The sequence below is a fragment of the Chelon labrosus genome, assembly GCF_963514085.1.
Source record: "Chelon labrosus genome assembly, chromosome: 4".
Classification (NCBI taxonomy): domain Eukaryota; kingdom Metazoa; phylum Chordata; class Actinopteri; order Mugiliformes; family Mugilidae; genus Chelon; species Chelon labrosus.
Genome location: NC_140340.1, coordinates 16,949,088 through 17,093,266, shown reverse-complemented (window position 1 = coordinate 17,093,266; position 144,179 = coordinate 16,949,088). Strand labels below are relative to the sequence as shown.

Sequence of the window (144,179 nt, the reverse complement as noted above, 5' to 3'; positions counted from 1 at the left end):
ATCTATTGACAGTTCTTACACTGAGCATGATCTGATTTTCGTCAGGGGAGAAATGTGAGTTGCACTCTTGGTATACAGCGCTTACTGATAATTCAGAAAATATATGTAGACTGTGACTTCTACGTATTTGCAACATTTCTGAATTGGCAATTGTTTGTGTTCCACTTTTTCCCCCTCTTGATCCTCCTTCATTTAATTTATCAGATGGCCCTAGCCTATTTGTGCTGGTGCCTTTTCAGTTCAATAAACTATACTTCATGGTACAGTCCTAGATTCACCAGACTGCCTGTTTCCACTTGGCTGGTTGGCTGTTCATGTGCCAGGCTGAGGTGCCCACTGCCAGATAGTTGCCCTCTTCTAGTCCACTGCCCTTTTTTTGCCTTATGCTGCCATCACAAGGCACGATCCTCTCACCTTGAATGTCTGATAGTCAGGCTCCAAGCAGTCTACATAACTATATAAAAGAACTGATCACAGGAAGTTGTTTGATCGGGGAAGTGCAGAGATGACAGAGGCAGCTGTTCGTCACATCACATCTGTAGTATACCTACAGTGTAGTGTGACTGCAAAATATTTCTAATTACCTAAATAGTACTGCATAGTTTACAGGTACACAGTGAACCCAGGGAAGCTGATTCGCCTTCACAGAGGAACATTACCTTCTTGCATTCAAGGGTGAAATTATTACAGGATAGTACGTTGTGTTCCTTTTTATGATTAAATCTGAGTCATAGCTAATTTTAACAACAATAAAAACGGGCATCAAATAATTACATAAAAATGTAAATAACCCCAAGTACTGTAAGTAAGTTTCTGAACTCTTTCACTGGCAAAGTCAGAAAACTTAAACGCATGACTACTGTATATCACATGCAAGTGAACACAGATGAAGCATTCAAAGCCTGTCAAGTTCATTCTGTATTACACAAAAGACAAGTGAAAAATGACTCTTATTGAGGATTAACCTCACTGGATGTCTGATTATGCATACATTTAACATTACATTATGGCATAAACACAAAGTTCTTCAAACTTTAACCACAAAGGAACTCTGTCCATAACTTTCGCTCCTATGACCAAACTCACTATGCTGATAGAGGGACTGGAGCATTGGCAGTCTTCACTTGTAAAACGGTCTTTCAGTTTTAGTGGCAAATGCAATCAGAGGAGGGATTATACTTATGCACTGATACACTTATGAACTGCACTAAAATCTCAGGGAGGCCAGGCCACTTTGTATAACAGTTTACGATTGCAGCTTTCGTTAAACAACAAAAACGTAATCTAACCCTAAAACATTTTAACTAAAAGAATTGCACATATTTGCTAGCGAAAACTAGGAGACAGGGTAATATCTGAAACCAAATGAATTTACAAAGCCTTACATGTTGCAACAAAATACACTTTATTGTAGTAAATTATAGTTAATTTATATAATTATTATTATTATTATATTATTAATATTATTAAGATAGTTTAGATTTCCTGTTTATTGTACATAATGCAACATGGGAATTCACGACCATTTACAGTGAGTAATACTCGCACTTCTCACACTGTGGGAAGCTGCATGGTGGGTTGATTGAACAGCAGCCTTAGGTCATGTAGAAAAACAACACTGGACAGCTGTTTAAAGCTCTTGCTTAGATCACCCAGGCCACTGGGAATATCTGGCCAAGAAAACACAGTCATGTCTTAATCTGCTTTCACAGCTAAGCATATTTAGCCAACAGGATTACAAGCATGACCATCACAGCGCACACGTGTCAGCTGAGAATATCAAATCAATGTTTGGCGGATGCATAAGCCTCTTATAGATCCACGAGGGAAAAAGCACATACCAAATTATTTTGAGGTGTGCAGAAGGACGGGTGTCCGAGTAAGACGAGTGCACTTCCAGAGATTTAAACAGCTCCCTCGTTAACGCAGCTACTTATTCTTTCATTAATTAACTCGTGTTTGCTCAGGCGTGATAAACAAAGCCAAAGGAGGAGGAGGAGGAGGAGGAAAGTCTGAGGCATTAAAGTCACTGTACAGTACAGACGTTGTTTAAAAAGCAAGCACGTTTTAGTTACACGTTGCAGTATTCTTGATTTGTAGCCAACAGCACAAACATTACGAGAGCAAGCACTTGGATGAAGATATTGAACCTAAAAGGACTTCTTGATTTACATGGACAGAACTAAATTTCTGTCGTTTGTTCTGGAGGTGCAGCTCTCAGTGTGACGTTGGAGCCGGGATCCTACACACAGGATGAGAGTAGGCTATCTTGTGTACCGCTGCTCTGTGTCTGAGCCAGATACCACAGTAGTGGGATGAATCACTCTGAAATTCTCCCACATCTTATTCGCTGCCAAGGAGAAGCCAGAAATTACACCAGCACAAGTCAGAAGCAAAGGAACTTTACTGAACTCTGTTAAGTCATGAAGCGCTAATGAGACCTTGAGCTCACATGGAGTTCAGGTATATATCAGTTTTACCGTATACACGAATCACTCAACTCAGTCTCACTTTGAGCCCTTACAAATAAAAAAATACACATCTATTTTAAATGGTTTCCTTGACTACACGGCATCCTAGGCAAATCCATTAATAGCGCATTGTGACGTTGATGCTTCCCTGAATAATCGGAAAGAAAAGCAGAGAGGAAGAAAATGTGAGCCTCTCTGTGTAGGATTTGTTCCTCTCTGCCCAAAGCCTCTTAGGGGGAATGCGAAAACAAAATGTTTGACCACAATATTGGGATTCAACTGTTCAATACATAGCACAGTGCTTTGTATTAGAGATTAGGGCTGACAAGATCTTTAGCTGTTAAGAAAGAGTGAGTTTTTGTGGGCTTGCTGAGGGAGAAACCAACAATGGCGACAAAACTCTAGTGGCAGCACGCAAGGTAGCGATACTTGTGTTGTCAATGAGCCTTTGTGGCATGAACACGAGCAAGTGGTTTTCTTTTCGGGGAGGCTGAAAAAGTGATAAACTCACTCACCTTCACATCCGACTCAATAGAAAGCTGTTCAGTTGGTTCAATTGGTCTGGTTCATTTCAATTAGAGGTGTACACAAACAACCTCGACAATCTGAGCCTAATGCCGAAGGACAAGCCTCCATGCACTTCAACGCCTCTTTGCCACTTAAAGAGGAAATAAAGCAGACAATGTTCCACTGATACACACCTACACAGTCACTGAACAGTCACAATATAACGAGAGACGTGAGGGATATGAAGTAAAACGTAATGAAATGTGAGAAGAGTGAAGGAACGGTCTGAAATAATGGCTTCATTAAATGTATGCACAGCAAATGAGGCGACGCATGTTATAAGTGTGCAGAAATTAACATAAAATGCAACACTTTGTTTTCAACCATCTGTCAGAAGAGCATGTTAACAAGAGAGGTATTGTTTTATACATCTGGACTCTCACGAGGCTTCAAAACCCATTAAGACGCAATGTGAGATTTGCAGGCAGCCATGCTACACTGCCTATCTATTATAGGGGCTTCCTTCACTGGAGACAAAAATCAATTTCAATTAAAGCCAACTGTGGTCATGACAGGCCCCCATGTCTAACCTGAGAGACATCTGGAGATAGCGAACAACAGCTTCAACATAAGATGCTGACAAGCGCACGGGCCGTGTATTAATTTGACCCACAAGTTAGGAGCAAACGAGCCATGGACCTGCACGACATGGTTAAAGCTTCAGCAAACCATTGATCAAAGCGCATACAATCCATTTCCTCTTGGGTGACCTTTAGAGGTTTGTCTGGAGTTTTTTTATTTATTTATTTATTTTCTTTGAGCACGTCATTTTTATTTATTGCTTCAACTCAAGCCAGAGAATGTACACACAGTCCATGTAGTAACAAGCAGGGCACTGACAAAAACAACGCAGTATGCACTGGTAACATTTTCTTTATTTTTTATCATAAGCCTACCAGTCTACTCCATCTTCCACTCTTCTTTTGCTGAGGTTCCTATTTATGTATATAATAATTACTGTAGTAGTAGTACTCCACACAATGACAATGACCTGAAAATTACATTTTACCACATTTATCCTCTGTATATTTTGGAACTGCAAACTAGAAGATGACTTGCATTCGTTTTGGAATATTTCACAAACCAACAGTTATTGTGGCTCTAATGGGTCATGCTAACTTTGAATTCACCGCTTCAGCACACAACTATATATTGAGGGAGAAAAAACAGGGTGCTTTCTGTAGCGTTTAAAAACAATGTGATCTGTTTTTGAGTCTGTTTGAACCGGCGAATGCGATCTGGGGATACTTGCTGTGTAACCTAATCGCCCTGCATATTCATTTATCCACACTACCCTAATAAATTAAGCGCAATGTCAGCATGACCCACAGAGCCATAAAGGCCACATTAATGTGGCAATACACCTGGCTGAAATAAATTGGAAACACCCCATTTGTAATTGTAATTTTCTAAACACTCAAAGACAACCCCCCACCCCCCCAGGTTAAGTTCGAATGAAAGTTCATGGAGCTATAATAATACGCACTGAAGATCTGCCCCAAGTACAATGACAAAAATCCCTCTCTTCAAATATCTCTGTGTCTGACTATTGCAGCTATGACGACTATTCCTCTACTTCAAGGTTTCCACTCTCTGAAAAAAAATAAGATCCACTCATCAGACTTGGTCCACACTTGCTTGCAGAAAATCTTTACATAGCAGTCGTAATCTGCTAAGACCTCTCATTAAAACACACCTGATCTCACAATTGTTGACAACTGTACAACAGGAGCAGTCAAACCAGGGCGAGAAATTATAGTATTACGGGTGAAAATTACTTTGAGAGTAGCACCTAACTATTACCTTCTTCTGGTTGAAGGCAAAACTTAATTTATTTTTTAAATATAAAATCAATAAACCAAAAACATGCAAAATCATCTGAGGAGGATAGAAACACACCCCAAATAATTGAATGTGTTTGCATGCGAACACACAAACAATGTACATTATTCAACCATCTAAAAACAATTTAAAGACAAAATGGTAAACCCAACTTTACCCTATAACCTCGGATTACTGTTAGACCAGGAAAACAAGTGAAGTCGTATTTTAACTTTTAGATTTTACTCACTGAATAATCACATTCTACAAGACAGGAAGTCTGAAAAATTCACGAGAAGAAACTGAACAACAACACTTAGTCTACAACAGCACAACCCCACTTTGTCATCTACAATAGTGAATAATAACTCTTGGATATTAGTCTCTACATCACTACAGTTTGTGGGAATTTCAGTCAGCGCTAACAACATGTCACATATGTCACCTAGCATAAGTGTGCAATCTGTGCAGACTGTGACAGGCCATTAGATGGTCTTCAGGGAAGGCAAACCCTGACCTTTCATGGTTAAGAGCAGCCATGTTGTCATGCTTCTCATGTCAAGTGCACAGGAGTCCCCACAATCTCCTCCCACTTGTACTTACACACATGAGACGATCACGCAGCAAACACACACACAGCCACACACACATACTGCTATTGTTCATTGATGCAAATACACACACGCACACATAGACAACCAGCACTCAATCATGCAATCCCTTTCATTAATAAACTATTCCTAAGCCTGGAGCGGAGTTCAAGCATGAAAGACAAAAACATTACGTAACGCATGCATGGAATTCTAAATCACAGGCTCGGCTGAGGGTTTTCACAAGTGGGAGTGCTAGCCTTAAATAGCTTGGATCATAACGGGGGATGTTTCACACTGGGTTTGCCTCATCCACTCCTGCATGCCTCAATGGGAGGGGTGGGCTAATGTGCTGCTAACTGCCCTAAGAAAGTGAGAAACAACTGGACAAACCTCTAAAATAAATGTGTGCTTTATCTTCTCTGAAACAGGCATTAATGTAAAAAAAAATAAAAAATAAAAAAAAATACGAGAAACATGTGAGTGAGAAAAAGGTTGTTCTGATTAACATCTTGCTTCCATACATTAGCACAGCCATTGTAGTTTATTTGAAGTATTTTACACATTTGACGTCCTACTCAAGTGTTATATTTCTAGAGTAACTATACTAGATAGCAATTTTATGTAATTATATCAGCCTTTTACAAAAAATTATGGTTTCTAACTGTTAGCCACATTTTCAAGTCTGGAAGGCAACGATGGGCCATGATGAGGCTAATGGCAACAAACGGGGACTGCCATTAATGATTTTCATGTTTTCTTGGGACAACAAAGACGCAACAAAACGGGCAAAATGCATTCTGGTTCAAGGTTGGCTTCTACTGGAAAGGGAATGACCACAACAAAGCTACATACAAACAATTGCTGCGTATTAAAACTCCACTGAAAGTTTCTCTCCACTGATATTTTCATTTCTGGTCGTTCTGCAGATTTCTGACACTGTTAACAAGTGGCAGCGTACAGCAGATGCCACCTTTAATTGAATGGAAATTAAGCCTCTGGTGGTAACCCCTTTAGGAACTGTCGTGATGGTGTGGGTTGACCATTAGTAAGTTCTGGCTGCTTATTGTGTCGATATTAAACGTTGGCCCACTAACAGCCCCACCATGACAGCCGGCGTTAATCTGAACAGCCAGGAATTACACAGTATGGTGTAGATGGAGCCAGAAATTGCCGAATGAAAGACATCAATTCCAGCCATCTTTCCTTTTTCCTTAATGCTGCGACAGGATTGGGTAAGAAACAACAAATCTGTAAAACAGGCATTTGTAAACTATCCTTTTGGCGCGTGAGAAAACAAATCAGCTATGAAAAAAACAGATTCACTATAATACAATATGAAGTATAATTGCGGACAATTATGTACCTGTCAAGTCTGATTTAAGTCAGTGGAGAAAGAAATGAGGTGACCGATATTTCTGTATCACATTATACCATGTTTTTTGCAATTAAACTTGATAACCAAAGAAAGACACATAAACACCTGTTGTGGCATTATAGATGTTTTCTTTTACATATTTAGTCAGTTAAGCCTTAATAAAACATGTTAAGATGAGAGATCTTTATAATCTCAACACGTTATTGAAAGCCCCTCATTGGCTTGTTGGTTTATCCAACGGACAATAAATGATTCTGTGGAAAAATCCCTCATTAGATATGTTTGATCAATAGCTAACAAGCTGGATTGATGCTACATCACAATGCCAGTCACCTCCTACAGTGTCTCATCTAGTGTTTTATTCGGGTGTGATGAATGACACAAGCAGCCAATCTCTCTTGGCCGTCCAATCTATGAAGTGTCTTAATTCACCAGAAATCATAACGCAGTCCATCGTAGACATAAAAAAAAGGTGGTTGCCTTGCAACTCTTTGAGAAGTGTCTGGAGGCTATGGTGTGTGCATAAGGAACTGTGCGAGTCTTCCTAGCAAGAATTAGGGCAACGGATTGTGTTTCTGCCTTTTAGTTGAAATCTTGTGCAGCTATTTGATATGGAAATGGTTGAGGCTGCTGTTCGGCTCATTCTCAAGGCTTTGTCTCTCGCTCTAGATAAGCCTTGAGAGAGGAAGAAAATGAAAGAGATGGGAAATTGGGGCTAAAATAAGAGAAATGAATGTAGAAAGAGTGTCTGTTCGGCCGTGTGTGTGTGAATGAAAGAGAAAGAGAGGAAAGGGGGAGCACGAGAGAGAGAGAGAGAGAGAGAGAGAGAGAGAGAGAGAGAGAGAGAGAGAGAGAGAGAGAGAGAGAGAGAGAGAGACCTCGTTTGCCAAGGCTGTTGTGTCTTCAATGTGATGGTGGAGCCACTGCAATGCACCAAAACCAAGGGGAGAGAGGGTGTAAGAGTGAGGGGGTGGGTAGAGAGAGAAAGAAAGATAGAGAGAAGACAGGAAAGAAGGGAGTCAAAAATACAGAGAAGGGGTAAGGGCAGTGGCAAAAAAAAAAAAAAAGACACTGTCAAGAGGGAGAGAAAGAAGAAGTATCACATACGAATGGAGAGGACACAAGCAAACCTGGAGCGTGATAGAGTGTGTGTGAGAGAGGCTCAATAAGCCTTTTTGTCATCCATCTAGCTTTAGCTCATGCTGCTGACAATTGGGGTGGGAGGTGGGGGGGTTTGGTTGGTAATGGCCAAAATCCAAGATGTCAGTATTTCGCTTTTCCTTTCACCTTGTTATTCAGACAGTCCTGATCCCTGCTGCTACTAGAAACACACATCTGTACGTTGTTCGCCTGCACACACACAATGCAGGCAGCGCAGTCTACCTATCATCCCCTCCACACACACCATTAACAAAGCAAGCCGACCAAACATCCATTCATACACTCGTGATTTTTGCCATCCATTCAGTAGACCAGACAAGCAAAGTGGCTCCGAGCTGAATGAACATAACACAAGACGAGAGAGAGAAAGAGAGAGATGTGTTAGATAGAAAAAATGAGGGTTTGGACACAGGTGAAAAAGTACTATGTGTGAAAATCCTACTTAAAAATGATTGAAAGCGGCTGTTAACTATCCATCAGGTGGACTTGTGATAAAGATAGATCATGCACACAGCAGCGCTGTAATGTCTGCAGTTTACCTCGCCAACAACAAGCACATGGTAAGAAAACAAATGACTGCGGAGAGAGAGGATCATAATGTGACTTCTTCAAATACTCGTCATTACAGCAACTCCAGAAACACTCGGCATTTGGCAGGCAGATAAAGCGAAGGTCACAGAGACATGAAAGGAGAAGGTGAGAAGGAGAGCAAACACCAGAGAAAGAAAGAAAGGAAGAGGATTAATGAGTTGTCATGACTCAATCCACTCTTAGAGCAACTGTGGGGCTGACGCCCAAAATGGATAGTGGCCATGTGCCTGTAGGAACTTAAAGTGCACCTGGAAGAAAAGACATGAGTGGATGGCTGGAAGGTAGGGATGTGACAGTTTGTCCACAAACATGAGAAAATGTGGGATACTGTATTCTCTTCCATCATCTGACAAATGTTATCATTTGATTCTAAATATGAATATGAATGATTCATTCCTACCAGCGGTGGCACATCTTTCTACTGATCATTGATGAGCCAAAATATGCAGCAATGGTATCAGAGGGGGTGAAAAAAGCAAGCAAGCCACCATGGATCTAACAGTATTGGAGAAAACTGGCAAACACTGCAAACTGAGAAGCCTGAACCAGAGATGTTGTGGTATTGTTGCTTAAAAATTACTTTTATTAATCAAGTAAAGATTATTATGAACTTACCGTTTCATTTGTGACAAGAACAAAACAGAATTGGGACAGCAGCTTGGCTCTGTTAATGACTACACATGTCGACCCGGTGCTCAATATTTGATAATTTCTTTTGTGCAAACAGTCTTCACAAATACAGAAACTCACGAAGAATAGATAGTGCACACATGAGATCAGTTTCTAGCTTTACGACGGCTTTTCTTACATTGACAACGTCAATCCAGTCACTCTGTACTGTAACTTTACTTTAAAGCTTGAAATAACACGTTTCACCATCTTGCATGAATGCATCATTCAGGACAGCCTGGCCTGTTTTCAAGCACTAGAAATATCATAATTATAGTGTAAGCTGAGCACACATGAACAACCCAGTGGTAAATATACAATTCACGTCCAAGCTTTCTGCTGAGATGTAACATTTATGATGTGGCGCAGCTGGAAGCCATATAAAAATTGATGGTAAATGTGACGCGTTGTTGCGTCTATTATTTGCGGATAATTTGGCATTACATATTCACATTTTAACTGACACAAATGATGCTTTAGTTTTGATCCAGCCTTTCCAGGACAAAATTAGATGTCTGCCTGTTTATTCTGTTCTAACAAAATCAAGTTGTTTGGCCTGAGTGTAAAAGAAAAAAAAAAAAAAAAAAAAAAACTTATTTATTTAAAAGAACTGTGCATGTCAAGTCACATTATCATCTTTTTAACTCGGTCTTAGAGAAGCAGTTCTTTATGTGGACACAAAAGCTCTTCAAGATGTCAGAGACACTGCAATATTTTAAAAGCCTGTTCCTAGCAAAACAGCGTTGCAAAACTTACAGTAATTTTCGCACACAATAAATTTCTTTCTATAATCTTTTGCTTGACAGTGACAGAAACCAGAACTATTTAAATTACAACTTGCTGTTAAAGATCTATTCATACAAGTCAGTGACGGCTGGGAAGTTGTGTAGCTTCATCATATTATGATATTGTAATTCACACAGCACACAGCTCTAGCTATTAACTACACATGTAGCTACACCTTACATTAATGCACATCATATTGTCCATGTACCCACTCAACTCAAACCAGTCACGCACATCTTGTCCAGGCCAGAATGGTAGACAAGGTCACTAAGTTAAAAGTAGAAAGCTAAAAAGAGACAGGTACCTCACAGTAAGCAAGTCATTGTTGGCTTACTTGTTATGCATTAAAAATGGTTCCAACACACACTTCTTGAGATGTCATTTACTGTGAATGTGTTTTTAAGCATTATGAAAAAGAAAGTTATAAATAAAAGTTGTTTTAAATAAAATTAGGAAACTAATTCTACAAAGAAAAAGAAAATAAACACTAGTAGGCCAGCTAATTTTAGTTAATGGGCAAAAGCGACTGCTTCAAATAGTTTTTTATAGTTTTTTTTTAACAGCAGAATTTGGCAGGTGAATAACGTTTAAATTTAATCACATTTTATTTTATTTATTTAGTGTCAAACACAATTGTCACAAATACTAAGGCAATGGTGGCAAGTAAGAAACACCCTTTTAATGGGAAAAACAGAACCTAGCACATATATAGGGGGACCTATCTGCTTGAGGCAGGCAGGCAGGCAGGCAGGCAGGGTAGGGACACGTAAATTGAAGAGGGGGATGGGTTGCAGGTTGAAAGATTGTGTTGAAATAGATGTAGGCAATGAACACAGAGCAGGTTGGTGGGGTATGGAGCACAGTTGAGAATCTCTGAGCCGCTCCGTAGATAGGGTCAAAGCCACTATCATTATTATGGATGATATCATTATAATAAATTTTGACTGTAAATTAATAAAAGCTATTACTAGATTATCACCCAGGCCAACTCTGGATGATAAGAAGTGTTTCAATAATGTTTGCTTTATAATAGCAGTTACATAGTAAACTAATTAAACGGAAAACACCTGACGGTCTAAGATTACTTAGTATAATTACTTTCCTAGCCAATAATAGCGATAAGGCATCTGACAACGGCAAATAGTTCCAAATACTGTCTGCAAACAATGATTCTATAGTCTATTTAGAAATCTAAATGAGGTGATGATGTGTGGTGAACTGACAGAAAAGCAAACAAGTGATTTTCAAATTCTGCAGTCACCCTCATGACATTGCACCACAGCGGTGGAACGCATGGTAATGGTGATGGAGAGAGCGTGTACCCCCAACTGAGTGCAACGAGCTGACGGAACCTTTGGACTGTGGAAAGAACAGCTCCAGTCATCCAGTCAGGCACACACATACTGAACCTCCTCCCTCCTGCCTGCTGCAGCACTATGGCAACTGGCCTGTTAGCCAGCCAGCCAAAAAAAAAACAAAAAAAACATTAAAATTCACAACACAAAACACAAATTGAGAGTACATAATTAAAATTCATTTAGCTAGCGGCACAACTCTTGCATCATCTTCTTTTACAGTTCACCTTTTCAAAACCCCAACTAGGCACCGACACACACCCCAGCCCTGAACTCTTTCCCAGCCAGAGAGAGACGGGAACATGGAGAGTGAACAGTATGTAGTTGTCCTGAGGGACCAGAAGGCCTGGTATAATTCCTGAATACCAGCCCAGCCCCATGGGGATCCGTGACCTGCATCTCTGGCCCGCTGCTCTCTGCCTCCATCGCCTGAGTAGATGGAGCGTGTACAGCTCTCCAAATCAGACCAAAATAACACACAAGCACTACAAATCCAGTGTGTGTAGCGCTCACATTCTGGCTGTGGTGATTAATTCTTGCAGCCTATGTCTGATAAATAATCATCCTGGCCTATTAAAATGAATCGTGTCCCCGGTCACTGCTTCTTTTTATACCTCCAATAATGTAGATAACTAAGCATACATGTTGTGGTGGAGAGTATTAGGGCAAATTTTGCAACGTCTCCGGGTTCGGCTGTTAAATGTGAGCAGAGGGGTCCTGTGAGACACGGCTGCTCACTGATCCTGATGGTGCAGAGCTGAGGGCTGATCTCACAGGACTAATAAATACATTCAGAATGATGAAACTAACTGCAACACTGTGACAGTGACAGATGCATTGCGAAAACAAAAATGAAAAATCAAACGCACAATACAGACAACTGATGGGGAGGCAAAGAATAAGTGGAGATAAGGCAGAGGCTGAGATACAAGAATTATATACAGAAATTCTGCATTATTTCATCCAATGCAACGTGATTATCCAGTTTGTTTGCTTGTTTAGTCCCAAACTACGGCCAGACAGAAAGACATCCCCTCCCCTGATCTTTAATAGTGAAACTGAATTATTAGATTATTATTTAACACAGATAGTTTGGTCCATAATTCCCAAGAATCTAAGGCTACATATAAAAAATAACCAAGACATAACCTGTTTAATATCAAGACCACTATTAAAAAAAAATAAAAAATTAGCGAATATTTTCATTCCTGTTTACATTTGGCCCTTGCGAACAATGCCAAGAAATGTCCACTGCCCCGTCTACTGCACAGAAAATAACCCAAAACATCAAAAATACACCAAAAATCCAGGCCTTCCACGCTAAATCGGTGCTGGATATTGATGGCAGTGACTGTGAAGAAGACAGACGTGATAGAAATCTTGAGTGTAAAGATTGAGATCAGCCCGTGTGCCGCAGTAAGAAGCCAAGTTAGTGGAGGTGCGGACCTGTGATGGATGTGTCGTTGTGAGAGTTGCGTGGCAGAGGAAAATGCTCTACCTCTGCTAATGTTTCCTCTCCCCCCCCTGTTCTTCCTGTGTTACTGAGGTCTACCCTGCAGGCTGCTTGCATGTGTGGAGGATTTTGTCACTTTCTATCAATTGGGACCTATCCCCCACCAAACACATTTATGCACACACACCTCCCCCCGTTTGCAGACGTAGTTACATAACGGCACGAGGATTTCTGGGCTAAGGGAGGTTTACACCCCCTCTCCCATTCTCTTTTTTCTCCCTGTATCTTGCGACTTACGTATACTTCCATCCTCACACACAAAAGCACACCCTCTCTTTCTCATCACTGGCCATATGCTTAACGAGCCTCTTTCGTCATACACACAACGCAGACTGTTGTGTAATTCACTGGGCTCCCAATCTCCCTCTCTCTGTCTCATATCAGGTTTTTCTACCACATGATTCGGACTGAAGGGAATATACGGTACATAGACACTCACAGTCTTGATTAAGTGAGAGGACGCAACTGCCCCCTGTTGTCTTAGAAGAGAAATGCTTGTGTCTGGGTTACTGCAGAGCAATTAACTTTTCTCAAGTGAAGCCTTCCAATTCATATTTTTTTTCAACCCATTTTGTACATGCATATTGAACATATTCAGTTTTTATTTTTCCGCACTAGTTTTGTCTATGATACCTTATCTCTCAGCGCCAACACATTCAGTTGCATTCTCTTGAGTCTATCATTAAAACAATAAGTAGGCTGCCCTCTGCTGTCTGGCCAAAGTCACCACACAGCCGCACACTTTCCAATCCCCTGAGATCATTTGATTCCATTTAAACGGTCCCTTCGAAAATTAGATAGGCACTGGACATACATAGGTAATGGAGTATGAGTTGTATTGATCTACAGTGTATTGATGGTTCCTCCTCTGACAGAAAGGGGAATAACAGGGTGAGTGATGTCGCAGAAGCTATGGCATTTAATGGCTGGTTAGATTACAAATCAATGGCTCCTCTGAAAGAGAAAATTTCCACAATTTAATGGAATTACAGTGGGAGGAGGACAGATGGGCAAAGAGACAAAGAAAGGTAAGTGAAAGGTTAAAGAGGATTCACAAGTCTACAGAAACACAATGTATAAAATGCAAACATATAGACCACTTGTCTACTTGGTATATTTTTTTTGCTGCTGTGTAAATGATAACAAGATCCTACAGTGTTTAGTACCAAATGCACAATGATCAGCCACAACATTATGGCCACTGACAGGAAAAGTGAATAACATTGACCATCTTGTGACACTTCAATGTTCTGCTGGGAAACCTTTGGACCTGGCATTCATGTGGATGTTACTTAGACATGTAGCACCCACCTAGACCAGACCAGGCACCCCCACCCCATAGCAATGACACTCCTTGATGGCAGCAGCCATCCCCAGCAGGATGCAGCCTGACACAGGCACACACACAATAACGTTTTGGAACAACTCAAAAAACATGAAAAACAGCACAAGATGTTGACCTGGCCTCCAAATTCACAAGGTCCCAAACTGATCAAGTATCTGTTGGATGCACTGGAACAACCCTCATCCACAGAGTACCCTCCCCTCAACCCATAGGACCCAAAGCCCCCCACTAACAACATTCTTCTGGCCCATGTCCATTATCTGATGAGAACGGTTTTGGAGACAGAATATTGTGAATACAATACACACAATATTTGGATATTGAGATGGTCATAATGTTATGCCTGAATAGTGTAAATTATAGTTTTCCCACTAAATGTCAACTTAGATGTCACTTTGTAGCTAAATAAACAAAATTAAAACATAAAATTAACAATGCACACCACCTCGGACTGAAGTAAACACAAACTTACAGGAAACACCAACCAGTCCAAATCACATGGGGCACGTATCACCATCAAGTGCAAGCTCTTTTTGTTAGCACTTGACACAGTTGACAAAAATCTAAAAATATTTTGCTGAGGTTTGGTACCTCAGAGAAACCTAAAAAAGTAGTTTTCTTATAGATATATTGGAAAGGGGGTTATCCTGTTTCTTCCCATGCAGTATGTAGCTGTACAACAATGTTTGGCGTTGGAGTTTGTGAAATGGAACTTCAGCCACTGCTGCCATTACAAAACAACACAACAACACAACAACACAAAACCGAGTTGCAATGCAGAATTGGGACACAGATGTCAAACAGTAGTGTCACTGTAATAAAAGGATCAGATGCTACAAAACAAACCAATTGCCTAACAACCACCGACACAGCGAACATACATTTACACCACCAAACACACGCCAGTTAAAAACGTATTGATTCCTTCCAGATGAAGGAAGTGTGGCCCGTCATGACTGCAAAATCAGACTGTGTCCTGCGTTCAGTGTATTCTCTGCAGCTGTGGTTTGGCACTACAAATCTGATGCAGGGCTTTGCTGAGAATATCTTAAATGTTCTCCTCATTGGCCTAAGGTAGAATGACCTTCATTAATAATTTAAATCTAATTAAACTTCTATGAATCCTATGATTATGATGCATTACAGCAACCTAAAATTACACTCATTTATAGTTTAAGTCTCTATGTCCACATTAACAATAGGGACAGACAAAATAAGATAACACGTCATGGAAACGAGCTTTAACTTCAACATCATAATCAGAGAGTTTGACAGAGGTGGCTCTATGACTTAATGTTAAAAGGAGCCTAACAGTATCAGGCAGTTAGAAAAGAATTCTGAGAACCGTCACTTTGCTATGCGGCTTTTCAAAGCAACACAAACAGAAGTAATATTCGGCTTCATTCCATGTTTTTGTTTGTCTTTGTTTTCTTCTGTTGGATTAAAAATGCAAACTGTATATCTTAGAGTTTTGGACATGGATGCTCTGACGTGCCCATGTACTCGTATTCATAAAACAGCTTTCATACAACCGCATCTGATACCACTTTACAGCAACATACTGCATCTATACTCATGAAATCTAGGGAAACAATATGAAACCAATGTTTGCTGTGCAGGTAAACTGTAACAGTAATTTACTTCCAACCTGTATGGCCATTTTCCTGAACTTCCCTCTGGACACAGGCAAAGGACCCTCAGGTGCTTAAGCGCCTGCAGCCACAGAAGCCCTGGGTGATGCGTATAGAGGGGATGTCTGTAAGTGTTGAGTACCATTGTTCTGTTTTTCTGGTGGTTATTTTTGGCTTTTCTGGAATAACGACATGCAAAGTCGATGAACAGTTTGGAAAAGATATATAAAGACAATAAAGTCGAACTAACTGCCTACTAGCAATAAACCCAAAAGAAGAAGAATGTGGCCAAAGATGGGCAGCTTAGCTGGATGTTATTGAGGGTCTCTTGGCTCTCAGAAGTTTGGCTGATGAGGTAACATTTTCTACATTACACCTGAAAGTCATTCAGATGGACCTCAACCAGCCTATTAAAAGACTCCAGCCAACATACCGAGCCCACTGCAGGTATTTGGGTCTGAACATGCACTCCCCACGTCTTACCAGTGGATACATCTGGAAAAGATGCTGTCTGTTATTGAGTAATGTTATCACCAAGTAATTGGTATTAGCGTGGACCCAACAGAACTTTGACAAAAAGTGTTATCACGTCATACTGTTCAACTGTAGGTTTTCACCTTGGGCCCCTCTATACTGTGGTTAATATGAATCGTTATTTTTTAACAATTTATAAATCAAAAATTAATCAGATGAACTGACAGCAATAATAATTTAACTATAAATTTCAATAGCAAATAATACATTTAAATAGTCTATAAACAACACTTACATCTTAAACCTGTTCTCTTTTTGAATTAATAAATATTCCATAAAAATCCCAATCTGGTGGCCACATTGACGTTTTCCCAGAAATGACCACCCATTAATCCCAGAATAGCAGTCCTCCACAATAGGCCTTTGTGTCTCAATATCTGTTTTCACAACTGGAATGCCGCTCTATATCAAAGAGGTTGTCTATTATTTACATGACATTCATTACAGCACAGGGGAAGAAATGCCTGAATAAACACACAAACAATCATATGTGTGGTCAGCCAACCAGTCCATTATCATGAGGAACAATTGTTGGCAGCCACTGCCAGATAAGGACTTCAGTCAAATGAGTGAATATTCCCAATAATAAAAATAAAATATATCTCAAAGTGTCAAAATGTCTGGTGATATTCTTTTTCTTATTAACACTGACCCATGAAAATACCAAATATGCCACATAACGAATTTGCTTTTTCAACCACAGACCTCTAATATTAACTGTTAAGTACAAACACACAAACCTGACATCAAAGAACTAACGGCAACAAAGGCCGACTGTGACTTCACCATACACTGCCTGTGTCTGGGCCAAAAAGTTGCACTTAAACACCCCCCAGAGACTAAAGAAAATGGCAGGCTTAAAAGCGTAAAAGGAAATTAAGTCTTCGTACCAGCAGGAGGCATTAGTCTGTATTTGTTGTTCAAAAGGGGGAAACAGGAAGAACAGCCATTAGCTGGGAGGCTGAGAATAGATCCTTATTCAGAACTGGCTTCACCTGAATCATGATCACTTGGTCTATAGTTTATTTATTCCAGACAAACATATCTTTGTGAAAACATTCACGTATTTGAATGTTCAGATTAGATAAAGACGTAAAACAAAAAGAGTGTTCCATGTGTGCCCTCTAAACTTTATCATTTTGCTTTCTTTTGGCACATCTGTTTGTCTTCTCATGCGCTGGTTTGCTAAGATTAACAGTCACGGCCCTTAAAAGTACAAGCCGTTTCATTGCACTGGTTGTTCCATCAATGCTACGGTATGAAAGAACAGACAAAATGTAGACAAGTACTGGGAACGGGTCTGAAACATTTTTTCACTTGGATTACCAAAAAAATAAAATACAGAGCATTGTTGGCCTTATCCTTGTTATAACGCAGACCTGAGGCCAACATAACAAGATGACATAACAGTAAGCGGAAGACAGAGTAATACTGTGTAAATTAATGGGAAAGGAAGCAGACGGGGAATAACACACTTCTGTTATGCTACTGTTCTTTGACGCACACGTCAAATAGTTCCATATATGGAGCTGAAATACATTTTTTAGTGATGACACAAATGGAGAGACAGAAACAAGAACACATATGTATGTTTTGTGCCGAGATGGGCTGTCTAATCAGGAAGAAGAAAAATACCAATGTGTTTTTGCCACAAGGTTGATAGGAAGTGTTGTTTTCTGATGATGGCTGTTGTTTTCACCCTCCTCCCGCACTGTGTCAGTCTCTTCTGGACTGCATTTGCCTAGAGGGATACAGAGCACCCTGACACAGATTAAACCTCAGCCAAGTCAGCCTCTCTGCTCACAGACTAAAACACTGAGAACAAACTGAGTTATCAACATCAAATGTCTGGTATTCTTTGTTTTTTTGTTGTTGTCTTTTAAGCTTTCTTGAGACAAAAATGGAAATGATAAAAGTCAATCATAAGTACGTAGACGCACATGCTCATACACAAAGCTCGGCCAGAAACCTTAAGAGTCAAGGTCTAAGGAGTGCATCAATAATAGATTGTGTTATAAAAGAGACCACAGAGACGTGCTGATTTAACATTTCCTGCAAGCTACCTAAAACTCTTATATTTAAAGCTGCTCTAGTTAATATTTTTATATTAGCAATAGATCAATTTACTGTATCTGCAGTGCAAAAGATGCTGCTAGCACTGACAAGCCCACAGATAATGGCCACTCATCTCTGCAGTTTATCCCGACCACGCTCTACAGTGTGCTTACAGTTTTACAGGCAACTGCTTTGGATTTATGATCCACAACTTTGCTCTCATGGCCCTCAACCTCACAGTCACAACGGGCAGCTTTTAAAAGCAAAAAAAAAAAAAAAAAAAGGCTTTGATAAATCCACTACCTGACTACACAATACAAAAAGGAGCAGATACTTCAAAATAAAATTAGCTAAGCTGGATTTGTGATTCATCTGAATTGCATGCTGAAGAGTCATTTGCTTCAGAACCTCCTTCATGTATACGCACACACACACCCACTCTACCGACATCTGATAGGGATATGATGGTGTGTGTGGGTCCAGCAAAGAAACACTAATGCTAGAAAAACTAGTGCAAAAACAAAACTGGCCAGCTAGCAAACTTTTTTTTCGACTCTTGTGCCAAATTAGTAATTCTCATACAAGTGAGCAGGCACCATCTTTGGGTCTGTTCTTCTTCATGCGCCATAAACACATTTAGTCTCTCGTGCAGTCGCACAGCGTATCTTCGCAACTAGACAAACGGACACGTAGCAGCTAACGAGCAAAGCAGAACAGATGTGCAACTTATGTCCTTGGAGGTTTGGAGAGCAGACAGAGCTATAAGAGGGACTTATAGCTGAGGTGAAACATAACTCCAAATTAGCACTCCCATTGCTTTTTCTCTGTGCAGTTGTTTACTTAAAGCAGTCAACCTTAAAAATGTGATAAGTGTGAGATTTATGGTTCTTGTATCATTAATAATTGATGTTTATATGATGTAAAAGCTAAAAAACCACACGTTTAAATTATAACAATGAATAATTTAAGTTCAAATGGAAATTGTTTTCACGTCAGTGCTTGCCTGAGGTAGAGGTTTCTGGTTGTTGTTTTTTTGAACTGAAACAATACTGCTCTCAAGACTTCAACTGTGATTTGAAAAAATCTTAACCGATAATGGTTCTAAATGACAAACAAGCTTCAAAATCACTCTGCCCCATCCTGAATCAATCTGCAGCCCATTCCACTGTGCCCAACAGATCTAACTAAGATAAATTTCTCTGCACAGCTGCAAGGTCAAGGGCAGAGAGGGCACTTGGCAGCCAGACGGAGATCTTCCTCCTTGCTGCATCCAGTCATCATCAACCACACTGACTGGCTGAGCCGACCGAGCTCACACCTTCCTCTGGATCAATAGAAACTGGATCATGGGTTCAGACCAAGAGGGGGAATTTATATATTGCTCTGGTCCGCCAGATAAGAATAAGACCAATGGGACTTTTGTCGATACTGGATTTATGGCGAACAATGCCAACAGTGGCATAATTACAGTGACAGATTCAAACCCATACACAAACACATTTACATTCTTGTTCTGCACTCCCCTTCCAGTAGTACACAAACCTTCTGTTTAAGCTGAACTAACACACACACACAACATGGGAGAATGATGCACATCAATACTGCGAAATCCATTTAGCAGTTAATCCGATTAAGAGCGAGCGGTGCAATAATTAGTCGATTAATCAATGAGTTGGTCATCAAATAATACCACAATCAACGTCTTTCTTGATATGCAGTAAATAAATTAAGCAATTTTTCATTATACAAAGCAACATGATGTAAAAACATCCATTTTACTTGGTAAAATTATTAGAATTAATGACAAAATTATTATATTATTATTATTATTATACAAGAAATTTTTATCATAAAGGCAGCCTTAGAGCATATACTGTATGTATATGTTCATACTTCTGTTAAATTTACAATAAAGCAAAAAATGCCCTATCTACGTTATTATCCTCAGACCCATGTGTGCACAAATCTAACATCCGTTTATGGTTTATCGTTTAGCTCCACTGCAACAATTTCTAGCCAGTAACCAGGAAACAGAAAAAATATCGAGTCCATCATGCTACTTGCTCAATCTGAAGTGTGTTCACCTCACTGCAGACAACTCCAGTGAAAATGTACTGCGTCACCATGGCAACCAGCAAAATGGATGCACAGACACCAGTCTCCACAAGGCACAGCACATAAGAGGAGAAGTCCTTCAATAAAGTGCTCTCTGTCTCTTCGGGGGGGGGGGGAACACGAGGAGATGGTGAAATTTGTTCCTACCACCAGCGCAGGCATCTTTCTGTCCAGACGAAAGATTGATACACACTGGGGTATTTGAGTGGAGAAATGCTGAGGAGGCATATCTGTATTAATTCCCTTGCTCAGGAGAAGTCAGTGCTGCGTTTTGAACCTCCGAGGGTTTCTGTGGCCACTTGAAGGGGAGTGCTGGACTGGTAATCAAACGCCTTTATTCCTGCCCTCAGTGGCCAGTTGGTTTAATAGTTTAGATCCATCAGCAGTATTGGACCACAGTTTACCACAAATGATGTCAAGACAAAGGGTGACACCTAATGTCCCCTGAAAAGGTTGGGTACACACCATAAAGTGTTTTAGTTTTAGCAGAGACACAGAATCCAACTGAATGCATATTTAAGGCTACGACACATAGACCCACATGACACCTAATCTAGAGCCCCACTAAAGGCATTTACAGTGAATCTCAGGAGACAGACCCGTTAATATGAAAATGTCATTAATGTAGCAGCCCTTAGTGGTTAAGCACAGCAAATGAAATGTATCGATTCATTTGCAGATAAATCTGTATTTGCACTCGAATGGAGCTGAATCATTGCGCATTTTTCTAATGCTAATCATTGGCAAAGGTAAGGGACTTCCACTCCTGCCCCAGTGGGACCTTCAGCCACCATTGGTTCTGCACTGCTGCGTCAAGTTCATTCAGTGACTGACAGGACCATGATTATTTCAATCAGGTGAGCTGGTGACAGGATTGGACCCCAATGGCACTGGTTCCCAGGAGGCAGTGCTGGGTCTTGTCAGAGGGGCACTGGAGGAAATTGCTCTTTCTCAACAGTGGAGACAGGAATACGGTGTTGGCCGGCTGTCTTTTTATTCGCCACTGATTAAATTCTGTTCTTACAACAAACAACTCCTATATCTTATAAACTAAATAATCACTAAGCTGAGGTGCCATTCAGCAATAACAAAGGGTTAGATTGCAAGACTACACCTATGAAATTAGTTATAATTATAAGCCGTAGGACTAAAACAAGTAAATAACTGTAGTTTGAGAAGCCAAATCAAAGCATAAATGAAACTTAAAATAGAAGAATCATGTAATCAGTGCTTTTAGGGCACTGCCTGACAACTGAGGGGTCATTAAGGACATAAACAAGCACATAAGCATGTCTGAATTCGTGTTGCAACAGTGAGGGCACGTCTGTCTGCAAAATTTAACAGACCTAATAAAAACAAGACAATCATACCATATTGTTTTTATCGACAGTGTGCATGCAACTTTCAACATTTTGCGAAATGCATCTGTGGCAATACAAATATTGTAGAAAAATGCACGCTCTGTCGTGCCTCTGTTATTGACCCCTAGGTTATTAGAAATTCAAGTCACACACGTTGACAGTGTGGAGCAGCAGTCAAGCGTCGGGGCTGCTAGCATGTAGCCTGTAGCTAACAAACAGGATGGATGAATGAAGCCGGCGTGAGTGTCTCTGTCCCTACCTTTAAGCACCACCACCACCTCTGCACCCGCGGCAGCAGCAGCAGCAACAGTCTCCCCCTCCGCGTCGCCGCTGGTCGCCGGCTCGTCTCCCTCAAACAGCTGGTTCACCTCCCCCTGGATGTCCGAGGGGCGCCGGTCGCCGTCGCTCTTGGAGACGGTGAACCTCTGGCTCATGGTTGTCGCCGGTGAGACAAGCGACGGGGTCTTCTTGCCACAGTGCGGGGTGACGCGGGCGGACAAAGACGGAGGAAAACGCTCTCGCCGCTCTTGTCGTAGCAGTCCACGGCCACAGACTGCTAAGTTTACCTCCGAGTACTCTGCCCTGGACGAACCGCCGCTCTTTGTCGGTAAATCAGATGTGAAACGCCAAGCGGACCATCTCATCAACCGGTGTCTGCTGGCTGCCGCGCACCTGGGTCCTAGAGCCGATGCTTAATCGTCAGTTGCGTCGTTTTTAAAGACATTTTAAATACCCTTTATTAAAAAACAACAACACGCTTTATTGTGTCTGAGAAGAGGGGGAAAAATGCCTCTTTTAATTTTTTCGTTATTGCTATTTTTAAACATAACACTCAAGGCAAGGCAGCCCTCCATGTTGCTGAGTTGGCGTTGCTAGGCAACCCCAGAATAAGCTAAAGATCAACTGTCAGTCACTGAGCCAGCTGCGGTCGCTCCTTTGTTACGGAGAAAGTTGCAGCGATTTTTGCTGCAATTATAGTTCACGTTTTTTTAAAAAAAGAAGAAATTAATAAAATGATGATGGGAGAGCACTACGTAAAAGAAGCAAGTCGACAGAAACAAGCAACTGGTTGCTCAGGCCTGAATTGCTACATGAGCTAGCAAGCATTGTGTTTTAATTTAACCAAAAAAAAAAAAAGTGTTTTAGGGAATATGCACTTACCAAAATGCAATATCAATTAAACAGACTGTAGGAATGTGTGTGAAATGTTGCACCTATATCATCTAATGTTATACAAGCCATAAACTGGGTTTTAGCCAATCCAGACGCCCTGTCTTCAATTGTGCTTAACTGTGTCCATTGTGTCCAGTGTCAATACCCTTATTATTGTAAGAATGGTACATATTTATACTTACATTATATGCATTATACCTCACAGCATATCTGGTTCCAGTTAGTTGTCTAGGCAACTGTAACAATTGCACAGAGACTAAACCAGGAGGTATAATAGGGTGGCTGTGATTTTTGCCCAAGGCCCATGTTACCAGGTTAACCCCTTGCACTGTGAAGGTCCCTGTACCATGACCAGGCCGAATATGTTATGTAATTTCACCATCAGAGCTACACTTTCACTGCAGACCCTTTTGCTACTATGTCTAAAATGGAAGTTGTGTGTATATGCTGTGCCTCGTTTTGGCCTTTTCAGTTTCAGCACAGATTGAATAATCTCACCGGTTTAATGTTAAAAGAAAAAAATCGCTGCTGGATTTTTTTCCCCCCAAAACACACTCAGTCAAAGTAATGATGATAAGGAGACCTTTTCCATTTCAAAATTTGCATGTGCCTCTTTTGCAAGCCTAATGCTGTTCATCCTGGCCTTACAGTTTTGCAACCGTACTTTTGGAGATGCGGTCATGTGCTTTAGGGATTAATCCGCAGCACTTTGCATCACGGATGGAGTTGTTCAGGCTTTAACTTAAAATGAACTATGAATTAAGATTTAAAGAAGGAAAAAGATAAATCCCCGTTTAAAGTTTGAAATGTTTTGCAGGGTGTTCGGAATGGGTAGGGCAGACAAGAAACAAGCTTCAAACAGTTTGCAACTCAAAGAATTTTTGCGAGTGGTCAAAAATGTCAGCAAGTCGATGTCAGAGGCCGGTGGTGGTAGTTTTCGACTATGTCTGTCAATTCTGCAGAATCCCATTCAGGGTTGGTATGGCCAACTTGCTTGCAGTTTTCATTGTCTGTGCAGGGAACATAAAAGAAAATGAGAAATTTTGTATAGTAAGGACACCTGATCTTGACACATTATATCTTGTGGCATTCAGAGAATATCTCCGCGCTTTAAAAAAAGATCAGATCAGCTCACCGTGTTCTGACCTCAAAACCTGTGTGTGGTACAAGCCAAGACAGTGTTTCTGTGTCTCAAACTCTTTCATCGCAGCAACAGTGAGGGTCGTTCTCCTACTTGTTAAAGAGGTGACACATCTAAGACAAAAGCCTTGGGATGGAATATCTCTTGTGTAGACACTCATTTCCCATTATATTTTTGGGACACTGACCTTCACTGAAGGTGTGGTTCTGTCAGGTAAAATACACACACACACAAAAAAAAAAGTCCAGTCCAAATCTGGAAACACTTGATGAGTGCAAGGAAACAACACATTTGGTAATGTCTAGGGAACAAAACCACATGGTTAGATAATGTTTTGCCTGATCAATGTATATTGTATATTGTTTCTTAAGATTTTTGCTTATGTACCAAATGCACCAAATGCTACATTGATGACAGAGGGTTGGTCTGGGGTCGCTCTTTAGGGAGTCGATTAAATAAGATAAGATAAGTTAAGATAAGATAACTTACATTTATGAGGCATTAATGAACTAGCTTTAAACACAGACCATGTGCAGTGCTGGAGGATTTTTTTGGAAACCAACATGACCAGACTAACCTAAAATTAACTTTTTGAAAAGCTTCTATAACAAGTGTCTCTTTAGCGAACAAAGGTTAAAGTGTTCACTTTAGATCTTGCAATACCTGTGCATGTTCAGCCACAGTGGAGGTATAACCAAGCTATTTTCATTAAGGATGTGGTTTTCTGGTAGCACGTTCAAACAAAGTCAACTACCAGTGGTTCAATTTTCTTTTTATATACTTGTAGATCTGTCACATTCTAAGATCCGTTAAAAGAGCTAAAAGGGACTTCCTCAAAAGGTTCACAAGAGCACACAGCACATTCGGTCCTGCACTCCATCAGCCTTCAATCATCAGCTGCATAGGAAGCATAATGGATCTGGGAGAAATGATCTACACGTTGACAGAAGTGCTGATCGCTGTTAGCTGCTGTCTGGGTAACCTGCTGGTTATTTTGGCACTGTGGACCAGTAAGAGCATTCAGAAACCCACCTTCTGCCTTATTGTGTCTCTGGCTGTAGCTGACTTTATGGTCGGCTGTGTGGCCATACCGTTGGCTGTGGTGGTGGATGGACGAGTGGAGACTTCATTCAACACCTGTCTCTTCATCAGCTGTGTGGTCATCCTCTTGACCCTAGTTTCAGTTCTGACTCTGCTGGCTATTGGAGTGGACCGTTTCCTCCGGGTGTATATCCCTCTCAAGTGAGATTGTTCACTCATACTAACACTTACTGTAAAAGAGCACTGAAGCTGCCACGCTAAAAGTACCTAATTACTAAAAGGCATCATTGCTCAGCTGTGCTCACAAAGACATTGTAAGATAACTATAGTCCTCTTTTAACACTTTAAAAAAATGTAGTCATATTATTATTTGGAATTCTTTTTGTGACTCTGGTCAGAACATACTAATGCATGTATCCGATGAAATTTTTTTTTTGTAGGTACAAAAGGACTGTAACACAGAGACACTCTTGTCTTGTGGTAGCAGCATGTTGGCTTGTTGCAACACCACTGAGTTTTGCTCCCATGCTTGGATGGTACAACCACACAAACCTGTCTCAGTCCAATTCTACAATTGTCTGCCAGTTTGTCTCTGTGATCCCCATGTCTTACCTGGTTTACTTCAACTTTTTTCTCTGTACCCTGACACCCCTGTTAGTGATGACTGTACTGTACAGCTATGTATTCGGTAGCATTCGTGGAAACCTTCGAGAAAAACCAGGCAACGGTGCCCAAAACCAGTCTCTGACCTACCTGAAGAAAGAGAGACAGCTGGCAGGATCTCTGTGTCTGGTCTTGGTTCTGTTTGCCCTGTCCTGGCTCCCGCTCCACATAATGAACTGCATTGTTTACTTTGGCAGTCAGATTGATGTACCAGAAACAGCTTTCTATATTGGCATTGCGCTTTCTCATGCTAACTCCGCCGTCAATCCAGTTGTGTATGCGTTCAAAATACAAAAGATCAGGGCTGCCTATGTGAAGATTTGGAGACGGTGTACTCCCTGGGCAGCAGAAAGATCTCAAACCAGTCAGACAACCGACAGCTGTCCCAGCAGTAACATTGTGGCATACAACCAGTGAGCTGTTTGCTTGCTTCCTGTTTGTAATGATCAGACCTTTAAATCATGTTTATGATGCACATGGTGGACAGCAAAGATTGATACATTTTCTTTGCATTTGAGTCAGCTGTTTTATTTTAGAGAATCAATTTAAGCTCCTATTTTCCAGCATATCTGCACTGCTGAGCCCATTGTTTTCCACTTTTAAAATCTTTGTATTGCTTTTAGTTCCAGAATTTGACGCATGCAGAATCATACTATGTCTGCATTTGACTAGTTTCTGAATAAAATGGCATGACTATTAAAAGTGAAGTTCCGAGTAAAGCAGGAAATGAGAGTTTCTTTTTCCTAAATTCGACAGCTACCCACGAATACACTGCCTGGCCAAAAAAAAAGTCGCACACTCTAATATTTCGCCTTTAGCTTACAGCACACATTCTCTGTGGCATTGTTTCGATAAGCTTCTGCAATGTCACCAGATTTATTTCCATCCAGTGTTGCATTCATTTTTCACCAAGATCTTGTATTGATGATGGGAGACTCTGACCACTGCGCAAAGCCTTCTCCAGCACATCCCAAAGATTCTCAATGGGGTTAAGGTCTGGACTCTGTGGTGGCCAATCCATGTGTGAAAATGATGTCTCATGCTGCCTGAACCACTCTTTCACAATTTGAGCCCCATGAATCCTGGCATTGTCATATTGGAATATGCCCGTGCCATCAGGGAAGAAAAAAATCCATTGATGGAATAACCTGGTCATTCAGTATATTCAGGTAGTCAGCTGACCTCATTCTTTGGGCACATAATGTTGCTGAACCTAGACCTGAGCAACTGCAGCAACCCCAGATCATAGCACTGCCCCCACAGGCTTGTACAGTAGACACTAGGCATGATGGGTGCATCACTTCATCTGCCTCTCTTCTTACCCTGATGCGCCCATCACTCTGAAACAGGGTAAATCTGGACTAGGGATGTGCGATATTTCATCATTTACGATATATCGTCAAAAACATTCCCCACGGTAAGAATATGTCATCCCGCGATAAAAACGATAAATTCCCATAGATGACGTATATATGTGCGTGACACACTAGCAGCCCAACACATATGGAATATTGACAAACTGACAATGGTGGAAGGCGGAGCAGATACGCCAGGCAGCGAGGAGCTCGTTCCTAAACGAGGCTCCACCTCCATTATCTGGAACTGGTTTGGTTTTAACTCCTTAACGCCTGAATGAATTTTTCAATTATATGAAGAAATTAAATATTTGTATTTTTGCTTACCACTCCGGCCGGTCCTACGAGAATTTTGAATGTGCACAAACCGACACTGGAGTATTACATGCGTTATTTCGGCTGCAGTCTGAACGGAAACAGTGCGTCGCGAATTCGCGACACTAAGCATGAAGGAGTTAAAAAGTCTGATGTGGTGCAGCAAATTACAACATGCAAGGTTTGCAAACAAACAGTGCATAAAAAGGACAGTAACCCCACTAATTTGTTCCACCAACTCAAACACAAGCACAAACCAGAATATGAAGAAAGCCAAAAAAAAAAGATTAGGCTGAATTGGTGTTTATTTATCGTCATTTTTATCGTTACCGTGATAAATACCAGAAATTATCGGGATAAAATTTTTAGTCCATATCGCGCATCCCTAATCTGGACTCATCATTTTTTTTGTCAAACATGTTGTTCTGGTTGAGAAACATATTAGAAGATTATGTTTTGATAGCAAATAGAACAACATGAATCTTAGTTGAGAAAAACTGCAGCTACAGTAAAACTGTACTTTAAACTTTTAGTTGTTTTTCAGTTACGACGCCTAAAAATATTTACTAATGCTCAAACATGTGAAACAAAAGAAGTATTTGTAATTCAAGCTTAAAATAGTGACCAAAACAGACTCAAAACCAATGCACAATCCAGTTAGTGGATGTTGGTAATGGTCCTGTAAATGCTAAATCTGGTTACCATCAGCATGTTAGTATTTAAAGGTTCGAGCCGCCATCATGCTTGCGAGCATCAGAGACCGACCAGCACGGCTGAAGACTTGTTTTGGGACAAATGTAAACTAAAACACTATTGTAGACACAATCAGGAAGCGAGTAACAGTCATTTATCTCTCAAAGCTAACAGGAAGATAGATAAGAAACACCTCTATGATACAAGAGATTATACTGTGGTGCAGTGTTTTCACTCTTTCAAACATCTTGAGAAGGACGCTCCATCGTAAGGTGGAAGCTTCATCTTCAGAGATGTTGTAATCAAGAGTCTTGCAGTTTTCATAGTCTGTAAATGGAGATTAGGAAAAAACAAAAGATGTAGACAACAAAAAATATCAGTAACATGAACGGGATTCCCTTATGTTCATGATAATATATATAAAAGCCCCTTTAGAAATATGATAAAGTCACATTCACTGGAAAATTGTGTACCATAATAAAATAAAATCGTGGTACTCCAGAGTACAAAGTTAAAGTTAAATTTCATTTTGTTTAAAAACTCTTAAAAACTTATTTTTAATGGTAATATGTAACTGGCTGTTTCTAATTGAGGGAAAAAGTTTAATATAATTATTCAGTTCTTTAACCTGATACATATAAAAATCTCACCAAAATCAGTGTTGAAGACCTGTGGTTTGGACCAGCCAAAACACCGTGCCTGCATCTCAAACTCTTTCAGCTCAGCATCAGTGACGGCCTTTCTCCTACCTGATGAAGATGTGACACATTTCAGATAAAGGCCTTGTGATCGTGTCATTTTAGCTAACGTTGCAGTCTCACACTATATATTTAGCATTACATACTGATATATACTGTATATTACATCACCATTTTGACACAGAACATCTTGAATATCACAACATTCACTCAGTAAGGATACTGAGGATCATAAGCTCATCAGTGATGCTGTTAACCACCCTTACAACGACGCAGTCAGAACAACTAGTGTGCAGCAACACGTCTGCTTTACCTATTGGGACATCTATTGGAAACACAAGAAGAATGCATGATAATTAAATTATATTTAATTTATATAGTTAAAATGCAGAACTAAATTATTATAATCCCACACCTGTGATCACAATATGATTTTTGTGATCACAGGTGTGGGATTATTTATTTTTTAAATGCAACATTTTGGAATGTCCTATGAATTGTGTCATGGCCTCTGATGGCTGTATACTGAACTGTCATGTTAACTGCCGTTTAATACGATGCAGTAGCGCCCCTTATGGACGCAATGGTTAAATGCAGATTCAACTCCCACTTAGTTAAGTTTCACTTTTGGGTTTTGAGAGAAGGAGAGCACATGTCCAGTGCTGCAGACGATTTTCATCGTTCTTTGTGCTGTGGAAAGATTTTAGTTTGTCCTTGAAACCGCAGAAGGCCATATCCGTAAGTTTTTATGCTTTAAATGTTTAGTGAGAATTGGAATGTATGACAATCATTTTTATGTTGTACGTTGTAATAATTATTCCATGTTCGTGTGAGAGGCAGATTTGCTCAGCTCTTAACATGTTAGCCTTTAGCTCAGATGTTGTTACATTCATTTTGAAGTGTTGCACTACACATTTTCTCTATTTGTGGTTATGTTGTCTGTACTTATTTCAATCATTGTGACTATTATTTTCCTATATATTTAAAAACCTGTATTTGTGGATATTTTGTATTACAGTTTCACAGTCGAGATATGTTCTTCAGTAAAGGTCAGAGACAACGCCACCTGTCCGGTCTGTGAGTCTTTTCTGAGCATACTCGATTGTTTGGGCAAGCTGGATAAACTACTTCAGCACGAAGAAGGAGGCCAGTATAAATTGTTTAAAAGCCTTTTTCTGACCCATGGATCAATAAAGTGATGAGATTCCCATGATTCCACAACCAGTTTCCACAAACTGCTTGCAAATTATTTTGGAAACCGTGTCTATAACACAGATTGAGAAGAAGTGAATGTGTGAACAAAAAGGTTTAAACAGTGATTAGAAGAGGCTGAGATGAAACTCAAACACCACTGCATGCAGCTTATAAAACATAATTCTTACTGTTCGTGTCGACACTAAATGTGCTGTGGTTCTCGTAGAAACCTAATTCGGAGTTGTTGAAGCAATATCCATACCTGAAAATAATTTATTAAATATTCAACGCACGCAATTCAGAAATAGCAATTCACTGAAGCTTTTTACTTTGCTAACAGTTTATTTAAAAATAAATAAATAAATAAACATATGAAGTAAAAAGATTTCTTACACTTTCAACTGAATGTTGCCATTGTAGACATTTGATGTTTCCGTAGATGTAATGTCCAGTACCCCGCTTGGCCAAATAAAAGCATTAACCAATACTGACGCCAAACAGACTTTTGTCAATAAAGCAACGTAGTGCCATCTCCCAGTCAACTGAAATAAAAAGAGAATGTAGTTTAATTACTATAATATTCTTTTTTCCTTTTACTCAGAAAAAGCATTGTGGCACACAAAAGGTCAACATGTCCAATGAACTTTTTTCCTGATAATGCAATGTTAGTTATAAATATGGAAAGAAACTTACATCAGGACCTTTGTCTACAGGCTTCACCAGCTTTTCACAGGTCAGAGGTGCAGGCCTGCACACTGAAACGAGACTCAGCACGACAACAGCAACGCACAGCTTCTTCATTGTTGCTCAGTGATTAAGTTATTCTCTTATGCCTCTTTGTCTCACTAAGCTTCTGATTTATATTGCCATCACCTACCAATTATTTTTCTGCCTCCTCTACCCACCCATGTCTGAGTGGCTACGGTGCAGTTGACGTTAAACACATGGTAAACCTCATGTTATTCCACTAAGCTTTGATATTTGCTTGTCAAACATACTGCTTTGCAAACAGACCATCCAAACTGGAGTAAAGGGACGTCCGGAAGTCAGTGAAGGTTTCATGTTTGTCAACTAGAACTGTATCTCGAGAAATCACTCAGAAAACTGGCTCATAGAAAAACTTTTTTAACAAAATCACTGACTGGATTATGCTTGTAGGTCACTTTTACTTTTGATGGTCAAATGCTACATTTATAATCTGCGCTGGAGTTGCTGGGGGGTCTTTGGACCGTAATGGATTTGTTGCATCAACTTTATAAAATGTTGTTTTTAAGTTGAAGTTTATGTTATTTTTGTATCTCTTTAGTATATGACACACTGAATTTAAAGTATTAAAGGGTTGCAGAGGGTTAGAGCCTTATGGACAGAAGGTGGGGTATATCCTGACAGTCTGCCAATCTATCACTGAGAGACAAACAACGGCTCATATAGTATGAACACCTACTAACCTAAAAAACACTGATATGGGAAAAAGTCAAAGGCCGGCACAGGAAGAAAAGAAAGGACCAAGCAGGCCAGCAGGTTTGAACCCAGAACCTTCATGCTTTGAGATGACAGTGCTAACCTCCAGCCTAGGTAAGTTTTATATTTTTTTAAACGTAATTCCTCAGCACCGTCAGCAGTGCAAGCAAATATCCATACTTACTGGGATGGCGGTATAAACCTGCCAGATGTCTGTATCTGGGCAAAAGAAAACCAGACCATCCACATGGCTGGATGAAGGTAAACAAGGAGCCTTTTTATTAAATAAGTTAGCTTTGAGATGAGGTCTGCTTTGCCACAGAGAAACTGGGGTAACATGGATGGTCGTGAGCTGATAGCAAACATTTCCTCTTGTGACATTCATACTTAAAACTCAAAACTTTCCAAAACGTCTTCAACTGTTATTCCCAAATTATTTACAGACAAATACAGAACTAAAAGACTGTACTTGTGTTGAAACCAGTGGCAGCTCCTGACAAATCTCCCAGGGAGGGCAACAGTTGTTTTGATGTCTAAGGGGACCCATTCAACAGGTAAATTAACACACATTGTATTGAACAGTCTGCATTTATTGTTCAACTCATGTAGCAATACTACCAGTAACCACTAGATGGCTGCCATTCATCTGTTCAGCACCTTTGAATGTAAAGTCTCAGTCCTCTGATTCAGTTAGTCACATTTCATTTTAGGTTCAGGCAATCCAGAAAATAGAGCAGTGGCACTGCGGCTGATGATGAGAATATTAATTGCACTTAATATAGAGGAAGTGAAATCACTATTTAAATCATATCACTCACTTGTTTTGAAATGTTGCCTGTCTCTCTCTGTGAAATCCAACTGCTTTGTCTTGCTCGCTAACTGGCTGTGGGATGGGAGTGATTAGAAAAAAGTTTATGTGAAGGTATGGCTAGCCTTCTTGGAGGTTATTCACAGTGCACTGCAGCATCTGCAGTTTGAAGTTTATGTCTAATATTTTAACAGGCTCTCCCTGCTTACAAACACACGGCACTTACAGTGATTTTGTCTTTTCAGGTAAACCGTTCAAAATAGCAGCTGTGAGTATTTTTTCTGAATGAATTATAAGTAGAAGTGTTGGAGCCATTATATATTTTGTATTTCTCGTTAATTTAAATCACTGTGTTCATGTATTTACATGTAGTTCCGGGGTTTAACCTACAGGGTGCACTAGTGTGGATGGGGATATAGCTAAATTACAGGTGGGGTAAATCAGGTGTGTGTGTTTGGTGTGGGAAGCAAAAGGTTTTTGACTTAAAGTGTAGTGACTTAAAGCAAACCAAACGAACTTAAATAAGACACTGAGGTGGTGTGTGAGTGAACCTGTTCTGACGCATGTCAACCGGGAACTCGTCGGAATGGCTGACGTTTTAAGTACGTGGATTTCGGACAGTGCTGTGGTATATTCAACGTGGAAAATAAATGAATTACAAGAATCCAAATATAGGGAGCGCACTGCACATTGTTCATTGTTTATCCCAGAACACGCGTCAGAACAGGTTCACCCGCACGCCACCTCAGTGTCTCATTTAAGTTTGTTTGGTTTGCTTTAAGTCACTACAAGAGGTGTTTATGCTACTGAAGGAATTTGGTCACATTTGGCCCAAACCACATCCAAATGCTGTCTGGGCGATCGGCTCTAAAATGCGTCCTCAGTGAATCTTGTACTTTAAGCTGGTTACTTGTGATCAGAAGACTAAGGGCATGTCTTAATCCAAGGCCTGAACAGGGACTTTCAGAACAATCTTGGCAAATTGCCCAAAGTGGCCAGCAGTACTCCATGAAACATGGCTAGACGTTGATCAAACTATATTCAGAAGCACATGGACCGTCTACAACAGTGACAGTCACTGACAACTAGCAAAACGATATCAATGAATGTGGCAGAAAAAAATACTTTATTTCTCCCTTTGTCAAGGCGTAGTCCAAATACCCCAATGGAGCAACCGCCACCGACTGAACCCCAACAGAACTCACAGGACACGTCTTTGCAGCAGTTCTCAGGCAAGTGAAATAAAACAGACATTTTGGCAACCTTTCACCTTATATCATGTAGAATATAACAAAATGAACCAAACAGAGTCTCAGAACCAAGGTACAATCCAAACAATGAATGTCAAGTCCTGTATTTATCTATACCTGGTTAGCATAAGCATGTTAGCATCTAACGCATCAGACCTCACAGACAGCAGAATGGCTGAAGACTACTTTAAGAATAAATCCAAACAAAACATTATTGTTGACATATAAAGGTCCAGCCAACAGGTGATGGCCATATATTTTCCAAAGGTAACAGGAAGGTGGTTAAATCCAACCGCTGGCATACATGAGATTATAGTGTCTTGCATACTCATTATTCTTGCAAACATGCTGAGAAAGACTCTCTGTACAAGGGCTGCAGCTTCATCGTCAGACATGTCGTAATCAAGGGTCTTGCAGTTTTCATAGTCTGTAAATGGAGATTAGGAAAAACAAATAATACATACAATAAAAAATATAATTTTTCTCTTTATAAATGTGATAAAGTCACATTATGTGGAAAATTATGTATATCGTAACAAAGTCAGGGTATTGCCTAGTAGAGTTTAATTTTAATTAATTTCATTTTCCCTTTATTGTGTAAAGTATGTGGCTATTTATGTTTGAGAGAAATACTTTCATATAACTTTCAATTCCTTATCTTTTTGATAGATATAAAAGCCTCACCGAAATCTGCGTTGAAGACCTGTGGTTTGGACCCGCTACACTGTGCCTGCTTCTCAAACTCCTTCAGCGGAGCATCAGTGATGGACTTTCTCCTACCTGGGGAAGATGTGGCGCATTTCAAATAAAAGCATTGTGATGATATTGTCATATAATTTTAGCAAACACTGCAGTCTCACAATATATATATATATATATATACATATATATATCACCAATGGGGGATTCTGTTGGAGACATGAGAACAGTGCATGAAAAGTGATCATTGAAATGGTTAAAATGTAGAACTACAGTATATGATCATAACTGTTAAACATAATCCTCCTGGAAATTAATCCAAAGCCCGCCCACTTCCCCTCCAGGTATCAGTAAGGTTTTCAGATTCTCGTGATTCTGAATCTGAAGAGAGGAATCTATCAAAGTATGGCCACAGTTTATATGAATTATTGGTTTCAAAATGATTCATTTTGTAAATTGTATCTTGTTGATGGTAATGAGAAAGATTGAGAGGGAACAAGCATGCGAATAAAAAGGCAAAAGTTTAAAACAAGGTGTGGAAGAAGCAGAGACAAACAGAGATGCAAATCAAACACCAGTCCTGGCAGAATATTAAACAAAATTCTTACTGTTGATGTCGACATCAAATATGCTGTGGTCCTTAAAGAAACGGAACTGGAAGTCGCTAAAACAACATCCATACCTGCAAAGGATTTATTAAAGATTTAACACTTGAAATATGAACAAATACTAGGAATTAATTGAGATGTTTTACTTTTTCATGCTGAAAATTTATTTAATACATTTCTTACTCTAGCACGGTACACATTCACTGTGGCGGTAGTGGTAATGTCCACTGCCACATCTCCTGTTTTAGGTCAGTTAGGATTACTAAAATTATTTCTATTTGCTAAATGCCACAATAATGAGAGAGAGAATTTCTTATTACTTTCTACTTTTTACTAAGTCATTTTTTATTACTTTCTTCAAAGTCAGAAGTTTACATACACAAAGATTACTATGTCTTTAAACAATGAAGGGAAGCCCTGATGATGATGTCATGGCTTTTGGAGCTTCTGATAGGTTAACAGACAACATTTGAGTTCATTGGAGGCACACCTGTGGATGTATTTTAAGGCTACACCTCAAACACACTGCTTCCTTGTTTGACATCATGGGAAAATCAAAAGAAATCAGCCAAGATATCAGGAAGAGAATTGTGGTGCTCCACAAGACTGGTTCAGCCTTGGGTACAATTTCCAGATGCTTGAAAGTGCCACGTTCATCTGTTCAAACAATTATATGCAAGTATATAGTGACACCATGGGAATGTCCAGCCATCATACTGCTCAGGAAGGAGACGGGTTCTATGTCCCAGAGATGAACGTGTTTTGGTCCGAAACGTGCGAATCAACCCCAAAACAAAAGCTAAAGACCTTGTCAAGATGATGGCTGAAGCTGGTAAGAGAGTGTCATTATCCACAGTGAAACAAGTCCTGTACCGACATGGACTGAAAGGCCACTCAGCGAGGAAGAAGCCATTACTCCAAAAGCAACATAAAAAAGCCAGATTACAGTTTGCAAATACACACAGGGACAAAGACCTTAATTTCTGGAGACATGTCCTGTGGTCTGATGAAACTAAAGTGGAACTGTTTGGCCATAATGACCATCGTTACATTTGGAGGAAAAAGGGGGAAGCTTGTAAGCCTGAGAACACCATCCCAACTGTGAAGTATGGGGATGGTAGCATCATGTTGTGGGGCTGTTTTGCCGCAGGAGGAACTGGTGGACTTCATAAAATAGATGGCATCATGAGGAAAGAACATTATGTGGAAACATTGAAGCAACATCTCAAGACATCAGCCAGGAAGTTAAAGCTTGGACGCAAATGGGTCTTCCAAATGGACAATGACCCTAAGCATACTGCCAAAGTAGTTACAAAGTGGCTTAAGGACAACAAAATCAATGTTTTGGAGTGGCCATCACAAAGCCCCGATCTCAATCCCATAGAAAATTTGTGGGCAGATCTGAAAAGGCGTGTGCGAGCGAGGCGGCCTACAACCCTGACTCAGTTACACAAGTTCTGTCAGGAGGAATGGACCAGAATTCCAGCAGACTATTGCGAGAAGCTTGTGGAAGGACACCCAAAACATTTGACCCAAGTCATACAGTTTAAAGGCAATGCTACCAAATACCAGTGATGGGAATAACGGCGTTAAAATAAACGGCGTTACTAACAGCGTTGTTTTTTTCAGTAACGAGTAATCTAATTAATTACTATTTTCTCCGTTACAACGCGGCAGCAGGGCAGTGTTCAGTTGGGCGGGTGTTGTATCACACAAACGATCAGAGATAACCTGCAGCAATGGCGAGATCGGAGCATTCAGAGGTAAAGTTGCCGTTTTCAAGGTGGAAGTATAGGCACTACTTTAACCTCATTGAGGTAAAAGGCAAGGACGTGCACGTGAAGTGTACATTACGCTCAGTAAAAAATCTAATTCTTAGACATATTTAAACATATTTTTTTTAAAAATGTAACGCAATAGTTACTTTCCCTGGTAACTAGTTACTTTTATAGTGGAGTAATTCAGTTACTAACTCTACTTTTTACTTTTTGGGAGAAGTAACTAATAACTATAATTAATTACTTTTTAAAAAATAACGTGCCCAACACTGCCAAAGACTTTGAAGAAAGTAATAAAAAATTCTCTAAGAAATTCTCTCTCTCATTGTTACGTGTATGTGTGTGTGTGTGTCTGTCTCTCTCTCTCTCGCTCACTCCTCTCTTTGTTCTGCAGGTGAGAAATGGAAGATTGGCTGCCACCTGTGAGCTCCAGAAGAGCTGTGGATTGGCCCACCCTCCAGCCAATCAGCCAATCAGAGACAGAGGACACCCTTTTTAAAAGCCTCTCTCTCTCTCTCTCTCTCTCTCTCTCTCTCTCTCTCTCTCTTTCTCTCTTTCTCTCTTTCTCTCTTTCTCTTTCTTCTGTTGCTCTTGCAACCCCTTCTTGCTTTGTGTGGTCTAGGAAGGTTTGTGGTGGGGAGGTAGGACTGAGGTAAGGCTGGGGTACCCCATACATTCACACACGTAGACAGAAATTGTTACCACACCAGGTTATGGGTTGTTGCCACCATTGTATTTTTATTACTTTCAGATGTTTTATCACTCTGTTGGGCTGCAATAAACTCATCTCTTGTGGCCGGCAGTTCTGCTGCCTCTGTACTTGAGATACCGAATTGTTCATGATTAGGTTGAAACACTGACGGATTCTCAGACTCTGGAGTTTCAGTAACAGTCGGCTGATCTACAAAGAAGAAAGTGTCAGACAGGTCAGATCCATATCTCTCTGTCTGAGCCCTTGTGACTGCACAAGCCGGAAAAATCTCAGGAGATTCTTGGCTGTCACAAGCAGTGTCCGTTGCAACAGGGACGTCTACTATCACTGGAGGTGGACTCACCTTTCCCCCAGCAATATCGTTACAAAGGAGGAAATCAACACCAGCAACAGGCAAGTCAGGGAGAACTGCAATGTCAAACCACCCACTAATTAGAGGACAGTGAAGATGGATTCTGTGTCGTGGCGCAAGTACTGGTAGGTTCTGTCAAACCGAGGGGAAGATGCAAACACATTTTTATGGGTTCACACAAACATCTGCAAGGACAGCAGCCTTGGATAATGAAGACACTTTCTGTTCATTCAAGAACATTACCACCTTCTCTGGCAAAGAGCCTTTTTAAGTCTTCCAACAGAACAAGCTGACGAAGTGACTCAGAATTGTTTTTGACATCACTGGCGACGCACCATTTATCAACATAAAGAGAGTGCACTTCTCCTGTGCAAACTCAACAAAAGTCTGTCCATTAGATTTACAGTGTTTCCTAAATTTTTGCCTATAGGCCTCAGGAACGAGCCCATAAGCACGCAAAATGGCCTCCTTTAATACATCATAGTTCAGACTGTCCTCTAAGGAAAAAGCAGATACTACCTCTTGTGCTTTACCTATCAGCTTGCATTAGAGGAGAATAGGCCACATGTCTCTTGGCCAGTCGAGTGCTAAGGCTATTCGTTCAAAAATACTGAAATATGAATCCACTTCAGCCTCCCGAAATGCTGGCACCAGAGAAATATTTTTACTCACATCAAAACCTTGTTTACTGGATACTGTTTGAAAAGGTGTGGACCTGTCAGACATGTTCAACGAGTGATTGGAGGAGATTTTCAGAGCCTCAACCTCAAGTTGCTTTAGTTTTACTTCTTTCTCTGCTTCAATTTCTAACTTTCGTACCTGTAGGCGGCGGTCATACTCTGCTTTACGCACCGACTCTTTTTCCTGGGCCTCCAGCTGAAGGCGAGTTAAGCGAACCTTGAGCTTGGAATCTAGACTGGACCCCTGAGAGTGTGGAAAGGGTCAAAACGAGGTAACGTGGCTGGTGCAGATCTCCCAGCATGATCTGCAGGAGGTGTGAATAGTGCAGCTGCTCTGTAACGAAACACCTGCTGTAGTGGAAGGGACATCATAAGCTGAAACCTCAGCCACAGGCTGGGCCGGACTAAGAACATTTAAACCAAACAATTTTTCTAGGACCTGTTTCTTGATTTCTTTCTTAAGTCCATGCTTGTGAACAGGAATATCAAAGTGTGCTGCAATACACAATACATCATCCTTGCGACACACATCAATCTTTTCAAATGAGGGATTGTCCACAAAGTCTTGCAAATTGAAACTCATTTTCAGTCATGCCAACCAAACACCATGAGTAATTTCCCATTGATTGTCAGAAGGAAAAAACAGGTAGATCCCGGACGAGCCCCCATTTGTTACGTTTCCTTTTTTTTTTTTTTTTTTAGCAGAAACAATAACTCATTAATAATAATGTTGTCTGTTAATAATTTTAGTAATCCTAACTAACCTAAAACAGGAGAGGTTTAATCTGATTTAACTTCAGACAATGAGGAAAAAATATTTTCGTGTCTTTTAACACAATGTATGTAAACATCTGGTTTCAGCTGTATTATTGATTCAGACCTGGACACAAATTATTTAAATTTTTACCATGACACATAGCACAACTTTGGAAATGATGACTGGCAGTGTTTTGTGTAGACACTCATTTCCTATTATATTGTTTTGGGACACTAACATTCACTGAAGGTGTGGTTCTGTCAGGTAAAATACACAAAGTAAAAAATAAATAAAGTCCAGTGTGAGTGCAAGGAAACACGCACATTTGGTAATGTCTAGGCAACAAAACCACATGGTTAGATTTAGACAACCTGTCAGTGGTCATAATGTTTTGTCTATTCAATGTATATTGCTGTTTCTTAAGATTTTTGCTTATGTAGCAAATGCACCAAATGCTACATTGATGACAGAAAGTTGGTCTGGGGTCGCTCTTTAGGGAGTCGATTAATTAAGATAAGATAAGATTACTTACATTTATGAGGCATTAAAGAACTAGCTTTAAACACAGACCATGTGCAGTGCTGGATGAGTTTTTTTTGGAAACTAACATAACCAGACTAACCTAAAATTAACTTTTTGAAAAGCTTTTATAACGAGTGTCTCTTTAGAGTGCAAACAAAGGTTAAAGTGTTCACTCTAGATCTTGCAATGCCTGTGCATGTTAGGCCACTTTCAGTGCACTGGGGCTGTTTGAAGGCATAACCAAGCTATTTTCATTAAGGATGTGGTTTTCTGGTAGCATGTTCAAACGAAGCCAACTACCAGTGGTTCGATTTTTTTTTTTTAGACTTGTAGTTCTGTCACATTCGATAAGATCCTTTAAAAGATCTAAAAGGGACTTCCTCAAAAGATTCACAAGAGCACACAGCACATTCAGTCCTGCACTCAGATACGCAGCACCATCAGCCTTCAATCATCAGCTCCATAGGAAGCATAATGGATCTGGGAGAAATGATCTACACGTTGACAGAAGTGCTGATCGCTGTTAGCTGCTGTCTGGGTAACCTGCTGGTTATTTTGGCACTGTGGACCAGTAAGAGCATTCAGAAACCCACCTTCTGCCTTATTGTGTCTCTGGCTGTAGCTGACTTTATGGTCGGCTGTGTGGCCATACCGTTGGCTGTGGTGGTGGACGGACGAGTGGAGACTTCATTCAACACCTGTCTCTTCATCAGCTGTGTGATCATCCTCTTGACCCTAGTTTCAGTTCTGACTCTGCTGGCTATTGGAGTGGACCGTTTCCTCCGGGTGTATATCCCTCTCAAGTGAGATTGTTCACTCATACTAACACTTACTGTAAAAGAGCACTGAAGCTGCCACGCTAAAAGTACCTAATTACTAAAAGGCATCATTGCTCAGCTGTGATCACAAAGACAGCGCAAGATGACTACAGTCCTCTTTTAACACTTTAAAAAAATTGTAGTCATATTATTATTTGGAATTCTTTTTGTGACTCTGGTCAGAACATACTAATGCATGTATCCGATGAAATTTTAATCATTGCTGCATTTTTTTTGTAGGTACAAAAGGACTGTAACACAGAGACACTCTTGTCTTGTGGTAGCAGCGTGTTGGCTTGTTGCAACACCACTGAGTTTTGCTCCCATGCTTGGATGGTACAACCACACAAACCTGTCTCAGTCCAATTCTACAATTGTCTGCCAGTTTGTCTCTGTGATCCCCATGTCTTACCTGGTTTACTTCAACTTTTTTCTCTGTACCCTGACACCTCTGTTAGTGATGACTGTACTGTACAGCTATGTATTCGGTAGCATTCGTGGAAACCTTCGAGAAAAACCAGGCAACGGTGCCCAAAACCAGTCTCTGACCTACCTGAAGAAAGAGAGACAGCTGGCAGGATCTCTGTGTCTGGTCTTGGTTCTGTTTGCCCTGTCCTGGCTCCCGCTCCACATAATGAACTGCATTGTTTACTTTGGCAGTCAGATTGATGTATCAGAAACAGCTTTCTATATTGGCATTGTGCTTTCTCATGCTAACTCCGCCGTCAACCCAGTTGTGTATGCGTTCAAAATACAAAAGATCAGGGCTGCCTATGTGAAGATTTGGAGACGGTGTACTCCCTGGGCAGCAGAAAATCTAAGATCTCAAACCAGTCAGACAACCGACAGCTGTCCCAGCAGTAACATTATCACTGTGGCATACAACCAGTGAGCTGTTTGCTTGCTTCCTGTTTGTAATGATCAGACCTTTAAATCATGTTTATGATGCACACGGTTGACAACAAAGATTGATACATTTTCTTTGCATTTGAGCCAGCTGTTTTATTTTAGAGAATCAATTTAAGCTCATTTTTTCAAGCATATCTGCACTGCTGACCCCATTGTTTTCCACTTTTAAAATCTTTGTATTGCTTTTTCCAAAATTTGACTCTGTATATATGTACATATCTGTAAGTAGCCTGTTTACTTCTGTCATTCTGCGTGCCCTGAATCATTTTATGTCTGTATTTGACTAGTTTGTGAGTAAAATGGCATGACTATTAAAGGTGAAGTTTCAAGCAATGCAGGAAGTGAGAGTCTCTGTTTCCTAAATTTGACCGCTACAGCGACTGGCTACCCACAAATATAGGTATTTAGACACTGCCGTCATTCATTTACAGCCAAAGAGGCACACAATTGTTCAACTGTACACACACTCTATAAGTAAGGATTTTATATATGTTTTGTCAAACATGTTGTTCTGGATGAGAAACATATTAGAAGATTATGTTTTGACAGCAAATAGAACAACATGAATCTGCTGAGAAAAACTGCAGCTGCAGTAAATACTTTAAACTTTTAGTTGTTTTTCAGTTATGACGCCTAAAAATATTTACTAATGCTCAAACATGTGAAACAAAATAAATATTTGTAATTCAAGCTTAAAATAGTGACCAAAACAGACACAAAACCAATGCACAATCCAGTAAGTAGATGTTGGTAATGGTCCTGTAAATTCTAAATCTGGTTACCATCAGCATGTTAGTATTTAATGGTTCGAGGCACCATCATGTTTGCGAGCATCACAGACCCACCAGCACAGCTGAAGACTTGTTTTGGGACAAACTAAAACACTATTGTAGACACAATCAGGAAGCAAGTAACAGTCATTTATCTCTCAAGGGTAACAGGAAGATAGATAAGAAAAACCTCTATCATACAAGAGATTATACTGTGGTGCAGTGTTTTCACTCTTTCAAACATCTTGAGAAGGACGCTCCATTGTAAGGTGGAAGCTTCATCTTCAGAGATGTTGTAATCAAGAGTCTTGCAGTTGTCATAGTCTGTAAATGGAGATTAGGAAAAAACAAAAGATGCAGACAACAAAAAAATATCAGTAACACGAATGGGATTCCCTTATGTTCATGATAATATATATAAAAGCCCCTTTAGAAATATGATAAAGTCACATTCACTGGAAAATTGTGTACCATAATACCAGCCAAAACACCGTGAGAAACACGGTTAGAGAACACCTGAAGTGACCGTGAAGGCAGTTCAGTTGATTGATTAAGTCAAGTCAGGTGTGCTGCTGCATAGTTAGAATGAAAACCTGCAGCCACAGTGGCCCTTTCACGGATCAGTTTGACACATGTGGTTTGACCCAAGTCATACAGTTTAAAGGCAATGCTACTAAATACTAAGGAAATGTGTGTAAACTTCTGATTTTGAAGAAAGTAATAAAAAATTCTCTAAGAAATTCTCTCTCTCATTAATAATAATGTTGTCTGTTAATAATTTTAGTAATTCCTACTGACCTAAAACAGGAGAGGTTTAATCTAATTTAACTTCAGACAATGAGGAAAAAATATTTACGTGTCTTTTAACACAGTGTATGTAAACATCTGGTTTCAACTGTATGTACTGATTCAGATATGGACACAAATTATTTAAATTTTTACCATGACACAAAGCACAACTTTGGAAATAATGACTGGCAGTGTTGTCCTTTTGTGTAGACACTCATTTCCCATTATATTGTTTTGGGACACTGACCTTCACTGAAGGTGTGGTTCTGTCAGGTAAAATACACAAAGTCAAAAAAAAATTAAATGAGTCCAGTCCAAACCTGGAAGACAGCGACAGCCAAGACAGTGTTTCTGTGTCTCAAACTCTTTCATCGCAGCAACAGTGAGGGTCGTTCTCCTACTTGTTAAAGAGGTGACACATCTAAGACAAAAGCCTTGGGATGGAATATCTCTTGTGTAGACACTCATTTCCCATTATATTTTTTGGGAAAAAAGTCCAGTCCAAATCTGGAAACACTTGATGAGTGCAAGGAGACAACACATTTGGTAATGTCTAGGCAAAAAAAAAAAAAAAAAACACGGTTAGATTCAGTGTTGGGTACAGTTACTTGTAGTTAATCAGGTTACAACGTTACCATCAATTAAAAGTAATCTGTTACGTTACAGTGTTATGAATAAAAGTAACGCGTTAGAGTACTCATGCGTTACCAAAAATTAAAAGCCGTTTGCAGCGCCTCGCATATGATGCAACTCAGCGCCTCTTTTAAATGCACCGAGAAGTCACAATGAATAATGTCATTCATCCAACCAAATTAACTCTGCAGGATAACAATAGGGTGATAGAGTGGTGCATACAAGATGGTTTTTTTAAATTGGAAGTGGAATTTTTTGCGGTCGACAGAAGCTTTTCAACAACGCAGAGTGTGCATTTTACCGTTATGTTGTTCTTGTCCTTTTTGCTGGCAAATTGAAAATAATGTGCTACTCTCTGCCATCTTCGAAAACACTCACACACGCACACACACACAGGTAACGTAGGTCAGCACTGCACAGACGCATCATGACAGCGCCGCGCCTCCGCTGACACATCCGCAGGTGGTACAGTACTGTCTGACAAAAAGCAGGCTGCAGTCGGAATTTTTCTTATTTTTATTTTTCTTATTTTTTTCTTATCTAATTTTTCCTTATCCGGAGTAATTCTTAAAGCAACGGATTACTTTTTTTAAAAAATAACGAAGTTGCTGATTACTTAATGCACGAAACTAACGCATTACGTAAGTTACACGAAAAAATCAATTAGAGTACTCTAACGCGTTACTTTGTAACAAGTTACCCACAACACTGGTTAGATTTAGACAACCTGTCAGTGGTCATAATGTTTTGCCTGGTCAATGTACTGTATATTGCTGTTTCTTAAGATTTTTGCTTATGCACCAAATGCTATATTGATAACAGAAAGTTGGTCTGGGGTCGCTCTTTACGGAGTTGATTAATTAAGATAAGATAACTTACATTGATGAGGTATTAAAGAACTAGCTTAAAACACAGACCATGTGCAGTGCTGGATGAGTTTTTTGGAAACTAACATAACCAGACTAACCTAAAATTAACTTTCTGTAAAGCTTTTATAACAAGTGTCTCTTTAGAGTGCGAACAAGTGTTCACTCTAGATCTCGCAATGCCTATGCATGTTAGGCCACTTTCAGTGCAGTGCATTACCAAGCTATTTTCATTAAGGATGTGGTTTTCTGGTAGCACATTCAAGCCAACTACCAGTGGTTTTATATACTTGTAGATCTGTCACATTCTATAAGATCCGTTAAAAGAGCTAAAAGGGACTTCCTCAAAAGATTCACAACAGCACACAGCACATTCGGTCCTGCACTCAGATACGCAGCACCATCAGCCTTCAATCATCAGCTGCATAGGAAGCATAATGGATCTGGGAGAAATGATCTACACATTGACAGAAGTGCTGATCGCTGTTAGCTGCTGTCTGGGTAACCTGCTGGTTATTTTGGCACTGTGGACCAGTAAGAGCATTCAGAAACCCACCTTCTGCCTTATTGTGTCTCTGGCTGTAGCTGACTTTATGGTCGGCTGTGTGGCCATACCGTTGGCTGTGGTGGTGGACAGACGAGTGGAGACTTCATTCAGCACCTGTCTCTTCATCAGCTGTGTGGTCATCCTCTTGACCCTGGTTTCAGTTCTGACTCTGCTGGCTATTGCAGTGGACCGTTTCCTCCGGGTGTATATCCCTCTCAAGTAAGATTGTTCACTCATACTAACACTTACTGTAAAAGAGCACTGAAGCTGCCACGCTAAAAGTACCTAATTACTAAAAGGCATCATTGCTCAGCTGTGATCACAAAGACATTGTAAGATGACTACAGTCCTCTTTTAACACTTTAAAAAAATTGTAGTCATATTATTATTTGGAGTTCTTTTTGTGACTCTGGTCAGAACATACTAATGCATGTATCTGATGAAATGATGCATGTATCATTGCTGCATTTTCTTTGTAGGTACAAAAGGACTGTAACACAGAGACACTCTTGTCTTGTGGCAGCAGCGTGTTGGCTTGTTGCAACACCATTGAGTTTTGCTCCCATGCTTGGATGGTACAACCACACAAACCTGTCTCAGTCCAATTCTACAATTGTCTGCCGGTTTGTCTCTGTGATCCCCATGTCTTACCTGGTTTACTTCAACTTTTTTCTCTGTACCCTGACACCTCTGTTAGTGATGACTGTACTGTACAGCTATGTATTCGGTAGCATTCGTGGAAACCTTCGAGAAAAACCAGGCAACGGTGCCCAAAACCAGTCTCTGACCTACCTGAAGAAAGAGAGACAGCTGGCAGGATCTCTGTGTCTGGTCTTGGTTCTGTTTGCCCTGTCCTGGCTCCCGCTCCACATAATGAACTGCATTGTTTACTTTGGCAGTCAGACTGATGTACCAGAAACAGCTTTCAATGTTGGCATTGTGCTTTCTCATGCTAACTCTGCCGTCAACCCAGTTGTGTATGCGTTCAAAATACAAAAGATCAGGGCTGCCTATGTGAAGATTTGGAGACGGTGTACTCCCTGAGCAGCAGAAAATCTAAGATCTCAAACCAGTCAGACAACCGACAGCTGTCCCAGCAGTAACATTATCACTGTGGCACACAATGAGTGAGCTGTTTGCTTGCTTCCTGTTTGTAATGATCAGACCTTTAAATCATGTTTATGATGCACACGGTTGACAACAAAGATTGATACATTTTCTTTGCATTTGAGCCAGCTGTTTTATTTTAGAGAATCAATTTAAGCTCATTTTTTCAAGCATATCTGCACTGCTGACCCCATTGTTTTCCACTTTTAAATCTTTGTATTGCTTTTTCCAAAATTTGACTCTGTATATATGTACATATCTGTAAGTAGCCTGTTTACTTTCTGTCATTCTACCTGCTCTGAATCATTTTATGTCTGTATTTGACTAGTTTGTGAGTAAAATGGCATGACTATTAAAGGTGAAGGTGGCTACCCACAAATATAGGTATTTAGACATGTCAAAGGGTAACAGGGGTTGGGATTTAGGACCCAGATGCAGGACTTGAGGAGGCAGGAGTTGGCAAAAAAGGGTTTTTAATTAAGAACAAAACCAATAGCGCTGCCGAGGTGGCAGGAAATCCAAAAGCAAAAATCCAAAACACTATTAAAACTAAGACATAGCATGAAACAAGAACAATGACATGGAACGTGGAACATGGTTAACAAGCAGTATGACGCGACAGGGACAAAGGGGAAGGCAGGGCTATAAATATACACGAGGAGCAAGGGTGACGAGACACAGGTGAAGCAAATCAAGAATTAACAGAAGGTGAAACCAACGATCTAATCAAAAGAAAACATGGAGTAACAAAACAGGAAGTCGAGAACTTCGCAAAATAAAACAGGAAGCAGAAAACCTAAACACTAAACCATGACTATGAAAAGGCAAAATACAATAAACAGAAACCCAAGAAACTTAAACCGTGACAATGAAAAGACATGACTGAAAACTAAACCATGACGGGACAACATGACATGGGACAACATGGAAAACCAGAACTTAACAAAATACAATAAACAGAAACACAGGAAACTAAACCATGACGGAAGACATGACGAAAAACTAAACCATGACGGAAGACCAAGAACAGAGGACATGACAGAAAACATGACAAAACATGACACTGCAGTCATTCATTTACAGCCAAAGAGGCACACAATTGTTCAACTGTACACACACTCTATAAGTAAGGATTTTATATATGTTTTGTCAAACATGTTGTTCTGGTTGAGAAACATATTAGAAGATTATGTTTTGATAGCAAATAGAACAACATGAATCTTAGTTGAGAAAAACTGCAGCTACAGTAAAACTGTACTTTAAACTTTTAGTTGTTTTTCAGTTACGACGCCTAAAAATATTTACTAATGCTCAAACATGAAACAAAAGAAGTATTTGTAATTCAAGCTTAAAATAGTGACCAAAACAGACTCAAAACCAATGCACAATCCAGTAAGTGGATATTGGTAATGGTCCTGTAAATGCTAAATCTGGTTACCATCAGCATGTTAGTATTTAATGGTTCGAGGCGCCATCATGTTTGCGAGCATCACGGACCCACCAGCACGGCTGAAGACTTGTTTTGGGACAAATGTAAACTAAAACACTATTGTAGACACAATCAGCAAGCGAGTAACAGTCATTTATCTCTCAAAGGTAACAGGAAGATAGACAAGAAACACCTCTATGATACAAGAGATTATACTGTGGTGCAGTGTTTTCACTCTTTCAAACATCTTGAGAAGGACGCTCCATCGTAAGGTGGAAGCTTCATCTTCAGAGATGTTGTAATCAAGAGTCTTGCAGTTGTCATAGTCTGTAAATGGAGATTAGGAAAAAACAAAAGATGTAGACAACAACAAATATCAGTAACATGAACGGGATTCCCTTATGTTCATGATAATATATATAAAAGCCCCTTTAGAAATATGATAAAGTCGCATTCACTGGAAAATTGTGTACCATAATAAAATAAAATCGTGGTACTCCAGAGTACAAAGTTAAAGTTAAATTTCATTTTGTTTAAAAACTCTTAAAAACTTATTTTTAATGGTAATATGTAACTGGCTGTTTCTAATTGAGGGAAAAAGTTTAATATAATTATTCAGTTCTTTAACCTGATACATATAAAAATCTCACCAAAATCAGTGTTGAAGACCTGTGGTTTGGACCAGCCAAAACACCGTGCCTGCATCTCAAACTCTTTCAGCTCAGCATCAGTGATGGCCTTTCTCCTACCTGGTGAAGATGTGACACATTTCAGATAAAGGCCTTGTGATCGTATCATTTTAGCTAACGTTGCAGTCTCACACTATATATATAGCATTACATACTGATATATACTGTATATTACTTCAGCATTTTGACACAGAACATCTTGAATATCACAACATTCACTGTCCTTACTGAGGATCATAAGCTCGTCGGTGATGCTGTTAACCACCTTTTCAACGACGCAGTCAGGACAACTAGTGTGCAGCAGCACGTCTGCTTTACCTATTGGGACATCTATTGGAAACACAAGAAGAGGGCATGATAATTAAATTATATATAATTTATATGGTTAAAATGCAGAAATAAATGATTATAATCCCACACCTGTGATCACAATATGATTTTATTTTATTTTTTTTTAAATTCAACATTTTGGAATGTCCTATGAATTGTTTAAAAGCCTTTTTCTGACCCATGGATCAATAAAGTGATGAGATTCCCATGATTCTGATTCCAAACACCAGTTTCCACAAACTGCTAGCAAATTATTTTGTAAACCGTGACTATAACACAGAATGAGAAGAAGCGAATGTGTGAACAAAAAGGTTTAAACAGTGATTAGAAGAGGCTGAGATGAAACTCAAACACCACTGCATGCAGCTTATAAAACATAATTCTTACTGTTCGTGTCGACACTAAATGTGCTGTGGTTCTCGTAGAAACCTAATTCGGAGTTGTTGAAGCAATAACCATACCTGAAAATAACTGATTAAATATTCAGCGCACGCAATGCAGAAATAGTAGCAATTCAATGAAGCTTTTTACTTTGATAACAGTTTATTTAAAAAAATATATAAAATAAACATATGAAGTAAAAAGATTTCTTACATTTTCAACTGAATGTTGCCATTGTAGACATTTGGTGTTTCCGTAGATGTAATGTCCAGTACCCCGCTTGGCCAAATAAAAGCATTAACCAAAACTGAAGCCAAACAGACTTTTGAGGATAAAGCAATGTAGTGCCATCTCCCAGTCAACTGAAATCCCGCAATATCCCGAGAGAAAGACTCCCAAATCCCGTCTTGCTCCCTGTGTTGTTGTCTAAAGTTGGGCGCACTCACCGCATTGTAGCGTAATGTTTTAATTTAATCTCCGGCTCGGTCCCGCTCCCGCCCACTCCCGTTGATTATTTGCTCTATCCCGTCCATATCATATTACCAACAGTGAAGCTGACCCCCGTACTGTGGAATCGCGCGGGAATAACGTGACCCGCGGGAGTCCCGCGGTACGAGAATATCCAAACTGGAGTAAAGGGACGTCCAGAAGTCAGTGAAGATTTCATGATTTTCAACTAAAACTTTATCTCGAGAAGTCACTCAGAAAACTGTCTAGAAAAACTTTTTAACAACATCACTGACTGGATTATGCTTGCAGGTCACTTTTACTTTTGATGGTCAAATGCTACATTTATAATCTGCGCTGGAGTTGCTGGGGGGTCTTTGGGCCATAATTGTTGCATCAACATTAAAATGTTGTTTTTAAGTTGAAGTGTATGTTATTTGTGTATCTCTTAGGTATATGATACATAGCCTACTCTGGATTTAAAGTATTAGACAGTATTAGACAAACAACCACTCATATAATATAACTTGCCAGTATCCCTTTAACAGATCTAGTTTTGACACATAGGTCGCATTGCCAACATGATCAACACAGTCATCAACACGGGGCAGAGGAAAGCAATCCGGTTTAGTGACGCCATTAACTTTACGGAAATCCGTACAAAAACGATCCGACCCATCAGACTTCACCGAAAGGAAAGGAGGACATGGTGAGCTCCATGCGCTAGAGCTTGGTTCCGCAATCCCGTTTCCTAGCATGTAATCAACTTGATGTTGTAAACGAGCACGTTTGTCGGGATTCACTCTGTACGCGTGTTGTTTAATAGGAGGCGAAGTCCCCACATCGATATCATGTTCAAGGACATGAGTTTTAGTCGGCACATCGGAAAACAACTCTAAGTTTGACATAATTAAACTGATCAAATCTTCGCGCTGAGCCCCATTTAAGTAGTTAAGACAGTGATCAAGATCCGATAGCATTTCAGAATTTTTAAGGCGGCCTTGCATGACAGCAAGAGACGGAGAGACGACATCATCGGGCGCGTCTTCTAGCGCGTCTGGCATGTCAGCACTGGACAGTTCCGTTGTTACCTGAGCCCCTGCAGCGGTTTCAGCACCAGACAGCGCCAAAACGGTCTTACTTTCGCCACCTAAATGACATAGGGAATCAGTGTTTCTGTCAACATAAGGCTTTAACATGTTCACATGACACAGCCTGCTCCGCCGCCTACGTTCTGGCGTGGCCACAATGTAATCCCGATCACTGACTTTTTCTTTTATTTCGTACGGACCAGTGAACCGTGCTTGCAAAGCTGATCCGAGAATAGGCAGTAAAACTAGAACCTTATCCCCTGGCGTGAAGCTGCGACTTTTGGCGTCTTTATCAAACCACTTTTTCATTTTTGTTTGTGTCGCAGACAGATTTTGTTTCGCCAATTGGCAAGCACGATGAAGTTTAAAACGGAAATTACTCACGTAGTCACAGAGGTTTTGTTCTTTACATTCATTCAGCCACTTATCTTGTAGCAGAGACAGTGGCCCTCGCACAGTATGCGCAAACACCAGCTCGGCTGGACTGAAACCCAGGGATTCCTGAACCACCTCACGGGCTGCAAAAAGAAGGAGATGGACACCCTCGTCCCAGTCGTTATTAGTTTCAAAGCAGTATGCACGGAGCATCGATTTCAATGTGGCATGGAAACGTTCCAACGCCCCCTGACTCTCGGGATGGTATGGGCTGGAGTAGCAGTGGGAAACGTTAAGTTGTTTCATTACCTGTGCAAAAATCCGCGACATAAAATTTGTGCCTTGATCGGTTTGTATTATCTTAGGTAGGCCGAAGACGGAAAAAAATTTCACCAAGGATTTCACAAACGTAGCTGTGGTGATTTTGCGTAAAGGAAGTTGCTGCGAGTTGCTGCACACATGATGGTCAGGAGGAACTTGTTACCGGCTTTTGTGCGAGGTAAGGGACCAACACAGTCAACGATAACACGTTCGAATGGTTCGCCCACTACTGGAATTGGATACAGCGGGTACTGTGAAATTGTCTCGTTTGGTTTTCCACAGACCTGACAAACATGACACGATCTACAGTGCTGTCTAACGTCCTGTTTTAATCCTGGCCAAAAGAAACAACGCAAAACACGATCGTAGGTTTTATTCACCACGAGATGACCTGAAAACGGGTCATCGTGTGCAAGCTTCAGAATTTCCTCTCGAAAAGGCGTAGGAACAACAATTTGGGTCACGACGTTCCAGTCATCAACTGTGGAGGCGTGTGGCGGCGCCCATCTACGCGCAAGCACTCCATCCTTCACAACGTAACCCCTGGAAACGTTGTCCACGTCATTCTCTGTCACAACCGCATCGAAGAGTGCTGCAAGAGACAAGTCATGTTTCTGTTCTTTAATAACCCTGCAAACATTTCATCAACCTGGGGGTTGACGGCAGGTCTAAGGGGCGACCTCTACCGTGAAACGAGTTTAAAATAGGTCTAGGTTGCACCTCGACCACAAACCAACTCGATGAAAAAATTAAACGTATACAACCAATCGGGTGAGAGCCCTTCTAACCAATCAGAGGCGAAAAGGGCGGGACCTTCTACTACAAACCTGGCAGCGGAACACGACTGCAGAGAAGCAAGCACGGCACGTACCGAACAGTGTTTTCGGTAAGTTCATTGACATAAAACATTAGAGACGGTTTATATGTGTTCATATCATAAACTGTAGGTTCATATGCAACTTTCTGTGTTCTAAAAAGTGGCATTGACCGACTGTGCGTTATGTGTTTAACTGTCGAGTGGATTTCAAGCTAGCTGCTCACTCGGCTAACATAAACATGGCTCTTCAGTGTGCTTTCTGTCTAATATTCTGATATTTTTGGACTATTGGAGTTTAGAAATCCAGACATAAATCAGTGAAGCACTTATACAGACCAGCTGACATGGAGGTGTCCAGAAAATGCATTTTTTCCCCAAGATAATTTGAAAATGTTAATTTATCTTCATAAAAAAACAATAGTAGCCTAATCTATTGATTAGCTGTTAAAATGTTAACATTTAACGGATTGTGAACATAAAAATTTGACTCCCAATGCAATGCCTAATTGTCTGCTTTGTTAATCAACAATGCTTCTTCTATTTAAAATCATGTAATGTTTTTATTTTATCATTATCTGGGACTTTTTGGCCTATGTAAATATAACCAAAAAGCAATTTATGAATGTTTCATGACTTAACATTCATGTGATGTATGTAGTATGTACGTAGGTGAATTAGATGGTAAAACAGTGTACAATTTCCCAAGATGTGTTTAAGAATTGTTAAGTAATATACTTCAAATGTTTTTCCAGCTTCACATGACAGAGTGAGGATCTCCACTCCACTGCATTATACAACGTCTGAAAACACCAGAATTGTTTTGTCATTTTGACCTGTTGCCATTTTCTGCAAATACATGTTCTAAATGACAATATTTTTATTTCCAGTTTGGGAGAAATTTTGTCAGTAGGTTATAGAATGAAACAAAAGTGTTCATAGCTATGAATAGTAAAACTGGAGGGGCTGATCATTTTGAAGTGGTCTCTTAACTTTTTCCAGAGCTGTATGTGTAAGAATCATGTTATTTGTTAGTTTTTCAAAAGTGTTCTGATTATGTTTGTGTAATAAAACTTTAAAGAAATTGCACTTTTGTGTTGTCAAACTTATAATTTCCCCCCAAAGGTAGGTTCTGTTAATACATTGTCACATAGTCAGTTTGAACAGATAACATTTCGACGTTGAACAAACGTTAAAACGACGTCGAGACCTAGACGCAGCCAGGGGCTTTAAAAGTAATGCTGAAATGCAGGTTGAAAAGACGTCAGATCGCAACGTCAACATCTTCTCTACCTGCATTTGTCAACCTCTTTTTAACTCCACTGCAGAAACAATTATCTAAAACTCGACACATACAGCTGTAAAAATATCAGAATATTTACACTGGATCATTTTTAGAAGGTGAATAATGCGCGTTTAGAAGACATCAGTGTTACAACGTGACGTTGTGGAGACGTTGTTTACGACCGTTAAAAAGACGTCGAGGTTGCAACGCGACGTCGTTTCAATTTGCATTTCAGCATTACTTTTAGACCTCCTGGCGACGTGTACGTTTAGACGTCGTTTCAACGTTTATTAGACGTCGAAATGTTTGCGGGGAAGGTCCTCTCGTGACATGCAATTTCTGAAGTCCCAATTCTCGTCGCGAGAACTAGCAACTGGCGTTGCAGGAACAACAGGCGGAGTGGGTGGAGGGGGAGCAGAAACAACCAACGTGGCGGAACTATTATCATCAGCAATGAAGCTATCAGCTAAATCCACCACATCATCATCATCAGGTGCCTGTTTTTCCTCACTGGCTGCCATTGCGCGAGTGACAGCGCACACTGAAAATACCTGAGGAAACTTTTGTTCCAGTTCATCCGGACGTTCAAGTCTAGGAACTGTTATAACCTCGGGATTTAAAAGGATTTTACCTCCCGCCAAGTCATTACCAAGGATAAACGAAATCCCCTCCACAGGAAGTTCTGACCCCACCCCAACAACCACACGTCCCTTCACAAGGTCCGACTCGAGGCACACAGTATGGAGCGGAACTCCTATGAACTTCATCCCAAATCCTCGGACTAACGCACTAGCCTCCACCGAGGATTTGTCCGTCAAAGGCAGCACCCCCACTAACAAAATGGACTGTGTCGCTGCACTGTCTCGCAGGATGGTAACGGGAACTTTCGGACCCTGTTCAGAGAGGGAAACAAAACCTTTCATCAAGAACGGAGCATACATTTCAAGAATTTGTTCAGCTTCAGGAGTGAGTGTAGGGGACTGTATATTAGGTAAGCCTTCAGTTTTTACTAAGTTTACCGTTTTGGGTACCTTGGTTTTCTTGTTCAAAGCAAAACATTGTTGTATGGTGTGACCAGGCTTTTTGCAGTAAAAACAAACTTTCCCTTTAAAGTTTGCGTATTCCTTGTTTTTGTCCTCACCCTGAAACTGTATCTTCGATTGAAACATTAAAGGTTTTGGCGCAGGAGCGCTACGCTCACTTTCCCGATGCGTCAGAATATATTCTTCAGCAAGAATAGCTGCATCAGCCAAAGTTTTAACTTTTTGTTCGTTAATATATGTGCAAATTCTTTCAGACAGACAGTTTTTAAATTCTTCTAAGAGAATTAAGTCCCTTAACTCCGCAAAATTATGCACATTTGTGGATTGGCACCAACGATCAAAAAGGGCTTCTTTGTCTCGATCAAATTCACAAAAAGTCTGGCTGTCGGTCTTCCTAAGTCTACGAAATTTTTGCCGATAAGCCTCAGGCACCAATTCGTAGGCACGCAGCACAGATGACTTTACTTGGTCATAATCAAGGCAAGCTTCCGGTGTCATGGATGCATAAGCGTCTTGAGCTTTCCCAGTTAACACTGACTGCAAAAGTAAAGGCCATACATCTTTGGGCCAATTCAGAGTATTTGCTACACGTTCAAACATTACAAAGTAGCAGTCAACATCCTTCTCATTAAACGGCGGAACTAGCCGAATCCATTCATTCAAATCAAAACCTCCGTCACCGGAGCGCAAAGCAAATGCAGAAGAGGCATGTTTAGTTTCAAACTCTCTCAACTTTAATTCTTTTTCAACCTCCATTTTCCGACAGTCCAATTCAAAAAGCATTTGTTTTTCTTTTAGTTCCTTTTCATTATTTAGTTCTATTTCTTTCAGTTCTAAACGGCGCATTTCCACCTCTAATTCCTTTAAACGGAGCCGATCGTCCGAGTTCTGCACCACACTGGAACTAGTCGTGGTTTCGCGAGGCAAAATTCCTTTTTCATTTAAAGCCAGTAGTATCTGAGATTTGACTATCTGTTTCTTTGCCTGTTTTGTTACAGATATTTTAAAGTGATCAGCAATATGATTTAGTTCCTGTTTTGTAAACGAATGGAATTTATCGAGGCTAGGGTTAGCTTCAAAATCCCCGATGAAATCCATTTTTGTTATATTTTTAACAGATGCTAATATGATCACAATCACTCCAAGTCAGAGCTACCGAACAAGGGAATCCACACAAAGAGAACGCCGTAGAACCCAGATGGCACGCCCACACACACACGCACACACAAAAGACCTCCAGAAAAAAAGCGCGGAAGAAACGGAAAACCCGGTGGCGTCCCAACTCACGCACACAAAGTGCAACATACAAAGTGTTGGCTATAAAGACACAAATAACCATGTCGGGTAGCACACAAATAAGGTAGCGATGATCAAACGCTATCGACACGTTGTGTAAGCTACCCAAAATGCACAAAGCACAAAGCAGTAACACCGCTGAGGCAAAGACAAATCACAAAAAGCCAACAGCGCAAGCACAAATCACTGCATTCCAACGAAGCCAAACACAGAATCGCGATCTCAAAACCCCGACTCAACCACCCAAAAAAAATAAAAAATATCCAAAAGTTTATTTTTGGACGAGCCCCCAAAATATGTTACGGTCAGCACGGCTAAACAGACACATAACATATTAAGTGACGCCAGACAACAATCGGAGGGTGTACCAAAAAATGTGTGTTTTATTAAATTCCAGACCAAAAGCAGGGGATAAACAAACTCAAAGAACCAAAAAGGACTGTAGGTGCCGGCCAAAAGGAACAAAAGAGAGATTCGGACCCGAGGCCAGCCCACATAGGGCCGTAGGACCCCGACCTCATCCCAACTAACTTAAAGTGCTTAAAGTAAACCTAACAACGTGAACAAAAACCGAAAACAGGACTACCGGTCACCTACAATCCAAACTAAAATAATAAAGAAATAAACCCCCTGCTAAAGGGACAAAGAAACATGAATACTACCAGCACCCAGCGCTGTCGCGACGTGCGATAGCGATGGTGAGTGGTGCCAGAATGAGTAAGTGCGAGCGAGCGCAGAGAGAGAGCGAGCCACCTCCCTCGCCTCCTTATATAGTCTTCTCCCCTACCTGGGCACAAATTATATTCAAGTGCTCAACAGGCCAGGGGAGGAGTCACCAGGAGGAGACGGGAGAGCAGCCGCACGTAACAGTGCACAACTACTAACCTAAAAAACACTGATATGGGAGGAAGCCTGAGCAAGGCCCCTCGCAGGCACAGGGAGAAAAGAAAGGACCGAACAGGCCAGCAGGTTTGAACCCAGAACCTTCTTGCTAACCTCCAGTCTAGGTAAGTTGCATATTTTTTTAAACGTAATTCCTCAGCACCGTCAGCAGTGCAAGCAAATATCCATACTAACTGGGATAGTGGTATAAACCTGACAGATGTCTGTATCTGGGCAAAAGAAAACCAGACCATCCACATGGCTGGATGAAGGTAAACAAGGAGCCTTTTTATTAAATCAGTTAGCGTCGAGATGAGGTCTGCTTTGCCACAGAGAAACTGGGGTAACATGGATGGTCGTGAGCTTATAGCAAACATTTCCTCTTGTGACATTTATACTTAAAACTCAAAACTTCCCAAAACGTCTGCAACTGTTGTTCCAAAATTATTTACAGACAAATACAGAACCAAAAGACTGCACTTGTGTTAAAACCAGTAGCAGTTCCTGACAAATCTCCCCGGGAGGGCAACAGTTGTTATGATGTCTAAGGGGACCCATTCAACAGGTAAATTAACACACATTGTATTGAACAGTCTGCATTTATTGTTCAACTCACGTAGCAATGTTACCAGTAATCACTAGATGGCTGCCATTCATCGGTTCATCACCTTTGAATGTAAAGTCTCAGTCATCTGATTCAGTTCACTGCATTTCATATTAGGTTCAGACAATCCAGAAAATAGAGCAGTGGCACTGCGGCTGATGATGAGAATATTAATTGCACTTAATATACAGGAAGTGAAATCACTATTTAAATCAGAATCAGAATCAGAATCAGCTTTAATGGCCAAGTATGTACACATACAAGGAATTTGACTCTGGCAACTTTGCTCTCTTTTACAGAAACAACTTAAAGGTGCAGTAGGCAGGATTGCGAAGATCCAGGACTTAGCCAAAAAATTTGAACATCGACAACTTCTCAGTCCCTCCCCACTTTCCGCTAAAGCCCAAAACGGTCTCCCAAGCCCCTCCCCCCACAAGGGAGAGCTGTGCACGATAGAGCGCGTGCATATTGGCCCTGGAATACTGTGCACGAGCAGAGAACCGAGAGAGAGCGAGTAAACAAACTAGCATGGAACACACCGACGTAGTTTTTATAATACCCTTCGTTATTGCTGAATAATTTGACCTAAAGTACAATGATACAGTCATTATACTTTAGGTCAAAATATTTAGCAATAGTCAACTTTAGGACAAAACCAAGGTTAGGATGTTTCTGAAAGTAGCCTACATCGGTGATGTTTGCTATCAGTAACAGTTAGAAGCATTCATTGTGGCGTTTTATTCCACAGTTTAGATTTATCAATTTGCTATGTGGTAGATATATGACCGCTACCTGTTGATGTGGTTAGACGTTTGAGAGTGAAGCTGAGGCACAGGCCTCAGACGAGGATTACATCCCTCCCTACAGCTCCTTCTACACGACCGCGGCCAAGGGGAGGGCGCTATGAAATGCGTGTCCATGAGCAGTGATTGACACTCTGTTAGATACACCCCTGGTCTTGATTGGTGCATCTGAATGTGGAGCGTTGGATGTCTTGCAAATCGCGCTACAGGCTCTAGGTGGGGCCAGAGGAGCCGAATTTTTTTTTAAATGACCTGCTTCATGCAATTATACTTGAACATAGGGTCAGTTTCAGCAAATATGACAGAAAGTTAGTTTTATAAGACTTGCCTACTGCACCTTTTAAAATCACCTTTAAAGGTGCAGTAGGCAAGTCTTATAAAACTAACTTTCTGTCATATTTGCTGAAACTGACCCTATGTTCAAGTATAATTGCATGAAGCAGGTCATTTTAAAAAAAATTCGGCTCCTCTGGCCCCACCTAGAGCCTGTAGCGCGATTTGCAAGACATCCAACGCTCCACATTCAGATGCACCAATCAAGACCAGGGGTGTATCTAACAGAGTGTCAATCACTGCTCATGGACACGCATTTCATAGCGCCCTCCCCTCCCTCCACCACCTCGACCTCGACGGGACCGGTCGCACCACTTGGCCGCGGTCGTGTAGAAGGAGCCGGGATGTAATCCTCGTCTGAGGCCTGTGCCTCAGCTTCACTCTCAAACGTCTAACCACATCAACAGGTAGCGGTCATATAGCTACCACATAGCAAATTGATAAATCTAAACTGTGGAATAAAACGCCACAATGAATGCTTCTAACTGTTACTAATAGCAAACATCACCGATGTAGGCTACTTTCAGAAACATCCTAACCTTGGTTTTGTCCTAAAGTTGACTATTGGTAAATAATTTGACCTAAAGTATAATGACTGTATCGTTGTACTTTAGGTCAAATTATTTAGCAATAACGAAGGGTATTATAAAAACTACGTCGGTGTGTTCCATGCTAGTTTGTTTACTCGCTCTCTCGGTTCTCTGCTCGTGCACAGTATTCCAGGGCCAATATGCACGCGCTCTATCGTGCACAGCTCTCCCTTGTGGGGGGAGGGGCTTGGGAGACCATTTTGGGCTTTAGCGGAAAGTGGGGAGGGACTGAGAAGTTGTCGATGTTCAAATGTTTTGGCTAAGTCCTGGATCTTCGCAATCCTGCCTACTGCACCTTTAAACATATGTATATTTTTAAAAAATGTAACGCAATAGTTACTTTCCCTGGTAACTATTTACTTTTATAGTGGAGTAATTCAGTTACTAACTCAGTTACTTTTTGGGAGAAGTAACTAATAACTATAATTAATTACTTTTTAAAAGTAACGTTCCCAACACTGCCAAATACTAAGGAAATGTATGTAAACTTCTGACTTTGAAGAAAGTAATAAAAAATGTCTTTTAACACAGTGTATGTAAACATCTGGTTTCAACTGTATTTATTGATTCAGATATGGACACAAATTATTTAAATTTTTTACCATGACACAAAGCACAACTTTGGAAATAATGACTGGCAGTGTTGTCCTTTTGTGTAGACACTCATTTCCCATTATATTGTTTTGGGACACTGACCTTCACTGAAGGTGTGGTTCTGTCTGGTAAAATACACAAAGTCAAAAAAATAAAAATAATGTCCAGTCCAAACCTGACACTCTTGATGAGTGCAAGGAAACACACACATTTGGTAATGTCTAGGCAACAAAACCACATGGTTAGATTTAGACAACCTGTCAGTGGTCATAATGTTTTGTCTAGTCAATGTATATTGCTGTTTCTTAAGATTTTGGTGTATGCACCAAATACACCAAATGCTACAGTGATGACAGAAACTTGGTCTGGGGTCGCTCTTTAGGGAGTCGATTAATTAAGATAAAATAAGATAACTTACATTTATGAGGCATTAAAGAACTATCTTAAAACACAGAACACTGTTTTTTTTTTTGTTTGTTTGTTTGTTTTTTGGAAACTAACATAATTAAACTAATCTAAAATTAACCAGTGTCTCTTTAGGGTACCAACAGAGGTTAAAGTGTTGACTCCGGATGTTGCTATGCCTGTGCATGTTTGGCCGCTTTCAGTGCAGTGGGACAGTTTGAAGGTATAACCAAGCTATTTTCATTAAGGATGTGGTTTTGTGGTTTATTCTGCTTTAGCAGCATGTTCAAACGAAGCCAACTACCATTGTTTAGATTATTTTTAGACTTGTAGCTCTGTCATGATCTATAGGATCTGTTAATAGAGCTAAAAGGGACTTCCTCAAAAGATTCACAACAGCACACAGCACCATCAGCCTTCAATCATCAGCTGCATAGGAAGCATAATGGATCTGGGAGAAATGATCTACACATTGACAGAAGTGCTGATCGCTGTTAGCTGCTGTCTGGGTAACCTGCTGGTTATTTTGGCACTGTGGACCAGTAAGAGCATTCAGAAACCCACCTTCTGCCTTATTGTGTCTCTGGCTGTAGCTGACTTTATGGTCGGCTGTGTGGCCATACCGTTGGCTGTGGTGGTGGACGGACGAGTGGAGACTTCATTCAACACCTGTCTCTTCATCAGCTGTGTGATCATCCTATCGACCCTGGTTTCAGTTCTGACTCTGCTGGCTATTGCAGTGGACCGTTTCCTCCGGGTGTATAGTCCTCTCAAGTAAGATTGTTCACTAAAACTAATACTTAAAGTAAAAGAGCACTGAAGCTGCCATGCTAAAAGTACCTAATTACCTAAAAGGCGTCATTGCTCAGCTGTGATCACAAAGACATTGTGATCTATATGATCTATAGGACTATAGTCCTCTTTTAACACTACAAAAACATTGTAGTCATATTATTATTTGGAATTCTTTTTGTGACTCTGGTCAGAACATACTAATGCATGTATCTGATGAAATTTTTATCATTGTTGCATTTTTTTTGTAGGTACAAAAGGACTGTAACACAGAGACACTCTTGTCTTGTGGTAGCAGCGTGTTGGCTTGTTGCAATACCACTGAGTTTTGCTCCCATGCTTGGATGGTACAACCACACAAACCTGTCTCAATCCAATTCTACAATTGTCTGCCGGCTTGTCTCTGTGATCCCCATGTCTTACCTGGTTTACTTCAGTTTTTTCCTCTGTACCCTGACACCTCTGTTAGTGATGACTGTACTGTACAGCTACATATTCTGTAGCATTCGTGGAAACCTTCGAGAAAAACCAGGCAACGGTGCCCAAAACCAGTCTCTGACCTACCTGAAGAAAGAGAGACAGCTGGCAGGATCTCTGTGTCTGGTCTTGCTTCTGTTTGCCCTGTCCTGGCTCCCGCTCCACATAATGAACTGCATTGTTTACTTTGGCAGTCAGAGTGATGTATCAGAAACAGCTTTCCATGTTGGCATTGTGCTTTTGCATGCTAACTCTGCCGTCAACCCAGTTGTGTATGCGTTCAAAATACAAAAGATCAGAGCTGCCTATGTGAAGATTTGGAAACAGTGCAATCCTTGTGCAGCAGAAAGATCTCAAACTGCTCAGCCAACCGACAGCTGTCCCAGCAGTAACATTATCACTGTGACACACAATGAGTGAGCTGTTTGCTTGCTTCCTGTTTGTAATGATCAGACCTTTAAATCATGTTTATGATGCACACGGTTGACAGCAAAGATTGATACATTTTCTTTGCATTTGATTCAGCTGTTTTATTTTAGAGAACCATTTTAAGCATATCTGTGGACTGCTGAGCCCATTGTTTTTCACTTTTATTTTCTTTGTATTGCTTTTAGTTCTGAAATTTTACTCCGTATATATGTACATATCTGTAAGTAGTCTATTTACTTCCTGTCATTCTTTAGTTTAAGCAGGGCTACATGCTCTGAATCATTTTATGTCTGCATTTGACCAAGTATCTGAGTAAAACGGCATGATTATTAAAGGTGAAGTTTCAAGCCAAGCAGGAAGTGAGTGTTTCTGTTTCCTAAATTGAACAACTATAGTGAGTGGCTACCCACAAATATAAGTATTTGGTGTCATTCATTTACAGCCAAAGAGAGACACGATTGTACAAGGGACATTCCACCAAATGGGTGCCATTTGCTTGTTCTAACCCAAATTAAGCTTAATTTGTTATCTTTTTTCAACACTAATTCTGATAACACACATATTTAATAACTATTCAAAATGTGAATTGGTCAATCTCAGGCTACTTTATTTTTTTTTTAAGGTTTTTTTAAGGTTTAGAAGATGACTGCATTTTTTTCAGTCCTGTTACCAAAACTCAAGTGACATTTAAAAAGCATGTTTAAAAGCACATCAACTAATTTCTTTGTTTTTCCCTCAAAAAAGTGTTCATTTTAAAGAAATGGTTACATGTTAAAATAATTGAAATTTGTTACAAAAAAATCACTGTGTATACACGCAAGTTGTATTTTTCTAAAAGATCCAAGGTCATTTTTACCTTTTCAAAGGGACCCAAACCTCAAGTTTATCAAATTTCTTATCATGTAATTATTAAACAACTGGATAAATCATGGACCACAGATTTTTGGAAAAAAAAGTTATTTATCTTTATTTATCTTTAAACATTTAAGTAACAGGAATGAACACTCAGTAACAGGAATGTGTGTGTGTGTCTGGGTGTGTGTGCGTGGGTGTGTGTAAGTGTAAGTGAGTGAGTAAGTGTTTTTTCAGATTCAGATTCAGATTCAAATTCAGAAAACTTTATTTGTTCCCAGGGTAATTTAAGGCACAGCAGCTTAACATGCAAGTACAGACATTTTAAGGAGCAAAAAGTGCAAATGTAAACAGTAAACAGTAGTTACGGGGAATATATATTTACAAGTTATAGCCGAGGTAGAATGGGTAATAAATAAACACAACCAAAAACAACCAAGAGTCTCTGGTATGTGAGTATAGGGGTGAGGGGCAAGGGGAGGTTGACTGTACTTTGGCTGTGTGTGAGCTGGAGAAGAGTCAGAGAGAGAGAGTGTGTGTGGGGAGGAGTTGAGGAGGAGGATGACTTTGGGGACGAAGGTGGCTTTTCTCCTCTGAGTTCTGCAGGCGGGGCAGCAGAGCCGTCGTCCAGAGGGGAGTCACTGGAATGCTGAGTGGAGAACGTGTGAGGGGTCTTTGGTGATTTTTACTGCCAGGTTGAGTGTCTGTTGGTCATGAATATGAGTAAGAGTAAACAGGCAGGCCAATGATCTTAGAGCAGACCGAAACAGTGCTCTGCAATCAGTTTCTGTTGTGGAGGCTGATGGAGTGGAACCAGCAGGTTATTGAGAAGGTGATGATGCTCTCAATAAAACTGTAATAAAAAGTCTGTAGAATGTCTTTGCTGACTCCAAAGGAGCTGAGTTTCCTCAGGAGGTAGAGACATTGCTGGCACCTTCTGGGAGTCTCTTCAGTGTTGGAGGCGAATTTCAGCAGGTTGTCAAAGATGGTGCCCAGATATCTGAACTCCTCGACCAGCTCCACTGGCTTCCCATGGATGATGGTGGTGGCTGCTGAAGTCAGGTCCCTTGGAATAAGTCACCACCACCATGGTTTTACTGACATTCAGTTCCAGCCGTGAGCTGTCGCACCACTCTATGAACTCCTGAAGAGTTGGTCCGTGGTGATGTGGGGGTAACGACAGCAGAGACAGGAGAACTGTGTCGTCAGCTTGACGACACACTTGTGTCAAAACCAACCATTTCTAAGAGGCCCTCTCTAATTTGGCCCAGACTCTGTTTTCAATTGCCATATAGTGACTTATGGAGACGCATTACTCTTTTTTCATACACTTGCTTCTTGTACTTTTCTGTTTTTTGGGTTTGTTTTCCCAATAGACCCTGTAGTTTTTGAACTTGTTTCTAAAGTTTCCTTAGCTTTTTGTGGCTTCTTCTCTGCCCTTGTTTGCATTGCCTAAAACACATGTGCATAACAAGAAATGACACATTGCACTTCTTGGTTGGCTCCCTCTAAGTATTGTATTTTAACTAAAATATTGTGGATTTCTTATGAAAAAAAATATATATTTGAAGGATAGATATTATATGGAATCACACAGCACTGCAAAAACAATGCTGTTTCTGAAGGATTTTAACACATGCCATTTTTTCAGTGTTCTAGGTTAATCCTTACAATTATACATCTTAAATTTGAAATCAGATCAATGTGCAGGACACTTTGTGTTTTTAAAGTATTTTAAAGTAAATGTTTATGTGCATTCACACATTTAATGTTGTAGGGACAGAAATGGCACCAATTCGGTGGAATGGCTCACAACTGTACACTCACTGTAAGTAAGGATTTTTTTTTGTCAAACATGGTGTTGTTCTGGTTGAGAAGCATTTTAGAAGATTATTTTTTGATAGCAAATGGAACAACATGAATGTCAGCTGAGAAAAACTGTGGCCACAGTAAAACCATACTTTAAACTTTTAGTTGTTTTTCAGTTACGACGCCTAAAAATATTTACTAATGCTCGAACATGTGAAACAAAAGAAGTATTTGTAAATCAAGTTTAAAATAGTGACCAAAACAGACTCAAAACCAATGCACAATCAAGTTAGTGGATGTTGATAATGGGCATGTAAATGCTAAATCTGGTTACCATGAGCATGTTAGTATTTAATGGTTCGAAGCGCCATCATGTTTGCGAGCATCACGGACCCACCAGCACAGCTGAAGACTTGTTTTGGGACAAATGTAATCTAAAACACTATTGTAGACACAATCAGCAAGCGAGTAACAGTCATTTATCTCTCAAAGGTAACAGGAAGATAGATAAAAAACACCTCTATGATACAAGAGATTATACTGTGGTGCAGTGTTTTCACTCTTTCAAACATCTTGAGAAGGACGCTCCATCGTAAGGTGGAAGCTTCATCTTCAGAGATGTTGTAATCAAGAGTCTTGCAGTTTTCATAGTCTGTAAATGGAGATTAGGAAAAAACAAAAGTTGTAGACAACAAAAATATCAGTAACATGAACGGGATTCCCTTATGTTCATGATAATATATATATAAAAGCCCCTTTAGAAATATGATAAAGTCGCATTCACTGGAAAATTGTGTACCATGATAAAATAAAATCGTGGTACTCCAGAGTACAAAGTGAAAGTTAAATTTCATTTTGTTTAAAAACTCTTAAAACTTATTTTTAATGGTAATATGTAACTGGCTGTTTCTAATTGAGGGAAAAAGTTTAATATAATTATTCAGTTCTTTAACCTGATACATATAAAAATCTCACCAAAATCAATGTTGAAGACCTGTGGTTTGGACCAGCCAAAACACCGTGCCTGCATCTCAAACTCTTTCAGCTCAGCATCAGTGACGGCCTTTCTCCTACCTGGTGAAGATGTGACACATTTCAGATAAAGGCCTTGTGATCGTATCATTTTAGCTAACGTTGCAGTCTCACACTATATATTTAGGATTACATACTGATATATAAACTGTATATTACGTCACCATTTTGACGCAGAACATCTTGAATATCACAACATTCACTGTCCTTACTGAGGATCATAAGCTCGTCAGTGATGCTGTTAACCACCCTTACAACGACGCAGTCAGGACAACTAGTGTGCAGCAGCACATCTGCTTTACCTATTGGGACTTCTATTGGAAACACAAGAAGAGTGCATGATAATTAAATTATATATAATTTATATGGTTAAAATGCAGAACTAAATGATTATAATCCCACACCTGTGATTACAATATGATTTTATTTTTTTTTAAATACAATATTTTGGAATGTCCTATGAATTGTTTAAAATCCTTTTTCTGACCCATGGATCAATAAAGTGATGAGATTCCCATGATTCTGATTCCAAACACCAGTTTCCACAAACTGCTAGCAAATTATTTTGTAAACCGTGTCTATAACACAGAATGAGAAGAAGTGAATGTGTAAACAAAAAGGTTTAAACAGTGATTAGAAGAGGCTGAAATGAAACTCAAACACCACTGCATGCAGCTTATAAAACATAATTCTTACTGTTTGTGTCGACACTAAATATGCTGTGGTTCTCGTAGAAACCTAATTCGGAGTTGCTGAAGCAATAACCATACCTGAAAATAACTGATTAAATATTCAGCGCACGCAATGCAGAAATAGTAGCAATTCACTGAAGCTTTTTACTTTGCTAACAGTTTATTTAAAAAAATATAAAATAAACATATGAAGTAAAAAGATATCTTACACTTTCAACTGAATGTTGCCATTGTAGACATTTGGTGTTTCCGTAGATGTAATGTCCAGTACCCCGCTTGCCCAAATAAAAGCATTAACCAATACTGAAGCCAAACAGACTTTTGAGGATAAAGCAACGTAGTGCCATCTCCCAGTCAACTGAAATCCCGCAAAATCCCGAGAGAAGGACTCCCAAATCCCGTCCCGCTCCCTGTGTTGTTGACTAAAGTTGGGCACACTCACCACATTGTAGCGTAATTTTTTAATTTAATCTCCAGCTGTGTCCCGCTCCCGCCCACTCCCGTTGATTATTTGCTCTATCCCGTCCATATCACATTACCAACAGTGAAGTTGACCCCCGTACTGCGGAATCGCGCGGGAATACCGTGACTCGCGGGAGTCCCGCAGTACGAGAATATCCAAACTGGAGTAAAGGGACGTCCAGAAGTCAGTGAAGGTTTCATGTTTGTCAACTAAAACTTTATCTCGAGAAGTCACTCAGAAAACTGTCGAGAAAAACTTTTTAACAAAATCACTGACTGGATTATGCTTGCAGGTCACTTTTACTTTTGATGGTCAAATGCTACATTTATAATCTGCGCTGGAGTTGCTGGGGGGTCTTTGGACAGTAATGGATTTGTTGCATCAACATTAAAATGTTGTACCTCTTTAGTATATGACACACTGGATTTAAAGTATTAAAGGGTTGCAGCGGGCTAGAGCCTACTGGACAGGAGGTGGGGTATATCCTGACAGTCTGCCAGTCTATCACAGAGAGACAAACAACGGCTCATATAGTATGAACACCTACTAACCTAAAAAACACTGATATGGGAAGAAGCCCGAGTAAGCCCCCACGCAGGCACAGGGAGAAAAGAAAGGACCAAGCAGGCCAGCAGGTTTGAACCCAGAACCCAATTGCTAACCTCCAGCCTGGGTAAGTTTTATATTTTTTTAAACGTAATTCCTCAGCACCGTCAGCAGTGCAAGCAAATATCCATACTTACTGGGATGGCGGTATAAACCTGACAGATGTCTGTATCTGGGCAAAAGAAAACCAGACCATCCACATGGCTGGACGAAGGTAAACAAGGAGCCTTTTTATTAAATCAGTTAGCTTCGAGATGAGGCCTGCTTTGCCACAGAGAAACTGGGGTAACATGGATGGTCGTGAGCTTATAGCAAACATTTCCTCTTGTGACATTTATACTTAAAACTCAAAATTTCCCAAAACGTCTGCAACTGTTGTTCCCAAATTAATTACAGACAAACACAGAACTAAAAGACTGTACTTGTGTTGAAACCAGTGGCAGCTCCTGACAAATCTCCCAAGGAGGGCAACAGTTGTTATGATGTCTAAGGGGACCCATTCAACAGGTAAATTAACACACATTGTATTGAACAGTCTGCATTTATTGTTCAACTCACGTAACAATACTACCAGTAACCACTAGATGGCTGCCATTCATCGGTTCAGCACCTTTGAATGTAAAGTCTCAGTCATCTGATTCAGTTAGCCACATTTCATTTTAGGTTCAGGCAATCCAGAACATAGAGCAGTGGCACTGCAGCTGATGATGAGAATATTACAGTTTTTTCCAATTGCTTAAACACAATTTTGCAAACTAGGCTGGTTTTATCAAAATACTAACACAATTCACCAAACCACACACCCAAACTGCAAAATACCTCATATGTCCCGCAAAATGAAGCACTGCAACTAAAATCAAACTTTTGCACCAGATGGCACACACTTCATTCGTATTACAGATTTTTGTCTAACCAGCTACACACTGTTGGGCATAATGAAAAGCACTCTCATCTTTAGTATGCTTTGTCATAATACTAACATAGTTCAAACTGTAGAGAATTCTTCAGATTCTTCACATGCACAGAAATATTTGCAGATACACGCACGTGCTATTGAAATATTTATTTTTTTATTTTTCACCAAACAAGTCAGTGCAACATATGCACAGCAGATATATTTACGTTGGAGTGAACTAAAATATGCTCACAAAACAGTAAGCTAAAAAATACAATTGCAGAAAAAATGTGCAGAAAAGATTAAAAAAAAAATTAAAATAAAGAAGAAAGCAAAATAATTAGACAATTAGGTCTGGCCACAACGCCCCGTCAACATCGCACTCTCACCCTCCCTCTTCCTCTTCCTCTCTCAGCAATGTCTTCCATTGTTGTTGTAAAAGAAAAAAAGATGCTCACCTGTGGTCTTTTAGTATTGCTTACTTCCTGATTAAAGTGTTAACAATTACATAACACCTATTTGGCCAGGTAGCACATATAGTGGCCAATGAGCTCATGTGGTGCATCATTTTAAATGGCAGTGTTTTGAAATCGCAAACATGTGACTTTATGTCAGATTGTTGTGTCTTATGCAGAGAACCACGTTCGGTACACTTAAAAAGTGCCATTTCGAATTGCAAAATGTGTGTAAAGCAGAAAATGTGTTTAAAGTTTTGGAGATTTGAGATGAGGTTTTGCTTCCTATGTGTCAGTTTAAATATTTGTGCTATCCATGTCATTTTAGTGTGTTAGCAACTGGAAAAAACTGTAGCAGGCTCTCCTGGCTTACAAACACATGACACGTACAGTGATTTTGTCTTTTCAGGTAAACTTTTCAAAATAGCAGCTGTGAGTTTTTTTTCTGAATGAATTATAAGTAGAAGTGTTGGAGCCATTATATATTTTGTATTTCTTGTTAATTTAAATCACTGTGTTCATGTATTTACATGCAGTTCTGGGATTTAACCTAGGGGGAGTACTAGTGTGGATGGGGATATAGCTAAGTGACAGGTGGGGGAAATCAGGTGTGTGTGTTTGGTGTGGGAAGCAAAAGGTTTTTGACTGAAAGTGTAGTGACTTAAAGCAAACCAAACAAACTTAAATAAGACACTGAGGTGGCGTGCGAGTGAACCTGTTCTGACGCGTGTCAACTGGGAGCTCATCGGAATGGCTGACGTTTTAAGTACGTGGATTTGGGACAGTGCTGTGGTATATTCAACGTGGAAAATAAATGAATTACAAGAATCCAAATATATAGAACGCACTGGACATTGTTCATTGTTTATCCCAGAACACGCATCAGAACAGGTTCACCTGCACGCCACCTTAGTGTCTTATTTAAGTTTGTTTGGTTTGCTTTAAGTCACTACAAGAAGTGTTTATGCTACTGAGGGAATTTGGTCACATTTGGCCCAAACCACATCCAAATGCTGTCTGAGTGATCGGCTCTAAAATGAGTTCACCCTCCTGTGTAAAGTTGCCCTCGACCGACCAATATGCAACCACACCTGGGGACAGGGTATATCTGTGCTCTGGCCCTACATTCAGGGTCAGTCTCCGGTCTCGGACCCACTCTGTGTCGGTAGGCCATGATCTGGAACTTCAATAAACTTGCACCACTTCAGCAAACTTGGAACTAGACTTGGACTGTTTTTTTTCTTCAACAGTGGACTTCAAACCATGTTGTTAGCGATTGAAAAAAACTATATTATCAGCTGAGATATGTTGTTTTTGAACTGATATCATTGCAGAAGAAGAGGTTTTTATACTGTATCTAAGGTTTGGAATATTGTTTTTGCTATTGTGGGACGTTGTGTGTTAACATTCGTAAATAATACAAAAACAATCCATAATTTTGTTGGGAGGTACAGCTGGTCTGTTAAGAAAATGTAAGCATTGTGGAAATGTGTTCACTGACTGCATATTGTGTGAAAACGACATGAAATGTGTGAATGGTATGGCCACAAAAGACCGATGCTGTGCTAATTGTTAGGGAGGAATTTGCGGTGATGCCGATGAAGAAGAAGAAGTACCAGAGTCCTGCATGTCTTATGCTGAAGGAGTTTATTTAGGCTCATACGAGGAGAACGGAAGCTTCGTCATCACAACATAAGTGCGTGAGTCCACCTCAGTTCTAAGGGACAAACAGTGAACTCAGATTCTTATACTAGCAAGCAAGGCCGAGGCAGCAAACGGGAGATGTGTACATCCCATTGGCCATTGTACATAAACATGAAGATAAGGACTCACACCAACTAGGAAATACAAATTGTCAGACAGTGACGGAGGGCATTATCATCTAACTCTACAGCTGTGTCTGTTGACAGCCAGACAGTGACCACGTTTACATGGTCTTTAGTATCCCGAATTTGATCGGGATATTGAAGTATCCCGATTTCGTGTTTGTCCATGTAAACACCATATCCCGAATTCAGAAATCGGGATATGCTCATTTCCCGATTTCAAGAAACCCGGCTTTGCTACCTGGAGTACTCCGATAGAAGCCGGGATACTGAAGCATGTATACACCTTATCCCGATTTCTGACGGCTGCCCACTGTCTGCGCATGCGCGAGTGACGCCAAGTGACGCACTAGATATTAGAGGTGTGCGATACCGCTAGATTTGGTATCGATCCGATACCAAGTAAATACTGGGCCAGTATTGCCGATACCGATACCGATATCGATACTTTTTAAAAATTAAGGTGGCTGCACCATCAATCTGAATCAATCTAAATCTGAATTAATTCTCATGACATTTTAAGTGTTTTTCGTGATTTGCCTTTTGGATTATTAATCAATTAAAGTTCAGTACAGAATTTGGTTTATAAGTAAATAGAAAATACTTTATCACAATAAAAGTTTTTGTTCAGAAACAACACAAAATGATCACTTGAGGACAAATAAAAACAAATTATTTTTCAGGCAGAGTGTTCAGAAACTACAATAAAAACTAAATCTCTCCCTTCATTGAACTTTCTGGATTTTTTTTTTTTTTTTTCTTAAATAAACAAAGTGTAGAAAATTATCACTCCACAACAAATATTATAAATAATGTAAGGACGTGTTTAGGAAGTACAATACAATACAAAAATAAGACAACATTTCTCCCCTTTCCTGCACTTTTTTTTCGTCATATCAGCGATCTGTAGGGTAGGCTACGGGCCAAGTGGGCGGGAATTTTAAAAAATTCTATATGCTTTTACAAGTTTCTTGTGTTACCACTGTATCTTACCACCTTTTTACAAATAACACAACTTGCTATTGTTTCATTTTCGCAGAGGTGTCAAGTAACGAAGTACAAATACTTCGTTACTGTACTTAAGTAGATTTTTCAGGTATCTGTACTTTACTTGAGTATTTCTTTTTCTGATGACTTTTTACTTTTACTCCCTACATTTGTACACAAATATCTGTACTTTCTACTCCTTACATTTGAAAAACAGGCTCGTTACTTTTTTAACCTCCACGGATGACAAGACGTAAAAGACGTGACATGATCGGACATGATTAGAGCATCGGACTAGAGAAGGAAAGTCGACGATGCGCGTCCTGTGTTCTTCTTCTACTGTTTTGAACAGGCAGCCTATTGATTAGTTTGAGCTCTGCTGCCACCTAGTGACTGGAGGCTGTTTATCAAGCATCAATAAAGACACTAATACTGAAAGTCCACCTGACTCCACTATTTGAGAAGTACTGGTCTGGTGAGGTTTCTGTTGCTATCATTAGCTTTTTGAGGATTTTTTGGAAGCTAGTTTACAACGTTAGCAATGCTATGGGAACACACCGTTTTGATAGTATAGCTAACACTAGCTAGCGGTTTAAAAACAACAACTCAGTAACCCTCAATTTATTATTAAAAATTATTCCGGATGCTCATGCAGGACCTCTGATCAATTAAGTCTAGATTATTCTGCTAGAACTTTTTAATTTTGCAAAATTATCAACGGATGAATTGTTAATGGCAAAATTTTTTACTTTTTACTTAAGTACATGTCAGAGCCTGTACTTTCTTACTTTTACTTGAGTAAAGGAGTTGAATCAGTACTTTTACTTTTACGAGAGTATTTTTTTACACAAGTATCCATACTTTTACTTAAGTACAGAATGTGAGTACTTTTGCCACCTCTGCATTTTCGGCCCGAAAATAGAACCAAACAGCCCTGCTCTTTCTCTCGTTGTGTGTAATGCGTTGCTGCTGGCCGAGCCTGGCTGGTAGCGGTGGGCGGTGTTCGGTCACCTGGCGCTGCGGAGTCACGTGACAGTACAACACACACACGCGAGGGGGAGGAGGAGCAAAACGAGCCTGCTCTGCTCTGTGACAGCAGCGGCATCTAGACAAACAGAGTCAGGTCGCGTCTTTAATGAAATGAGAGAAACTGAAACTTAAGTATCGATCTCATTACATTGGTATCGATCAATCTCGATACCAACGTTGGTATCGATATTATCGATATTTGGATCGATCCGCCCACCTCTACTAGATATACAAACAACATGGCGGCAACGAGAACTCCTCACTTTTGGAGCGACGAAGAGACAGAATTTTCCCTTAAAGTAATGAAAGAACTAAACATAACGACGTGTTTAGATGGCAGAAAACACCGACATACTGATGTATTCAAATCTGTTGCGGAAAAGCTACGTGACGCTGGTTTTCCACCTCGCTCTGTTGAACAAGTTAGGTCGCGTTGGAAAACATTGAAAAAGACGTAAAACACGCATGCGCAGATAGGATGCAGCGATCGGAAAACGGGATACTGTTATTTATCATGTATACAGGGATATGAATAACCGGGTTTCTCTGTGTTCCATGTAAACACCATATCCCGAATATGCTCAAAGCCGGGATAAGCCTCAAAACCGGGATACTAAAGACCATGTAAACGTACTGAGTGAGATTGAAGACGCCAAAGGGACCATGGCCTTGGCATGTTCCTCAGAGAGAAAATAGGGCAGATAACTGACCCCAACAGTAGTCTAACATTACAGTTTTTCACAGTCGCTTTGGTGCTTTTCTCAGATCAGAATTAAAGTTCTCACAACTATTAGTTCAACCTCCACAGCACTGAGTCATTTGTGCACATCATCGTAGCAGTTTCTCATTCCTTTGAACAAATTGCAAATGCTTTTGGACATGTATCAGTTACTTTCATACAATTCTCTGCTGTTTTATAACATTATCATTTGCTTATGTCATGTCAGTCAAAATGAAACATACTTATGAATGCTGAATAGTCATTCCCTATAAAACTAATAGTCCTCATTTCATTGCTTGAGTCAATACATACAAAATTGTTGAACTCGTTGTCAAAATCTGTCAAGCTAATTTCATACATTCCTTTATCATTTTTTTTCCTGAAAATGTCTCCTAAATTGAACAATTGCTCTCAGGTGAACTTCAGTTTTCACTCATGAGGAGGTGTGTGAAGCATTAGTTGTAACCAATGACAAGCCACTTGTCCACAGTCACTCAGAGCTGAATCCCATGAACCCTCACTTGGCAAGCATATATGAACCAAGCAGGACATAGTGTGTACCATTTCTACAATTCTGTGACACAAAAATGGAACGTCAGCATCGTGGAGGAGGGGTGAGAATCCGTGGAGGAAGGGGAAGGGGACAAAACAGGGGCAGAGGAAGAAGAGGTGAAGTACATAGGCAAATTCCTGATGAAATTAGGGCTACACTTGTGGACCATGTTGTGAATCACGGCCTCACTATGGCTGAGGCTGGTCGACGAGTGCAACCAAATGTAGGGAGAACCACTGTGAATTCCATCATTCAAACATTTCGTAGGGAGAACAGGTATGTATAGTATTGGACAGTAATCCAATACCTTGTTATATCTCATATTTACTGTACATTACTATAATTTTACTCTGCAACACATAGGACTGCAAGACAACCTCGCAGAGGTGGAAGGGGGCCTGTTTTTACTCCACAACAAGAGGAAGCCATTTGTGCAATGGTGATTGCAAACAGTGCAATAAGATTGAGAGAGATTCAAAGCGCTGTTACAGTTTTTCTCAGTTGCTTTGGTGCTTTTCTCAGATCAGAATGAAAGTTCTCACAACTATTAGTTCAACCTCCACAACATTGAGTCATTTGTGCACATCATCGTAGCAGTTTCTCATTCCTTTGAACAAACTGCAAATGCTTTTGGACATGTATCAGTTACTTTCATACAATTCTCTGCTGTTTTATAACATCATTTGCTTATGTCATGTCAGTCAAAATGAAACATACTTATGAATGCTGAATAGTCATTCCCTATAAAACTAATAGTCCTCATTTCATTGCTTGAGTCATTACATACAAAATTGTTGAACTAGTTGTCAAAATCTGTCAAGCTAATTTCATACATTCCTTTATCATTTTTTTCCTGAAAATGTCTCCTAAATTGAACAATTGCTCTCAGGTGAACTTCAGCTTTCACTCATGAGGAGGTGTGTGAAGCATTAGTTGTAACCAATGACAAGCCACTTGTCCACAGTCACTCAGAGCTGAATCCCATGAACCCTCACTTGGCAAGCATATATGAACCAAGCAGGACATAGTGTGTACCATTTCTACAATTCTGTGACACAAAAATGGAACGTCAGTGTCGTGGAGGAGGGGTGAGAATCCGCGGAGGAAGGGGAAGGGGACAAAACAGGGGCAGAGGAAGAAGAGGTGAAGTACATAGGCAAATTCCTGATGAAATTAGGGCTACACTTGTGGACCATGTTGTGAATCACGGCCTCACTATGGCTGAGGCTGGTCGACGAGTGCAACCAAATGTAGGGAGAACCACTGTGAATTCCATCATTCAAACATTTCGTAGGGAGAACAGGTATGTATAGTATTGGACAGTAATCCAATACCTTGTTATATCTCATATTTACTGTACATTACTATAATTTTATAATAGGTGGAAGGAGGCCTGTTTCCGCAGAGGTGGAAGGAGGCCTGTTTTTACTCCACAACAAGAGGAAGCCATTTGTGCAATGGTGATTGCAAACAATGCAATAAGATTGAGAGAGATTCAAAGCGCTGTTATAGATGATGACAATATCTTTGGCAATACTGAATCTGTTTCAATCGCAACAATTGACCGAGGGCTCAGGAGGAATGAAATGCGCATGAAACACCTTTACAATGTGCCATTTGAAAGGAACAGTGAAAGAGTGAAGGAGACCCGTCACCAGTATGTACAGGTAAAGCTTGAGTGTGCGTTCTATGCATACTCTAATGTTCAGCACTGTAAACTGTTTTACTTTGTGTAGTTCCATGCAGTACACTTAACAGTTCTGTATATTCACAGTAGGCTACATACTGTACACTAAAATGCATTATGTTACACAGGGAAAGTTCTTACAATTGGGTTTTTTTTCTCTCTCCCTCTCTTCTGGGATAAAGCGTATACTGGAGCTAGAGGCCAGGGAACCACTGCACTCATTCATTTACATCGATGAGGCAGGTTTCAATCTGGCCAAAGGCAGAAGGCGTGGAAGAAACAGAATTGGACAGAGAGCAACGATTGATGTTCCAGGCCAATGAGGGGGAAATGTCACAATGTGTGCAGCCATCTCGGAAAATGGTGTCCTCACCCATATCTCCCTTCTCAGTCCTTACAACACACAACATCTTCTTACTTTTCTAGACACTCTTTACAGAACCATAGTCCCTGAGAATGAGAAGGGTCTAACTGGAGACCATCTGAGCAAGTATGTTGTCGTGTGGGATAATGTGAGCTTTCACCACTCACATCTGGTCAGAGAGTGGTTTGCAGCACATGGCAGGATGGTGGTTGAATATCTCCCCCCTACTCCCCATTCCTTAATCCAATAGAAGAGTTTTTTCCTGCCTGGAGGTGGAAGGTTTATGACCGGCGTCCACATGCCCAAATGGCCCTGCCAGCAGCCATGGATGCTGCATGTGATGACATCACAGTGGAGTCCTGCAGAGGGTGGATTCGCCACTTAAGGAGACACTTTCCTCGTTGCCTTGCAAGGGAAGACATCCGCTGTGATGTAGATGAAAATATGTGGCCAGACAGACAGGAACATGTGGATGTCCAGGAATAATTTATGTTCAGTTTACAGTAATATGTACTGAACTTTTACTAAGTGACTGTGTATTTTTTTTGCACAATGCTGTAGAATTGCAAAGAGCATATGCAGTAAATATGTCACAATGAAAACATGACAAAGCCATTTGACTGTCTTGTTCATAAACAATGGTGTCAGGACTTATTATTTTGATGACACAGACAGTTTCATTAACATGAATACTACTTTTGAGGAATCAGCTATTCATTTTGAGCAAGTGACGCACTTTTGCAGGTTATCCACTGGGTTTTGCAGTTTGTACTAATTGTTCTGAGAAATGCACTAACTGTTGTGCAAATGTTAATAGTGATGTGAGAAATGCACCAAAGCGACTGAGAAAAACTGTAACAGAGAAAAATAAATGTTGCACAAATGTGGTCAATATACACAATTATGTTTTTCTTGATGCAATGTTTTAATGGGTGGCACAGTGGCGAGGTGGTTAGCACTGATGCCTCACAGTGAGAAGGTCACCGGTTCGTAATCCATGGGCCAGCTGGCCTTTCTGTGTGGAGTTTGCATGTTCTCCCTGTGTCTGCGTGGGTTCTCTCCGGGTACTCTGGCTCCCTCCCACCGTCCAAAGACATGCTCATTAGGTTAACTGGTGATTCTAAATTGGCTGTAGGTTTGCATGTGAGTGTGAATGGTTGTCTGTCTCTCTGTGTTGGACTGGCGACCTGTCCAGGGTGTACCCCTGTCTCTCCCCCGATGACAGCTGGAATAGGCTCCAGCAGACCCCCGCGACCCTTAACAGGACTAAGCGGGTATAGAAGGAATGAATGCAGTGTTTTAAATATATACAGTTGAAACCAGATGTTTACATACACTGTGTCAAAAGACACATAAACATTTTTGCCTCACTGTCTGAAGTTAAATCAGACTAAACATCTCCTGTTTTAGGTCAGTTAGGATTACTAAAATTATTTCTATTTGCTAAATGCCACAATAATGAGAGAGAGAATTTCTTATTACTTTCTAGTTTTTACTAAGTCATTTTTTATTACTTTCTTCAAAGTCAGAAGTTTACATACACAAAGATTACTATGTCTTTAAACAATGAAGGGAAGCCCTGATGATGATGTCATGGCTTGGGAAGCTTCTGATAGGTTAACAGACAACATTTGAGTTCATTGGAGGCACACCTGTGGATGTATTTTAAGGCTACACCTCAAACACACTGTTTCCTTGTTTGACATCATGGGAAAATCAAAAGAAATCAGCCAAGATATCAGGAAGAGAATTTTGGTGCTCCACAAGACTGGTTCATCCTTGGGTACAATTTCCAGATGCTTGAGGTGCCACGTTCATCTGTTCAAACAATTATACGCAAGTATAGACACCATGGGAATGTCCAGCCATCATACCGCTCAGGAAGGAGACAGGTTCTATGTCCCAGAGATGAACGTGTTTTGGTCCGAAACGTGCAAATCAACCTCAGAACAAAAGCTAAAGACCTTGTCAAGATGATGGCTGAAGCTGGTAAGAGAGTGTCATTATCCACAGTGAAACAAGTCTTGTACCGACATGGGCTGAAAGGCCACTCAGCGAGGAAGAAGCCATTACTCCAAAAGCAACATAAAAAAGCCAGATTACAGTTTGCAAATACACACAGGGACAAAGACCTTAATTTCTGGAGACATGTCCTGTGGTCTGATGAAACTAAAGTGGAACTGTTTGGCCTTAATGACCATCGTTACATTTGGAGGAAAAAGGGGGAAGCTTGTAAACCTGAGAACACCATCCCAACTATGAAGTATGGGGGTGGTAGCATCATGTTGTGGGGCTGTTTTGCCACAGGAGGAACTGGTGGACTTCATAAAATAGATGGCATCATGAGGAAAGAACATTATGTGGAAACATTGAAGCAACATCTCAAGACATCAGCCAGGAAGTTAAAGCTTGGGCGCAAATGGGTCTTCCAAATGGACAATGACCCTAAGCATACTGCCAAAGTAGTTACAAAGTGGCTTAAGGACAACAAAATCAATGTTTTGGGTATCCTTCCACAATCAATGTTTTCTCAATCCCATAGAAAATTTGTGGGCAGATCTGAAAAGGCGTGTGGGAGTGAGGTGGCCTACAACCCTGACTCAGTTACACAAGTTCTGTCAGGAGCAATGGACCAGAATTCCAGCAGACTATTGCGAGAAGCTTGTGGAAGGACACCCAAAGCGTTTGACCCAAGTCATACAGTTTAAAGGCAATGCTACCAAATACTAAGGAAATGTGTGAAAACTTCTCACTTTGAAGAAAGTAATAAAAAATTCTCTAAGAAATTCTCTCTCTCATTAATAATAATGTTGTCTGTTAATAATTTTGGTAATCCTAACTGACCTAAAACAGGAGAGGTTTAATCTTCAGACAATTAGGAAAAAATATTTTCGTGTCTTTTAACACAGTGTATGTAAACATCTGGTTTTAACTGTATTATTGATTCAGACCTGGACACAAATTATTAAAATTTTTTACCATGACACAAAGCACAACTTTGGAAATAATGACTGGCAGTGTTGTGTGCAGACACTCATTTCCTATTATATTGTTTTGGGACACTAACCTTCACTGAAGGTGTGGTTCTGTCAGGTAAAATACACAAAGTAAAAAAAAATAAAAATAAAAAAGTCCAGTCCAAACGTTGAAACACTTGATGAGTGCAAGGAAACACGCACATTTGGTAATGTCTAGGGAACAAAACCACATGGTTAGATTTAGACAACCTTTTGTCTAGTCAAAAGTCACTTGCTGTTTCTTAAGATTTTTGCTTATGTAGCAAATGCACCAAATGCTACATTGATGACAGAAAGTTGGTCTGGGGTCGCTCTTTAGGGAGTTGATTAATTAAGATAAGATAAAATAACTTACATTTATGAGGCATTAAAGAACTAGCTTTAAACACAGACCATGTGCAGTGCTGGATGATTTTTTTTGGAAACTAACCAGACTAACCTAACATTAACTTTTTGAAAAGCTTTTATAACGAGTGTCTCTTTAGAGTGCAAACAAAGGTTAAAGTGTTCACTCTAGATCTTGCAATGCCTGTGTATGTTAGGCCACTTTCACTGCACTGGGGCTGTGTGAAGGCATAACCAAGCTATTTTCATCAAGGATGTGGTTTTCTGGTAGCATGTTCAAACGAAGCCAACTACCAGTGGCTCGATTTTTTTTTTATATACTTGTAGTTCTGTCACATTCGATAAGATCCGTTAACAGAGCTAAAAGGGACTTCCTCAAAAGATTAACAAGAGCACACAGCACATTCAGTCCTGCACTCAGATACGCAGCACCATCAGCCTTCAATCATCAGCTGCATAGGAAGCATAATGGATCTGGGAGAAATGATCTACACGTTGACAGAAGTGCTGATCGCTGTTAGCTGCTGTCTGGGTAACCTGCTGGTTATTTTGGCACTGTGGACCAGTAAGAGCATTCAGAAACCCACCTTCTGCCTTATTGTGTCTCTGGCTGTAGCTGACTTTATGGTCGGCTGTGTGGCCATACCGTTGGCTGTGGTGGTGGACGGACGAGCGGAGACTTCATTCAACACCTGTCTCTTCATCAGCTGTGTGATCATCCTCTTGACCCTGGTTTCAGTTCTGACTCTGCTGGCTATTGCAGTGGACCGTTTCCTCCGGGTGTATATCCCTCTCAAGTAAGATTGTTCACTCATATTAACACTTACTGTAAAAGAGCACTGAAGCTGCCACGCTAAATGTACCTCATTACTAAAAGGCATCATTGCTCAGCTGTGATCACAAAGACAGTGCAAGATGACTATAGTCCTCTTTTAACACTTTAAAAAAAATTGTAGTCATATTATTATTTGGAGTTCTTTTTGTGACTGTGGTCAGAACATACTGATGCATGTATCTGATGAAATAATGCATGTATCATTGCTGCATTTTTTTTGTAGGTACAAAAGGACTGTAACACAGAGACACTCTTGTCTTGTGGCAGCAGCGTGTTGGCTTGTTGCAACACCACTGAGTTTTGCTCCCATGCTTGGACGGTACAACCACACAAACCTGTCTCAATCCAATTCTACAATTGTCTGCCAGTTTGCCTCTGTGATCCCCATGTCTTACCTGGTTTACTTCAGTTTTTTCCTCTGCAACCTGACACCTCTGTTAGTGATGACTGTACTGTACAGCTATGTATTCGGTAGCATCCGTGGAAACCTTCGAGAAAAACCAGGCAACGGTGCCCAAAACCAGTCTCTGACCTACCTGAAGAAAGAGAGACAGCTGGCAGGATCTCTGTGTCTGGTCTTGGTTCTGTTTGCCCTGTCCTGGCTCCCGCTCCACATAATGAACTGCATTGTTTACTTTGGCAGTCAGATTGATGTACCAGAAACAGCTTTCTATATTGGCATTGTGCTTTCTCATGCTAACTCCGCCGTCAACCCAGTTGTGTATGCGTTCAAAATACAAAAGATCAGGGCTGCCTATGTGAAGATTTGGAGACGGTGTACTCCCTGGGCAGCAGAAAGATCTCAAACCAGTCAAACAACCGACAGCTGTCCCAGCAGTAACATTATCACTGTGGCACACAGTGAGTGAGCTGTTTGCTTGCTTCCTGTTTGTAATGATCAGACCTTTAAATCATGTTTATGATGCACACGGTTGACAACAAAGATTGATACATTTTCTTTGCATTTGAGCCAGCTGTTTTATTTTAGAGAATCAATTTAAGCTTTTTTTCAAGCATATCTGCACTGCTGAGCCCATTGTTTTCCACTTTAAAAATCTCTGTATTGCTTTTTCCAAAATATGACTCTGTATGTACATATCTGTAAGTAGCCTGTTTACTTCTGTCATTCTGCATGCTCTGAATCATTTTATGTCTGTATTTGACTAGTTTGTGAGTAAAATGGCATGACTATTAAAGGTGAAGTTTCAAGCAAAGCAGGAAGTGAGAGTTTCTGTTTTCTAAATTTGACAGCTACAGCGACTGGCTACCCACAAATATAGGTATTTAGACACTGCCGTCATTCATTTACAGCCAAAGAGGCACACAATTGTTCAACTGTACACACACTATAAGTAAGGATTTTATATTTGTTTTGTCAAACATGGTGTTGTTCTGGTTGAGAAACATTTTAGAAGATTATGTTTTGATAGCAAATAGAACAACATGAATCTCTGCTGAGAAAAACTGCAGCTACAGTAAAACTGTACTTTAAACTTTTATTTGTTTTTCAGTTACGACGCCTAAAAATATTTACTAATGCTCAAACATGTGAAACAAAATAAATATTTGTAATTCAAGCTTAAAATAGTGACCAAAACAGACTCAAAACCAATGCACAATCCAGTTAGTGGATATTGGTAATGGTCCTGTAAATGCTAAATCTGGTTACCATCAGCATGTTAGTATTTAATGGTTCGAAGCGCCATCGTGTTTGCGAGCATCACAGACCCACCAGCACAGCTGTAGACTTGTTTTGGGATAAACTCAAACACTACTGTAGACACAATGTAAATGGAGATTAGGAAAAAACAAAAGATGTAGACAACAAAAAAATATCAGTAACATGAGCGGGATTCCCTTATGTTCATGATAATATATATAAAAGCCCCTTCAGAAATATGATAAAGTCGCATTCACTGGAAAATTGTGTACCATAATAAAATAAAATCGTGGTACTCCAGAGTACAAAGTGAAAGTTAAATTTCATTTTGTTTAAAAACTCTTTAAACTCGGGCGGCACAGTGGCGAGGTGGTTAGCACTGATGCCTCACAGCAAGAAGGTCACCGGTTCGAATCCATAGGCCGGCTGGCCTTTCTGTGTGGAGTTTGCATGTTCTCCCTGTGTCTGCGTGGGTTCTCTCCGGGTACTCCGGCTACTCCCACCATCCAAAGACATGCTCATTAGGTTAATTGGTGATGCTAAATTGGCCGTAGGCGTGCGTGTGAGTGTGAATGGTTGTCTGTCTCTGTGTTAGCCCTGCGATGGACTGGCGACCTGTCCAGGGTGTACCCCTGCCCCTCGCTTGATGACAGCTGGGATCCAGCAGACCCCCGTGACCCTTAACAGGACAAAACGGGTATAGAAGATGAATGAATGAACTCTTAAAACTCTTTAAACTTATTTTTAATGGTAATATGTAACTGGCTGTTTCTAATTGAGGGAAAAAGTTTAATATAATTATTCAGTTCTTTAACCTGATACATATAAAAATCTCACCAAAATCAGTGTTGAAGACCTGTGGTTTGGACCAGCCAAAACACCGTGCCTGCATCTCAAACTCTTTCAGCTCAGCATCAGTGATGGCCTTTCTCCTACCTGGTGAAGATGTGACACATTTCAGATAAAGGCCTTGTGATCGTATCATTTTAGCTAACGTTGCAGTCTCACACTATATATATAGCATTACATACTGATATATACTGTATATTACTTCAGCATTTTGACACAGAACATCTTGAATATCACAACATTCACTGTCCTTACTGAGGATCATAAGCTCGTCGGTGATGCTGTTAACCACCTTTTCAACGACGCAGTCAGGACAACTAGTGTGCAGCAGCACGTCTGCTTTACCTATTGGGACATCTATTGGAAACACAAGAAGAGGGCATGATAATTAAATTATATATAATTTATATGGTTAAAATGCAGAACTAAATGATTATAATCCCACACCTGTGATCACAATATGATTTTATTTTATTTTTTTTTTAAATTCAACATTTTGGAATGTCCTATGAATTGTTTAAAAGCCTTTTTCTGACCCATGGATCAATAAAGTGATGAGATTCCCATGATTCTGATTCCAAACACCAGTTTCCACAAACTGCTAGCAAATTATTTTGTAAACCGTGACTATAACACAGAATGAGAAGAAGCGAATGTGTGAACAAAAAGGTTTAAACAGTGATTAGAAGAGGCTGAGATGAAACTCAAACACCACTGCATGCAGCTTATAAAACATAATTCTTACTGTTCGTGTCGACACTAAATATGCTGTGGTTCTCGTAGAAACCTAATTCGGAGTTGTTGAAGCAATATCCATACCTGAAAATAACTGATTAAATATTCAACGCACGCAGTGCAGAAATAGTAGCAATTCACTGAAGCTTTTTACTTTGCTAACAGTTTATTTAAAAAATATATATATAAAATAAACATATGAAGTAAAAAGGTTTCTTACACTTTCAACTGAATGTTGCCATTGTAGACATTTGGTGTTTCCGTAGCTGTAATGTCCAGCACCCCGCTTGGCCAAAGCATTAACCCATAGTGAAGCCAAACAGACTTTTGTGGATAAAGCAATGTAGTGCCATCTCCCAGTCAACTGAAATAAAAAGAGAATATAGTTTAATTACTATAATATTCTTTTTTCCTTTTACTGAGAAAAAGCATTGTGGCACACAAAAGGTCCGCATGTCCAATGAACTTTTTTCCTGATAATGCAATGTTAGTTATAAATATGGAAAGAAACTTACATCAGGACCTTTGTCTACAGGCTTCACCATCTTCTCACAGGTCAGAGGTGCAGGCCTGCACACTGAAACGAGACTCAGCACGACAACAGCAACGCACAGCTTCTTCATTGTTGCTCAGTGATTAAGTTATTCTCTTATGCCTCTTTGTCTCACTAAGCTTCTGACTTACATTGACATCATTGATATTATTCCACTAAGCGTTGATATTTGCTTGTCAAACATACTGCTTTGCCAAAAGACTATCCAAACCGGAGTAAAGAGACGTCCAGAAGTCAGTGAAGGTTTCATGTTTGTCAACTAGAACTGTATCTTGAGAAATCACTCAGAAAACTGGCTCATAGAAAAACTTTTTTAACAAAATCACTGACTGGATTATGCTTGCAGGTCACTTTTACTTTTGATGGTCAAATGCTACATTTATAATCTGCGCTGGAGTTGCTGGGGGGTCTTTGGACCGTAATGAATGTGTTGCATCAACATTAAAATGTTGTTTTTAAGTTGAAGTGTATGTTATTTTTTTATCTCTTTAGTATATGACACGCTGGATTTAAAGTATTAAAGGGTTGCAGAGGGTTAGAGCCTTCTGGACAGAAGGTGGGGTATATCCTGACAGTCTGCCAGTCTATCACAGAGAGACAAACAACGGCTCATATAGTATGAGCACCTACGAACCTAAAAAACACTGATATGGGAGGAAGCCCGAGTAAGCCCCCACGCAGGCACAGGGTAGAAAAGAAAGGACCAAGCAGGCCAGCAGGTTTGAACCCAGAACCTTGCTAACCTCCAGCCTGGGTAAATTTTATATTTTTTTAAACGTAATTCTTCAGCACCGTCAGCAGTGCAAGCAAATATCCATACTTACTGTGATGGCGGTATAAACCTGACAGATGTCTGTATCTGGGCAAAAGAAAACCAGACCATCCACATGGCTGGACGAAGGTAAACAAGGAGCCCTTTTATTTAATCAGTTGGCTTTGAGATGAGGTCTGCTTTGCCACAGAGAAACTGGGGTAACATGGGTGGTCGTGAGCTTATAGCAAACATTTCCTCTTGTGACAGTCATACTTAAAACTCAAAACTTTCCAAAATGTCTGCAACTGTTGTTCCCAAATTAATTACAGACAAACACAGAACTAAAAGACTGTACTTGTGTTGAAACCAGTGGCAGTTCTGACAAATCTCCCAGGGAGGGCAACAGTTGCTATGATGTCTAAGGGGACCCATTCAACAGGTAAATTAACACACATTGTATTGAACAGTCTGCATTTATTGTTCAACTCACGTAACAATACTACCAGTAACCACTAGATGGCTGCCATTCATCAGTTCAGCACCTTTGAATGTAAAGTCTCAGTCATCTGATTCAGTTCATTGCATTTCATATTAGGTTCAGGCAATCCAGAAAATAGAGCAGTGGCACTGCGGCTGATGATGAGAATATTAATTGCACTTAATATACAGGTATGGAATTAGAACGCTGCCATAAATCGTGCGCGCGCAATGAGACTCGCGCGAGCGCAAATCAAACATCCGCGCGCGCAATGAGACTCGCGCGAGCGCAAATCAAACATCCGCGCGCGCAATGAGACTCGCGCGAGCGCAAATCAAACATCCGCGCGCGCATTTTTGCCCCCCGAGCGCTTTTCCAAGCACTCGCGAGCTATTTTGTAGCTCGCGCGCGCGCAGAGTCCGCTCGCAAAACTTTCCCCTGCTCGCTCGCGAAACTCTCCTCTCCTCGCGCGGAAAACTGTCCCCTGCTCGCGCGCGAGTTATTTCTTTTAGTGGGCGTTTTTGTCAGTGAGGGGGACGGGCCTGGGGGCATGCCAATCACCATTGTATCCCCGAATATAATTGGTTGAGCGTATTGGCCAGTTGAACAGCAGGGTACGGCAACACTACTAGGACAAACGGGACAAACCACACAGCCCCGAATGCCTGAATGACATGTATTGTGATTTGGTGTCTTGACTTGAAAGTTTGCAAAATGTCACACAGAGCAATGAACTTCAGTATGTTTGACTGAGTGCTGTCTTTCCTTCCCTCCATCGTCGACATTAATCTGATAAAATGCTGATCATTTTTTGTAACTTGGATTCTGTTGCACAACGACATTTTTTATTTTGGTAAAACTGTTTTGTTCATATTCTCGATTTAGACTTCTTCTTTCTCCCTGAAAATTATAAACGTAATGTTAAAAAATCCTAAAAATAAATAAAAAAGATAGAAGGCCTGTAGTTTATATAGGCGTCAGCAACTCTCGATATGAGAGCAGCATATAGACGTATGGTCCAGATGCAGATGTGTGTCAAAATATAGTAGGCTATTTCTTATTAAAATCTTATTAAGGCAAAGATGCCCATGGACACTCTTTTTAAGAGACACAACCCTGCAAACATTTCGACGTCTAATAAACGTTGAAACAACGTCTAAACGTACACGTCGCCAGGAGGTCTAAAAGTAATGCTGAAAGGCAAATTGAAACGACGTCGCGTTGCAACCTCGACGTCTTTTTAACGGTCATAAACAACGTCCCGTTGTAACACAGATGTCTTCTAAGCGCGCATTATTCACCTTCTAAAAACGATCCAGTAAATATTCTGATATATATTTACAGCTGTATGTGTCGAGTTTTAGATGTTGTTTCTGCAGTGAAGTTAAAAAGAGGTTGACAAATGCAGGTAGAGAAGATGTTGACGTTGCGATCTGACGTCTTTTCAACCTGCATTTCAGCATTACTTTTAAAGCCCCTGGCTGCGTCTAGGTCTCGACGTCGTTTTAACGTTTGTTCAACGTCGAAATGTTATCTGTTCAAACTGACTGATTAACTGTAACAATTAGTGTTTACATATAGATAATACATTTAATGAATAATAAATGATATTAAAAATATTTTTTGCTATAAATAAACACATTTATATAAATACAATGTATTAACAGAACCTACCTTTGGGGGGAAATTATAAGTTTGACAACACAAAAGTGCAATTTCTTTAAAGTTTTATTACACAAACAATCAGAACACTTGAAAAACTAAAAACTAATGAGACCAACATGATTCTTACACATACAGCTCTGGAAAAAGTTAAGACACCACTTCAAAATGATCAGTTCCTCTGGTTTTACTATTCATAGCTATGTGTTTGAGTAAAATGAACAGTTTTGTTTCATTCTATAACCTACTGACAAAATTTCTCCCAAATTGGAAATAAAAATATTATCATTTAGAACATGTATTTGCAGAAAATGGCAACAGGTCAAAATGACAAAACAATTCTGGTGTTTTCAGACGTTGTATAATGCAAAGAAAACAGGTTCATATTCATTTTAGAACACAACACTACTTTTCAAACTTAGGAGGAGTTTAGAAATCAACATTAGTGGAATAATCCCAATTTAATCGCAGCAGTGGTCTCTTTATTTTTAGCTGTATGTGCAATAAACATAAAAACACCAACACAGGTGAAAAACACTTTGTAGGCGATCATGATCTCCTCTGGCCCCCTCTCCCTCCTATCAATGGCTCCTTCATCTGGAGTGGAGATCCTCACTCTGTCATGTGAAGCTGGAAAAACATTTGAAGTATATTACTTAACAATTCTTAAACACATCTTGGAAAATTATACACCGTTTTACCATCTAATTCACCTACGTACATACTACATACATCACATGAATGTTAAGTCATGAAACAGACATAAATTGCTTTTTGGTTATATTTACATAGGCCAAAAAGTCCCAGATAATGATAAAATAAAAACATTACATGATTTTAAATAGAAGAAGCATTGTTGATTAACAAAGCAGACAATTAGGCATTGCATTGGGAGTCAAATTTTTATGTTCACAATCCACTGAATATTAACATTTTAACAGCTCATCAATAGATTAGGCTACTATTGTTTTTTTTGTTTGTTTGTTTTTTAATGAAGATAAATTAACATTTTCAAATTATCTTGGGGAAAAAAATGCATTTTCTGGACACCTCCATGTCAGCTCGTCTGTATAAGTGCTTCACTGATTTATGTCTGGATTTCTAAACTCCAACAGTCCAAAAATATCAGAATATTAGACAGAAAGCACACTGCAGAGCCCTGTTTATGTTAGCCGAGTGAGCAGCTAGCTTGAAATCCACTCGACAGTTAAACACATAACGCACGGTCGGTCAATGACACTTTTTAAAACACAGAAAGTTGCAATATGAACCTACAGTCTATGATAATGAACACATATAAACCGTCTCTAATGTTTTATGTCAACGAACTTACCGAAAAAACTGTTCGGTACGTGCCGTACTTGCTTCTCTGCAGTCGTTCCGCTGCCAGGTTTGGAGTAGAAGGTCCCGCCCTTTCCGCCTCTGATTGGCTAGAAGGGCTCACCCGATTGGTTGTATAATTTAATTTTTTCTTCTAGTTGGTTTGTGGTCGAGGTGCAACCTAGACCTACATTTATTTTTTTCATCAAGTTGGTTTGTGGTCGAAGCGCGACCTAGACCTATTTTAAACTTGTTTCACGCTAGAGGTCGCCCCTTAGACCTGCCGTCAAGGTTGATGAAATGTTTGCAGGGTACTGTCTTTGACGTTACCTGAATGGCGGTTCGGCAACCAGCTTTTTGGTGCATTACCGCCACCTTCTGTTCTGGAGTGTGAATAAGTGTGGTTTGTCCCGTTTGTCCTAGTAGTGTTGCCGTACCCTGCTGTTCAACTGGCCAATACGCTCAACCAATTATATTCGGGGATACAATGGTGATTGGCATGCCCCCAGGCCCGTCCCCCTCACTGACAAAAACGCCCAGTAAAAGAAATAACTCGCGCGCGAGCAGGGGACAGTTTTCCGCGCGAGGAGAGGAGAGTTTCGCGAGCGAGCAGGGGAAAGTTTTGCGAGCGGACTCTGCGCGCGCGCGAGCTACAAAATAGCTCGCGAGTGCTTGGAAAAGCGCTCGGGGGGCAAAAATGCGCGCGCGGATGTTTGATTTGCGCTCGCGCGAGTCTCATTGCGCGCGCGGATGTTTGATTTGCGCTCGCGCGAGTCTCATTGCGCGCGCGGATGTTTGATTTGCGCTCGCGCGAGTCTCATTGCGCGCGCACGATTTATGGCAGCGTTCTAATTCCATATACAGGAAGTGAAATCACTATTTAAATCAGAATCAGAATCAGAACTAGGCTTTAAAGGCCAAGTATGTACACATACAAGGAATTTGACACTGGCAACTTTGCTCTCTTTTACAGAAACAACTTAAATAAGTGAAAGAAAAATAAAATAAAATAACATAAAATAAATCTCAATCTGTACACATAAAATATAGGATAAGAGCAGATATATACACCAAACCAGGGTTTTGTACAGTGAGTATATACAGTAGTGCAGAGTTATTGTTTATTGATCATGTGAATGGACTTACACTCTGTGACTGCTCAGAGTTCATCAGAGCGACAGCCCGGGGGAAGAAACTGTCCTTGTGGCGGGTAGTTTTGGCGTACAGTGCTCTGTAACGCCGGCCAGAGGGGAGGAGTCTAAACAGGTTGTGACCAGGATGTGAGGGGTCTGTGGAGATTTTCCTGGCCTGCTTCCTGACCCTGGACCGGTACAGGTCCTGGATGGAGGGAAGGTCGGTACCAATGATCCTCTCTGCAGACCTGACTGTTCTCTGCAGTCTGTCCCTTTCATGCCTGGTGGCGGATCCAAACCAAACTGTGATAGACGTGGTCAGGACAGACTGGATTATTGCAGTGTAAAAGATGATCAGCAGCTCCTGAGGCAGGTTGAACTTCCTGAGCTGACGTACAGCCTCTGCTGGGCCTTCTTCCTTACAGAGTCTATGTGGGAGGTCCACTTCAGGTCCCGTGAAATTGTGGACCCTAGGAACCTGAATGACTCTACTGTAGGGACTGTCCTGTTGAGGATTGTGAGAGGAGGGGTTGATGGGGGTCTCTTCCTGAAGTCCACTGTCATCGCCACAGTTTTGAGCAGGTTTAGCTCCAGGTGGTTCTGACTGCACCAGAGGACCAGCTGTTCCACTTCCCTTCTTATGCAGACTCGTCGCCGTCCCGGATGAGTCCTATGACGGTGGTGTCGTCTGCAAACTTCAGGAGTTTCACAGAAGGGCCCCTTGAGGTGCAGTCAGTAGTGTAGAGGGAGAAGAGCAGTGGGGAGAGAACGCATCCCTGGGGGGCGCCAGTGCTGAGGGACCGGGTGCTGGATGTGAAGTTACCCAGCTTCACCTGCTGCCTTCTGTCAGTCAGGAAACGGGTAATCCACTGGCAGGTGGAGGGGGGCACAGTGAGCTGGGACAGTTTTTGGTGGAGGAGCTCTGGGACGATGGTGTTGAACGCAGAGCTGAAGTCCACAAATAGGACCCGTGCGTAGGTCCCTGCAGAGTCTAGGTGGTACAGGATGTAGCGAAGAGCCATGTTGACTGCATCATCTACTGACCTGTTGCTCTATAGGCAAACTGCAGGGGGTCTAGCAGGGGATCCGTGATGTCCTTCAGATGGGCCAGCACCAGTCGTTCAAAGGATTTCATGACCACAGATGTCAGGGCGACTGGTCTGTAGTCGTTTCATCCTGTGACAGGGGACTTCTTGGGAACCGGGATGACAGTGGAGCGTTTGAGGCAGGAGGGGACCTCGCACAGCTCCAGGGAGTTGCTGAAGATCTGAGTGAAGATGGGAGCCAGCTGGTCAGCACAGACTTTCAGGCAGGACAGAGACACTCCATTGGGTCCTGGGGCCTTCCTAATCCTCTGTCTCTGAAAGAAAGAGTTGACGCACATCCTGTTCACAGATCCTCAGCGCAGGCAGGGTGTTGGGTGCGGGGGTGGTTTGGGGTGCGGCTAGGCCTTTTGTGATGGAGATGGTGGGGGAAGTGAAAGGTGTGAAAGTCCTTTCAAACCTGGAGTAGAAGACACTGAGGTCCTCAGCCAGGCGGGGGCTCCCCACAGGGTGGGGGGATGGTCTCCTGCAGTTGGTGATGGTCTGCAGGCCTTTCCAAACTGCAGAAGAGTCGTTGGCAGAAAAGCGGTCCGTCAGCTTTTCAGTGTAGTTCCTCTTTGCTGCCTTGATCTCCTTTGTCAGCTTGTTCCTGGCCTGCTTGTACAGGTCCCGATCCCCACTCCTGAAGGCCTCCTCCTTGTCCTGGCGTAGTCGTCTCAGTTCTGCAGTGAACCATGGTTTGTTGTTGTTGAATGTGCAGAAAGTTTTGGTCTAAACTGTATCTATCTTGTTGATGGTAATGAGAAAGATTGAGATGGACCAAGCATGCGAATAAAAAGGCAAAAGTTTAAAACAAGGAGTGGAAGAAGCAGAGACAAACAGAGATGCAAATCAAACACCAGTCCTAGCAGAATATTAAACAAAATTCTTACTGTTGATGTCGACATCAAATATGCTGTGGTCCTTAAAGAAACGGAACTGGAAGTCGCTAAAACAACATCCATACCTGCAAAGGATTTATTAAAGATTTAACACTTGAAATATGAACAAATACTAGGAATTAATTGAGATGTTTTACTTTTTCATGCTGAACATTTATTTAATACATTTCTTACTCTAGCACGGTACACATTCACTGTGGCGGTAGTGGTAATGTCCACTGCCACATCTCCTGTTTTAGGTCAGTTAGGATTACTAAAATTATTTCTATTTGCTAAATGCCACAATAATGAGAGAGAGAATTTCTTAGAGAATTTTTTATTACTTTCTTCAAAGTCAGAAGTTTACATACACAAAGATTACTTTGTGTAAGAAATCAGCCAAGATATCAGGAAGAGAATTGTGGTGCTCCACAAGACTGGTTCATCCTTGGGTACAATTTCCAGATGCTTGAGGTGCCACGTTCATCTGTTCAAACAATTATACGCAAGTATAGACACCATGGGAATGTCCAACCATCATACCGCTCAGGAAGGAGACAGGTTCTATGTCCCAGAGATGAACGTGTTTTGGTCCGAAACGTGCGAATCAACCCCAGAACAAAAGCTAAAGACCTTGTCAAGATGATGGCTGAAGCTGGTAAGAGAGTGTCATTCTCCACAGTGAAACAAGTCCTGTACCGACATGGGCTGAAAGGCCACTCAGGAAGAAGCCATTACTCCAAAAGCAACATAAAAAAGCCAGATTACAGTTTGCAAATACACACAGCGACAAAGACTTTAATTTTTGGAGACATGTCCTGTGATCTGATGAAACTAAAGTGGAACTGTTTGGCCATAATGGCCATCGTTACATTTGGAGGAAAAAGGGGGAAGCTTGTAAACCTGAGAACACCATCCCAACTGTGAAGTATGGGGGTGGTAGCATCATGTTGTGGGCCTGTTTTGCCACAGGAGGAACTGGTGGACTTCATAAAATAGATGGCATCATGAGGAAAGAACATTATGTGGAAATATTGAAGCAACATCTCAAGACATCAGCCAGGAAGTTAAAGCTTGGGCGCAAATGGGTCTTCCAAATGGACAATGACCCTAAGCATACTGCCAAAGTAGTTACAAAGTGGCTTAAGGACAACAAAATCAATTCAATGATTTTGAAGAAAGTAATAAAAAATTCTCTAAGAAATTCTCTCTCTCATTAATAATAATGTTGTCTGTTAATAATTTTAGTAATTCCTACTGACCTAAAACAGGAGAGGTTTAATCTAATTTAACTTCAGACAATGAGGAAACAATATTTACGTGTCTTTTAACACAGTGTATGTAAACATCTGGTTTCAACTGTATGTATTGATTCAGACACAAATTATTTAAATTTTTACCATGACATAAAGCACAAATTTGGAAATAATGACTGGCAGTGTTGTCCTTTTGTGTAGACACTCATTTCCCATTATATTGTTTTGGGACACTGACCTTCACTGAAGGTGTGGTTCTGTCAGGTAAAATACACAAAGTAAAAAAAAAAAAATTAAATGAGTCCAGTCCAAACCTGGAAGACAGCGACAGCCAAGACAGTGTTTCTGTGTCTCAAACTCTTTCATCGCAACAACAGTGAGGGTCGTTCTCCTACTTGTTAAAGAGGTGACACATCTAAGACAAAAGCCTTGGGATGGAATATCTCTTGTGTTGACACTCATTTCCCATTATTTTTTTTGGGACACTGACTTTCAGTGAAGGTGTGGTTCTGTCAGGTAAAATACACAAAAAAAAAAAAAAAAAAGTCCAGTCCAAATCTGGAAACACTTGATGAGTGCAAGGAAACAACACATTTGGTAATGTCCAGGGAACAAAACCACGTTTAGATTCAGTGTTGGGTATAGTTACTTTGGAAAGTAGTTAATTAGGTTACAACATTACCATCAATTAAAAATCTGTTACGTTACAGCGTTATGAATAAAAGTAACGCGTTAGAGTTACCAAAAATGAAAAGCCGTTTGCAGCGCCTCGCGTATGCTGCAACTCAGCGCCTCTTTTAAATGCACCGAGAAGTCCTGACAATGAATAATGTCATTCATCCAACCAAATTAACTCTGCAGGATAACAATAGGGTGATAGAGTGGTGCATACAAGATGGTTTTTTTAAATTGGAAGTGGAATTTTTTGCGGTCGACAGAATAAGCTTTTTCACCAACGCAGAGTGTGCATTTTACCGTTATGTTGTTCTTGTCCTTTTCGCTGGCGAATTGAAAATAATGTGCGTACTTCCACGATTCAAAAGCTGTCCTCTCTGCCATCTTGCCGGCGGTTCGAAAACACTCACACACTAGAGTGCGGATCGGGCCGCATTTTTCTGTCCGAGCCCGGCCCGCGTCCGACAGACCAGTAACCGAACCCGACCCGAGCCCGACAGGCATTAAGATATTTATGTCCGAGCCCGACCCCAGCCCGACACAGTTAAAATCAAATTTTTTTTCTCATAGGCTACTAATGACACATGCACTTTTTTGTGTGGAAAGCCCGCTTTTATTAAGCAACTGTAGGAAGGCGTTCGGAAATGAGATGAGCGCATCAGCGCACACGGGGCAAAAAGCGCCATTATAACACAGGCGCACACATGTAGCTTAATACGCACGTCTTTCGTTGTCCTGGCTAGTTTGACACATTTCCGCACACAGGAAGACGGATTTGGGGTAATATTTTACATAAATTTTAATCACAAAAACGAACCTTTGCATCAAGTGAAACAGGCCCATTGGCTACCTACATAATAAGCAGTTTTAAATTTCAAATGGTCAATGCCTTATCGCGCTGATGTGACCGAGCCCGACCCGAACCCGAGCATCCTTTCTAAATATCTGTCCGAACCCGGCCCGGCCCGTCGGGCTCGGGTCGGGAATCCATCCTCTATCACACACGCACATACACACAGGTAACGTAGGGCAGCAGGGCACAGACGCATCATCACAGCGCCGCGCCTCCGCTGACACATCTGCAGATGGCACAGTAGGCTACTGTCTGACAAAAAGGAGGCTGTAGTCGGAATTTTTCTTATTTTTATTTTTCTTATTTTTTTCTTATCTAATTTTTCCTTATCCGGAGTAATTCTTAAAGCAACGGATTACTTTTTTAAAAAAATAACGAAGTTGCTGATTACTTAATGCACGAAACTAACGTGTTATGTAAGTTACACGAAAAAAGTAATTAGAGTACTCTAACGCGTTACTTTGTAACAAGTTACCTACAACACTGGTTAGATTTAGACAACCCGGCAGTGGTCATAATGTTTTGCCTGGTCAATGTATATTGCTGTTTCTTAAGATTTTTGCTTATGTACCAAATGCTACATTGATGACAGAAACTTGGTCTGGGGTCGCTCTTTAGGGAGTCGATTAATTAAGATAAAATAAGATAAGATAAGATAACTTACATTTATGAGGCATTAAATAACTAGCTTAAAACACAGACCATGTGCAGTGCTGGATGAGTTTTTTTGGAAACTAACATAACCAGACTAACCTAAAATTAACTTTTTGAAAAGCTTTTATAACGAGTGTCTCTTTAGAGTGCAAACAAAGGTTAAAGTGTTCACTCTAGATCTTGCAATGCCTGTGCATGTTAGGCCACTTTCAGTGCACTGGGGCTGTTTGAAGACACAACCAAGCTATTTTCATTAAGGATGTGGTTTTCTGGTAGCATGTTCGAACGAAGCCAGTGGTTTGATTTTTTATTTTTTTTATATACTTGTAGATCTGTCACATTCTATAAGATCCGTTAAAAGAGCTAAAAGGGACTTCCTCAAAAGATTCACAACACCACACAGCACATTCGGTCCTGCACTCAGATACGCAGCACCATCAGCCTTCAGTCATCAGCTGCATAGGAAGCATAATGGATCTGGGAGAAATGATCTACACGTTGACAGAAGTGCTGATCGCTATTAGCTGCTGTCTGGGTAACCTGCTGGTTATTTTGGCACTGTGGACCAGTAAGAGCATTCAGAAACCCACCTTCTGCCTTATTGTGTCTCTGGCTGTAGCTGACTTTATGGTCGGCTGTGTGGCCATACCGTTGGCTGTGGTGGTGGATGGACGAGTGGAGACTTCATTCAACACCTGTCTCTTCATCAGCTGTGTGATCATCCTCTTGACCCTGGTTTCAGTTCTGACTCTGCTGGCTATTGCAGTGGACCGTTTCCTCCGGGTGTATATCCCTCTCAAGTAAGATTGTTCACTCATATTAACACTGACTGTAAAAGAGCACTGAAGCTGCCACGCTAAATGTACCTCATTACTAAAAGGCATCATTGCTCAGCTGTGATCACAAAGACAGTGCAAGATGACTATAGTCCTCTTTTAACACTTTAAAAAAAATTGTAGTCATATTATTATTTGGAATTCTTTTTGTGACTCTGGTCAGAACATACTAATGCATGTATCTGATGAAATAATGCATGTATCATTGCTGTATTTTTTTTTTGTAGGTACAAAAGGACTGTAACACAGAGACACTCTTGTCTTGTGGTAGCAGCATGTTGGCTTGTTGCAACACCACTGAGTTTTGCTCCCATGCTTGGATGGTACAACCACACAAACCTGTCTCAGTCCAATTCTACAATTGTCTGCCGGTTTGTCTCTGTGATCCCCATGTCTTACCTGGTTTACTTCAGTTTTTTCCTCTGCAACCTGACACCTGTGTTAGTGATGACTGTACTGTACAGCTATGTATTCGGTAGCATTCGTGGAAACCTTCGAGAAAAACCAGGCAACGGTGCCCAAAACCAGTCTCTGACCTACCTGAAGAAAGAGAGACAGCTGGCAGGATCTCTGTGTCTGGTCTTGGTTCTGTTTGCCCTGTCCTGGCTCCCGCTCCACATAATGAACTGCATTGTTTACTTTGGCAGTCAGATTGATGTACCAGAAACAGCTTTCCATGTTGGCATTGTGCTTTCTCATGCTAACTCTGCCGTCAACCCAGTTGTGTATGCGTTCAAAATACAAAAGATCAGGGCTGCCTATGTGAAGATTTGGAGACGGTGTACTCCCTGGGCAGCAGAAAATCTAAGATCTCAAACCAGTCAGACAACCGACAGCTGTCCCAGCAGTAACATTATCACTGTGGCACACAATGAGTGAGCTGTTTGCTTGCTTCCTGTTTGTAATGATCAGACCTTTAAATCATGTTTGTGATGCACACGGTTGACAGCAAAGATTGATTTTCTTTGCATTTGAGCCAGCTGTTTTATTTTAGAGAATCAATTTAAGTTCATTTTTTCAAGCATATCTGCACTGCTGAGCCCATTGTTTTCCACTTTTAAAATCTTTGTATTGCTTTTTCCAAAATTTGACTCTGTATATATGTACATATCTGTAAGTAGCCTGTTTACTTCGGTCATTCTGCGTGCTCTGAATCATTTTATGTCTGTATTTGACTAGTTTGTGAGTAAAATGGCATGACTATTAAAGGTGAAGGTGACTACCCACAAATATAGGTATTTAGACACTGCAGTCATTCATTTACAGCCAAAGAGGCACACAATTGTTCAACTGTACACACACTCTATAAGTAAGGATTTTATATATGTTTTGTCAAACATGTTGTTCTGGTTGAGAAACATATTAGAAGATTATGTTTTGATAGCAAATAGAACAACATGAATCTTAGTTGAGAATAACTGCAGCTACAGTAAAACTGTACTTTAAACTTTTAGTTGTTTTTCAGTTACGACGCCTAAAAATATTTACTAATACTCAAACGTGAAACAAAAGAAGTATTTGTAATTCAAGCTTAAAATAGTGACCAAAACAGACTCAAAACCAATGCACAATCCAGTAAGTGGATGTTGGTAATGGTCCTGTAAATGCTAAATCTGGTTACCATCAGCATGTTAGTATTTAATGGTTCGAGGCACCATCATGTTTGCGAGCATCACGGACCCACCAGCCCGGCTGTAGACTTGTTTTGGGATAAACTCAAACACTATTGTAGACACAATCAGGAAGCGAGTAACAGTCATTTATCTCTCAAAGGTAACAGGAAGATAGATAAGAAACACCTCTATGATACAAGAGATTATACTGTGGTGCAGTGTTTTCACTCTTTCAAACATCTTGAGAAGGACGCTCCATCGTAAGGTGGAAGCTTCATCTTCAGAGATGTTGTAATCAAGAGTCTTGCAGTTGTCATAGTCTGTAAATGGAGATTAGGAAAAAACAAAAGATGTAGACAACAAAAAATATCAGTAACATGAACGGGATTCCCTTATGTTCATGATAATATACATAAAAGCCCCTTTAGAAATATGATAAAGTCGCATTCACTGGAAAATTGTGTACCATAATAAAATAAAATCGTGGTACTCCAGAGTACAAAGTGAAAGTAAAATTTCATTTTGTTTAAAAACTCTTAAAAACTTATTTTTAATGGTAATAAGTAACTGGCTGTTTCTAATTGAGGGAAAAAGTTTAATATAATTATTCAGTTCTTTAACCTGATACATATAAAAATCTCACCAAAATCAGTGTTGAAGACCTGTGGTTTGGACCAGCCAAAACATCGTGCCTGCATCTCAAACTCTTTCAGCTCAGCATCAGTGATGGCCTTTCTCCTACCTGGTGAAGATGTGACACATTTCTGATAAAGGCCTTGTGATCGTATCATTTTAGCTAACGTTGCAGTCTCACACTATATATATATATATATATATATATATATATATATATATATATATATATAGCCTTACATACTGATATATACTGTATATTACTTCAGCATTTTGACACAGAACATCTTGAATATCACAACATTCACTGTCCTTACTGAGGATCATAAGCTCGTCAGTGATGCTGTTAACCACCCTTACAACGACGCAGTCAGGACAACTAGTGTGCAGCAGCACGTCTGCTTTACCTATTGGGACATCTATTGGAAACACAAGAAGAGTGCATGATAATTAAATTATATATAATTTATATAGTTAAAATGCAGAACTAAATGATTATAATCCCACACCTGTGATTACAATATGATTTTTTTTTTTTTTTAAAATACAACATTTTGGAATGTCCTATGAATTGTTTAAAAGCCTTTTTCTGACCCATGGATCAATAAAGTGATGAGATTCCCATGATTCTGATTCCAAACACCAGTTTCCACAAACTGCTAGCAAATAATTTTGTAAACCGTGTCTATAACACAGAATGAGAAGAAGTGAATGTGTAAACAAAAAGGTTTAAATAGTGATTAGAAGAGGCTGAGATGAAACTCAAACACCACTGCATGCAGCTTATAAAACATAATTCTTACTGTTCGTGTCGACATTAAATATGCTGTGGTTCTCGTAGAAACCTAATTCAGAGTTGTTGAAGCAATATCCATACCTGAAAATAATTGATTAAATATTCAGCGCACACAGTGCAGAAATAGTAGCAATTCACTGAAGCTTTTTACTTTGTTAACAGTTTATTTAAAAAAAATATATACAATAAACATATGAAGTAAAAAGATTTCTTACACTTTCAACTGAATGTTGCCATTGTAGACATTTGGTGTTTCCGTAGATGAAATGTCCAGTACCCCGCTTGGCCAAATAAAAGCATTAACCAATACTGAAGCCAAACAGACTTTTGTGGATAAAGCAATGTAGTGCCATCTCCCAGTCAACTGAAATAAAAAGAGAATATAGTTTAATTACTGTAATATTCTTTTTTCCTTTTACTGAGAAAAAGCATTGTGGCACACAAAAGGTCAACATGTCCAATGAACTTTTCCTGACAATGCAATGTTAGTTATAAATATGGAAAGAAACTTACATCAGGACCTTTGTCTACAGGCTTCACCAGCTTCTCACAGGTCAGTGGTGCAGGCCTGCACACTGAAACGAAACTCAGCACGACAACAGCAACGCACAGCTTCTTCATTGTTGCTCAGTGATTAAGTTATTCTCTTATGCCTCTTTGTCTCACTAAGCTCTGATTTATATTGCTATCACTGACCAATTATTTTTCTGCCTCCTCTACCCACCCATGTCTGAGTGGCTACGGTGCTGTTGATGTTAAACACACGGTTCCTCATGTTATTCCACGAAGCTTTGATATTTGCTTGTCAAACATACTGCTTTGCAAACAGACTATCCAAACTGGAGTAAAGGGACGTCCAGAAGTCAGTGAAGCTTTCATGTTTGTCAACTAGAACTGTATCTTGAGAAATCACTCAGAAAACTGGCTCATAGAAAAACTTTTTTAACAAAATCACTGACTGGATTATGCTTGTAGGTCACTTTTACTTTTGATGGTCAAATGCTACATTTATAATCTGCGCTGGAGTTGCTGGGGGGGTCTTTGGACAGTAATGGATTTGTTGCATCAACTTTAAAATGTTGTTTTTAAGTTGAAGTGTATGTTATTTTTGTATCTCTTTAGTATATGACACACTGGATTTAAAGTATTAAAGGGTTGCAGAGGGTTAGAGCCTTCTGGACAGAAGGTGGGTTAGAGCCTTCTGGACAGAAGGTGGGGTATATCCTGACAGTCTGCCAATCTATCACTGAGAGACAAACAACGGCTCATATAGTGTGCACACCTACTAACCTAAAAAACACTGATATGGGAAGTCAAAGTCAAAGGCAGGCACAGGAAGAAAAGAAAGGACCAAGCAGGCCAGCAGGTTTGAACCCAGAACCTTGCTAACCTCCAGCCTAGGTAAGTTGTATATTTTTTTAAACGTAATTCCTCAGCACCGTCAGCAGTGCAAGCAAATATCCATACTTACTGGGATGGCAGTATAAACCTGCCAGATGTCTGTATCTGGGCAAAAGAAAACCAGACCATCAACATGGCGGGACGAATGTAAACAAGGAGCCTTTTCATTAAATCAGTTAGCTTCGAGCTGAGGTCTGCTTTGCCACAGAGAAACTGGGGTAACATGGATGGTCGTGAGCTTATAGCAAACATTTCCTCTTGTGACAGTCATACTTAAAACTCAAAACTTTCCAAAACGTCTTCAACTGTTGTTCCCAAATTATTTACAGACAAACACAGAACTAAAAGACTGTACTTGTGTTGAAGCCAGTGGCAGCTCCTGACAAATCTCCCAGGGAGGGCAACAGTTGTTATGATGTCTAAGGGGACCCATTCAACAGGTAAATTAACACACATTGTATTGAACAGTTTGCATTTATTGTTCAACTCACGTAGCAATACTACCAGTAACCACTAGATGGCTGCCATTCATCTGTTCAGCAGCTTTGAATGTAAGGTCTCAGTCCTCTGATTCACTTAGCCACATTTCATTTTAGGTTCAGGCAATCCAGAAAATAGAGCAGTGGCACTGCGGCTGATGATGAGAATATTAATTGCACTTAATATACAGGAAGTGAAATCACTATTTAAATCACATCACTCACATGTTTTGAAATGTTGCCTGTCTCTCTCTGTGAAATCCAACTGCTTTGTCTTGCTCGCTAACTGGCTGTGGGATGGGAGTGATTAGAAAAAAGTTTATGTGATGGTTTGGCTAGCCTTTACAGTGCACTGCAGCATCTGCAGTTCAAAGTTTATGTCTAATATTTTAACAGGCTCTCCCTGCTTACAAACACACAACACTTACAGTGATTTTGTCTTTTCAGGTAAACCTTTCAAAATAGCAGCTGTGAGTTTTTTTTCTGAATGAATTATAAGTAGAAGTGTTGGAGCCATTATATATTTTGTATTTTTCGTTAATTTAAATCACTGTGTTCATGTATTTACATGCAGTTCCGGGGTTTAACCTACAGGGAGCACTAGTGTGGATGGGGATATAGCTAAGTTACAGGTGGGGGAAATCAGGTGTGTGTGTTTGGTGCGGGAAGCAAAAGGTTTTTGACTGAAAGTGTAGTGACTTAAAGCAAACCAAACAAACTTAAATAAGACACTGAGGTGGTGTGTGAGGGAACCTGTTCTGATGCATGTCAACTGGGAGCTCGTCGGAATGGCTGATGTTTTAAGTACGTGGATTTGGGACAGTGCTGTGGTATATTCAACGTGGTGGGAGTTTAATTTTTGTGACTGAAAATAAATGAATTACAAGAATCCAAATATATAGAACGCACTGGACATTGCTCATTGTTTATCCCAGAACATGTGTCAGAACAGGTTCAGCCGCACGCCACCTCAGTGTCTAATTTAAGTTTGTTTGGTTTGCTTTAAGTCACTACAAGAAGTGTTTACGCTACTGAAGGGCTAGATGTTGATCAAACTATATTCAGAAGCAAATGGACCGTCTACAACAGTGACAGTCACTGACAACCAGCAAAACGATGTCAATGAATGTGGCAGAAAAAAAAAATGTATTTCTCCCTTTGTCAAGGCGTAGTCCAATTACCCCAAAGGAGAAACCGCCACTGACTGAACCCCAACAGAACTCACAGGACACGTCTTTGCAGCAGTTCTCAGGCAAGTGAAATAAAACAGACATTTTGGCAAAGCCTTTCACCGTATATCATGTAGAATATAACAAAATGAACCAAACAGAGTCTCAGCGCCAAGGTACAATGCAAACATTGAATGTCAAGTCCTGTATCTGGTTAGCATAAGCATGTTAGCATCTAACGCGTTAGACCTCACAAACAGCAGAATGGGTAAAGACTACTTTAAGCATAAATCCAAACAAAACGTTATTGTTGACATATAAAGGTCCAGCCAACAGGTGATAGCCATATATTTTCCAAAGGTAACAGGAAGGTGGTTAAATCCAACCGCTGGCATACATGAGATTATAGTGTCTTGCATACTCATTATTCTCACAAACATGCTGAGAAAGACGCTCTTGTACTAGGGCTGCAGCTTCATCGTCAGACATGTTGTAATCAAGGGTCTTGCAGTTCTCATAGTCTGTAAATGGAGATTAGGAAAAACGAATAATACGTACAAAAAAAACATCAGTTTGTCTTCAGGAATGTGATAAAGTCACATTATGTGGAAACTTATGTATAAAATCATGGTATTGTATTGTAGAGTTTAAGTGATATGAATTTAATTGAAATTTAATTCCATTTCATTATCCCTTTATCGTGTAAAGTATGTGGCTATTTATGTTTGAGAGAAATACTTTCATATAACTTTCAGTTCCTTATCTTTTTGATAGATATAAAAGCCTCACCGAAATCTGCATTGAAGACCTGTGGTTTGGACCCGCTACACTGTGCCTGCTTCTCAAACTCCTTCAGCTCAGCATCAGTGATGGACTTTCTCCTACCTGGGGAAGATGTGGTGCATTTCAGATAAAAGCATTGCGATGATATTGTCATATAATTTTAGCAAACACTGCAGTCTCACAATAAGCTATATGTATATATATCAGCTGTCCTTACTGAAAAGAAAAAGGCTGCCAACAGCAGCATTGGTCTTTGCAATGATGCAGTCAGGACAACTAGTGTGCAGTGGCACATCAGCGTCACCAATGGGGGACGCTGTTGGAGACATGAGAACAGTGCATGAAAAGTGATCATTGAAATGGTTAACTTAAAATGTAGAACTACAGTATATGATCATAACTGTTAAACATAATCCTCCTGGAAATGAATCCAAAGCCCATCCACTTCCTCTCTAGGTATCAGTAAGGTTTTCAGATTCTGAATCTGAAGAGAGGACTCTATCTAAGTATGGCCACAGTTTATATGAATTATTGGTTTCAAAATGATTTATTTTGTAAACTGTATCTATCTTGTTGATGGTAATGACAAAGAATGAGAGGGAACAAGCATGAGGAAGGAGCGGAAGAAGCAGAGACAAACAGAGATGCAAATCAAACACCAGTCCTAGCAGAATATTAAACGAAATTCTTACTGTTGATGTCGACATCAAATATGCTGTGGTCCTTAAAGAAACGGAACTGGGTGTTGCTGAAACAACATCCATACCTGCAAAGGATTTATTAAAGATTTAACACCTGAAATATGAACAAATACTAGGAATTAATTGAGACGTTTTACTTTTTCATGCTGACAATTTATTTAATACATTTCTTACTCTAACACTGTACACATTCACTGTGGCTTTTTTTTGTAATATGTATTTTTTTTTCCTCTTCACAGAGAAAAAGAAATGTTGCACAAATGCGGTCAATATACACAATTGTGTTTTTCTTGATGCAATGTTATATACATATATATATACACACACACACACACACACACACACACATGAAAAGAAACTTACATCAGGACCTTTGTCTACAGGCTTCACCAGCTTCTCACAGGTCAGTGGTGCAGGCCCGCATGTTGAGACGAGACTCAGCACGACAACAGCAATGCACAGCTTCTTCATTGTTGCTCAGTGATTAAGTTATTCTCTCATGCCTCTTTGTCAATAAGCTCTGATTTATATTGATATCACCGGCCAATTATTTTTCTGCCTGATCTACCCACCTGTGCCTGAGTGGCTACATTGCGGATGACGATGAACACATGTTAGACTTGATGTTATTCCACTAAGCTTTGATATTTGCTTGTCAAACAAACTGCCTTGCCAACAGACCATCCAAACTGGACGTCCAGAAGTCAATAAAGGTTTTATGTGACTGCATCTGTCTCAAGAACTCGCTCAACTGGCTTTGTTCTACTGGTGCATTCGTGTCACAAAATGTATTTACAAACATCATCATATGAATGCATTAAAAAGCTTTATGTTACTGTGTAACACAGGTTATTTTCTGTGGCTAGTTACAGATTTGCGTGCGGAGAGTGCGTGAGTTTTCCCTCAATGCTGCAGCATACGTGAAGCAGACGTTTTTGTCTTTATTGAAAACAGTGAAATAAACATTTTAAAGTAAGATTCAGATAAGTTAAAACTGAAGTAGCGTATCGTCAGAGAGGAACTGGTCGCTGTGGATAGAGCAGGAGCACTTGAGAAACTCTGACAGGTGTTTTCTACTTTTCGTTAATACACAGGATTAGATGTTACAGTCTCTTGTGCCAAGATTGCAGGCAAAACACATTTAGAGGCCCTGTCCAACTGAGAAACCCTAACAAACCTATGGTCATGAGATATGACGATTAACCTACAATCTAAATTAACTAAGTAAATGCTGCTGGCTTGTAGGCCCACAGAGCATCAACTGCTAATCACCCGAGTATCCTGGTGAGTTAGCATCAGGGTTTTGCTACAAAATAATTTACTGGTTTGTTGTTTTATCTTATACAGGAGGAGCTTAAAACCAGTCAGGATATATTTTGTGTGGAAGCTGATGCTGCTACGTTTTTTAGCCGCTAACTGCTCTCGGCTGCATTACGACCTAACGCTAAGCGCTAGCGCTAAGCTAACTGTGCTGTACTGGAACACATATGGGACAGTTTGTGCTTAATTGAATATGTTTAAACTGAGGTGTATGTGGTATAAAATATAATTGACTCGGTATGCGAGTTATTTGAAAAGTGTGTGTATGTAAAAGAGTGTGTGTATGTAAATTATGGTAAATCTAAAACAATGGAAAGTGAAAACCAGAAAAAAACAGACTGTGTTTTAACTGTTCTACACACTTGTCTGTTGGATGGTTTTTGTTGATGGATGATTCTATCTGTGACATCGTGGAGCTGCTTCGTCTTCTGGTCCAGATCACCATCGCTGTTATTAATCCTTCATCTTGTCAGGACGCTGACAAGTATACGTTGTGCCAGTCCAAGGGACGGTTGGGACCAAATCAAAGGAACTCAAATTGAGGAGAATTTTTCTATTTTGTTTTGGTACTTTTTCCACTGAGATCTCAGGTAATTTTTTGTTCTTGAAGGAAAAAAATAAAATAAAATTGACAATTGAACTGATATCTGAAACATAAGTGTGTTTTGGTCCACTTGTGGATACATCTAATTTGTGTATGAAGCTCTGAGAACTGAATATTCTTTTATTTCTAATCACTACAAATTTTGGTGAACCATTCATTTGTATTATCCTATTTTCATGGTATTTTGAGTTAAGATTTGGGTCAAACAATCTTGGTACTTAAATATATATGAGAAAGGTATCTGAGAAGTGATATGTTGATATTTTTATAAATACTCTCCATCTTTTTCTACTAAGTCGGTGGTTGTGTGTGTTGTGTGGGTTGGAGGTCTTATGTCTCTCCTCGTGGCGTCTGCTACTGCCAATCTCCTTACCGAACCTAATGAATAGTGAACCTAGGACCTGAGTAAATCTGTAATCAAACTTTGAGGTCTTTGGTTTTAGGTATTTCAGAGAACCCTAGATTTAAGTAATGTATACTCAAGCCAAAATCAGCATTAAAGGAACCATACTAGAGGGAAGGTGACGAACAGGTTACAGTCCTTCATATATTTGCAAATAAATGAATTATAATTTGTTTTATATACAGTTTTTAAATTAACATACAGTGAGCCAGAATCAATGTACAATCCAGTTAGTGAATGTTGTGTACCATTACACACCTATTGAACGTTGTACTGTAAATGTTAAATCACCTTACCATCAGCGTGTTAGTATTTATTGACTTAAAACAGAACCACCAGCATGGCAAAAGACCAGTGCAAACAAAAACATTATTGTGGGTACATAAAGGTTCAGTAAGCCAGTAACAGCCATTTATCTCTCAAAGGTAGTTAAGAAAACCCTCTATGATACAAGAGATTATACTGTGGTGCAGTGTTTTCACTCTTTCCAACATCTTGCGAAGGAGGCTCAATCGGATTGTGGAAACTTCATCTTCAGACATGTTGTGATGAAGAGTCTTGCAGTTTACATAGTCTGTAAAAGGAGATTAGGAAAAAACAAAAGATGCAGACAATAGAAATATCATCAATTGAATTTAAAAATATCATCAACTGAATTTAAAAATATCATCAATTCAATTGAATTAAATTAAATTTAACCTCACCAAAATCAGTGTTGAAGACCTGTGGTTTGGACCAGCCAAAACACTGTGCCTGCTTCTCAAACTCCTTCAGCTCAGCATCAGTGACGGCTTGTCTCCTACCTGATGGAGAGGTTGACACATTTCAAATAAAAGCCTTGTAATGATCATACATATTTTTTCACACATCCATCTCTCACCAGATATTTAGCCTTATATTGATTTATACTACATTTTGATTTAGATCCTCTTGAATTACTCGTTTTACAGTATAAACTGTCCTTACTGAGGAGCACAAGATTTTCCACGATGTCGTTTATCACCTTTACAACGATGCAGTCAGGACAACTAGTGTGCAGCAGCACATCTGCATCACCAACGGGGGCGTCTGTTGGAAACACGATAAGAGTCTATGATAATTAAATAAATACTTTAATAGTTATAATGATAGGTCCATAATTTTAAGCTTTTAATGTTGAAAAATGTTTTTTTTTTTTTTTTTTTTACATTTTCAAGGATTTCTTTTTTTTTTTTTTTTTTTTCCTAACCTAGCAACAGTAACATATGAAGTTTGGAGCCCTATGGCTGGTGGTCAGCAAACCAATCAGAAGGATGAACTACTGGTCCTTTATTTAGTAACTTTCCCAGCCCTTTTCATGAACGGTTAAAACTTTAAAACAGTGATTAGGAGGGGCAGGGATGCAATCAAACACCAGTGTATGCAATACATGAAGAAAATTCTTACTGTTGCTGGCGACACGAAATATGCCGTAGTCCTCATTGAAACCTATCTTAGAGCTGTTTAAGCAATACCCATATCTGCAAAGGATTTATTAAAGATTTAACAGTTGAAATTTTCACAAATAACTGTTTAAAGCTTTTTACTTTTTCATGATATTTCAAAGGAAAGATGTCTTACATTTTAATCTGAATGGTACCACTGTAGACATTCGGTGTGTCCGTAGAGGTAACGTCCTCTACCATACTTGGCCAAACCAAACCATTAAGTAATGTTGTAGCCAAACATATTTTTGAGGACATAGCAATATAGTGCCATCTCCCAGTCAACTGAAATAAAAAAAGACAATACTGTTTACACTTTTTTGTAAGTTTTTTTTTCTCTTTTAACAGAGGAAAAGAAATGTTGCACATATAAGGTCAATATGTTTAATTAACTTTTCTTTTGTGATAAGGCAATGTTAGTTATAAATGTGGAAAAGACTTACATCTGGACCTTTCTCTACAGGCTTCACCAGCTTCTCGCAGGTCAGCGGCGCAGGCCGGCACACTGAGACAAGACTCAACACGACAACAGCAACGCACAACTTCTTCATTGTTGCTCTCTGACTTATTCTCAGGTCAGTCTTATACTGATATCACTGGCCAATCATTTTTTTGCCTCTTCTACCCACACATGCCTGAGTGGCTACATTGCAGATGACGGTCGGTGGACACGCTAGACTTGATGTTATTCCTGTAAACTTGGATATTTGCTAATCAAACATACTGCTTTGCAAGCAGACTACCCAAACTGGAGTAAAGGGAAGTCCAGAAGTCAATAAAGGTTTCTCGTCTAATAACTAGAACTGTATCTGTCTCAAGAACTCACTCAGAAAACTGACTTTGTTCTATTTAAGGTGACATTTACATGTTTTAAACCCTTTAAAATAGGAATGTGAGAACAGTACGAATGGACTGTGACAAACAAAAAAAATCACCTTGCTGCAGTGACCTGCCAACAACCCAGTATATTTATATACAACATCAGTCATCATATCACAAAAATGTATTTACATGTGTCATCATTTGAATACATTAAAAGGCTTTAACTTACTGCATGTAGGGCATCTGCATGATTTAGGTTTTTTATTCATCTTGATTTACATATTTTTTCTTATTTGTCACCTCATTCCATGAAGTAGATGTCCCCCTTTTGATTCAGTCATTCAGCAGATAGCAAATAAATGATTTATTTCCAGTGCTCTCAAAGAAGGCTGGGTGGAGGTAAATGAAATGCCTTTTAATGAAGTCAGTGCCCTTCACGATCAGGTCTGCTTTACTGCAGACAAAAATGGAGTAAATGTGATGCAAAGAGTAATATGGTTGGTCATAATACTTCAGTTCAGAATTTATTGGTGCATCAATGATGGAAAGCCATCCTGGCCCAGATGGTGATTAACAGGCCCAAACAAGGACATTACCACACCTATGTTGAGGACAAGATGAGGATCTGATGTTGGAATGCAGTGTTGCTTAATCTCTAAACACGAGCCTCTCATTTAAACCAGATGATTCTACTTTGGTCTCATCCATCTTCAAAAGATTTTAGAAGTTACCCTGGGTTCCTGTGTGACCTCTCAGACTATCATGCGTCTTGATTTCGGACAGATCTTTGTTGTTCAACCACTGCTGTGGAGGGTAACAATCATCTTAAATCTCCTCCATTTGTTCACCATCTGTCTGCCTGTGGATCTGGTGATTCCAAACCCTTTGTAACCTTTTTCAACACTTTAGAACAGACAGACTCTAATTTGGCCCCCAAGTTAACTTAGAGGTGCACTTACCACCTCTCAGGTATGTAGTTGGCTCATTTTCCTGTTAGAACTCGTGTGAAAATTAAGCAGCGCTGTATATTTATTAAATGCGGATGCGAGATTGTCCCAGACATTTCCTGTGTACACATTATATTCAAAACTCAGAGTGACTTCCCCAAAGCTCTGCACAGTTTCTGTTCAAAAACACAACATTATATGGCATTTCCATGTTACACCTTATTTCATATAAAAATGTAACACAATGAACCAAACACAGACCAGATATGAAGGTACAATCCAAACTGTGATTGCTGTGTACATGAAAATGACTCATTTTAGGATTAATTCAAAGGACACATTCATTCACACTTGTAGAAATGCACACAAATGTATATTGTAGACATGCTGTATGAACAAGGTTGAGCATGCAAGTGATGGGCATTTAGCTGTCAGTGGTACCAGGAAGATTGAAAACATATGGTAGAATAACCTGAGGGAGACATCTGATTATGCTGTAATGTGTGCTTTTCAGTCTCTCATACGTCTTGAGAAGGAGACTCTGTCGAAGGTCTGAAGCGTCATCATCAAAGATATCGTTTTCATACTGGCAGTTTTCATAGTCTGTTAATGGAGATTAGAGGGAGTAAATGAGACGGAAAATAAAAAATATCAGCCTCGTAAACAAGATTACCTTATGTGCATGGTCACAGAAATGTAATAATGTCACATTCTATACTAAATAATAGTTATTTGAGAGTCATTTGATTTTCTCACCAAAATCAGTGTTTAAGACCTGCGGTTCGGACCAGCCGAAACACCGTGCCTGCAACTCAAATTCCTTCAGTTCAGCATCAGTGATGACCTTTCTCCTACCTGGTGAAGATGTGACACATTTCAGATAAAAGCCTTGTGATGACATCATATCATTTTAGCTAACGTTGCAGTCTCACTCTATATATTTATATATTCATCAGCTGTTCTTACTGAGGAGAATAAGAATGTCCACGACATCACTGGACTTTACAACGATGCAGTCAGGACAACTAGTATGCAACAGCACATCAGCGTAACCAGTTGGGACGTCTGTTGCAAACATGAGAAGAGAGCATAGAAATTTGTCATTGAAATGGTTTAGAACTAAAGAATATAATCATAACTCTAATTTTTGAATTCACTTTAGCCGACCAATAATGTTTTCTGATTCTCGTGATTCTGATTCTGTAAACTGGAATCTATCAAGGCCCACAGTTTATGTAAATTATTGGTTTCAAAATCTATTTTGCGAAGTGTTTCTTACAGAAGGAGAGGGAACAAGTACGTGAAGTAGAGGTTGCGCTAGACTTAAATCCCGTCATAATCTATTTTGACCAGTCACTTAGATTTTTTGAAATGATAATAATGCAATTCAATAGCATTTAAACTTCAGTAACTTTAAGTACTTTTTCAGTATTGACAATATTGACTTTAAATGGTAGAAAAATAAAAAAAACCTGCTAGCTCTAACAGGTCTTAGACGGTACCATAGGGTTGAAGTGCTTCGGTGGTATGCAAACTCTTTTATTTTGCACAATTTGCACAAAAACTCATCAGTCCTTGCAACGTGCTTTCATCCGATTCCTCCATTTTGGTAGCCGTTAGCCGCATAGACAGAGACATATATACATATATAATGTATATGTCTATGGCTAGCCGAGCTCTGACTTGTGCATCAGTATAATCGGTGTACCAGGAAATGGTGCTCTGATAAAAGTTCCGCGATGTTTGGAATGCAAACTGCGATTAGACACAAGAGCCAATTAATAATGTCACTCACTCGCCAACAAGTGGTCAGGGGTGTCAAAAATGTACAAAGTTCTTACTGTGGATGTCGACATCAATTATGCTGTTGTTCACATAGAAACTGAACCCGGTGTCGTTGAAACAATAATCAAACCTGCAAAGGATTTATAAAAGATTTAACGCCTGAACAAACACTCGGACTGACTGAAACTTTTAACTTTTTGGTATGCTAATCATTTTTCAAAACCCATTTCTTACATTTTAAACTTAATCATGCCACTGTAGACATTCGGTATATCCGTAGAGGTAAAATCCTCTGAAACACTTGGCCAAAAAAGCCCATTAAGAAGTGTTGCAGCCAAACAGACTTTTGTGGAGATAGCAATGTAGTACCACCTCCCAGTCAACTGATGTAAAAGTAGAGAATAATGCAGATTTTTAGTAAGTTGGTTCAAATTTGTCTGATTAAGCCATTTAAAAAAATGCTGTGTTAGTTATAAATATGGAAAGAAACTTACATCTGGACCTTTGTCTACAGGGTTCACCAGCTTCTCACAGGTCAGAGGTGCAGGCCTGCACACTGAGACGAGACTCAACACGACAACAGCAGCACACAATGTCTTCATTGTTGCTCAGTGAGGTATTCTCTGATGCAGATCTGTCTCTTCTTAAGTCAGTCTTATATTGAAATCATTGGCCAGTAGTTTTTCTGGCACATCTACCCACCCCTGCCTCAGAGACAACAGCAAACACTCTGGTGAAACTCTGCCAAGCTTTGATGTTTACTTGTCAAACACACATCTTTCCCAACAAACCTTACAAACTGGAGTAAAGGGAACGTCCTGAAGTTTTCATGTAGACCTAGAGCTGGATCTGTCTTCAGAAATCACTCAGAAAACTCATATGTGTGTTTTTCAATGCAAGGCTGGGTATCTTTGAGCAAAGTTGCATGAAACAAATCAGGCCAAATGTGAGAAAGCTGTGGTTTCACAGCAGACTTTTTTTTTTGTGCAACTGGACCTAGAAATCGCAGGTGTAATCACTTTTGTTGTACTTTGTACCTTAGGGCTTGTATTTTTTAGTGAAGTCCATCTAATGTATTTGCTTGTAATTATACATTACCTCAAACACTTTAAACTTCCAGAATATTATATATAATTATTGTACAGCTTTAAATCAAGTGACTTTGTTTTTTCTTTGCTAAATGGCACTCAGTATTGTTTTTATATTTCTGCTGGTATGCTGCTGTTGGAATCTTGTAATGCTGTCAGGTGTTCCTTTGAAAAATTAACCATTGACACCACAGTGTGCACATTTGTGTTAATGTGTTTGTGACTGCATAGCATTGACCTTTTGACTCATGTCACATACATTTTTTTTTAACGAGAAATGATGTCTGTTAAAAAGCTACTAAAAGTAAATGCCATACTGTTGAGAAACACTAAGAAACACTAGTTGTTATTGTAGCTACAAGCATGTTTTTCCTCCTGGAGTGAAACCCAGATGTGCCAGTGTCACATCACCAGCCACCAGTACTTTTCTGTTAACTAAGTAATTAATAAATAAATATGTGTTGGCAAGTGGTTAATTATGCAATCATGTTGATGTATAAGGACCTGTGTGTGGTTAAGTTACATATTTCCTCAATCACCGATGTCCTTCTTTACCTTTATTACTGGAGATTACAGTGCATATAGAAGCTTCCAAGGTTCGAGTTATAATTTGAGTTTTGTGCAGGTCACGAAAATAACTAATGTCTGGCCGGAGGTCAGTGAATCATAACTCAACATGTGTGCTAAAGTCATGATGCACACACAAAAAACAGTGCTATTCTTGGTTCTGAAACAGAATCTGATACCTCTGTATCTGGACAGCTGAGACATACGTTATGTGGAAACGCATTTAATGCCAGGTGTAAATGCGTGTACTTAAGGGTGGCCACTTGCGACTGGATAATTTTTACACTAGTTTTTATTTTTTGAGCCACCAACATCAACATTGACTTTGCTCTTCCTCATCAGTCTGAAGGTAAAAAAGCATTGACATTCAGTAAAATGTAGTCATGATGCACACACAAAAACAGTGTCGATCTTGGTTCTGAAACAGCAGTGGTGATCCATTCAACAACCCATTCATTCATTCGTTCATCTTCTGTAACCGCTTGTTCCTGTGAAGGGTCGCGGGTAGGGCTGAACGATTAATTGCGTTTGTGATAATATCGCGATATGATAAAACGCGATTTTCTAACCGCAATTTGCTACTGCTAGTTTTTTGCAACATGGCTGAATATTTGTCCGACTCTGAGGTTGTGGACGAACCATAGCAGTAGCAAATTACTGGTAAACAAGCCGACCGTAGTGGGTGCGCGCGCCGCTCAGAGATGACATCATCCAGGTCAAAAGACATCATCCGGGGTCTGTAGGTCAATCTACAAACCCTGGATGGTGTTAACACGTACTCCGGACTCAATGGGGAATAGCACTAGCGTATCAAAGTATTGGCGCAATGAACAAGTTTGCAGATAATGCGTTATTTAGAGGCTATGTTTCAATGCCCTGACCACTCCCACTGGATATACGCTGATCTAATTATCTCCTGAACAAGTGCAAATGAAACAAAAGTGATATTGGTGAGTAAACAATGCTATTTTATGCTAGAAATAAGGTCCAGGTTGTAAAAAACAGTAGTTTCCCTTTAAATGCACAGTGGCAAAGCCACAGGTGTTTCTGTAATGAGCAGTTAAATAAAAATGTCATTTATTTCAAGTCATACATCTTTTAATTTAATTCTAACAAATAGGCCCAGCCTATGGGAAAGAACATTTTACACTAAATGTATCTAATATTGTGTTGTTCATATATAAATCATTCATTATGTTGTGTTGGGGAAAAAAAGTGGATAAAATAAAAAATAAATAAAAAATTGCATATTAAATCGCAATCGCAATATTGGGGGAAAAAAAATCGCAATTAGATTATTTTCCCAAATCGTTCAGCCCTAGTCGGGGGGGCTGCTGAAGCCTATCCCAGCTGTCATCGGGCGAGAGGTGGTGTAGTCCCAGTCTATTGCAGGGGTCAGCGACCCAAATTGTGTTTATTTATTTGAAAACAGCGCTAAATCTAGATTTGGAGAGCTAGCTGGAGACATATGTGGAGACGCATTTTAATGCCAAGTGTAAATGCACCTACTTAAGGCTGGCCACTGGCGATCGGACTGCCCAGGTTGGATGCTAATGACAGAGACCAAAGGGTCAATTGCATTATAAAATTTGAGTAACTATTTGCATTTGATAACATTTTGGCATTTTTATCGCTGTTACCATTAATGTATCTCTCAACTAATCTCTACAACTGGTTGATTTTGGGTTATGGGGATCCTCAGGGGCCTTACAGTAAACGTTTGCCCCGGGACCGTCTGGGAAGTTAAACCGGCCATGTTTAAAACGGCTACTTTTACAAAGGCGTCCGTCCGTGGACCACATTGTGGGTCAGTTTCTTCCGTTGTTGTACTTTGTTCCAACATAAATATGATATCGCCTTTAAAGGTCACCTGTTCGTCGACTGTAACCGGTTTGAAAATTAACTTTTATACTAGTTTTTATCTTTTGAGGCGCTAACGTCGATCGGACTTTGCAGCTCCTCGTCAGTCTGAAGGTAAGAGAGCATCGACATAAGTAAAAATTTGATCTAGCAGACTAACGAGTTAATTAACTGTGGTTTTTTGTTTGTTTGTTTTGTTTTGGGTTGGTTGAATTAGTTTCAGGTCGGTTTCTGGCTCACGGACAGACCTCTGCTGAAGTAAAGTTGGCTAACACCGAGTTTATTGTAACGTTAGCTCATCGGTCCAGACTTGAGCCAGAGACAGGCCGAGTTTACGTATCGTGTTTAAACTCAAAATCATGGTGTCATTTAAAGTTTATCTGACAAAATTGTGACTGCTGTGACCATATACAACCTCGGCCAATTTTCTGGAGCCTGTAAAAGAAGAGAAAGTATTCAGATGAATGTATAAGTACTACTTTACATGTGAAAAGGCTTGCACTGACTCTGTTCATTCAGAATATTCAGGCTAAGGTACCAGAAGCGTTAAAAGTACTATATGACAGATATATAGATATACCATTAAATATTGTATTATCACATTAGTTTTTCTGATAGTCATGTAAAAGCAACAAAGTGCTACGTGCTCTCCTTAATCACTGTATTTCATAAGCACTACATGAAATTAATATAATAAATGAACAGTATTTAAAGGAGAAGCTGCATATTTCTACATATGAAGCTGAAATCATGACTATTTTTAAGGAAAACTTAAATTAGGATAAAAATAATCATTAAATGAAGCGATATTAGCAACCAAAAACCTGTTAAAGTGAGTTTAACTCAAACCAAAACATTAAAGGTAAAAAGCCTTTCTATATTTTGTTCTGTCAAGTAATTAGCAACTAAACCTGTCACTTAAATACATTACTATAAAGTAAAACGTGCAATATTTCCCTCTCAAATATAGTGCAATAGAAGTGCCATTAAAACAAAATGCTCAAGTAAAGTACCTGCAAAAGTAGGTCTGCCGCGTGTTGTTGAGAAATTAAATAAGTGAGCGAGTTACTTCACCTATGGACTGTCATTGAGTTAATGTTTGAAAGATGTGGGCAGAAAGATGTCGATGTGACGTATAAAACAAATGTCACAAATAATTATATAAGGATTCATTTGTTTACCAGCTCCTCTGATGGACTAATGGGTTTGTTGTTGTGTCAGAAGTTGTGTCAGCAAATAGAAAGTAATGCCCATGTTAGCCTTATAGTAGAAATTCGACGCGATGTGGCAGCCAATCCTCACATTTGACAAGCTGGAAATAGTAAATAGATGGTGTTTTTCCTCCATAATGGGCTTAAATACCTTCTAAATGATCACAATAATCATCCAGAAATGTATTATTATTATTTATTATTATTGTTTTATTATAAATAATAGCCCAATATCTGCAAAGCAATAAGTCATTTCTTAAACCTCTACTATATAAATGCATTAATCTCCAGCTGTTTTCCCTAGTCTATAGTAACTCTTGTTTTTTTTCAGCTTATTTTACGTGAACATTTGTTGTAACAACGGTTGAAATTAATATCACAATGGTGACACGTGTACATTTCCAAGCTCATATTTTACTCAACGCATTTATGGCTCTTTTAAGTTGTTGTGTGAGATAAATCTTGTCATACAATAACAAGAATGGAGCATTCATTGGATCTAAGATATACTGTATTGTCCACAAGACGAAGACTGGGTCAACTGCAAAAAAAAAACTTATTAGGATCAACATACTCTGACACACTGGTCTTCGTCAGGATTAAGCAGAGCTAGTACTGAAAAGAAATTATCCCGGTCAAGGAATCATATTGACAGGGGTAGTGTAAACAGTAGAATAATATTAGTAACCGATAACCATGGAAACGCTTCATCTGATCACTTCTGTCTAACTGGAATAAATACAGCCTTTCTGCGCACGTGAGGTTAACAGCAAGCGACGTGATGAGAAATGTGGAATTACAGCGAGCTGCTCAAACAAACGAATGAAGCTGGAGTCGATGTGGCAACCACATCATGGTCATGCAGTTTCTATTAAATGAATTCAGTGTTGTCAGTTAAGTTTGGAAGAAATGTGTCTTCTGTTATATTACTGGAAGGTTTGACGCTGCACAATGGGCAGAACTGCTGTTAAGTTTAAATCTCTGCATGACTTTAATCAGACTGAGAAAGAAATTAAATCCCTGTATTCCTCAATTAATTTTTCCCCCTTTAGTTCCTGTGATCATGCAGCTCGTCATCCGCCAGTACCGTCCCTCGGACAAGGACACAGTGGTGAACCTGTTCAGCGTCGGCATCCGGGAGCACATCCGGCCATGTTTTCACAACGCCATGACCAGCCCTCTCTACCTCGCCATCACCCTGGTTCTGTGTGTCGCTGGCTACCTCCTCGGCTCGACGTTGGGCGCTGCGCTGCTGCCGGCAGCCGGGGTGGGCCTCGTCTACTACTGCTGTCACGAGCTGTACGCCAGCTACGTCAGGGAGAGGATTCGGACGGACATGCAGGACATCCCCAGGAACTATCTGACCAGGCCAGACGACTGTTTCTGGGTGGCTGAGGCTGAGGTTGACGGGAGGGCGCAGATCGTCGGTATGGTGGCTGTAGTTGGCAAACAGAGTGGCAAAGAGAAGTACGGGGAACTGTTCCGAATGATCATCTCACCACAGTGCAGACGGATGGGCCTGGGCTTCAGGTTGGCTCAGGTCGTCTTCGACTTCTCTAAAGAACGAGGCTTCTCCAAGGTGGTGCTGGAGACTAGCTCCACCCAGATGGCTGCCGTGGCCCTGTACAACAAACTGGGTTTCAGACATGTGCTCTCACACACCCAAACAGAGGCTAGCAGTTGGATTGTTTCTCTGGCCAAGGTTGTGGTTTTAAGAATGGAAAAACACCTTTAAACTTAAAATAGCTCTGCTCTGATGTACCTGTTCTGTTCCTTTTTTTTTTTTTTACAGACGATAATACTTGACAGAAACCAATTTAGACAATTATGTCTAAACTATGTTTTACAACAAAACACTTGTTTTTTTTTAGCTGTGAACTAAGAAGACATTCAGGTTACATGCTGCTTCTCCTATAAGCGCTCTGGACCAAGATTCACTGACTGTTGATTGTGGTTCTGTATATTTCTTTCATGAATACTAGTTTCAAGTACTGTAATTTCATTCCACAAATAATAATAACAGTTATTATGACAAAAACATGCAACCTTTTAAGATACTGACACAACAAAGCCAAGTGAAAGGAGTCTTCTTACCAGTAGGTGGTAGTAGTCATCATTCAAAAGAGGAAACTGGAGGAGCTACTATTAGCTGGGAGGCTGGGAAGAACCACAGAGCTGTCCTCTCCTGAATCAGTTTATTCTTTCTAGATTATAGATGATCATGATACTGTGAATTTTTGTTTTTGAATGTTTAGATGAGACGTAAAACAAGAAGAGCCTCGTTTGTGTGTCCTTTGAACCTTGTTCTTTCGTTCGTTTTCGTCACTACCTTGTCTCTTCTCTTGCACCGGTTCGCAAAGCTGAACAGCCAATCGGAGAGAGCTGTCTCTGACCAACTTGTTGCACCTGTCGACATTTCAACTTGTCGAATCGGCTGAAAAGCTGCTGGCAGGGATCTGATTAATGCCAACAGTGTGGGACGCACCCCGAACACTACGGTCGCCGAAAATCATTAATGGAACTGGAAAACTGATTAACGACCGACCATCCGTTTTGTGTGTCACAACCCTTATAGGGCCAGTACACTCACACAGGTGCTAGCACAAACTACAGATAACGTCGCTGGTATGTTGGAAACTTTAAAGAGTAATAATTCAGAATAATAATAACTACAATAAATCAAAATGGAAAGAAAATGTAATGGCTGCTATAGTGTATAATTTACAGTGTAATAACATTTAGTTTTTTTCATTACAGAGTTTGATGTGTGCAAATTAAAAACACAGTCCACTCCATTCTTTGTAGTCAAAAATACCTTAAAAACTCACCTTTTACACAAGCACAACCTGGACATATGATATGAACGCTATTTAAAAGTGGAAGCTGCTAATTAAGGTAATTGTAGTTGTACAGGTCTGTGTTGGAACTACAAACTTAACAAATTTATAAGATTGAAGAGAATTAATGAAGCAAATGGAGGTGTGGGGCCTTTTAAGCTGCTACATTTTATATCTTTCATTCTACCGGCTGATTATGTATGATTTATACCTTTAAAGCAGTAAAGAACAACAATCCAGAGAATGCTTGACTCCACACGTCACATGCTTGATTTTTTTATGTTTAAAGCCAAAAAAGTCCTTAAAGGTCTTTCACTTTTGATCATGAAAAGTAAATTTAAGGACAAAGCTTATACCTCACGTTGGATAGTTGGGCAATACAGAGTTTTTATTGTTTTACACATTTCTATTCATGTTCAGTGTGAATCTGTAAATACGACCTATAGCTCATATTTTATTGAAAACGTCTTTTTTTGTTTTGTTTTCCACATTTCTGTTCATGTTCAGTATGAATCAGAAGATACAACCTATACCTCATATTTGATTTAAAGATTTAAACTTCTTTATTGTTTTATACATTTTATTTTTTGAAGGCACTTGTCTTATATAATTCAACACAAGTAGTTGCATTTTATATTTTGATTATTAAGATGTCAGCATTGGAATTAACTGATATGTCTAATGTGATTTTTCTGCATCTTATATAAATAAATATGTATTGAATGCTGCTTGGTAAAGTCTTAAAAGCATTAAATTAGATTTTAAATTACTAATAGCGTGAACAGTGACTCTCTTCTATGCTATGTGTCACATTAAGCCATGACAGTGTGGCCGTGAGCCACTCTGTGCAATAACAGGATCCTGAAACCGAGACGGATACCACTTGTACTTCTAATTTAGTCCGACAATACCATGTTCACTATGAATTAAATAGATTTTTAATAGCCTCCACTTCTTTCCACGTCTTTACAACTTGCAAACATGTTTTTGGACCTTATACCAGTCTGTCAGTTTGATACCAAGCGTGGTTTAAATTAGGAATCAATATTTTGGTTAAAATCCCATAAATCCAACTCTCCCACTTTTTACAAACCGCCTCAAGAATATAATTGTATTGACTGGATAGATGATTGTTAACAGTGAACAGCAGAGTGCGCTGTTGTATGCTACACTGAAACCACCATCCAAGTGTTCCTGCAAAGTAACACAAAATATTACAGTAATTCAGGTATCAAGTATAAACAGATTTAAGGGCTTCACTTGAGCCTACATATCACATACATATCCATGGGCGTGGTAGTGGGGGGAAAGGGGACCTGACTACTCAGGGCCTGCATTTTGTTTTGTTTTTTTAAATGAATTGGGCCCTCCAATTAATGGGTGTCATAATGTATTTCAAATATATTGATAACATCAACTGAGAGAATTAACTTTGTGTCACTGCCCTCCCAACATATTGGACATTCTGGGGGCCCCCTCTTGGAGACGCAAACTGGTTTAGTCCGCCCATAGACAGCGGCCGGCGACAAGTACGTCAGTGAGCCCAGATTGAATGACCTGGAGGCTAGCTGTCATCATGCCGCCCAAAAAACACAAATCGGGATACCAGAAAAAGAAATAAGACAGAATGAGGGGAAGCAACTGTTAACCGTGTTTACTTGTTGTGTAACTGCATCCAATTAACTTTAACGTTGTCGTAGTCTAGACAGCATGCAGTTTGTCAATTGCCGATGTTTGTATGCTAAAGTTTGCCAACCAGACTGCTTGCTGTTACAAGTAAAGACGATTATGGGCCAGACGACGTTAGTTGTCAACATTAACCAATTTCAGAAACAAACAGTGGCGCAGCTGGAGCAGCAGTGGCCAGTCCTGGTGGTTCATCTGATGGGGGTGAGAATAGAGATGAACAAAGACATGGATCATGGATCAAAACGTTAGTACACAAACCAGATGTAGTCTAATGTTTATAGGTGTTTGAGAGCAAGTAGGCCAAATGCATCAATTCAGGTGGTGAATGAAAGAACCAGTCATCAATATAATCTGATCTGATTTTAGCTTAAAACCCTATTTATGCTTGTTTATTTATAAATAAATTCCCCCTTTTTTTATTTTTGCTCGCACGCTTCGTGCACTGGCATGTATAGGGGCCCACTGACATTAAGAGTGTACAGGACCCAGAATTTGGTGCTACGCCCCTGTACATATCACATATGCTCAATGTGTAAGAGATTATGCACTTCTATATACTAAACTACACTGCCTGGCCAAAAACAAAGTCGCCACCAAAAAAAAACAAAGGTCACACATTCTAATAATTCGTTGGACCGTCTTTAGCTTTGATTACGGCATGCATTCGCTGTGGCATTGTTTCTATAAACTTCTGCAATGCCACAAGATTTCCATCCAGTGTTGCATTAATCTTTCACCAAGATCTTGTATTGATGATGGGAGAGTCTGACCACTGCACAAAGCCGTCTCCAGCACATCCCAAAGATTCTCAATGGGGTTAAGGTCTGGACTCTGTGGTGGCCAATCCATGTGTGAAAATGATGTCTCATGCTCCCTGAACCGTTCTTTCACAATGTGAGCCCCATGAATCCTGGCATTGTCATCTTGGAATATGCCCGTGAACATCAGGGAAGAAAAAACTCAATTGATGGAATAACCTGGTCATTCAGTATATTCAGGTAGTCAGCTGACCTCATTCTTTGGACACATAATGTTGCTGAACGTAGACCTGACCAACTGCAGCAACCCCAGATCGTCACTTCATCTGCCTCTCTTCCTACCCTGATGCCCCCATCACTCTGGAACAGGGTAAATCTGGACTCATCAGACCACATGACCTTCTTCCATTGCTCCAGAGTCCAATATTTATGCTCCCTAGCAAATTGAAGTCTTTTTTTCCAGTTAGCTTCACTGATTAGTGTTTTTCTTAAGGCTACACAGCTGTTCAGTCCCAATCCCTTGAGTTCCCTTCACATTGAACGAGTGGAAATGCTCTCACTTTCACTATTAAACATAGCCCTGAGTTCTACTGTTGTTTTTCCTTAATTTGATTTCACCAAACATTTAAGTGATCGCTGATTTTTTTTGCACTGGACAGTTCTTAATCCAGTTTTAATAGTTTCTTCAGTCTCCTTAAATGTTTTATCTGCTTGATGCATGCCAATGATTTGACCCTTCTCAAACAGACAAACATCTTTTCCACGACATGGTTGTTTAAGAAACGAGAAGCTACTCATTGCATCAGTTGGGGTTAAATAACTTGTTACCAGCTGAAAGATAATCACCCATGCAGTAATTATCCAACAGGAGGCACGTACCTATTTGCTTAGTTAAATCCAGGTGGTGACTTTTTTTTTTTAGCCAGGCAGTGTATATGGCAGTGCAAAAAAACAAAACAGCTCAGCCCATCCTTGATGAACCACAACATAATTCTACTGCACAGACTTTTATATAACAAAAATAAATTATGTTGTTTGTAGTGGTGATATTATATTACAATAAGTAAGAGATCTTCTTCCACATTCTGCCTTTTATTTTCTGGTGTTATAATATATGCACAGTGCCTGCCTACTGTTGTGCTGCTGGGACAACATGATATCTAAGCGTCCAGTAACACAAAGTATGTGTTTTTTTCAACCACTAGGAGGTGCTAAAACGTTTAAAATTTTTAACAATTTATGGTTCAGCGCTTCATACTTTTTTTTCTTTCTTTCCTTTTTTTTTTCAAAAACTGCACCCGAAATGATTTAAATCAACATAGATCACTACTGACAGGTAACTGGAGACACTCTGGTGGGACTGTTGATGTTTTTCACCTGGCAGGGATTCCTGCAGATGCTCCATGCGTCATCTCCCACCACTTGCAGTGCATCTCAGGTGAATGGAAGCCTGAATGACAGCTATGCAGAGGATGAAAAATTCTGCTTGAGGGATTAAAATGCTCTTTGGTGCACTATTTACTGCTGCAAAAGGCATAAACACACAAAACTATCGCGCTTATGCTGGAGTTATATGCGTGGTTTTAAACACTAAATATATAACCAGTTTATAAAAGACAATGCTTTTATGCTTTTGCTAATATATATATGTATATATATCTATATATATATACATATAGCACATCAGTGCTGTATTGATGCACTCCATAATAATTGTGATAAAATGCAATGCTCACATTTAGCTAAAGATGCACAGTATTTGTACACTGTAAAAAATGAATAATAAAAATGAATGTATTGAAAATCGTTCTACACATCCATATTTAAGTTATTCCTGTTTGATAAAATAAGACAGTTATGCCCATTTTTTTAATAATAAGAACAATAAAGCAGAAATAATGGAGAAGGACGCTGCAATCCACATGTGAAGAGTAAAGGGTGCATGAGCACGCACAATTGAGCAGCCCTGACAGCCATGTCATCTTAGGTCAATATACCACTACTGTTCGTTTTGTTTGTTCAGTTATTTGGTCTCTGTCGAAGATTACCTTATGAGAAGTCACGTAAACCTGATGACCAGACAAAATGTCCCAGCTAGTGCTTGGATTTAGAAAAAGTATTATTAAAAGGTTTTCCCTCCATTGTGACATCGATTGTTGGTTTCTGAAAGTATGTGATCGTAAGAGAAGGCTGAATCAAGAGCATGTTTCTATCATATTCTTTAATGGTTTTCAAGATGTCGGGAAATATAGTCATATATAAAGTAATTTAGAAACATAGTTCTGTGTTAAGGCAGAAAAGTAAACAAAAACCTCATAGATATCTGATAATGTTGTGATCTTATGATGAAGGCCAGTGGTTACCGGGCTGATGTGAGATAGATAAAGGTGATTTTTGTTATCACTGAAACTTTAGTTTGTGTCATTCATAAACATATTCTGTTAAATTAATGAAACTAACCAAACATTTGTGTTTCCAATTGGAAAAATTCTAATATACTGTATACTCGCTCACCAAGACATTAGGTAAACGAGTGAATACAAACGGATGCTAATAAAACAGTCCTTGGCTTCATGACTTCATATAAATGCTCAGTTTATGTTGAAACAGTGTGGTAATTCAGCTGTACGACCATTTTGGACGATGTAGTTTGTGGTGCTGTTAAACTGTATTGAATTAAACACAAAAGTGTTTCTGTTATTTAGCCTAGCCCACTGACTAAAATGGTTTTGTCAAAGTAACAGAAACATGTGTCGGTATAACGCAATACAGTGGAATAGTGCTACAAACTACAACAACTGTTGTTGAATCAACAACTCTACCTGTTATTTTGCAAATATAACATTAAAAAAATGCTTAATACCATAACTTTAATAAAGATGAGATGTAACACAGGACTGATATATTTGAATGCATTCATTTCATGATATGATAATTCATTTTCCATAATCTTATCTTTAATCTACTGTGTGTGGTAAATACAGTAGCTTATAAACGCGTGTCAAACTTTTATTTGCATTTGTCTCTTTGTCTCTGCATGTGGCCGCCACACAGCAACAAGTGCTACAAATCAAAGCTGAGCTGGCCTCAACATGGGCTCCCTGACAATATGCAGCGATCAGCCACAACATTAGAACCACTGACAGGAGAAGTAAATGACATTGACCATCTTGTGACAATTCAGTGTTCTGCTGGGAAACTTTTGGACCTGACATTCAAGTGGATGTTACTTAGACATGTACCGTCCATCTAGACCAGATCAGTCACCCCCACCCCACAGCAATGACACTCCTTGATGGCAGCAGCCATCCCCAGCAGGATGCAGCCTGACACAGACACACACACAAAAACAGTTTGGGAACAACTCAAAAAACATGAAAAACAACACAAGATGTTGACCTGGTCTCCAGATTCACTAGATCCCAAACTGATCTGTGGGATGATCTACAGAGGCCCCTACCCTCAACCAATAAGACCCAAAGGCCCCCACTAACAACATTCTGTTGCCAGACACCACAGGACACCCTCAGAAGGACCATGTCCATTCTCTGAGTCACAACTGTTTTGGAGGCACAAGGGAGACCTAAACAATATTAGGAAGGTGGTCATAATGTTATGCCTGATCGGTGTATATGGTCACACTTGGACATTTTCAAACTTTTGCCACTTGTAGTGTGAACATATTGCAAACCTCCTGCAAAGTCATAAACCGTGACGGGAGGAAGTATTCACTAATTCTGTGTTCACACTAGCAGCAGCCATTCAAGACTACAAGTCATTCTCAATGGAAACAATAGTTAAAAGCTACAAACCGACGGCCCACTGCTTGTAGTTGCATGACCGACGTGACATGCTACGAATCAGAGTTGAGCTTATAAATGAATGATGATAAAAAAACAACATAGACGAGTGCTTGAGCAGCACCTCAACGGCAACTCTCTGACAATATTGTTGTATACACTTGACAGTTCTGCAGTACCAACTTCCTCTAGAGCCACAGAACGTGTCGGAGAAATATTCATTAATGCTTTGTACACACAACCTGTAAAAAAGACAAAGTAAAAGAAAATAAATAGCAGTGGGGATTCTAGGTATTGGGGTGTCCTGGGCAATGACGTACAAGAGTGATCCTTCCAGTCCAAACTGGTAAATCTGTCATGGGGTTGATAGAAGGAGACCACAGAGGGGGAGTTGTGGAGTAATGTAGATGCACAGTAGGGTCTTCATTGGTTAGTCAATGCAAAATATGCCAAATTAAATCGGCCACCTGGGGACCCCCTCTCATTTCTAAATGTGCTCATTATGCCACATTTTCCTTTTTAGAAAGGCGAATATTACAACAATGGATGGTAACTATGGAATGATTAACATGTAATAATCACTTCAATGTTGCAGCTGCCAACACTGATTTATCCTAATTTGTTAACGCAAGCGTTGTTAAAGTGGCAACGCAAACAGTTAAAGACCTTGAATCTGCAAGGTGATCAATAACTCCAGCTGTCAGATGAATATAGTTGAATTAAAAGTACAACATTTAAAGTGGAATTGAACTTTTTCAAGTGAAGAGCCTCACAATCGTAGAGTCAAGTACAATACATACGTCAGTAAATTAGAGATGGGATTTACGGCTCTTTGAAGGGAGCTGCATCTTGTGGATCCGTTCCTTTCAAAGAGCCAGTCAATAGATTCGGTTCGTTCGCGAACGTCACATCTCTAGAGTAAGTGTGCTTGGTTACTTTCCACTGCTGGCCACACAACTGTTTGAAATTCACTTAATTCATCTTTCAGAATCTTCTACACATAAACCTAAGCTTCCTCTTATTCAGCTGTTTATATTCACCTGAATTATCTGTCTTTTCCATATTACGGTATTTTATAAAAATAAAAAAATACAATTTACACTTTTCTTTCAGGTAAATATTAAATCTTTTACAACAGCCACTCAACAGCTACAGTCACAGATTTGGACTCTAGGTAGAAAACATGTGTTCAGTTTGGAAATATGATTATTATTATTTTTGTTATTAAGTATCCAGCAGTGTATAAAACTATTAAAAAACTCTACATCTTCTTCAAGTAAAGAGCTATTTACATGTAATGCATAAATAATAACTATATAGCAATTAAATATTGCACAGACAAGGGACATTCTGTATAATTTATACTTTAATTTTGATGCTTTATTCTTTTGAGTGGATTCTTTTCTGGTTTGAATGATAGACTTTCCCACACAACAAGAAAATTTAGCTGCTTTTACTAAAAGATCTGAACACTTTCCCACAATTGGCCTTTTTTTCTTTTTTTTTTTTGGGAAGAAAACGAGTGATCTAGCCTTCAAAGTACCCCATAGCTGTCTCTGACTAAGAAACACACATGCATACCTATCCCATGTGTGTTTTTGTGCCAGTAGATTCAACCAGCAGAAGACCAGTCAACAACTCACTCAGCAGGACAGACCGCTGCCGGCTCCGTTAAACAACAACATAACTATGCTACATTATATTACCTTATTTACTACCATGAGGGGGGAAAAAAGTTTAATCTGTAGTTCCCAGTCAGGATTTAATGTTGTTGCTTTCACTTTATTGGGGCTATAAACTTGTGTTTCACAATCAGCCTGTGTGAACTGTTTTCTGTTTTGATGTTTTCACATGAGACTTTTCTCTGAGTTTTTCATTGGTTTTAAACAGGCTGGAATAATTGACTAAATGTCACAAAGTCTAGTTTTACAACTGCGACTGTTGCTTAAATAGTTATGGATATGGGGCGACCGCTCAACCAGGTTAGCTATAGGTGCACCCCACATCCATAACCATTTTAAGTCCCAGCTATAGTCCTCACAGCAGGTTCGTTTCCAGCTGCACCCCTTGCTCTATGTCCTTTCGTCTGTCTCGCCTGCCACTTACAAATAAGCTAAAACAAAAAGGGGCCAAAGTTTAGTCATGGACATGTGATAGCACCTTTCTCAACTGAATTGTATTTCAAACATGAACTTTTATGGACAGAGTTTTAAACTTTAAACCGTTCAGGATCTGTATTTATTTGCCTTCTTGTCAGGAGAGGACTAATGCATCTGTCATGTCTGTACTCTAAATATGAAGGTATCCAGCCAGCAGTTAGTACGAAGACTGGAACAAAAAGGTCCTTTGTCCTGGAGGAAGAAATCTGAAGCTTGTCGGAGTGAGACTAGCTATTTCCCCGTTTTCATATTTTCAGCTAAGCTACGCTAACCTGCTGAACGGTCTACAGACTTGAGAGAGGTATTAATTTTCTCATCTGACTCTCTGTTCCTATAAATTCATCTGTAAACAACATTTTACAGAAACATGCTGTATTTTACCAATTTTCTATGAAAAACAGAAATCATATTTTTTAAAAGTTCTTTTAGTGTCCCCTTCCCACTGTGAACCCCCGGTCTGTCTCTGACCTTCCAAAAACCCCTTCTCTACACCCTTGCACCCACAAAACCAACATATGACAGTTGTTTTGAGTTCATCTCTACACACATTTCAGGTGAATGACACTTGGCAGCTCTCCAAAGTAAAGAGGGCGATTGAGAAACCAAAGGTAAAGTTACTCCTGCCTATGTTATAACACTTGGCAGTGTTTTTGTGTGCTCTGTCTGTCCATCAAAGGCTTGTAGTTCAGCACTTGAAAATGCCAAACTAGATGGCAATACTGAATCTGTGTCAGTTGTTAAAGTGGCAACGCAAACACACACACACAAATTCCTTGAAGTCTGAATCCGGGAAAACGACTCCAAAATTTTCCTCAGCTCTTTATTTATACTTTAAAATGGTTTAGTTGCTCTGAAATCAATTAATTCACTGCATTCAATATATAAATATATATAATATCTAAATGAGTATCTATCTATTTCCCTTGTGGATCAATAAAGTTTATCTAAGTCTAAGTCTAAGTCTATATGTATTATTTTAATTTAAATCCCTCAGATTAAGCCTAAATACTCCATATGTTTCTTAAAAGCTTTATTTCCCTGTCTTATTTATCAAACTGATTGATTTGGAGGATATGTGAAAGTTAAAATAGCAAAAGAGATGTTAAAATCCTCAGAATTACTTAATCTGCTTTCTCAGTGTCGCTGGATGGAGTCTGGATCAATAACATCGGACCTTGTTCGTGTCCATGCATCGAATTCTTCTGTAGTCAAGATACTGAGTTTGAGTTTGTCATCGCTGTGTCATCCTCTCTCTTTGTCTTGAAGGTATTCACATAAATAACATAGTTTGAAAAATCTTTACAACCTTTAAAATCTCTGAGCCTGGCTGCTGGCCCCCCTGCAGACTGTCACGTCTCCTCAGAGGCCCTATGCGGCATCACATACAACTAAAAAGAGAAAAACAGTGGTGAGAAAAGGTAACTTCTTTTGCTCGGGTTATCTTTATTTATATGATTACTTATATGATACAAGACACAAAGTTGTTTTCTACATCTGAAATATATCAGATAACAGTAGAAACCCCAAATATGAAAAACTTTCTTTTGTAATTTTTTGTCATTTCTATTAATCAACTCATTTCAGACTGATACACTGTCTAAACTGCATGTTTATGGATTCTAGGTTTACATATGTCCTTTGTCCCTCATCAATACTCTGAAAACTGAAAAAAACTTTCAATGCCATAAAAAATAAAAACACACAACACCCTACCTCCCTGGGACCATATATGTCCAGACTATGTCCCTAGTGTCTGCTACATAATGTAAAGGGGGCCACCCATAACAGCTCCCTTGCCGAGGGGAACTTGGAGGTGGTCTTAAGGCAGCCCAGGGGCCAAGCAAGCGGGGCTCCTGGTGGACTTATCTCTGGCTGCTGTACAACTCCTGAGGGTTACACTAACTGGACTTCTACATGAGGGCTGATAAACCCAAATCTCAGAGAACCTGCATTAGCTGCCACGCTCATGAAGAGCAGCCTCTAGTGAAGTCCTCAGGGTCACCAGTGATGAACATGTAATGGAGCAGGTTTAGATAATTATTATCTTGCCCGATACCTTAAAAAAGCCCAAATATCTTTTCCCTTAAAGAGGTTGTGTCGTGTATTAGAGTGAATTAATATTTTGGCTATTATTCTAGCACCACCATAGCTCAACTAACACTGGATGAACCACCATAACATGCAAACCTCTGCTGATGCAGGAGCACCCCTGTTGAGTATAGGAGTTCTTTAATGCGACTCAGACGCATTGTACTCACATTACCAAAAGAACGTGGACACATACGACCCAGACCACGTCCAAATGTGGTCAGAGATCGGATCTCTCAAATGAGATCTCAATGCATGCTGGGTGTGTTCACACCTGTCTTTTATTTTATTGGATCGCCCAGATCGGATCTTAATGCAAGGTCTGAACAGGCCCTTAGAGACTATCCTAGAAGATGTAGAAGAGCGACGGCATGAGTCATTGCAGTCTACAGAAACAACTTAAAGGGGAATTACCGTTTTTTACAACCTGGACCTTATTTCTGGCATAAAATACGATCGTTTACGGGGAATAGCACTAGCGTATCATAACAAAATATTGGTGAAACGAGTTTCGCGGCAGATAATGCATTATTTAGAGGCTGCATTTCGGTGCCTCCGTCACTCCCACTATGTGAAAATACGCGGCGCTCTGCTGGATCTAAAATCTTCCGAACGACTCCAACACCAAAGTTATATGGGTGAGTATTTTATGCTAGAAATAAGGTCCAGGTTGTAAAAAATTGTAATTCCCCTTTAAGTAACTTCTAAGTGACAAAACTCTAAATACTTAATTTCTCCTTTGCTTTCTGCAACAGGAGTCGGGCAAGGAGATTGGGGTGGATGGATGGGTCAACAGAACATAAAACCTTAAAAATGGTAAGATGCTCTTTGTTTTTAAAGCATAGTTATGATTGCCTTTGTACCAAGTGATCAATGTCATAATAATTATTTTAGCAGTCACAAGTTGGTCACATACTTTATGAACAAATACCAGCTAAATGAATTACATCCACGTCACAGCAGCCGCAGCTCAGTGCAGTTCAGTTCAGTTTCATTTATATAGCGTCAGTAACAATACAACTTGTCTCAAGACGCTTTACAAACTCCGGTGTGAAACCTGGCCTGAAACCCCCAGAGCAAGCATGAAGGCGATGGTGGCAAGGAAAAACTCCCTTTTGACAGGAAGAAACCTTGAGCAGAACCCTGCTCATGTGGAGAGACCCATCTGCTTGAGGTCGGCCGGATAGAGAAAGAAAAAAATGACAGCAGTTGTTCTATCACAGGTGAGTTAGCTGCTATAATGATTGAATAAAAGCAGTATCATAGCTGTGTGTTGTGTTTAAGGGTTAGGAGCTAATGTCAACATGCTAACGTGTTAAACTAAATCTTGGGTCACAACTGAAGACGAGCTGAAATCTAATAACTTGGACAGATTTTCAGTCCTTGACAGTCGGGATGGAGCATACCTCTTACAACTAAGAAAACACATAAGATAAGAGACTATACAGAGGTAACAGGAATGCTTATTCTTGTGTGACCTTGTATGAGAGTATTGATCTGATTCATTACTGGCTCAGCAGCTGTTGTCCAAGCCTTAAGAAGGTGAACATGGCAAACATTAAAGGTCCCATATTCTACAGGTAAGAATCGGAAATGCAAATCTCACATCACTACAAAGTAAATCTTTAGTTTCCACTCAAAATACTCCACGAACAGTTTATTTTACTATACCTGTATGTCTCTTACAAACAGACTGTTTCAGTGTCTGTAGCTTTAAATGCGAGATCTGTGCCTTTCCTGCTGGAGTCATGGACACCACATTGAAAACTAGTCTAAATATAGCCACTAATAAAAACAAAAGAATTCAACTGATCAGGCTTGAACCAAAATCTGACACAGAACAAGGACAGAGTCCTGTAGAAGTAGAAAGATAGAAAATATGACAGGACATTTCTGAATAGCTAGTTGCCAGCTGGGTATAGCTTTTTGTTGCTGCAGTGGATAACGTGCCTTGGTGTTTGGTCAGTGTCGGTTCATCACTGAGTGTGTGTGTTTCAGTTTTTTCTTGCGTGTCCCAAACCGTTAGTACTACTTGGACCCCAGTAGCAGACTTCTCAGCCCATTTAGCATGTTGAATCGGTGGTGAAATGAGTCCGCGAAAGAGATCTCTTTGATTCGCTATTCGGCTTGAAGAACGAGGGCAGGGAAACAGAAGTGACAAAAGTTCAAAGGACACCCGTCTTCATATCATATCAACGTTCGAATGTGGAAATAGATTAACAACACGATCACTTGGAATTTATAAACTGTAGACCGTGTTCAGGAGAGGTCAGGTGAAGGTTTGATTCTCCTAGCTCATAGTAGCTCTTCCGGTTCGCTGGAAGAGTTATTTCCTTTTACGCAGTGCAGAACTTATGTAGCATCTGGCCACTGGTTGGAGTCTTTGTTGTGTGTTCAAATGCAACTTTTTGATCCAGACTAACGTCATGATTACCAGTAGTCCACTGATGTCAGTTTGGGGTATCCCAACCATTTTGCTGTATTGAGAGTCTACAAACCTGACTTGGCTTTTTTCACAGATGGAAAAAAAAAAAAAAAGACACCAGTGGAGGATTTATTCATATTATTTGTGTCTTACGCAAATATGCACTGAGACACATTGGTGAAACATAGTTTTGTTCAAAAAGAAAGAAAATATGAACATCGTCCACTTGAAGCTGATAAATACCAGCATGTTAACATTGTCATAGCTGTTTTTGTAATAATGTGTGAGGTAAGTTATCCAGTAAATCCAGCTAGCCTCTGCCATGCAACATCAAAGAGATTAGAGCCTCAGTGAAAAAATGCAAACTCACGGATACCCTTTGAATCTGCTGCAACTGTTGCGCTATCTTACACAACAGACAAACACTCGCACAAACACATGCACAACAGACGATACGGTGCTGGGTTTCGCAACGAGCTACTAGTTGCCCTGGCAAAAATCCTCCGGTTGCACAAACACTGGGGACAAATGCCTAGGTACACCAGCGAGCACAAAGCTGCCAAAATGTGTAACAGTTATTTGATCAGGTCATGTTGACAGATTGACCCTTTAATGATAAACAGATGCATGTCTCCTCTGTGCTCCCCGGGAGGCAGGAGACCGCAGGGCCCTGACTTCCTCTGCAGGCCGTTAATAGAGAACACAGCTCAAGTCGAACAAATAAACACGCTGCCACTGTCGACGCACAGAAACCTCCCGCCTCCAAGTTCACCTTTTGGGTTTTTTACCGTAAATGGGTGCCATCAACAAACTGTTTTTTTGACCCTGTGACCCTGCAAGATTGATAAGACATTACAAGATGTCAGATTAAAAAAGAAAACATAACACAAGGAGGTCAGTTCAACAAGTTTTACTCAACTGCTGAAGGGATGATAAATGAGATGGCAGATGTATCCTTAAACTTGTTATCGTCGTCCTGACTAAGCTGAATATTATTACGCAGAGAAAATCAGAGCTGGATTTTCTAATAATTTCCAGATTCAGTTACCTCTGATCACATTCGAACCACTTCTGGTTTTGCACATTTGTCTTTGAAATATTTATATATTTAATGTACATTTTTGCAAATAAATTTCACAAACAACAACCACAATGACAAAGCTATAGCACACTATTAGCATTTTTATAAATTTCTATAAAAGAAGAAAGAAGATATCTTAATAGCAAATTATGTAAATGATAAAGAAGACTTTTTCTCTTTGGATTTAACATAAAAATTGCAATTGCATATTTAACAATTTTATCTATCTCTAACTTGTGTTCTTTTTTTGTTTACCCATTTTTTTTGGTGAGGAAACAGGTTTTACTGATATATAATTATTTTTGTTTTATACAGAATGGACATGTTATATTATATGATGAAAAGTCTTTAAGATATTTAGCTGAAATTGACATTCAAGCAACTGATGATTATAATATGTTCAAGTCAAAGTCCTCTTTCTTGATCTGAGCGTATCATTCAGGCTGCATCAGCGGCTGACACTCGGTTGTGGTGGATTTCTTTTATTTTTTTGACATTTGATCTTTTTGTTTTTCTGAACACATCTATGATGGAGACCATGTGACATAATCAAAAGGCCTTCGACTGCTGGTTTGTGTTTCTTCTAATCCCGCATGGAAACATAAAATGGACTTTTAACTCTTTGGTTCGTTCTGCTATAACCGAACACAAATGACAGCAGTTAAACCAGGCCCCACAGAGGCTTAACCTAAAGCTGAACGGGGGCAATTAAACTTTTACAGTGCTCTTTCGGAGAAAATGACTTCCGCTATGGTGAAATAATATTTACCACCCAATAAACTGTCACTGATGCATTATTAAGAGTAACTACACCTCACAACTTTTACAAGAGACTTTTACCAGCAGTTAAACTGCTCTAAATGTTCTTCAGATTATAAAAAAGAAAAAAAAAAGAGCAAGGCCACTGAGACATGAGAGCCTGTTTTTCAACTTTCTGGCCACAGTCACAAAAAAAAAAAAAAATTAGCACAACAAGTTTACCGCTAAAGTGCAGATCAGAGTCCTGCAGTGGGAGACCTTGAGGAGGTGGTTCAGAGAGAAATCGATACTGTTAAATGAAATACAGTAGCAAAAACAGAGTTAGGAAAGAGGCAGAGAGCTGGAGAAAGCCGGAGGGAGGGTCGTACAAACACACGCACACACATGTTGGTGTTATTATACAGTGAGAGGTTAACGATCAGATGCGTAATAACATCTGTGGGGAGGTCAGTCACTCTGTGGCCCCACTGGCCCCCGACAATCATCCGACATGGACCGAGAGACTGTCCACACGCAAACAACACACACACACACACACTGTACACATGTAGCTCATACTTCAACTTTTAAGAAAAACAAGTAAAAGAGAGACTGGCAGTTTAAACGTGTCTCCATAAGCTTCCTGACTAGATTCATTTTATTGCTTGTTTTTTTAGGACTGAGCATCGCGAACATCCCTCCCTCTTCAAGCCGTCACACACTGTAGCTTTAAACGCACCAAGACTGAAACTGTGAGATGATCTGCATTCAACCTCTGAGAACTAACATCTTTAATCATCCTTCAATTGAAAACCTTGTTGTTTTTTTTGTTATGTATAACTAAGAATTATTTTTCATACAAGGTTTTGCCTACACTCATTTTTTTAAATTCCCGTTACATTTATTCTATGAAACACAAATAGTGGCAGAAGTAACACACAGGAAGACATAAGTAGCAATGTGATGGCAAGAGTGAATGTAGTGAGTGGTACAATGATGCAAAAAACACTAGATGATGCACCAAAGGTGCTTTTTGTATGAAATAATCTCAACATACACAGATCAGACATAACATTATGACCACCTTCCTAATATTGTGTAGGTCTCCCTTGTGCCTCCAAAACAGTTGTGACTCATCAGATAATGGACATGGACCTTCTGAGGGTGTCCTGTGGTGTCTGGCAACAGAAGGTTGTTAGTGGGGGCATTTGGGTCCTATGGGTTGAGGGGAGGGGCCTCTGTAGATCAGGCTTGTTCCAGTACATCCCACAGATACTTGATCAGTTTGGGATCTAGTGAATCTGGAGTTGTCTGTTTTCTGAGTTGTCCCTAAACTGTTTTTGTGTGTGTGTGCCTGCTGTGAACGGCTGCTGCCATCAAGGAGTGTCATTGCTATGGGGTGGGGGTGTCTTGTCTGGTCTAGGTGGGTGGTACATGTCTAAGTAACATCCACATGAATGCCAGGTCCAAAAGTTTCCCAGCACAACATTGTATTGTCACAAGATGGTCAATGTTATTTACTTCTCCTGTCAGTGGTTCTAATGTTGTGGCTGATCAGTGTACAAGCCACTGTTACATATAACACAAACGTTTCCCAAGTATTCAGAAAAGAAAACACTGTCCACAACTTTGGTTCTTACCAACAAATTCACCATGGTGAAACCAGGCTTGGAGCATCGGGTCAACCCAGATGGAGTGGCGGAGGAGGCGGCGGAGGCGGCGGAGGTGGCGACGGCGGCGGTGGCGGTGTCGAAGGTACATTCTTTTCAGACAGAGAATGGTGACTGGATGAAGTGATAGCTCCATTCGTACAGTAGCCATATCTTTATGTTCTACTTGTTTGACTGATATGTGGATGGGACTTAAGAGACCAACAAGACTGACATAATGATTTTGGATTGGATTACATATTATTTTAGAACAAATGCAGTAGATTCAAGCTAAAAACAAAATTAATTATGCTTCTGTTGTGGCTCAGGAACAAACTTATGCAGACAGCACTGAATAGTCAACAAGTAAAAGATTGCAACAGATTTTATTTTTGTCTTTCACAACCCAAAAAAATATTCCAATTAATAAAATGTTGTAAAGTGACACCAATCTAACAACCTGAGTTTATCCGCTTAACCTTATAACGACTCGTCCTGGTGCTCAAAGTGTTAAAAAGCAAGTAAAAAGCAAAGAGTTGAAAAACCTAATGAAACATTAGACGTTTATGTTCCGAATCCTGGTGCAAAGTGACTGCAAAGTTCACATGAAGCCATTATTCTGCGTGATTTATATGGCACTAAAACAAATCCCTGTTTATAGACCTTTTTAGGAGGAAATTGTTTAATTCAAAACTCTGTCTGTGAACTTCCGCAGATGAAGCACCAACATCTCAAAGACCCGGCACCCAACCGTTTTGACTTATTTCCCCATCACAGGTTTGGGCCTTTCTTCCTGTTTAGACTGTTTTATTATCAATTGTTACATTTTATATGTAATTTGTAAATCAGTTTCATCGTGTTTTGACTGATTATAAAGAAATCTGGCCAATGAGTTTGGATTGTCCTGCTCATCAGTCTGATTTCATCATCCACTTGCGAGAAATAAGATTTTATCGCGTTAAGTGGACAACTATCGCAGTCAATAAATCCAGTTACAAACACTTTTTTTCTCTCTTTATGGCCTCACTCTGTCTTAGTTTGCATTTTATATCCTACAAGAATTGCATGTAAATAAAATTTCTAAGATGGCGTTGACTTTCACAATATTTTAATATGAAAGTGCTGCCTGACAGATAAATGGTTCTACAGCAACACCTAAAGGAGACGCAATATCTCACCTAGTGGGTTTATTGAGGGTAAAAGGTGTTTGAAAGCGAGTGCGGCATGTTATCACTGTCACACACTTTGCCCACGGTGGCCATGGGCAAAGTGTGTGGTCTGTGGGTGGAGATGAGAGGGGGCATCACTTTCCAGCCTGTTGGCACAGGCGAGGTCGACCGGTGCATGTTTTTTAGCTCATTCACTCATTTACCTGCCACCCCCTTCACCCCTCACACACACACACACACACACACACACACTGAGGTTGCAAGAGTTCAGAGCAGGGTACACAAGGACCCCTCTGAACTCAACAAGTTGGCTCCTTTCCAACAAATATCTCACCTCAGTTACACAGCTCATAACAGTGCCCTCCGTGCCCTCCTTACCTTGTGCACACACAGGCTCACACACACCCAGGCACATGTAAAAAACACAGGTTAATATACTGCCGTGCTTTCCAAAACAACCAGGCTGGCCCTGCCCTAGTCTACTAAACAGCATTTTAAAGCCTTCTTTTGATCAGGCTCCATGACCTCGGGGCTTCTTTTCTCGGCGACATCAACATGCAGCTTCGGCACGGCCTGCACCCTGGCACCGAAGCCAGACAGATGTTGTAACAGCCAGCGTGAGTGATGAGCTGGCTCAGACCACAGCAGACTTTGTAAATGTGACCGAAGATGATAGAAAAACAGGCACATGGAAAACAACAGGGGGAGAAAAAGCCTTGGAATGGTGCTGAATCTCATTCGCTGTCACGCACAGAAAACCTGCACTCGTGTCAAAGCATGTATGCGTGTGCTTGTGTGTAGCGTGTGACACCGGCAGCGCAACCATACGCACACTGAACTTTACAAGTAGAAAGCCACTGCATAGAAGAAAAAAAAAAAAAAAAAACACATTAATCTTCCCCAAACTATTGCCAGAGAGAATCCACTTTTACAGCAACATAGTAATTATTACAGCTACACGTTACATTGTACTTTACACAGGTGAGTAAATAAAAGTCGAAGTAAACAAAGACAAAGTAGTAGTAGAAGTAAAAAAAAGACACCAGCGGCACTATCAAAGTGTAGGTTCGTTTTAAAAAACATCAAACAGAGGATTCCAAGAGTCTTATAGACCACATTAAAAAAAAAATAAAAATCTGTTGTATTTTTAAAAAAACCTGGATAAAACCTTTAGCCATTCGTCATTTGTTTTAAATATATCCGTGAAGTTTAATTGTTATTCTGATTTAAAGAGGCACTTCCACTTGTGGCCAGACTGAAGGTCTCTAAGGGGGAAGTAGACCGACTCTAAAAGAGTCTAAAACACTTTGTGGAAACTGGATCAGTTAAATCCCGACCACATTCAGGGAGACATTACATGCGAGATAGAGACATTTGCTAAATAAAGAACACCATCAACAAAAGACCTGTGAAAAGAAGTGTGTCTTTTAGCTGTCAAAACACAGGTAGCACCTCTACATGACTTCTCAGGAGGGGCCAAACACTTGAGGTGAGCTAAGACATACCAGCATTTCTGGATGCCTGGAAAAAAGTTGGTTTTACTGATAAAGCGGAGCTTGAGATTTATAGCAGTGACACATCGATGTTTGTCAGTAGATAAATTCAGAAGAAATTTCCCTGAAATTGTTAAACTGGTATTATTTTTTACGTTGGCTATTATGTAATGGAAAAAAAATGTTTTTCAACCAAGTGAAAAACAAATAAATCATCACCAGAATTTTGCAGCCCACCGTTTAACAAACGGAAATTTCAACCTGAACATGTTTCTCAGTAAAAAAGGCGAGGCCTCACAAGAAGATTTACAAGAAGATGAATGTCTTTGCCACATTTTATGTTAATCTAGATTTTTCTGTTTAAACAACACATACGTCAAACTGTCCGCGGTGACAGAGAAAGACTCGAGGTATCACAAAAGGATGATTTATCCTCTGTGGAAAATGAATCTTTGCCCTATTCGCAAGGGACTAGTTTTACCCGGGGGGGGGGGGGACTTCCAGTAATTTGTAATAATAGCAGTGGTCATCTTTGATCTTAATCCAGTGCAAATCAGCCAGGGCATAATTTGTTTTGGGGGGCGTTTTTACTTTTTCAAGACTCTTGTTTGTTGAAGATGTGCTTTAAATCAAAGTTTGGAGAGATGTTAGGGTGCAAAGTCGAGATGTCGCTGACCCTGACCTTGCTTAGATATTTCAGTTTGGATCAAAATGACGGAGCTTTACTCTCTAAACTATTTAGAATGGAATAGAATAGAATAGAATTGAATAGACTTTATTGCCATTTAAACAGGTACAAGAAAGTACAGTTGCATTGGAAGTCTTTTTTTATAAAACGTATGGTAAAACCTGTACAAGGCCAGTGTCCAGAACAGAAATTTGCAAAAGTGCAATAAGAAACGCCATGAACAAATAGTGTTGCAATGTGTAAAAAAGGATCAGTTGAGAGAGAAGTCCACCATCTCATTGATTTGGGAAAGTTACAGAAATTTACACACTGCGATTTCTGCTGGTGTACGGATGTTTCAGGAGAGGAGGTTTAAGACTGGCTGTGGCATATACTGGATTGTAGCATGACTAAAACAAATGCACAAATAATAATGTGCAAGCTTTAGTCTTATTTATGTAATATCCCATGTAAGAATACAGCATATGAGTGATGCACATGAAATTGTGTGCATTCCTTCCTCTGACGGCTGCAGTTAATTAACTCATACACTCATACAAGCTGTTGTAAGTGTGTGCCTTGGCCAAATATTTCAAAATGTGCGCGCTGTGTGGTCTGAGCAGACAGAAAAACAAATCATCTATTTAAAAGAGGGAGGCATACCCACGCCTACATAAAGTATTGCCGCATTGTTGTTTTTCCTTTCTGCTCTCTGTCTCCTCTCGTCTTTTCCCTAATGCAGTAAATGTGCAAGAAAAGCGATCAAAACACTGCCTTGCGCAACTCATTCCTACGGAAGTAAAAGCAGTTGAAACTTGTTTTCCCACATGTGAACTCCCTCCACACGCAAAAAGCACAAACATACTTTTTTCAGAAGGGGGGAGTTCGTTAAGATCTCCTGCACTGTCTCAACATGCTTGTTTTTAAGGTTTTAATCCCCGTTTCCGAGTTCCTCTCCTTGTGTTTACTACGTCATTGAGCCATGTAGTTCATTTCCCAGTGAAACCTGATAATGTTACTGTACGCTCAGGAATGTTTTTCACCCGGTGAGAAGTAGGGTGTGTTCCCATCTCTTTGCCTGTACTCTGTTTGCTCAATCCGTCTTTATGAATGACTAGTAACACATGCCACATGTCAGGCAAAAATGTAGTTACTACTGTTCCTGGAAATGCTCGTAATGGCTCCTCAGTGCAACCCAGCAGTCTAGTTATTGTTGTAACACATGGCGAATGAGGGCAGGACTGTCCGTCATTGAGCCGTAAACAATGCTGTCATCTAGTGAGGAGGCGTAATGCTCTTATTCAAGTCTTAACACACATAATCCAAATTTGGAACAACAACAACCACGGTGGTGACTTTATCTCTATTCTGAGTGAGAGGGGGCACGTATCAAGTGTTCCTATCAGTTTATGTGGAAGGAGCTTGTTTTTAAGTACAGCGTGTACAAAATAGGGGTTGCACAAGTTCAGATTTTTTAAAGTCGACTATTATGAGGTGAAAGCCATGTCGACACCAACCAGTTGCTGAAGATGTCACAATTAAAAACATAGTGTACAAACCTTCAAAAGTCACCTCAAGCAGTGGTTGAAAGCAAACCAGTCTTGTAACCATTGACCCTCATCTTCTTAGTAATGTACTGTCTTGTGGTGTGCTCTTCTTGTGATCTATTGTCCTGTCCTATGTCTTATCATGTTTTTTTGTTACCTGCCTAGGGACTGCGGATGCAAATTAGCATTGTTGCTATAATCCGGCATATTTACGTCTATTGCCGTCTGAATAGATGTTCACTAATGTACACTGTCCCTTTCAAATAAATAATTAAATAAAAATAGTGTAACAAATCTTGTCTTCTTGGAGGCGTCTATGTTGTTATTGTGATGTGATCAGTGACTAGTGGACATGATGTTTAAAGTGTCAAGGCACAGCAGTGAAGCTGACAAACCGACTCGTCGACAAGTCTGTACAACCCCTAGTACAAAGACTCATTTTATTTAGGCACTGACTTTATCCCTGCCTGAGATTAGAAAGATTAGACGGATTAACACCTCAAAATAATAATTATACAAAATAATACAAAACTGTTGGAGACAGTCCAAAGTGCATGTGGATGTATATGATTAGGTGTTTTAAATGTGTTTTTCTTTTACCCTTTTTAACTTCATACATTATTTAAAATGCTGTTTTCAGTATGTTTCTTGATGACCTAGAACAGTGAACGTCAGAGCTTTCCATCAAACACAAAAAAATAACTTAATAAATTTCATCGTCTGTAACCGCTTGTCCTCTGGAGCCTATCCCAGGTGTCACTGGGCAAGAGGTGGGGTACACCCTGGACAGGTTGCCAGTCTAGCACAGAGAGACAAGACAACCATTGGAAAATTAATAAATCAAATAATAATAAATTACTTAGGATACACTTATTCATTTTATTTTATTTTACAAGAGCATCTTGCCCTCACAGTGTTTGCCAAGAAAAATTACGCCCCTTGGACAAATGTAGTTGATGACCAATTACCTAGAAGAACGCCATGATCCAAAACACACCAGTCTTCTAAAGTTGTTCCTCTTCACCACTCAATATTTCTTTTCCTCCTCCATTAACCTTGGAATTACTTAAGGTTGCGCCAGAAATACAGTTCCATCTCTACGTCGCTAGGGCTGTCACATCTTGGCAGTCCCTGAACCCGCCTAACTGGTGTATAGCTGACGTTTTGTGAAATAGCTGGCAGTTAAGTGAGGTTTGCCCGTCTTCATGCAGAATGATATGCAACCTCTCACTGACCAAAATAATACCCTGAGAACCAAGTAACTAATTATAAACTTCTCTATATCACAATCAGTCCATCAACCAGTGTGTGACAAGAGCCCACATGAGTTTTCCAGTCAACATTACCTGAAAATGAGAATGTAGATGGGCCCTGTGCCAAGAAACCCTCGGTTTACATCCCTACAGGCAATATACAGTACAATATTACCTCTAAGAGTACAGACACTTAAAAGCACTTTATTTGGAATGCAATCCTGGGTCAGGCCTCCCTTTGCTCTCACACCGGCTCAGTTGTTGGTGTCAAAAATCATGTCAAAAACATTTCTCAGAGATTAGTCCTTGTTGACATGGTGGCATCACCGCATGTCTGCAAATTTGTCAGCTGCTCGTTCATGTTGCCAATCTCCTTTTCTACTGCGTCCCAAAGGTGGATTCAAACCTGATGATGCACATGGTCAGCAACAGCTACCATCCATAGAAATTCAGATTAATCAAAGCAGGCTACGTTATTTACAGTTTTGATGAGCCTGTGCAGCATCAAATTTTTGCCCTTCCCAATCACAATGCCGTCTTCAGCTGTACAGTTCATCCACCTTTAAGGCTCTTTTAGAGTACTGCGGGACCTAGATGCTGTAACTTACACACAGAGCCAACACTGGTGCGAGGCATTTTTGTAACAACACCACCAAAACGTTAGTCGGCGCTGTGTCTTTTTTTGCCAGTCGGGTTAATTTTTGTTTCTGCTTCCTGCTTCACTTTCTACAATGGTGACTGAAAATTTCACTGAAATTTCACTGAACACGAGCCGTTTGTATCTCCGAACCTCCTCAGTTAGCCTCTCCTTGATGTGTTCCATCTTTATTGTTCCAAAACAATAAATTTGTATAATACTTGTATAAATTTGTATGAATAAATAAAATTGCGGAGATGGAGATGCAGCCGGAAATACTAAAGCGGAAACAGGCTACTACCAAGCGGGTTAATCACAGCTCTTGCGGTCTGAACAGCTTGTTAGGTCGGATGTGTCCATCCTGAGATGCTTTTCTGCCCACCACAGACATAAACACACATCACAGGAGTTATCGTAGATTTTCTATTAGCTTCAAGTGTGCTGACCTGCAGTTCACTGGATGTTCTTAGCACCATACTGAATAAAGACTAGAGGCTGCTGTGTGTGAAGGTCCACAAAATTACCAGTTTTAGAAACACTCAAGCAATCGTGGCACAGATCAAGCCACCGAGATCACACTAACTGCAGCTCTTCTGCGGATTTGATGCACTGCTCTGCTGCCATGTGAATGGCTGATGGGACAATTGCTTCAGTAAACAGGCGTTGCTAATTAGTGCTCCCTGATTATAATTGCATCTTTATCAGATGCATTCGGTGGTAGCATGCCTCGTTTCTGAAAAGGACAAATTAGACATGTGTTTCATTGAGTAGAGTGTGTCATACACTATGTGAGTGTTGTAGCTGAGTACAAATGTTCTCCTGAACAATCTCTGGCCAGATTTATATGGCCTGGGTTTATGCTTAGGATTAAAATTCATCTTGAGTGATTTGGATCATAAGTGGTCTGTGTTAAGTAAATATGCATTGTGAATGTCATTGTGAATGTGACCTCAAACGCACCCTCAGTGCTTCCTGGGTTTGTTTGCACATGTATTTAAAGCTTGGCATTCGTGACTGGATCACATTATTCAGTAGAGCTAGAATAATGAGTGCAGTTTGTATATTAAAAAAAGGGCCAGCGTCTTCTCCGCCTGGCATCTGAAGCCAGGTCTTCTATTCAGTAACAACTGCAGCTTTGTTCTGGAGACTGCAGCACGGATCAGTTCATCCATCATTTTGGTTCAGAGTGAAATATCTCAGGAAATGATGGAATGAGCTCCCATGAGTCCTTTGGGGTATGGTGATGACGAGATTTTTCCTCCAACCTCAGCATGAGATTGACATTTTGGATATTCTGTGAGATGTCTCAATGGTTTCTGGATCAGCTACAATGAAATAATCTCCTGACACTTCCTCTAGCACAAGTCAAAGTTTCCACATGTCCAGTAAAATATTTCAAAATGTATCAGACGTACTGGCCGAAAAAAAAAAAAAAAAAATGTCAAGGGATTGTCTAGTTGCCAGAAGATGACTTCTACTAGCTTGGGTGTTAGGTGGGGTGTTGGGTGTTGGGAGTTATCCTCTAGTGCTTTAATGATGTTAGTGGTTGGGAGTGATTTAACAACTGTTGAAAGAATCGCCATAAATATGCGTTTAGACATTCATGTTCCCCACAGGTTGGGGGATCTGTGGATCAAAGATTTTATTTGTCCAATATACTCATTTATTAGTGTATGATGGTTTTCACATCAGCCTCAGCTAAAACGGATTATTAGAAGTTGACATTCTAACATGTAAGACCAATACGGATTTCTGCTTCCACTTTTTATTAGAAAACTGAATGAAATTAATGAACATACAGCAACACAGTTAGACTCCCTTTAACAGTAATGGTGTTTTACAGTGACTCTATCTAATAGGATGAGGTTTAGCTTCAGCTACAGAACAAACAAATTGAGGAGTTTAAGTTCATTGTTCTGCTCTGTTGCAATAAGGGGCCAGCTGAAGGATGGCGTCTTCAGTCGCTAACCACCATGAAGCTCAAATGAGGCAATTCAAAGCATGTTTGTCCATCGGACACTCGACTTTGAGTGAATTTTGTTGTGCAAACCTCTCTGTGTTCTGCCATGCACGGCCTCCTTTGAATGCCCACCAGCAGGCAGGCTGACAGAACATCAGTGCATGATGACATCCGCCCAGAGCTTCTGTTTATAATGATAAGATAACAGAGGGAGGGCGATGAGTTGACGGGGCCATGGGGGTACACTGTATCTTGGGGTCAAAACTCTGACAAATTTGCCTTGGAGTCTCAGGTCAGTGGAGAGGTCAAAGTGGGCCAGAGTGTACCAAGGACGCAATTACCGTGTTGATTGGGTCATGCCAGCAACGGCGACACAACTACTGCAGAGTAATCTCAGTGTAATATTGATTTTTGATCACTTTATTGTCACTGCACGAAGAGAGCAAGAAAGCACATTTAAATTGATCAGTTACCCTGTTGTAATAATTCAGATGTACCGCTTTCTCATGTTGTTGAGGATACCAGCAGAAAACATCTCTAGTAATATGTCTGTGAAGGTTCTCAGTCATCCAGGTCATGGTATATCCAACAAAGGTTCATAAAAGGCAACTGGACTTGTAGAGTTTTTTGAGAAGACGTTTCACCACTCATCCGAGTACTGAAGAAGCTACTCGGATGAGTGGTGAAACGTCTTCTCAAAAAACTCTACAAGTCCAGTTGCCTTTTTTGAACCTTTGCTGGATATCTCTAGTAATAAACAAAACACAAAGCGCTTCATAATAATCATTGACCTTGTCAAATACTACTGCACTGGTTGCACTCCTTTACTAAGCAGCCTTTCGGTGCTACTGACAATCATACCTGTTGACCTATTGGCTGCAAGTACGCTCAAAGTAGGTTAACGCATACAATAAGTCCGTGTCTTCAAATGTGTCTCAGATTGCACTGACTGCCCTTTTACCTCTGGTCACATATTCTTTCAAGGTGCTTGAAGAACAAATATAGAAATAAACAATCAGCCAATAACAGTTAAAGCTGCTCTCTGTGTGTTCACGACCCATTTACCTTCTTAAGTTCACACAGCACTGAAAAACATGTTGTAATCTCTTAATGTAAATGCTATCAAATGAAAAATTAAAGCTGCAGAGTTAGCTGGCTGTCTCTCGTCATCCACTGAGTCACTGGTATAAGGTTAGGTCAAGGGGGGAGCTCACTGGTGCAATCCCATCTATGTCCATGGCTTAGGTGCCTTGAGCAAAACACTTAAAAACCACCCATGGCTGCCCACTGCTCACATGTATTGGATTAAATACAGAGTACAAATTCCTTGTATGTCTGCGCAT

At 40.0% G+C, this 144,179-nt stretch overlaps 7 protein-coding genes across 7 annotated transcripts; all 7 read left to right on the top strand.

Moving 5' to 3' along the window:
• The first annotated feature begins 25,074 nt into the window (after positions 1 to 25,074).
• On the top strand, positions 25,075 to 27,697 carry LOC311486366 (adenosine receptor A1-like). The gene is made up of 2 exons (XM_084542179.1): positions 25,075 to 25,499; positions 25,739 to 27,697. Exons 1-2 carry the CDS (start codon positions 25,171 to 25,173, stop codon positions 26,376 to 26,378), a joined length of 969 nt encoding a protein of 322 aa, XP_084398305.1. The 5' UTR covers positions 25,075 to 25,170; the 3' UTR covers positions 26,379 to 27,697.
• An 11,736-nt stretch (positions 27,698 to 39,433) lies between these two features.
• Positions 39,434 to 42,306, top strand: LOC311486611 (adenosine receptor A1-like). Its single transcript, XM_084542522.1, has 2 exons — positions 39,434 to 40,646; positions 40,902 to 42,306. Exons 1-2 carry the CDS (start codon positions 40,318 to 40,320, stop codon positions 41,551 to 41,553), a joined length of 981 nt encoding a protein of 326 aa, XP_084398648.1. The 5' UTR covers positions 39,434 to 40,317; the 3' UTR covers positions 41,554 to 42,306.
• A 2,107-nt stretch (positions 42,307 to 44,413) lies between these two features.
• LOC311486612 (adenosine receptor A1-like) lies at positions 44,414 to 46,844 on the top strand. The gene is made up of 2 exons (XM_084542523.1): positions 44,414 to 45,394; positions 45,655 to 46,844. The coding sequence occupies exons 1-2, from the start codon at positions 45,066 to 45,068 to the stop codon at positions 46,217 to 46,219; spliced, it is 894 nt and encodes a 297-aa protein (XP_084398649.1). The 5' UTR covers positions 44,414 to 45,065; the 3' UTR covers positions 46,220 to 46,844.
• Positions 46,845 to 60,439: 13,595 nt separating this feature from the next.
• Positions 60,440 to 61,799, top strand: LOC311487103 (adenosine receptor A1-like; the record flags this gene model as incomplete). Its single annotated transcript, XM_084543222.1, has 2 exons — positions 60,440 to 60,768; positions 61,038 to 61,799. The coding sequence occupies 2 exons, from the start codon at positions 60,440 to 60,442 to the stop codon at positions 61,681 to 61,683; spliced, it is 975 nt and encodes a 324-aa protein (XP_084399348.1). The 3' UTR covers positions 61,684 to 61,799.
• A 17,630-nt stretch (positions 61,800 to 79,429) lies between these two features.
• On the top strand, positions 79,430 to 81,542 carry LOC311486480 (adenosine receptor A1-like). The gene is made up of 2 exons (XM_084542348.1): positions 79,430 to 79,822; positions 80,084 to 81,542. The coding sequence occupies exons 1-2, from the start codon at positions 79,494 to 79,496 to the stop codon at positions 80,727 to 80,729; spliced, it is 975 nt and encodes a 324-aa protein (XP_084398474.1). The 5' UTR covers positions 79,430 to 79,493; the 3' UTR covers positions 80,730 to 81,542.
• Positions 81,543 to 94,876: 13,334 nt separating this feature from the next.
• LOC311486913 (adenosine receptor A1-like) lies at positions 94,877 to 96,120 on the top strand (the record flags this gene model as incomplete). Its single annotated transcript, XM_084542934.1, has 2 exons — positions 94,877 to 95,205; positions 95,469 to 96,120. The coding sequence occupies 2 exons, from the start codon at positions 94,877 to 94,879 to the stop codon at positions 96,118 to 96,120; spliced, it is 981 nt and encodes a 326-aa protein (XP_084399060.1).
• A 19,736-nt stretch (positions 96,121 to 115,856) lies between these two features.
• On the top strand, positions 115,857 to 117,227 carry nat8l2 (N-acetyltransferase 8-like 2). The gene has a single exon (XM_084542058.1). It carries the CDS (start codon positions 115,872 to 115,874, stop codon positions 116,619 to 116,621), a length of 750 nt encoding a protein of 249 aa, XP_084398184.1. The 5' UTR covers positions 115,857 to 115,871; the 3' UTR covers positions 116,622 to 117,227.
• The last annotated feature ends 26,952 nt before the right edge of the window (positions 117,228 to 144,179 follow it).

Coding starts and splice junctions, on each gene's coding strand:
- LOC311486366 (XM_084542179.1), top strand. CDS start 25,171: ATGGATCTGGGAGAAATGATCTACACGTTGACAGAAGTGCTGATCGCT. Junction 25,500..25,738: donor CGGGTGTATATCCCTCTCAA/GTGAGATTGTTC, acceptor TTTTTTTTGTAG/GTACAAAAGGACTGTAACAC.
- LOC311486611 (XM_084542522.1), top strand. CDS start 40,318: ATGGATCTGGGAGAAATGATCTACACGTTGACAGAAGTGCTGATCGCT. Junction 40,647..40,901: donor CGGGTGTATATCCCTCTCAA/GTGAGATTGTTC, acceptor TTTTTTTTGTAG/GTACAAAAGGACTGTAACAC.
- LOC311486612 (XM_084542523.1), top strand. CDS start 45,066: ATGGATCTGGGAGAAATGATCTACACATTGACAGAAGTGCTGATCGCT. Junction 45,395..45,654: donor CGGGTGTATATCCCTCTCAA/GTAAGATTGTTC, acceptor TTTTCTTTGTAG/GTACAAAAGGACTGTAACAC.
- LOC311486480 (XM_084542348.1), top strand. CDS start 79,494: ATGGATCTGGGAGAAATGATCTACACGTTGACAGAAGTGCTGATCGCT. Junction 79,823..80,083: donor CGGGTGTATATCCCTCTCAA/GTAAGATTGTTC, acceptor TTTTTTTTGTAG/GTACAAAAGGACTGTAACAC.
- nat8l2 (XM_084542058.1), top strand. CDS start 115,872: ATGACTTTAATCAGACTGAGAAAGAAATTAAATCCCTGTATTCCTCAA.